This window comes from Dipodomys spectabilis, unplaced genomic scaffold, assembly GCF_019054845.1.
Source record: "Dipodomys spectabilis isolate Male_0828 unplaced genomic scaffold, ASM1905484v1 ptg000069l, whole genome shotgun sequence".
Classification (NCBI taxonomy): domain Eukaryota; kingdom Metazoa; phylum Chordata; class Mammalia; order Rodentia; family Heteromyidae; genus Dipodomys; species Dipodomys spectabilis.
In genome coordinates, this window is record NW_024870746.1 from 24,792,593 (window position 1) to 24,935,612 (window position 143,020).

Sequence of the window (143,020 nt, forward strand, 5' to 3'; positions counted from 1 at the left end):
CCAATGTCTGGCCAAGGCTGCTTTCTGCAGGTAGCATTTTCTGGTCGCATCCTTACATAGCAGACAGCAGAGAGCAAGCTCCCTGTCTCTTCTTAGAAGAGCACTAATGCCATTCAGGGGGCTTTACCCTCAGGACCATGTTACTCCCCAAAGGTACCACCACCTACTACCATAACTATGGGAGTTTAGGTTTCACCATAGGCATTTGGGATGTGCATGGAGCAGGGTGACCCAAACATGCAGTCCATAGGACCCTGCCTGCATGAAGGGAAATGCTCTAGACATTTCCATCCTATGTCTCTTCCCCTGCCCCGAATTCTGTCTACCCCTCAGTCCTGCTGACTTGCTTCCTCTGCCTCCCCTCAGCCTCCCTAACACAGCACTGGCCCCTACCAGCCTCCAGCTGGGTCCTTGTCTCCCACCCACCTCCCTGCCTGCAGTGAGCCAGCCAGGTGTCACCCAGACTGCGGTGGCGTAACATTCACCAGCATCTCTTGCCTTAGGTTAGACCCCAGGCTCTCCCTCTCCCCTCCCCCCCCATACACACATACACAGGGCTCACTGTGAGATTATGATCAGGTCTCTCTCCAGATCACCCTCTTCTCCTGCCCTTTCCCAACCCATTGCAGCCAGCGGACCCATATGCCCTTTCTGGAAGAAATAGCCATTCTTATTCCATCTCTTCCTTATCTGGGATAGGGATTGTCTCCTCCATGTGCACCTGGCTGAACCCCCTCGTCCTCCACACCTGCTGTCCCATTGGGCATCAGTGGCCTTATGGTTCTATTGCAGGTATCCTGCTTACTGGTAAGTAATGGTCCGGTGGCATCTCCAACATACTGTTTGCCTTCTTGGCTTATTGGCTGGTGCCCAGTAGATAGATAGGACCATGTTGGGGCATAGATGATTACTTCTCTCCTTATCCCGGAGCGGGGGTCCTGGAGGCAGGGCCAACATCAGCATGTGTACTAAAGATCTCTTCAAGCCGGCATTGCGTAGTCACACTGCCTGGGGAGGGAGCAGGGCGCAGCCTGGTGCAGTGTGTGGAGGCCCAGCCTGCAGGCCTGTGAGAAGTATCCTTCCCCAGTTCTCTGGCTGTTGGAGGCAGAGAGGTGGCTGCACACATCCCTGGTATAAAGGTTGAGGTCGAGTGCCCTTCTGCAACCCCGGCAGTCCCACACAGCCTGTGCTCAGGAAGCTCAGGTCTCGCGTCAATGCTCTTCTGCTGCTCTCCTGGAATTAGGAATAGTTTTCTTAAACAAGGAGTTCAACATCCCGTTTTTGCATCAGGCACTAGAAATCATTTGTTGGTCTCCACTTGAAGGCTCACTCAACAGTACACAGGACTGGGGACATGGCTCAAGTGGTAGAATAAACTGCCTAGCAAGTTGTAAGGCCCTAAGTTCAAATTCCAGTACCACCAAAACAAACATGCAAGCAAATGAGCCCCCTGCCTTCCTGCTGCCAAAATAAACCCCAGACCCAAACAAAACAAAATGGTAGCTTGAGTTACTGGGTCAAAGTGAGTTAAAGCAAATGATCTAGGCTGGGTGCTGGCAGCTCTCACCTATGATCCTTGCTACTCAGGAGGCTGAGATCTAAGGATCACAGTTAAAAAACAGCCTGGACAGGAAATCTGAGACCTTTATCTCCAATTAACCAATAGAAAACCGGAAGTATAGTTGTGGCCCTTAGTGACAGAGTGCTTTCCTTGAGAGAAAGAACTTAGAGATGGTGTCTAGGCCCTGAGTTCAAGCCCCAAGACCAATTGAGAGGGTGGGGGGGAGTATGCTGCAAACGAGCCCACCCCTCCACGTCCATACCCCATGAGGAGCAAGACTCCTTTGCAATTTCAGCCTCTGCCCTTGGCTTTGTGACATGCAGAGAAGCTATTTGACGGACTCAGAACTCTGATCCCTCTGAGGTCCTTAAAGCCATAGGTCTGATCTTTTTTTTTTTTTGCTTATGTGGTGCTGAGGAATCGAACCCAGGGCCTCAGGCATGCAAGGCAAGCGCTCTACCACTGAGCCACCTTCCCAGCCCAAGGTTTGATCTTTATCTGTGAATGAGTTTTACATTTTTAAATGGCTTAAAAAATCATAGTATTTTGTGACTTGTGAAAATAATACATAGTTTCTATTTCAGTGTTTACAAATAAAGATCAATTGGAACGTAGCCATGCTTCTTCATTTTATATTCTCTAGGACTTGTTACTTTTCTTTTCTGGCAGTACTGGGGTTTGACCTCAGGGTTTTGGCCTTAACCACCTCCTCCTCCTCCTCCTCCTCCTCCTCTGCCTCCCCCTCCCCCTCCCCCCTCCTCCTCCCCCTCCCCCTCCTCTTCCCCCTCCCCCTCCCCTCCCCCTCCCCTTCCTCCCCCTCCCCCTCCTCCTCCTCCTCCTCCTCTTCCTCTTTTTCTTCTGCTTCTTTCTAGTGGAGTCTTTGCTGTTTAGGATAACCTAAACAGCAGTCCTCATATTTATTCTTCCAGCAAAGCTGAGATGGCAGGCAGCCACCACCTTCCCCAGCTATCTTATATTGCTTGAGAGAAGGTCTTAAGAACTTTTTGCTAGGCTGGCCTGGATTGGTGATCCTCCTGATTTTCAGCCCCTTGAACAGCAGGATTATAGGCATAAGTCACCATACCTGGCTTTGTCTATGACTTCTTTTATGCCACACCAATTGTTGAGTAGTTACGGCCTAGCCCCAAAGCTGAACACACTATCTAGTCGCTTAAGGAAAATGCTTGCCAACATCTACTTTAAGCCAATGCTCTGTCTCCTGGACCTCAAACCAGAAATGAGTATGTATGGGTCACTGACACTCCAGGGTCAGGGTTCTCTTCTGCTTTAGCTCTGCATTTCTCAGCCAGAAGACATCTGTGGTTACCACACAGGGCAGGGGTAGAGGGGTGTCCATATGGGAGATGGAGGGATGCGCTAGCATCTAGGGGGTAGAGGTCAGTGTATTGCTCAGTATCCTACAGCACCTAGATCAGCCCCACCCACCTAATTCCCCAGCCCCGCAAAGCTGGGACCAAGAAAGCCTGTGCTACTCCTGTGGGGGGCCAGGTCAGACTCCAGCAGGTCTGCTGGGCTGCAGAAGGGAACTTACCTTGCCCTGGACTGAGCAGGGGTGGAGGTATAGGAGGTGACAAGAAGGCCGAGCACAAGGCCTCCTAGCCCCGTGGCTCCTACACCAACAAGGACCCTCCATTGGGAGGACAGCTGCTTTCCCTGTAGCCCACAAAGATCGGGACAGGTGTCCATCTGTTTGGCCAGGTGAACCAGGTCCTGGGGGGCGGGGCGCGCCAGGCTCAGGCGAGAAGGGGAAGAGGAAGGAGCTTGGGATTGGGGGAGCCTCAGGGAAGAGGCTGGCACGGCTCCCACCCACCTTCTGGAGAGTGCGAGGAGCAGATGCCGGGCTGTCACACGAGAGGCTGCTGGCACTTTGGGAAATTGCAGAATTGACAAAAGGACGGTTGCTTTCAGAGAACCTGAGCAGGGGCGCGGCGGGCACAGCTGGGCGGGTCTCTGGGGGTCCTCCTTTGCCTTGCAGGGCGAGGAGCTGGGGGCGGGTGTGGGAAGGAGGGCAGAGGTGATAGGGACATCAGGCCTGGGGGCTCCGAGGGTCAGGGGAGAGCCAGAGCCAGGGCCAAGGCTGCCGTAGCTCAGAAGCCCGAGAGCAGCAGGGCTGTGTGGAGGTCATCTCATCTATCTTTGCGCCTGGAGGGCCAGCCCCGGCAGATGGCATCTTGCCGGCCGAGGACCCGGGCAGAGGGGATCCCCAGCAGGAATGAGAACTCACCAGCTGTTACTTGTGAAGTCCCCCCCAGCCACCCCCCAGCTCTCTTTGGAAGCTTTGTGGACAAAGAAGCATGCATTTGAGGGTCCACAGGGGGCCCAAGCCTTCTCCTGGTGGGGGGGGGCAGTCTGGAGTGGATGAGCCCTGGTAGGCTCTCCTGGCTGCTTGCCTGACCCGCAGGAGAGACCCCAGGTTGATTAGCATTGTGTGGCTGCAGAAGCCAGGAAGGACTGACATGGCATGGAGCAGGTAAACTGGGGGCCCGCATGGAGGCAGGAGGATTGGACTCTGCACTCCTCAGAAAGTCTATTAAAAGAGTAAGAAAAGAGGATGAGAAGCCATTTCTTGTGTGGATGGTTTTAATTGCAATGTGGAGTTAATTTAGACCTGAAGCAAATGCTTTCTATTCAGGCACAGTGGTTCCTGCCTGTAAACTCCACTACACTCGGGACGTGGAGACTTGGGGAGCAAGAAGTTTGAGGTCAGCGAAGGCAAGAAGTTAGCAGAACCCCATCCTCACCAACAAAGCTGGGTGTCATGTTGCGTGCCTGAAACCCCAGCTTTGTGGAAGGCATATAGGAGGATTGTGATCTGAGGCTGACTCGGGGGAAAAAAAAAAAGCAAGACCCTCTTTGAACAATAACCTAAGCTAAAAACAGATTAGTGGTTTGCCTTAAGGGGTAATCAAGCTTGAGGACATGAGAAGGGGAGGTGGGAGAGAAACAAAGAAACAAAGACAGAGAGACAGACAGAAAGACAGAGACAGACAGAAAGGAGACAGAATAGTTTCTAATGCTGGTGAAAGATAAATCACTACATGTGGAATTTCTCTAGGCGTCTGGGACCTATCTGCCTGGTCTGGTGGTTGTGGGGTGGGGGCTAAGGCTCCCTGAGTCCTTCCTCTAGTTTATTTATTCCTGGGTAGTCCAACATGGCCCTGCCCTTGCTTGTCAGCCCTACTGCTTCCTGGCTCTTGGGGCTGGAGCAGCTGAAGTGTAGGTTGGAGCGGAGCTTGCGGCTGCCCCTGGGAACTGGCTCACAGGACCAAAGCAGTCTACCCATGTATCTGGGAAGTGGATCAGCCATCAGTAAGGCCTATGACTGGAAGGGCAGGAGGGCTGGAGGGCAAGGAGCAGCAAACAGATGCGGGGGGTCATGTCCCCCATTTGCTGGAGTGCCATCCTTCTCTCTGTCAATCCTCTCCAGGGGTCAGTCCACAGATGCACTGCCCGGGAGGACGCAGGCTTCCTCCCCATTGGCCAGCAACTTGGCTTCTTCCCCCGACTTTCCTGCCAGGTTTCCCTGGAGCCAGCTACATTGTCAGCCAAAGGTCCCCTGGGGGACAGACTTCAGATGGAGGGAAGGGGGTGTGTTTGGTTTTGTGCGAGGGAGTCTCTGAACCAGGAACCTATTTGGCTAATGAAGTCATAATTACTCCCAGGCTCACTAATAGGATGAAAGCTGGGGGTTCCGTTAAAAGCCACTGATGGACCCTAGAGAGTCACCTGACAGCTCAGAAGAGGGGCTAGAGTGCCAGACATGAAAGGGGGTGGGGAGGCAGGGGAGGGGCTGTAGGGCCTCCACTTTGAGCTCCCACCTCTAGGAGCCAAACTTTAGTACTGCCTCAGTTTATCTTAGGATGAGGAACCTGAGAATCACCATAACACCTCTTCCTGCTTCAAAGGTTCCCAAACCTAGCACCACTCACAGTGGTGCACCTTGGTGGGAGGCCAGAGGGCTGGAGAGAGTCCAGGGCACTGGAAAATCCCCCATTATTTCTATTTGGCTTTGGAGGAGTATATTTCAGCTTGTATTTTCCTCCTCAGAGGCCCTGGGCGCCCTTCTCTAGCTGTCTGCTTGGCTATTGTTGTTGTTGTTTTGTTGATCATGGAGCCTGAACTCTCTGGGCCTGGGTGCTGTTCCTCAGCTCTTCAGCTCAAGGCTAGCACTCTACTACTTGAGCCACGGCACTACTTCTGGCTTTTTCTGCTTATGTGGTGCTGAGGAATCGGACCCAGGGCCTCATGCATGCAAGGCAAGCACTCTTATCACTGAGCCACCTTCCCAGCCCTGCTTGAGCATGTTTGAAATACTTTCCCCGAGGGCTGCTGGCTGGCGTGAGGGAGGGCACGCTTGCTGCAGAGGGCGAGGCCTACAGCAGATGTAGCTTTTGATAAGAGGAATCTGTGCTGCCATGGTGTGACCAGCGCTTGCTCTACCCTGTTGTTCCAAGGTCTGGGCTGCATGTGTGTAATGGACAGGGGACATCTTGAGATGCCCATGATGACAGAGTGCCCTGTCCAGCGGGGCACGTGAAGCAGCTCTGGGAAGAAGGCTGACACCGGCGCTTGGAAGGAGGGACCTTGTGCCATATTTTTAAATCAAGTTTCTGCTGGGACTGGGCAGGAGGAGGTTGGCAGAGCTTAGCAACTCTGGCCCTCATTGTGGATGGCTACTCTCGTTCCCCGGAGACAGACAGATGACAGAGAGGAAGAAACCCCAAATTTTAGGCTTGTGGCCTGATGGGGCCCCCAAGCTTGGGAGTTAAACTCCTTAATCTCCTTGTAAAACGATCCCAGGGAGGTTTCTCCACCCAATTCCATCCAACTGTGGCCAGGAGCGCTGGTGGAAAGAATGTCAGCGGAGTCACAGACCTGTGATCAGGACAGACCCAAGCCATCTGGAGGCTGAGCTGTGTCTTGTGCTGCTGTCTGGTGGGTAGAGAGCCATGCAGTGTCCTCACGGCGAGGCTGGAGCTAGAAGGAGCAGGAGGGAGGGATGCGAAAGGCACACAATCCTTTCTGATAAATGAGTGGGTCCCTAGGCTTGATAGAAAGATAAGAGCTCTTAGGGAGGAAAATGAATAAACGGGGCTGCTAATGAACCTCCAGCTCTCCACCCTGGGCACTGGCTCCTCCAGCCACTGGATCCTGCTCTCCACTCACTCAATTTTAGGGAGAGAGGTATTACCTGGGCCATTCTCCCCACCCTGGTGGATTAACCCACCAGCCTGGCTGTAAATACAGTCATGGAGACTTATGCACAAAAGAGGTGTGGTGAGCAGCAAGGATGACTGGCACCCAAAGGCCCATCTATGAGCATGAAGGGTCTTCCCACCGTCCTGAGGAGGGCAGGCGGGGGTGTCACAAAGGTTCGGGGCCTGGGAGGCCCCGGGCTTGCCCTCGGGCATGGAAGAGACAAGGCCTTGCAGAGCCTGGGAGCTTAACCTGGAGCAGGAGGAGCAAGAAGGTGGAAGAAGCCCCAGAGAGAGGCAGTCCCTGGCCAGAGCTGTTTCCAAGAAGGGTTTGTGGGAGCTGAGTGGTGTTTTGAAGGCAGAGTACAGGCCGGGAAGAAGGTTTTAGGTCTGTAGAGGAGAAAGTGTAAGCTGAGTCACACAGTTGTTCAAGCTGGACCAAATGATGATACATATGTCGAATCTTCACTGAGTTGATCCTTACAACAGCGTAAGGAGTAGCGATAGCCATTATGATTACAGCCCCAGTTTTGAGGACACTTGGGCAGACAGAGGTCAGGGCTGCAGAACCTCAGCTCTTCCTCACTTGCAGAAGGACGAGGGCCCAGTGCTTTGCTGTCCCTGGTCACATGATGAGCTGTGTGGTACCCACTGCCTGTCCCTGAGCAGAGCGGAGGAGAAAGGGCGGATCGCTGCCAGCACATGTTGAAGGGTTGGCAGGGGCTGCTCTGGCAGGATGCCTTTGAAGTGCAGATGCCAGGGCTAATTCTTCATAGAGATGCTCATTCCTTCCCCACCTGAGGTAGTGGAAGGAGGGTGTAAGTCAGGCGGACCTGGCTGCCAGTGCTGGCTTTGGGGTTGACCTGGGGCTGGTTGTTCTGACACTTAGGGTCAGTTCCTTGCAGCACCTACAGGACACAGCTACCTCCCTCCCAGAGCAGGTTAAAGAGGACATTGCATAGTGCACAGTCACGCTGTCCGGTGCAAGGAGATATCCACGTCATTAATTCCCTTCTCCTCTTAAGGGACTCAACGTGAATGGATTGTGACCAAATGCTACCTGCTTTCCTCTCGCCTCTTTGGCCTCAGCTTTACAAGGCTGGTTCCCTGATCTGACATGGCCAAAGCCCCGCCCACAAGTGGGGCTCTGACACCCTAGTCTCAGATCTCCGCCCCAGAGTAACTCACCAACTTTGTTTGCTGGTATAAAATATCCATTTGGATATAAGACCTCCACTGTGTGAAGTAAACTCGTGGATTGAGTTGGCATGTGGGACCATGCCAGCTACGCTCCTCTGAGTGTTCCTCATTGTTAGCCTGTACCAGAATCATCAAGAAGGTTTTTGTTTTGCTGTGTTTTCTTGGCAGTACTGGGACATGAACTCAGGGCCTAATGCTTGCTAGCTAAGTGTTCTACTGCCTGAGCCACAATTCTAGCCTTTTTGGCTGTGGTGATTTCTGAGATTTTGCCTGGGCCAGCCCGGACCACGGTCTTCCTAATTACACTCTCCCCAAGGCTGGGATAATAAGCGCATGCCATAATACCCACCTTTTTCTGTTAAAGCAGGTTTCTTGAATTTTTTTGCACTGGCTGGTCTGTAACCATTTTCCTCTCATCTCAGTCTCCGGAACAGTGAAGATTGTAGATGTGAGCCACTGAGTGTGCCTGGTAAGGAAGAAAACACCCGGGTTTCTGACACTGTAGGAATTCCTGGGGCTGAGGTCCAAGAATTTGTATTTCTCTCAGTTTCCAGGCAATCCTAATACTGTTGCCTTGGGGGCCCTACTTTGACAACTGCTGCTAGAATTATTCTGCCTATCTCCACCCCCTCCTCCATTGCCCTACAATCTCCAAGCCTCCCCCTTCTATTTTACCTCCCTACTCACCGCCGTTCTCTGCACACTCTCTTTCCAGATCTGACTTGGGTCCTTCATTCCACAGTGTTTGGACTTTTCACTTTTATTATTTGTTTATTATTACTCTTTGGCAGTGCTGGGGATGGAAACCAGGGTCTTTCAAGCTAGGCCAGTGCTCTGTCACCTCTGTCACCAGCCCCAGACCTGAATTGAGCCTCTGCAGAGGCAGTTGGGATTTGGAATGCTTTGTATACAATCTTGTTTGTTTCACTGTGGGGTCAGCTTTGCCCTCTGCCTCTGGGCTGTGCTTTCCCAGTGAAGCTGAGCCATCAACCTGCCTGGGCGCCATGTGAACCCAGGGCAGTGCTCAGGTCTGTGCATCGACGTTGTCAGACTCAGCCTCTGCACCGGGATCCAGGCTAATCAGCTACAAATTCTGGGGTGGGGATGAGAAGGGGGTGGGGTTGGGGCTGGGCCGTGGGGCCGCAGCTGTGGCTCCAAATTGCTGTGAGGCCCAAAGTCTAGCCCTTGCTCCAGCAGGGACTTCCATCAAACAAATGGGCTCTGATGCATTAAGTGGGGAGGGGAAGGCTGGAAGACCACCCCCCTCCCCATCCCCTGGCCTGTCTGCACCTCATAGCATTCAGAGCAACGGGGCTGCCCTGATGGGGAGGGCTGTAATGAGTCCCCTGATTGCAGCCTTTGGGGGCAGCTGGGTAAAAGCAAGGCAGCCTTCGCTACTAATAAAGATTGCAAGATGACTTGAGCCCTCCCCACTGGGTCTGTTAATCCAGCTCCAAGCTGGAGGTTAGCATTGCTAATGGGCTGGGAGGCACTGCATTCAGAAGACAGGGATGAGGGATGACAAATATTCTGCCGGTCCCTGGTCCCTGGGGCTCTGAAGAGGGGCAGGTGCTTTGTCTGGCCTCAGTTGAATGGAGGTTGGCTTTCTTCAAACAAGACACGCTTGCTTTGTCTATTTCTGCCCGTGGACTGGATGTTCTGTTCTAAACACTGGATCCCATTCCAAAATGTCACTTGCGTGTTCAATATCCAGTTATCCCCCATCCTAAGGGGAGGATACCAAAATTTTGAGTTCACCTCGCTGCTTCTTTGAAAGAATCGTGCTCATTCATCTTCTGGCAGTTGGTCCTTCCTTTGTGCTAGATCTGGGAGCAGAGAGGAAATTCAGTGAAAGAAATAGACAATAACGATCACATACCAAATCTCAAGATACATAAAAGGTGCCCTGGATACACAGCGATGGATTCTGAGCCAGACAAATCCAGAGGCTCTGAAGGCAGAAGGATTGCTTAAGCCCAGGAGCATAAGGTCAGTTTGGGCAACACAGTGAGACCCCTCATCTTAAGAAAAAAACAAAAGAGAAGTCTAGCACAGAGGGCCTAGCCTGCCTTTCAGAAATCTGGGAAAGATGCTCTGTAAGGAGAGTGGAGTGTAGGGGCTTACAACTAGAAAGTGGCAGGAGCCTGGAATGAGGCGTTGCACGGCCTGGCTGTGAGCCCCAATGCCAGCCAGTGCTTCTCCAGAGCTATGAGATACAGAAGGTTTAGAGGACAGTGCTCCATAATTTGTGTGTTGAGCCCTTTGCCCAGGATGCTCCCACTCTGCTTGTTTGACCCTCTTAGACTGAGCGTCCTGAAGACTCAATTCTGTTCTGCTCAATGTATATAGCTAACTGACTGAGTAGGTTATATGTATGTATGTATGTATGTGTATGTATACACATACATATGCTTTTGATGGGATTGTCTAGAATTTAGGATCCATGCATGGAGTGATAAATTAAAATGACCTCCAAATAGGGAGTCCCAAAGCTCTGTCATACCAAAGCAAGGAGTTTAGTTCTGATCTTGTAGAAGCAGAGGTTTCAAGGAAGGGAATGGTATGATCAAGTTGTGTTTGAGAGGATTTAGTTTCCGGGGCAGCAGGTGATGTGAGGCAAGGTCACCAGCTATTCGGGCCACAAGGGCTAGGACTCAGGGAGGGACAGCGCCAATGACCATGTGGGTGATGCTCAGAGAGGTTGTGAACTGGAGAATGATAAGGAAAGTTCTTCTGCGTATTAAAGGAAATGAACAGAGAGTCCAGAGGTGTTGTGTGACATCTCTGATGTGTCACTCAACAATTCAGGGGGTTGGACCCGAAAAGAAAGGTCTTGTTTAATGTAGTGATACCCTGCCTCCGCTTTGGGGCCAATAATCTGTTTGGAGGGCTTGTGAGGGGAGGGCAAACACAGGGGGTGGAGAGTTATTTGCGTTTTCAAGGTGGTCCTTTGGCCCTTATTTCCCATGACTGCTTGTGAACTGTTCCGTTCTCTTTATAGTGAGGAACGGATCCCAGCCCCGCCCTCTTTCCACGCCCCCTCCCCCTGTATTCTCCAGTCTGAGGAAAGACAAGGAAGAAGGTGACAGTATCTGGGGCCCCTAAAAATTTGTCCTGCACAGGTGGATACATTTGGCCACTTTCCAGTGAGAGCAGCATGATTCTGGACCAAGGTACCAAGAAAAAAGTGGGGAGAAGCTGAGAGGAGCACTGCTCAGCCCCCCCAGGTCCCTCTGCCTCTTTGCCTTCACTACTGGGTCACTGATGGAGATATGAGCCGCCATTTTGTGTGCCGCCAGGACTGGGGCTTCAACTCAAGGCCTGGGTACTGTCACTTAAGTTTTAACACTCAAGGCTGGTGCTCTCCCACTTGAGCCATACCTTCATTTCCAGCTTCTTACTGGTCAATTGAAGAGTCTCGTGTACTTTTCTACCCTGGCTAGCTTCAAATCTTGGCCCTTAGATCTCAGCCCCTTGAGTAGCTAGGGTTACAGTGCATAGTTTCAAGTCTATGGAGCGAGGTTTTTTTTTGGGGGGGGGGTCCAGTCGAGGGGCCTGAACTCTGGGCCTGGGCGCTGTCCCTCAGCTCTTCAGCTCAAGGCTAGTGTGCTACCACTTGAGCCACAATGCCACTTCCGGCTTTTTTCTTTTTGCTTATGTGGTGTTGAGGAATCGAACCCAGGGCCTCATGCATGCAAGGCAAGCGCTTTACCACTGAGCCACCTTCCCAGCCCCGGAGAGAGGTTTTAATAGGCAGTTTTATTCATGCTTTTCAACTACATTGTCTGCCCTGTGCCAGGCACAATGCTGGGCATCCCCTAGTGTCATCACATCTAAGGACAGAGGGCATAGAAAGTTGAGGGGCTGGACGGCACCATTGCAAATGTCCGTTCTTCCAACAGCATTGTATTCATCAGCGTGCAGTGTGCACACAGTCATGTTGAACTGGCCTGTCTCCATGACTGTACACATCCCTGTACTAGTCATTCTATGTGGAAAACACAAATTGTGCCAATGAGCTTTCCAAATTAAGACCAGCTTCTAGATGGGGCTGGCAGAATTCAAACATCACATTATGCCATCGGGTGCCTATGAAAGAGGCTTTAATTCATTTCTTTCTTTTCCTCCTTCTCTTCCCCCCTCCTTTCTCTTCTATGAAACAGGTTCTCATTGCATAGCCCCGGCTGGCTTTGAACTTGCTATGTCACTCAGGCAGTCTTGAACTTGAGATCCTGCTGCTTCGGCCTCCTGTGTGCTGGGTTTACAGGCATGGTGGACTATGCCTGGCCCTCTGATCTATTTTGGCCATTAACCCTTTGATACCTTCTCCCACTGGTTAAGGAAAAGGAAGAAGTCACAAGGCCACAGAGTCCATTTTGAACAACTTTTATTATATGTTTAGTGTTCTCTATACAAAAGAAATCAGTTTTTTTTACAGTGATTCAAAAAAAATTCAGAATAATTTGGCCTTTTCATTGCTCATGCAGTCAGTTTATAAGTCCACGTATTAGATGGCCCTCCACGGCCCCAAAGTCTTCCCTGCTGAAGGTCGTGTGCAACACCCTCAGGTACGCACCTGTTGCTGACGAAGTTGGTTAATGCGAAATAATAACTTATGAAAAAAGGAAAGAATGCAACGTGAGAGGGTTAGAATGACATCTGCCATGGAGTTAAGTGTTTAAACAATGGAACAAAAGATCAGAGCAAGTTGTGTGTGTGCAGGAACAGAGACATAGGGAAGAAATTCTCCCACCCAAACTAGCACATCGGAATGGTGAGGGGGAAAATGTGGGGTGCGGAGGGGGCAGGGCAAGAGGTCCTCCAGGGTACAGCATGAGTTAAAGTGGGTCCAGGACAGAAGGTGGCCATGTCACAGGCGACTGATGCTCTGTTCAAGAGGAGGGAGAGTTGGCAAAGAGCTAGGGGGCTGGGCAGAGGGACAACACTGACTGAGGATATCACATTTGGGGACCAGAGGAAAAAAAAAAAAGAGCAGGTCAGAGTCACCTGATCTGCATCTCTTTTTTTTTTTAATTAAAGAAACAGTAGTGTGCAAAATTCCGGATATTTCACCCAGACTTTTGTGTTTATTGCTTCACTGAAGTCTTTACCTCTGCTGGACTTCAGCCCAGCAGATATCAGGGTGGTGGGTTTGGTGGGCCCACTGGGGCCTCAGCACCCTGAAATTCACTCAGAATAGACAGACATGCCCGTCATGCCTAACTTCGGAGGAATAGAGTGTGTTGAGAGTCCAGTGGGGGTCAGAGCAAGACACCATCCTGGGGGGTACAGTCTAGGTTCACAGTAAATCATCAGCTTACCATTCTAGTCCACTGGCCCCATGCTGCCTATAATAGCATGTCTGGCATAGCCACGGCCTATCACAGACAGACTGATCTAAGGGAGGGGTGGGGATGTACTACAGGAAGAAGTAGCAGAGAGGTACGGGAGGGGAACCAGCAGGACAGATCTTAAGTAACACCTGTGAGTCCTGGGAGGCAGCTGCGGTGAGAACACTGGACAAGGAGTCAGAAGGCCCTAGTTCAAGCTCCGATCCTGCCCTCACTAGCTCAGTGGTCTGAGCAAGTCCCTTGCCTCGCTGTGTTTTCATTTCCCTGCCTGTACAATGACTCATTTCAATTAGATCAGCTCTGAGATTCCTTCACTTACAGAAATCTGATTCTGACCTAAGCTAGATGCCTTCGTATCTGTTTCGCTTCCATTGTCTGCATTGTGGTAACAGCCAGTTAATACTAATGTGCTGATAAGAGCAGCATTGATTTGGCTGTGACTTGAGACACTGTTTGGTGGGACTTTTGGGCTTCCCTGGCTGGTTGTCCTGCCCAAATGCATCTCAGAAAGGCCCCTTCCAAGGAGGAACATCAAGGGCGCTTCCTGGCTTTGGGCTGTGCATTGTGGGGACAGCTATAGATCTGGTGTGGAATTATGTGGGGTGGCACCTGTCTAGGTTGAGGGAGGCAGTGCCTACTTGCTCGTCTCCTGGGGCACGGAGCCTCTTCTTGGTACGCTGTGCCCTCTGCTCTTGGGTCCTGGTATTTTTTTTTGGTTGACTTTTATTATTTTTGAATCAGGGACCTTCTGCCCACTACTCCAAAGCCATCATGAAAAGGTCATGTTCCTTTGCTTCATTAGAAACAAGTTACTCTATGGGCCCAACTGGCCAAACCTAACCACAACTCTGGGTCTGGTCTGTGTTTGGCAAAAACTGCTGGATTAAGGTCTGAATGGAGGGCCATCCTACCCCAAAAGTAGCAGAAGCAGGCTGGTATCCTTGAAGCCCGCTGACTCCCACTGAGAAATGAGCCTCTGGCTACAGCCCTGGCCCATAGAAGACCTGAGAAGCTTCACCTCAACACCAGTAAACAGATAAGGACAGATAAAAATGTGTCACGTTCATGCTTCTTCTCAAGCAGCTATTGGTGACGCCCTCAGACAGGCAGGCTCAGAATGGGGCTCCAGGAAGGGGCTGAAAGGAGCTGTTGCCTGTGTAGCTTCTGTCTCTTCCTATCATTCTCTAGGTTCTGCCCACAGCAATCTCCCAAATAGGGCCCAGCCCCAGTGGTTTTTTTCCTAGCCCCCACCACACCCCTTGGCTGCTTGTCTGACGTCGTGATCTGGTGCTGTCCCTGCTGGCAGGCAGTGCTCTGCAAGGAGGCTGTGGTCTGTTGTGCACACATGTGCATGTGGGCTCACATGTGTATTCACATGTATTCACACACGGTTTGACTCAATGAGAAGTCCTACGAACACCACAGATCTGTTTCCACTCTGTTCCTAAAGATGACTTGGTTAGGCAAAGTTGGAATGCATTTCGTCTAGGTCTCTTTGCTGATGCCTCTTGCAGGGTAAGAACAGTACTGACTGAATGACTCCCAACATATGACCATTTCCAGACCTCAGGACTTGCTAGGAATGGGTAGACCAGTTGTCTCCAACGACTACCTCCAGCCCTGCACCAGTAAAGGTAATGGATGTGGGAGCGAGCCAGTTTGGCTTTCTTTCTATCTCCCATTTGGCAAGGCAGGGAAAAACTGGTCCTGTTCCCAATTCCCCAGGCAAGGTGTCCCTGATGGAGGTTCTAGAAGCAGCTTCTGTTCCTCAGTGCCACCCAGCAAGTCTTAACCTCTCTGTCCTGACCAGAATGGACCATGTCCTACCTGGGAAGTCTCCCCCTTCCATCAGCAGCTTAAGCAATGGAGGACAAAATGCTTCCAACTCAACGGCCACTGTGATCCAAGACTCCGTTCCAGCAAGGTCAGACCCATGAGGGTAGAGGTCAAAGCTGACCTTATTCACTATGGCATTCAGGTTTCAGGCCTGGGACCAGGCTAGATGCTTGGAGAGCATTTGACGAACGAACAGGAAGATGAGGGTACAGGTAGCCACAGTGCTAATGGCCGAGCACAAAGTGGGGATGGCAGCGGAATCCATGGAATTTGTAGAGTCCCCTCAACATGACCTCCTCTGCCGCTCCCCTCCCCCCCAGCCAGACAGGCTGAAGCACCAATGGTATCGCCCACTGTCAGCATCACTGTTGGTAGGTTTGGGGGTGCTGGTGGGGCATGCTGGGCAATACTGCTTTCCAGCTGAGCTGGGGTGGACTCTGGCAGGGCTCCATGGGAGGTTGGCCTCTCCTTTTTCTGGAAGGAGCTGTCTCCTCAACCCTGCAACTCTCACACACATCAAAGCTTGATCTCTCTGGGCAGTTCCCATTTTCACTTGGGGAAAGTTGATTCTTTAGCCTTGTTCTGCTCCTGCCTGGAGGGCTGTGATTATGTGCTGTGGTGAGAGGCTGCCAGCTCCCCACAGAACCAACAGCCAGAGAGAGGGGCCAAGAACCTTCTCATACACAAGGGACGTTGGTATACAGCATGGCAGGACTTCTGGAATGAGGCACAGGACAGCGGGGGCCTCACCTCTTTTCAAGACACAAGGTCTTTCTACTCATCATTCTATGTGGCTAGGATGACGGGTCACAGTCCCTGCCTGCCTCCTGCTGTGCGTGCCATGGGTTCACTAGTATGGAATGAGGACCTGGGAAACTGACCGCTCTGCTCAGATCTGAAGGCCTTTCTAGAAAGGCCATCCTCTAATCCATTCACACTCCTTTCCCTTGGGGGGTTCATGGCCTAGGCTCTAGGGAAGTATAGCTTTAGCTGAGCAGGTGTTGGAGAAGAGTCCGCAGAGGGACCCTGAGCTTTCTTCCAACTTCTGCTGTTTACCCTGTCTCCCTTCACAATGAGAGCCACCCCTTGGGCAGCAGACTTCGGCCAAGGCCTGGGCCAGGTTCAAGCAACATTACTGGCTCAGCTTTGGGCTATGGTTTCTTACCTGCAGATAGAGAGTGTGGTTGAGCTTGACCTTCAACTGAATGATTATTAAGTGATGTAAGCACTGCTAATACATCTGCGGCTTAAAGTGTGGCAAATGATGTTTGAATAAAGTCTCTGAAGGACACAACCCTGGTCCTGTCTAGGCCTCTGGTCAGCAGCTGGAGGCTTGAATTGGGGGCTGTGCAGGTGGCGGGTGATCCACTCTTGGCAGTCAGCCTCATCTTCTGACAACTTGCCCGGAGCTGCAGGTGCAGCGTCAGTAGAGCCCAGGCTGAGGTCCCCCCTCTCCTTGCGTCACTGAGGCCGGGTACCTTTGGTTTAAAGTGGGTTAGGTGGGGGAAGGATGAAAGCAGCACCTCCGGGCTGAGAACTGCGTGTCTGCAAGTTTCTCCTTTTGGGTGACAGGAGCGCATGGAGCGTCTGCTTCTGGTCTTGTGGGGGTACTTGCACAGGCTCCCCCAATCTGGAGACAGATGTCATTGGAGGCCTCAAGGCGTGCAGGGAGGGGGTGGGGCGGGCAAGTCCAGGGACAGATCAGACTGCATAAGGCATAGGAGCACTGAGTCTTCTCGGGGGCAGGGGCATCACAGCACTTAGTACGGGTCCCCTGATGTGTATTATTCCCTAATGGAAGGACAGACAGGTCAATCTCGGGACGCGAGGTCCCCATCCACACACGTCAAACAGGATGGACAGAGGAGAGGACATCTGCTGGAGAGTGGAGGGGAGCAGTACTTTTACACTGACACACACTGCCCGAGCCTCTGCGGCCCGGGATTCTACCTCTGAGGGCTGCAGCACGGACCTCAAGCAGGGACATTGTGCCCGGATGTCCGACGTAGTGAGTGTGGTCCTCGCATCTTCTCCTTGGGTCTCGCTGATGGGAAGGAAGGAAGAGAGGCCAAACTCACTCCTGTTCTCTCCAGAGGTGGGACCAGACCCAGACTTGCTTCTGCCTGAGGCCCAGTCACGGCAGTTCCAGCGCCTGCTCCTCCATCTTCTCCTTCAGACTCCTCCAAGGCAGGGGGCAGGGTAAGAACGAGGCACAAAACCAACCAAACTAGAGCGGCAAGCAGGCCCGGCTGCCCTCTCCCTGCCAAAAAAAATACTGTCATTTTTCCAGAAAGGAGCCAAGCCCGGCTCAGTGCTGACAAGGCCAAGGCAGATGGGTTGGGAGCGCGGGGAGGAGGCATGTGGCGAGAAAGGCATCCTTCGGAAACAAGTTGGCCCAGCGGCAGCTTGAATACTACAGCTTTTCTGTATGTTCGGTTACGGATCCATCCTTTTATTGTTTCTGGCTTCTGGGGGTGGGGGAGAATCACTCTGTTCCTTCTGTTTCAGGGACTCTTCTTCAAAAGGAAAAAAAAAGTTAAATGAAGACGGTGGGTCCGGAGGGGAAGAGGCACAAAGCAAAAGTAAAAATATCGTAGCCAACAGAAGTGGGTGACGAGGCCGAAAGTGGGAAGGGTGGGGAAAGCCCAGGGTGGCTGCGGGACAGGGCCGAGAGACCAGGCTGCCTCCAGCGAGCTCAGTCCTAGCTCCAGCTCTCCCGTACTGGTGGCACCCAGGGGTGTGTGTGTGGGGAGCCATCTGGAAGGAGGTTTGTGGATGGCAGGGATGGTCACTGGTCCTAGCAGCTTCAGAGACTCTCCTATGATACCCTCGTCCCTGAAGGTGGCGGTCATCTCCCCCTTTCCCCTCCCCCGCTCGGAAAGCAGTGGCTGTGCCCTGTGGGGCTCCGTTAGGCCAGAGAGTAGATGGCGTTGACGGGCGATGTGGCCTCTGAGCTCTCGTTGCCTTCCGTTTCCTCCTTGTCCTTTTTGACAGTGTACTGGCCGATGAAGGAGCCGTCCTCGTTGAACTGCCCCTCGCCCCCTTCGCCGTAGTCCACCAGACTGTCGTCACTCTCCTGCTGCTTGATGGTGCCGTCCAGGGAGGTCTGGCTGCCCTGCAAGGGCTTGTTGTCCTCGTCGCTGCTCAGAGAGAGACAGAGAATCAGGGTCTGGAGCAGCCCAGCCCAGCCCAGCCGGGGCAGTGGCTTCTCATTAAACACATCATGCACAGCTCAGAGAGGATGGGACCTGGGGGATCACCTGTCCTCACCCTCCCTTCTGCAAAAGGGAAACGGGCCCAGAGAGAGGACACTCAATTTCCCCAAGGTGAGGTGGGGCTCTGGTGTGGGCTTGTAGCTGGGCTGGGGTTCTTTTCATGAGGCAGGGCTACTGTGTGGGATGGCAAGAGTCAGGATGGGGAGCTCCAGGCCTGTGTGTCACCACCTGTGACCTTGTGACCTGGCCACAGGTTAAATCCATCAAGGTGGACCATCCGTGACCTGTGACTCTAGGGGAAGGCGCTGATCTCCCAAAGAGCCAGGATGTAAGGGGACAGACCTCTCCCTGTCTCTACACTGCTTCTGTAGATAACGTGGTTTAGCAGATACTTGGCTTATCGGCAAATAGGTACCTAGCAAATAAAAGAAGTGGGGTGGTGGGAGGGAAGGGAGTATGGAGACGCACTGAGAAACCAACGTGGAAAGGCACTGCAGGATTCTGGCAACCCCCCACCTCCCATCTTCAGCCCCTCCTGGGCAGGGAGAATTTGGAGGCTGCTGAGTAAGGTGGCATCAGCCCTGGGGCACAGATGCCCACTCTGGATGTTCGTTGTGCTCCCCAGGACACAAAGGGCTGCTCTCTGAGCTGGCATCTGCTCAGGCAGCGTCTCTCCTCCTGGCTGGGAAGTGCTGCCCTTTAGGTTTGGTGAAGGGAACCAGGTGTTCCTGGCTGCACTTCATAGTGATATGAGCTCCTGGGCTGGAGGCAGCTGTGGGCCATTGGTGGTGGGGGGGCTGAGGTCCAGCAGGTGGGACCACAGTGGTGCCAGGTATTCTGAACAGACCCACGATGCCTTCCCCTGCTCCCAGCCTGCTGGGTGTGGGGAAACAAGTGTCTGAGTCACCACTCCAGCGTCAGACTGTCAGATGTCAGGGGAGGGCCTGGAGCAGAAGCCAGTGCTGAGCGGGCCTAGGTGGAAAGCCATCAGCCCACTCCCTCTGTGCAGCCCATTCATGCACCTCACTCTGTGCTGGGGGGGATCAGTGGCCAGCGAGATGAGGGCATCTCCAGGGCTGCACTGTGTCTGGGCACAAGTGGGGCTCTACGAACTAGGGGGCTCTCAATGCCGGCTGTCCATCTTTTCCCGGGCTCTTTCTTTCTCCCCCCGCGTGGTGCATGGATAGTGTGAGGTGACTGTGGGAATTCCCACCCCGGTGCCAGGCATCTCAGCGAAATGCAATCACCGGACAGAGATGGCCCAGCGGGGAAGCCTTTAGCGTGAGGGGGCAGGGGGACCTCAGTCTAGAAGAAACTCCATCACAGAAGCCTGAGCAAAAGGTAGCCTAGTCTAACCACCTGTCAGCCCGCTAAGAACAGGAAGTCAGACGCAGGAGAGGCAGAGCCCCTCCCCCAGGGAGAGGGCAAACAACACAGCCGGGGATGATGAGGGGAGCCTCTATTTCCTTATCATTTTGTCTTCCCCCAGTTTGGGACTCAGGTTCATTCAAATGGAGGCTCTAGAGGGATGGCTGAAGAGCCCCCAGAGTCAAAGCACATCAGTGTGTATGTGCTTGTGCATGCATGCCCATGTGCGCTGGGCTGGGCATGCTCTGTGCAGGAGTGCACGCGTGGATCGTGCTGGGCATGCTCTGTGTAGGCATGCTTGTGTGTATGTGGGAGTCAGGGGTCCTCCAGAGGAGGCATGCGGGGAGGCAGCATGTCCTAGTGCAGGGTGCCCAGCCCCAACCTCACTGCTCCGTGAGTTACACCAAGGTTTCTGGAGAGAGAAAAACCTATGGCCTTTGACACTGACCGCCAGGAATGGTTCTCAGCCCCTGGGGAAGCTGGACTCTGCTGGGGAAATGAGGACAGCCAGGAAGAAGAGGAAGGCCTCTGTGCTTGCCCTTTGACTGAGGGGATCTTGGATGGACAGCTGTGGTCCATGAGCTGCCGGACGGGCTCCTGCGTGGGCAGTGGCTCTACCACCTATTGCTCTGGTCCTGCCTTCCAGGCTGCTTACAGGCAGGACGGCAGAGGCCCAGAAGGCACAAGGAGAGGTTAGGTGAGGATGGGAGTGACCTGGGCTAAGACAGTAGCCTGGTAGAGCTGGGGGAGGAGGGCTCTGATCAGACATCTCCCCCACCCCATGTGGGCTTGAATGCACCTGCCACTCAAACAGCTTAACTCTGTTGACCCAGAATCAAAGGCTAGTAAAGATCTGGGGTTGGTGGGGTGGGATACAGACATGGAGTAGCTACCAGTCAGGCCCTGTCCTCTCCAGCAATTCCACTAACTCGCAGAGGGGTGAGCATGGGTTTTCCAGCCAGTCACTCAGAGGCGTGGGCCTCTGCCCTCCCATCTGGGAACCAGGATACCTGGTTACTGATGCTTGATCTCCTGATTCCTGAGGAAGGGGCCAAGGCTTTACGAAGACCAAGGCTTTAGGACAATACAGCTTCCCTCTGTTGTTAACCCAAGTTAAGGGCGAAGTACAGGCAGAGAAGGACTCAGGGTTTGCTCACAAAGTACAGAAGTGGAAAGACACAAACAAGAGCATTGGGGTCTGCATGTGAATGAATGAGGGCAGGTGTGTGTCGGGGCAGCCTGGCATGCTCACCACACGCAGCCTCTTTGAGCTGTCCCCTCTGCCAGGTGCTGCCACCAGACACAGAGGCCACAAGCCAGAGAGCGAGGATATGGATGCAAGGACTTCAGCCAGGGGGCTGAAGGCCTCCCCAGGGAGCTAGGGACAGCTACCGGATAGGGGAGGAAGGCGGTTACACACCTGTAGTCAAAGGACCCATCCTCTTCTTTGGGGTCTTCGGGGCCCAGGGGAACATCCTTCTTCTCTCGCACTTTGTCAGTGAGGGAAGCAAAGACAGAAGTAATGATTAAGAAGCACGGCCTGCTCTCCAGGACTCTGCTGAGTGGAGAGCCAAAAGACAGCACCCTGGGTCCATGACACCCGCTCTTTTAGGAAAGCCCCCTTCACCACATTGATTCTGTCTCCTCTTCACCCCAGGTGGTTTTGGTTTTTGTTTTTGTCGGTTGTGGGGCTTGAACTCTGGGCCTGGGCACTGTCCCTCAGCTCTTCAGCTCAAAGCTAGCATCTTACCATGTGAGCCACAATGCCACTTCCGGGCTTTTCTGCTTATGTGGTGCTAAGGAATCGAACCCAGGGCCTCAGGCATGCAAGGCACTGAGCCAGCTTCCCAGCCCACCCCAAGGGTTTTTGCATCTCACTTAATGAGTCAAATCCCCTCCACCTCTCCATGGAGCTTTCCCCAAACACCAAAGAGTTAGGATCCTGAATTCTTTGTTCCTTATTCCTTCCTTCCTCCTTCCTTCCTTCTTTCTTTCTTTCTTTCTTCCTTTTTTGGGGGTCCGGTCGTGGGGCCTGAACTCTGGGCCTGGGCGCTGTCCCTCAGCTCTTCAGCTCAAGGCTAGTGCTCTACCACTTGAGCCACAGCGCCACTTCTGGCTTTTTTCCTTTTGCTTATATGGTGCTGAGGAATCGAACCCAGGGCCTCATGCACGCAAGGCAAGCGCTCTACCACTGAGCCACCTTCCCAGCCCTATTCCTTTCTTATTCCGCTCATTATTATGATTTGTATATACTTCCTATGTCCATAATGCTAGCTCCCTCCTCAAGGGTGAAGGACTGGTGTTTCTGCACAGGTCCGTAGCAGTGGCCTGGGATGACGGACACTTCCTCCATCTGTGAGACAGCAGTGTTCTTCTGTTTAGATGCCACTTGTCAGCCTGCTCCCTCTTCCAAACACATATACACAGCCAACCAAGGCCTGTGCTGCTGACTATAGCTCTTCCCTTTGAGTAGAGCAATGCCATGCAGTTAAGTCTCCCCCAGCACCCCTAACACCTCTCATAGAGCTAAATAATCACCCCCAATTTAGGTAGATAACTGAGGTCCTGATGTAATGGGTCCCAGAGCTAATCAGCATCTGCAGGAAGATGCGATTGAGGATGAATCCAGGCTCCTGCTCACTCCTCTTTCTGATGTACCAGCCCAGGGGCTTATTCTGAAGTTGAAGGAAGAGAACTAGCTGTGATCACTATCTGTGCACTGTCTGAAGGGGCCAAGACAGGCTCAGAGTTTATCTGACACATTCCCCAGGTGTCTAGTTCTACTTGGGAAAGAGAAAAAGACTCAGTGCGTCTGCCTGAGTCTGGACATCACAGGAAGGCCAGGCCTCTCCTGTACTCTTACAGAAAACAAACCAGAGGCAACAAACACAGCAGAGAGCCATTAAGGAGCGGTAATTCCCCACCTCCCTCACATAAGCAGAGGCCTGGCTTCAGGATCCTTGGGTCTGTGGATACCTGACAGAGGAGGGAAGTAAACATCTTCTCTCTCCATTTCCTTTGTATTGTTTTAGGGGTTGGGGCGGGGAGGATCTGTTCGTACAGAGGGGGAGGAGAGAGCATCTGAGGAGTGGCAGGTGTCTGGTAAGGAGTGAGTTCATTCTATAGCCCAGCAGGACTTGTGTTCTCATTTTCGCCATCCATTACTGTGTCTCCTGACACCCTACCCCTGCATTACAGGCAGATGGCTGAAAATCAATATTTTCAGGAACAAGAAAGCCAGAGGTCCCTTACCTTGACCTTGGTTTGTCTGGCCTGGAGGATTTTTTTTTCCAGTACTGGGGATTGAACTCAGGGCCTTCTGCTTGCCAGGCAGCCACTCTAACAACTCACTTTCCCCAGATCCCTTTTCTTTTTATTTTATTGTATGATAGGAGCCCACCAACTTTTCCCTAGCTGACCCCCAGCTCACAGTCCCAAGTGCAGAGATGCTGTTGGAAATGACTCTGTGATACTACTTTAGGACCATCTAGGGCCACTTAAGAGCGCCATGGGGTCCTACCACAGCAGGCCACCCCTCAGCTCTTCCTTGCCCACCTGAGGAGCTGCTGAGCCTGGTATAGGTTTAGCCTTCATCCTGCCCAGGCTCCTCTTCTGGAACTCTCTGGACAGCCTGTGCCCCACCCTGGGAGAATGCAATTAACTCAAGCACCTGCTAGCAGCTCTAAGAGGCAGAGAGCAGCCCCAGGACCAGAGTTCCAACATGGAGAATCAAGGACAGTACCCCAGACCTGGCTGGGATGTGGGGACTCACAGGAAGGCTTGCTTCTGACCCGTTCTTCCATCTCACCTGGGTATTTGCCACCTCGGCTCCTCTTGATGAAGCAGACGATGAGTAGGATCAGCACCAGGAGGGCGATGGCACACATGAGTCCGATGAACCAGCCCTGGGTGGCAATGTCGGTGTGGTTGTTGGTGTAAGCTGGCAGGGAGGGTGGGAAGCACACCGGTGAGTGCATGGGGAGGGAGGGAGGGATGTGTGAGGGGTGCAGTTACTTCTTACCCAACTTGCTCGAGGGACATAAAGAAAACGGACAGAGCGCGGGTAAAAGGTCAGAAAAGAGGCCAAGGACAGGGGTGCAGGGTGCATGGAAGCAGAGAAGCAGCAGCAGGCGGAATCCTGGGGTGAGCATGGCATTCTTGCAAACGTGAGTGCTGGCCACAGCCTAGCGGGGCTGGCAGAGGCCAGGGAGGCCCACAGAAGCACAATTTTGGGTGAATGAGCTCAGAGAGCCAGGCTGCGACCACACTGCACAACCTGCCGTCAGAATGTCCCGCGTGGTCGCAAAGCAGCATCCTTGCCCCACAGCACGGCCCTGAAGCCAACCAGCTTTTGGCAGAGGGCCCTGGACCAGGTGAAGGTCCAGGGAACCCTGAGCCTCTGCATGTCTCCCCAGATTCCTGACAACCACCACCCAGGCCTGGGGACTCTAGATAGGCCAGTGATGGTAGGCCTCCTGCTCGGGCCAGTCACTAATAGACGATTCACACAGGGAGACGCCGCTGGTGAGCATGACAAGCCGCTTGCTTCTCCCTGCTCTATGACAATCAACTTCTCTATCCATGCAGGGACCCCTCTCCAAGACCCTTTGTGGCTTGAAGGGCATGCAGAAGGTCCAAGGGCAGGAGCCTCTGATGATTCCAAGATGGCCCATGACTGGGGTTCAGGCTTGGGAGGGCTAGGATTGATGAGAAAGTGCTTCTGAGCTCCTGGCACTCGGACTGCCCAGAGGAGCCTCACCCACAAAGCAGTGGACAAGTCCATGGACACATGGCCGGGATTTCTCCCATCTACATAGGTTTCCATGCCTGCCCCCGCACCTCATCAGACATGGTCTTCAAATCCCCCCACAGGATCAAAACACCACCTCATTTCAACCCTCCAAAGCATCTCACTGCTGTTGTAAGAAAGCTACACTTCCCGTCCAGAGCTGCCAGGCTCTTTAGCAATCTGACCCCCCCCCCCCCCCCCCCCCCCCGCCCAACTAGCCACGCTCTAACAAAGAGTCCTGGTTTGTCTTTTTCTCAGCACTCAGCACATATAACCATTTGCTGCATGACTACCAGTACTCATTTCTCCTTACACACAGTTCCGTGGCCATTCTTAATTATTTTCTCAGACATGAGTTCAGTTCTCGCCACAACGCCACAACCTCATGAGGCAGGCTTTGATTTTCAATCCTTATTTGGCAGATGAGGAAATGCTTGCTCAAGGTCACAGAGCCCAGAAGTGGTAGGGTGGGGGGTGTGACTGCAGGCCGTCTGGCTTGTCCGAGCTCCTCTGCATCCCATCTCCCTGTGCCCACAGGCAAGCTGCTGTTGGGTTTGCCCCATTCCCTGGGGCTGGGCACACAGCCGGGCAGGGTGGACCTGGAATGGTGGACACCCCACATTTGTGTGGAGGATGAGCCCTGCACTTCCTTCCCTCTGCTCAGCCCCCTCCCTCCCCCTGGCTCCAGGGGCTGCTGCTACCTAACTGCTCCCTCCCCCTTCCAAACTTTTGTGTCATCCTGGCACTCAGCTTGGTTTTTGCCGTGAGTCCCTGGCAAAAACCGTAGTCAGGCCAATCACAGTGTCACTTGGTCACTCATCATTCTGCTGGATGTCACAGCCTAGGGTCCAGCAAGCTTTCTACTCCTCCCTCACTGTCCCCCTGGGCGGCTGCCCTGCTCTGTGTGGCTTCTCCACTCCACCAATGCCTCAGAGCCCCCCAGCCCTCACCACCTCTGCAGCCACCCCGCTCTGCGCCCGGGAGGGCTCTCCTCCTCAGCATTAAGTGAGGCTCAATGCCAGCCAGACGTCTCAGCTGTCATGCCCTGCGGCGCTCCTGCGAGCTCCTTCCTCCTCCTCGCCCATGTGCCTATGGGTCCCCTGAGCCCGTTCCTCGCCTCCAGGGACAATGTTTCAGCTGCCATCGCCAGCCACCTGTCCCACCCCTACTTCTGCGCCGGACACTGTGCCCTGACTTCCAGCTGGTAACCCTATTTTTCATTTCTATGACCTGTGGGTCCAGCGCCCTGCCTCTGCCGGGGCTCCCACTCTTCCCACCCACCGGGGCTGCCATGGCCCCCTCCACAGGGCTCACATTCAGGCATGCTCTGCTCTGGACAGACCCTCAGGTCAGGCCTATCGGTACCCATGGGCACAGCGAGACCTGGTGTTACTGCTACTCTCATACAACACCTCTAGCTGCTCCAACTCATACCATCCCTGGACCCTTAAATACATATTAATACTTAAGTTCTTTTTCCTGGGTACTGGTTTCCCAGTAGTCTGGAGAACAGGTCTTTTTGAGCTCCTGTGAACTTAGCATCAAACTGGCCATGTGACGAGGAGTCAGTGACTCCTCTTAAGCGATCACTTTCATTCCAGTGGAACATGGTCAGCCTGGAACCCCATTCTAGGCCCCCTCTCCATACCAGGTGTTGGTCACACAGATCCAAGCTTGTCACCCATCATGCCTGGACACTGGATCCTTCACTTGTGAGTACAAGGTGGTGCCTATCTTTTGCACCAACACTGGTCTGCATTTCTGTAGCGATTCACTTGAGCCTCATCTTGCTGGTGCCTGCTCTAATACCCCAGCGGCTCCTCCATGATATAGCTTCACTCTTGGGAAAGAAGGTCATGACCCCAGGAAGAGTGGCCACATGGGCAATTTAAAAAGCAAATGTAGCATTCTGGTCCTGCCAGTGCCAGAGTGGAGTCCGGGTGGCCTTTCAGTTGTGACTGGAAAGGCCAAAAGCCTTCTGTGAAGTCTGGGCACAAAAGACTGTTCTGAAGCAAGTGGGACTGGATGCTGGTGGCTTATACCTGTAATCTTCGCTGAGATCTGAGGTTCCCAACTCAAAGCCAGCCAGAGCAGAAGTCTGTGAGACTCTTATCTCCAATTAACCAGAAGAAAAATCAGAACAAAACCAGAAGTAGAGCTGGAGCTGTGACTCAAGTGGTAGAGTGCTAACCTTGAACAACAGCAACAAAAAAACCCTAAGAGACAGAGATCAGGCCCTGAGTTCAAGTCCCAGTACTGGCACAAAAAAGTAGGATCTATACCCCATCCAAGGGATACAGTTTTTAACGAAATTGAAGTCAGAACGATCTTGGAGTCTGAGAGGAAGGTGCTGCAGCTGGGCTCCAGAGTAATTTTATTTCCCTGCCAGTGCCACACTCAATCGATCTGCTAATCTGGCTCTGAGGTTCCTAATGAGCCCAACAGTATCAGACTGGCAGAATTTCCATTCACCACCGTGAGCGGCTGGGGATGGATGCCAGAACATGGTCCTCTCCCCTAGCCTGGCAAGCACAGGAAAGCCTTGGTGTACAACTGTCCACACCACACACTGTGACCCCTGGGGAAATTCACCTGGCAGGTAGGCAATACCACCGACTTCTAACTGGGAGGAATCTGGCTTGACCAGAGAAGATAGGCCAGTTGTCCAATGTATTCTAGAAGTGTAAGAGGGGTGTCCTTGTTTCACATACAATGTGGCTCATCTGCTCTTAAGCACCATGTTGCTTCTCCCTCCATACCTGTCTGTCTGTCCCACAGTCCCTCCCTGCTTCCCTGAGGTCTGAGCAGCAGCCTGACTTCTGGTCAGCTGTTAGCATGCACCAGACGCTGCTTCACCCTGTCCATACATCCTATCTCAGTAGGGAGGCCCAGATGGGCCTCTAAGAGTCTAAGGTTAGGTGTTTATAGCCCTTCAGGTTTCTTTGGCTTCAAAAGCTTCAAGGAGGTTATTAGCTTCCCAATAGGATGTTCTGGTGAAGGTCAGAGAACCCGTTAGTGTTCCCCCGGGTGGTCCCTTCCATTTCCTTCCCAAACCACAGCAGCATGTGGTCAGCAGAGGAAAGTCTTGGCCTGTGGTTGCCTGGACCGCAGGTGGTAGGGGACAAGAGATGCTCACAAATTCTTGCTTTGGTGAAACACAGGGACCTGGAGTTGTGTGAACTTGACTCTAGAGTCCACCCACAGAAAATTGTGTTCCTGAAGGACCTGGACACACAGCTTCAGAAGGTGAAAATGTTTTCTCTCCCCATGTGTTTTGTACACTAATTTCCAATGAGCCTGGGAAGGACATGAACAATCTGAACTCGGGGACAGGGCCACGAGCCTGCCTGCTCTAGCTTGTCTCAACTGCTCTGAAAGCAGGACACATGGACTCTCTCCAGGCCCAGGATAGAAGAGCAACGAGTACTTAGGTCACTGTTCAGGAGCACACAACAGCACTGTGAGCTTTCTCCATACTGTGACCTTGGCTCCTTGAAGATGAGGATATCTTCATGGGAGTGGTTGTGTTCTCTCTGTTTTTATTTTTTCCCACTCTGACCTACAGCCACACCCAAAAGCTGACTCTGATACGTTCCCAGCATTCTCAAAAATGGGCCTCTATCCTCAAGCTTTGCTTCTGACCTCAGAAATGCATGTACCAGTGAGAGAGAGTACGGGACCCCCCCCCAACTGGGGCAGACTCCACCCCTCTGCTCTACGGGGTCACCTAACTGTCCAGCAGCCTGGCTCCCTGTGACAGGATAGCCTAGATGCTCACTCTGATATCCTGCCTCAATTGGCTCAGTCTCTGTCAAGCGGGGTCACCCCCAAGAGCGTAGAATTGCACGGGACAGGTGACAGTGTGGGGAGGAAGACTGAGGGGGAGAGACTGGGCTAGGAGGGGAGACAGTAGCACAGATGGGCAGTGAGTCCCAAGATGCGGGGTACCAGCATCAGCCTCAGCTTTGCCTGGCCAGGCATGGGGAGGTCATGAATATTCAAATCAACATCCAGAAATTCATCTAAATCATTGTGGTTTGTTCCCTACCCTGTGTGTTTAATAACCTGCATCTGATTAGAACATCCCTAGAGGCTGGGCCTGATCCTTTTCTCTCTTAATCTCTTTCCCTCCCCTCTCCTGTAGCTCCAGGCTTTAGCATACAGGCCCCCTGACTGCCCCTCTGTCCAATTTTAAAGCTACACGCAAACCCTCAGATAAGCAAGTGCTTGGCAGTCTCTAGACTCCCAGCCACCCCTCCAGCAGAGAGAGTTCTGAACCTTGTGCCAGGTCTGAGCCCTGGTCAGCCTGTTCATCTGATGCACAGCGAAGCTTCTCCTTCTAGTCAAGGCCCTCAGAGCCAGCAATTTTTTCCCCTACTTACTTTTAGGCATGAAACACTTGAGACAAAAAATAACAACAAAGCCCTAAACAAGTTGTGTCACTTACTGGAATTCTGTCTCACAGATGAGCGAGGGTGGCAATGCAGTGACTTGTGCAGGGATCCCAGGTTTGGTTCCTGGGCAAGTTTCTGGATGGAGCTCCCGGGGATGGCCCTATCTCCTACTCTTGCAGGGAGGAAGCAAGCCCCTGAGCACGTGGGGTGGAGCGGGCTACAAGACTCGCCCCCAGATCCCCTCACTGTGATGGGGGACACATGCTCCAAGCCCCTTTGTTTCAGGCACGGTGGGGGAGCCAGCGTTCCCAGGCCTCATTATACAATCCTTTGTTCCCTTCCAATCCCAGCTCAGCCCCACAGGCTCAGGACTGCAGTTTGCTCTGGGCTGTGCATGCACTTGGGTCCCCAGCTTTCTGGGGGGCCTTAGACACACCATGCAAGGTGGGGATGGGGAGATGAAGTCCTCTTTCCAGGGAAAAGAGACAAGCAGGAAACTGGGATGAAGATGAGAGGCTCCATGCTGTCAGGGGATGGCCAGGCCGGGTCCCCTCTCACCTGTACTGGTCATAAAGGTGATGGCGGTACTGCTGATACCCTCGTTGTCCCGGGAATAAACCCGCAATGTGTAAGTCATCCCGGGATAGAGGTCTGTCAGCTGTATAGGCTGGGCCTGGGCCTTAACAGGGACAGTTTTTTTCGTATGGTTGCCTGGGGAACAGAAACCTCGGTCAGCCTACAACCAGGCACCAGGAGCTGGAGTCAGGACCTAGATTCCTGGTCACCTGCCAAAGGTAGAAAGGGTGGGGGGAGGGGACCGCGGGTCCAGTCCACCGCGCAAACCAGGCAGCCCCACCTGACCCATCATGCAGCACCCACTCTCACACCACGCCCATTTTACTGATGAAGCTGAGTTCTCTTTTTAAAGTTCTCCTCCCTTACCACTCTTTGCACTAAACCTATCATGTCCGGCTTCCCTGACCTCCAGGCCTGACAGCTGCTTCAGTTCCTTTGGGGGGTTTTCACAGGGACAGGCAGAGTGCCAGTGAGCCTCCACAGGGTTACTGGAGACAACGCAGAATCCAGCTCCTTGGCACTTACTCCTGATCTCACTAAGGTGACACATCGGAGAAGCATGTGCCTATGTGGCAGGAAGCTGAACACATCTAGACCGTGAATATGGATTCTGGATTTTCCTCGAGCCACCGAGACCTCAGTACTGGCTTTTGCCCTTTCTGGCTGGGTTATTGGCTTCATTGCTCACAGCACAGGCCTTGACCCCACGCTGCAGTCTAGGGAGTCTCCCAAGCCACCCGTGTGGGACTAGTGGCTGTGGTCTCTGTCTCTACTGATGGCTCACCCGTGAACTGGCTTGGCCTGTCCACTGCAGACCTCAGAACACACAGACTGTTGAATCAGGAGATCGATTCAGGGGTGAGGCTTGGCTTCCTTTGGGGTTACTCAGAACTCTCATCCTGGGCAGGAAATGGGCAAAGAACCCATTCCACGGGTCCTCCACAGCACTAATGGCTTCAGAAGCCCCTTCCTTCTAGACCCTGTTCCTCCCACCTAGCTGCTATCGAAACACGTATTGATTTCATTAGGCTTTAATTAAGCCTGGCTAAAAGGCCTCACTGAGCCTCGGGGAGTTCACAGGATCCCCTTAATGGCGTCTACCACTACCCGCGCCTGCCATAGCCGCCGCCACCCACGCAGCAATGCTTACTGTCGATGTACTCAACCACAAAGTCAGTTCCGGGCCCGAAATTGTGCTTCCAGGTGATGTTGGCCCATTTACTGTTGGGGAGCACCGTGACGTTCCATATGGACTGTTCGTCGGGGGCTGGTGGATGGGTTAGAAGAGGGGTTAGTGATGAGGAGGGAGGAGGCATGGGAGACACGCGCAGGTGCACATACTCACATGCACACTCACACCATCAGCTGAGAAAGGGCAGAGTCACAAATGCCTGTGCACAGGGCCTGACAGAGCTCCAAGCTGCAGCCCAGGTGGCCAGGCCAGAGTAGGCATCCAGAAACGGGCAGAGGCCTGGTATGCAAACAAGAGGTAGAAACTGTCTGTGTCCACACAGCAAGGGCTGGGAATAAGAATGGACTCTGATCCATATCGTTTGAGGCCCTAATTTGGGCTGACTTCCTTCTTACAGCCTTTGTCAGACTGAACAACACAAGGCTAGGGGCCAGGACACCAGCCTCCTTGATCAGTATCAGGATGCTAGCAGAGGGGGAGATCGGACAGGCTTCTTCCCCTTCCCCTTTGGCATTCTACAGGACGAAGAGGTTATCTTTCAAGTCAAGGAAGATGGAGGGCTTGGGATGCCATATGATGGTAGCATGCTCGCCTGGCATGTGGTTTTGATCTCCAGGAAAATCAAGCAAGAGTCATGAGATACATAAGAAAGACAGGACCAAACACGGGAAGCCCAGGGGCTTCTAGAGAATGGTGGTCGTGACACAGAACCCTGGTTTCAGGACCCCGAAGGCTGCTCTTGGTTCATGAGAATGGGGGTGACCTGGACAAGAGCCTTAGATTGCCTCAGGGCGAGTTGGGACCAAGAATCCCAAGTTCAAACAATGTAAACCCTTCCTCCATCCTCTCATGGGCTAGACTGGACCAAGAGAAGAAACCTCCTCGACACTCAGCCCTCCACCCTCAGTGGTCCCGACATCAGAAGAACCCTGTTGGTTGGCTTCTCAGCTCTACAGAGCCTGTGAGGGTGGGTTTCCCTGCAACACAGAGGACAATCATTACCCAGCTCCTATGCACTGGGAGCCACTTTATCAAAGGCACAGGGCTTTTTGAAAACAGCCTGTGTACAGGAGCATGTCACTAATCTTCAAACGTAATCACTTTTTCCAAAGTCCCAGCAGTCTGATTACCCCATTTTTTCCAGCAAAGATTTAATAGTAGAGGACTAGCATGAAGCCTTGTATTTCAAAGACTTTACAAGTGTGACTCCTGTATATTTTATTAGCATGCAAGGGGGGGCGCTGTCACCAACTCACTTGTCAAAAATAAATGAATAGAGTAAATTGGTGATGCATTTATTCATTATCTGTTTGACACATGATGGAGTCTGCAGGGCTGGGGAAGTGATAAAAGATTCCCTGATTTTCACTTCAAAGAAGTGTCTTTTCTACTACAATCCTGTCAAGTGCTGCTTGCCCCAGGTGAACAGGATGCATGTTAGGGGAGAGGCCAAGGAAGAGGTTCCATTGATGGCAGCACCGCGCCTGCCCGAGGGGGTCTCCGTTCCTCTGCCAGATGTTTCATTTCAATCACCCTGGCAGCTTTCAGCTCCTGCTCCTTGGAGGTTCAAGGCTCTTGTTAGTGGGAATGAGTTCTAATTAGCCACAATTTGGAGATCTGACTTTCGTCCCCTTTAGCTCTAGACTCTACAATAATCCAGGAGTTTGGGGTTCCAAAATAATATTGACCCCAATCTGGCTTTGTCTTTAAGGGAATAAAGGTGGAGTGTTTTTAGAAAAGGTTGAGTGGTTTGGAGGTGGGCATCAAAGGAAGGTAAGGTCAAAGAAAGGTCAAGATGATGACTACCAAAGAGCTGGAAAGTTCAACAGAAGAGGAATGAGAAGGCCTGGGAAACTATAAAACCAGGAAGGGCAGTCAAGGAGCATGTCTTGTCCTCTAACTTCAGGTATGGGAGTTGAAGACTATCCCTGACATCTAAAAAGGACATTGAGGTCAAAGAAAAAGGTTGAGCTCATTCTGAAAAGGGAAACTTGGGAAACATTTTTCTTAGGGTATAAGACAAGATAAGACAGAAAGAGCGGGTGACAGGATGGAAGGCAGCCGGGATGCTTGAGAGAATGTCTCCACTAAGATCAGGACCATGGCCAGGTCCTCTGGAGCATCTCAGACATGGTGGAAACTTGGGGTGTGAGTCATAGGAGCCAGTGCTGCCTGACAGCAAGGCTGATCTTTCCAGAAGGCAAGATTCACTCTTGGCACACTGCTGTGAACTCAAAGCACCATAAGGACTCAAAGCTCGGCTTTGGTGCAGGAAATACCCTCCCCTCCCACCCCCCACCAGAACATCAGTCATCAAATTACCGCCGGCAGCCTCTAGGAGTCTCATAAATGAATCCTCAGCAGACTTTTCCCTAAAGTTGCATGCTGCTTAAATTCTACATATTGAACCTTTGAAGCAAATCCATGCTCCCAAGCTCTAAGGAGCACCACATCAGCTGTGCATCACCTGCCTCTCCTTACAGCCCACTCAGTACCATAGAACGTACCTAAACATACTCATGGGTGCAAACTACCTGCTTTTAAGAGCTGAGAGAAGTGGGCAGGTGGGAGGCAGTGAGGCTGGGAAAGGGGAGGGACTTGCTCAGGAAGCAGAGGCAGTGAAGGGGTAAGTCTATGGGTCAGTCTATCACTGCCCAAGGAGAGTTCTGTGGAGCTTTCTACTAGCCGCTGCTTTTTGCATCTGACCTTTGCACTCAGAAAGCTTGAGAGCCTTCCCTGTGTGGTAATGCAACTTTGATACTCAGTACTAAGAAGTCTAAAGAGCAGGGCTCCCAGGCCCGGTAGCGAGATGCAGGAATGATTAGTCCTGGCATTGGATGGAACAACTCTGGCAGTACTAATTCCCGAAAGCTCTGACTTTCTAAAAGAAAAGATGCCAAGAGTTTCTTGAAAGCAAGGGGCCAAGAAAGGGGCTGGGCTTCCTGAGACACTGCTGCTTGGTGTGATGGCCACTGCCCATTTGCCAGACACTTCTCACTCCTGGGCCTCCATCCTGCAGGGCTGGGTGCGGACACAATGGAGCTAGAAGCTCTCTCAGGCCAGTTTTGGGGCATCAGATCCTTTCCTTTTCCTCCCTGGTGGACCCAGCCCTGAGTTGACTGCTCAACGTATGATTGTGGCAGCCTTGCCATCTGGACCCCGGGAGTTCCTATCCAGGGAGTTTGACCTGTTGAGTACAGGGATCTGAGTCAGGCTGAGGGAAACTGAGGCAGGATGTGAGAGGATGTGAGGGGTCGGGGCTCTGGGCCTTTAGTCTATGGGCCAAGAGTCCAGTCAAGTGTGAGTCTGGCTAGGAAAGGGCAGGGAGGGGCTGGGGACCACCATCCCAGCGCCTGCTCCCAGCTGGAGGAGCCTGGGGGCTGGACTCTTGATACAGTTGGGGAGGTGGGTGAGGAGGGGCGGCGCGCAGTACCGGATTCCTGAATCTTAGTTCCCGTGGTAGTGGTGGGAGGGCTCTCCGTGGTGGTGGTGGTGGTGGCTGCAGTGGCTGTAGTTGTGGCCACGGTGGTGGTGGTGGTGGTGGTGGTGGGTGCCACAGTTGGGATGATGGGGACCGTTGTTGCTTCACTGGTGGCAGCAAGGGCAGTAGCGTCAGTGCTGCCCAGAATGCCCGTGGCACCCACGGTGGTTGGGGGTAACGTGGGAGGCGCTGAGAGGGAAATGTAAAGTAGCCGAGTCTGGTTGGTTTGGGGGCACCCGGTCTGTACACGTGGCCCCCCCCAGCAGGCAGCCCGGTGCACGGCAGGCAGCCCAATGAAGAGATGGAGCCCAGAAATCAGAAGCTTCCCCAAGCATCATGGCCTGGCCCAGATGGATCACAGCCAATGAACACACAGCCATGGGGGCAGGAAGAGAATGAAGCCCAGGGCGCGTTTCATTTTCTTCTCATGGTCTGTGTGGCTTGAAGCCCCCGGCATGCACCCAGGCAAGGATGAGCATGAGGAGAGAGGGGGACGCACACCAAATCACCCAGACCCCAGCGCCAGCACGGGGCTCAGGGGAATGCCACCTAGACAGGCCTAAAGAGCACCAGCTGGGTCCAGCTTTGGAACCCTGGTCTCAAGAGGTGGGCAGGCATCTGGGCCCTGTCCAGCAGTGGCACAGAGTGGCCTGTCCACATCTTCACTCCTAAATCAAGTTTTGTCATACCTGCTGTAGTTCAGACACCCAGACCAACCACAGGGAGAGAGCAGCCTCCACTCTGAGCTATCTTGTAAGCCCCCAGTCTTCTGCTGGCCTTTCCTGTCCACTACGTGCAGCCTCCCAGCTTCCTTTCCTTATGTTTCCTTTCTGTCTGCCTCTCTTCTTCTCTCCCTTCTTTGCCACATGTGGTGACTCTCCCTGCAATTACTACTATCCACACTTCCTTTTTCTTTTCCTTCCTTCCTTGCTTGTTCTTGGGGTTCAGACCTCCTCCCAAGTCCTTCTTGTCACATTAGAATCTGGGAAAGGGCAACACCATCTCTCTAGCCACAGGAGAGACATGAACTCCAGCTGCAGGTGTGCTCCATGCTGGGTGTCCTTTCTGCATAAATCCTCCTCTGGGCCACAGCATGGCTCAGACCCGGGCTGCCTCTCATACCCCACACCTCCCACTCTTTGACATCAGCCAGCCCTGGAACCTAGTCTAGATGTGTGACAACCTTTTCACAGCTCTCCTCCTATGAAAAAGGAGGGTGTGAGGAACACTAACAAAGGGCCACTCTGTCCTTCATCTACACATCAGTATTGATGAAAGCCGAGCAGGAGACTATAAGCATGACAGCTCAAATCAGAGAGAGGCAAAGTTGCCTCTCCTCTTTGTGCTCTGTCTCCTGTGATCTGATCATGACTAGATTCCTAGTGTTATGCCAGTGGTGCACAGGTAGAGACCCTAGACACAAGCAGGTTACTAACTCCCTTCCCCTCAGATCTCCAGAGGTTCCCCAGCCCCTGTCATCCCTACAGACAGCTGGGGAGAACTATTCTCAAGGGGAGAATCAACGATCCTAAGTCTAAGCCTATTCAATCAGAGCCTGGCTAACACAAGCCCTTTTATCCCCTGGGTCTTCAGTATTATGAAGCCCCCATAGAGAAGGAAGAAATATTTCTGGGGTCCCTGCAGCATCTGTACTTTCTAAGATCAGAGGTGTAACCGAGCAGCTGACAATGCCTCTTGCAGCTCAGAGATTCTCAGGCAAGTTCAAAACCACTAACGCTGTATTTCCCAGACCACCTCCACCCACCCTGGTCAGTTCTCAGACATGAGGAAGGTATGGGAAGAGGGGGCACAGTCTCCCCTTCTCATTCCTTACGCAGGGCCGTATTCAGCTCAGCTCAAGGTGGTCTCGGGCCTGGAGTGTCAGCTCAGCTGCACATACAGCAGGAAAGACGAGCCTGTTCGTCCCACCAAGGCAAACCACACAAACAGAAAAGCCAGAGACCCTCCATGCCACGGTCGTCCCAGCCCTGGTTCCCTGGTGGCCATGGCTATGTCCACACAGGGCTCCCTGCTGGTCGGTGTGGCTGGAAGGGACCTGGAGAGGCTATTTTGTCCATCTGGCTGGCCAGCTCCCACTTAGTACCTCATGAGTACTGAGCACATGCTAACACATTCTGGAGACAAAAGCTCACAAGGCCTCTTTTCCTGGACTATGTAAACGGCACCGTCAGAAGCACCCTCTTGTAACTCAATTTGTCCCCCGTGTAGAATTCAGGGACTTTGGCTTCTCTTCCTTCACATACTTTAGTTACTGATTCTCCAGGCCCCCAAATCCAAGCCGGTCACCCTCGAACCCACACAGACTCTCACGGGGCCCTTCCTTATAGAAGAAGACACAGGTCCACACCACATACTTCCTCAGGGCCAGCATGCTTCCTGAACAATCTATCAAGTATCCTAGGGACAGAGAGACTGAGCAAGTGAGAGCAGGTTCCTCACTGTGCACAACTGCTCAGAGATATGAGTGGGAAATGACTTTGGGGGTGCTCACCCCCTCTGAAGGCAGCGACTCTCTCTGGGGCTGGGAACCTGGCTGCTTTCCCTCCTGCTCCGTGGCAGGGTGTGAGAGGACGCAGGGAGGGAGAGAAGGCAGAAGCTGCCATCCTAGTGGCTTCCTCTGCTCACCATCAGATTTCTACCTCCGCCAGCCGAGGTCACCGCTGGCAAATCAAGCACCTGCTGTCCCGCTCATAATCTGTGCCTGTGGTCCCTGGGCTAGGCAGGGCTACCTCAGAGAGGGCAGTGGCAGGGAGGAAGGGCTGGAGGGGAGGCATGGTAGCCAGGAGGCGAGCTGCCAGAGGCGGGACAGGTGTAGGAGGAGATAAGCTCTCCATGGAGAAATCCACCGTGGCCTGGTCAAGGGAGAACCAGTCATCCTTCCTGGGCTGAGCTGGGGAGAGGGCAGAGGGCAGGAAGCCCCACAGGGGGCTGACTTAATAGCAGAGGCAAGCATGCGCCAGGCAGACTTGTTCCCGGGCTGCTTTTTGTTTCTAGCCACAGCAGGACAATGAGCTTGAAAACAGTCCTGGTCAGTGCTTAGGGGAAACCACCACCAGGCAACCAAGAGCGGGGAGCAGGGGGGTCTAGAAAATTCAAAGGTCTCTCCCCCCCCAAAAAAAAACAAAACAGAGGCAGAACCAACTCCATGGGCCAAGGGTTTTTCTACTAGTTTGGGGAAGATGACATGTCTCATTTACTTTCTGTCCCCCAAATCTGCCACGGAGCTGAGCCCGTATCAGAAACCCAGCAAACATTTGCAGATCTGAGCTACATCGAAGATGAGGAGAGCAGTTTCCAGACATTCCAAGGTGTAATGTTTGGTCAAAAGCGCCCACATGGCGTGCGAACCACCATGGCCAAGCCACAGATTGTCGGGCAGATGGGCAGCGATCCTGACAGACTGTGGATACAGTCTTCAGGGGAGGAGAGAGATGGGAGGAGATGGGTTGTGGGGAAAGGCGCCCAGGTTTGGGAGGATGAGAAGGGAGAGAGGTGGGCTGGGTGCCCGGCCCACGTCAGAAATGTAGAACCTGAGCGTCCCAGCTTTGGCACCCACTGCCCGTGCAGAAGGTACTTATGAATGCAATGGGGAGGCTGATATTATTGGCATATCTCATTTACAAAAAAAAGTGCAACCTGCCCCTTGCCACCGAGTCACGTGGAAGCCAGAACCTGGGAGGCATGCTTGATGGATGGGCAGAGCCCCGAGTTCCTTGCACATACCACGAGAGGTTGGATCTTGCTAAATGGAAGTAGGACGTGGGGTGTCTGGAATGACATTTCTCATTCCCTTTGTGACTGCCACTCACAAGAGGGCAGCATAGATGGGCACAGATGCCCACTCCACAAGGCAGCCTCCCTACCGCTGGACCCACCTGTCTTGGGGCCCAGGGTGCCAGGATGGGGGAGGGGACAATGAACTTGACCAATGAGCTTTGCCCTGACTCTTCTCGGGCTGGCCCCGCCTCTCTCCCTTTAGGCTGCCTGCTGTCTTGGTTGCAAAAAGAGACTCATCTATAAACTTGAACCAACCCAGGAAGTGTGGCAAGGATTGCTCTCTCCCTGGTACCCAGACCTAAGACCATCTCTGTGTCTCACATCCTAGCAGAGGGGGCTTCAGACCTAGGGGGAGGTGCTGGCCTGGCTGGCCGCGTGAGTGACCATGGGGCAGACGGCTGGGGGAGGGAAGCACCCACAGAGGCGGCTGGCAAAACACAGGCGGATTGAAGGAAGCAGGGTGTATGCAACAGAAATAGAATCAACCCAGAAAGGGGGTGGGGAGATAAAGGAGCGGAGGTGGGAGGAAACCAAATCGGGCAAGGTGGTATCCTACTTCCAAAGCCAAGCCTCCGTCTCTGCCTGGCTCTCGGTTCTCTCCGCTCCCTGGAGCTTCCTAGCAGGGTCCCTGGGGAGCCCTTGTCTACAGGCCTTGTGCCCCTGCAGGGCCTCATCCACAGCTCCCAGCTGGGGCAACTTAGAGAGAAGAGATCCTGGTGGCACCCCTGCCTAGAGTCCCTAACTCAGGGACAGGGCCTGTGTGGCGAAAAGCCCTTGGATGGCCCTCAAACCCATGGCATGCAGACTTAAGGACTATGTCACAGCTGCCTGCCCAGCTGCTGGCTTCTGCCACAGCGCTACCTCCAGGCCTCAAGAGTGGAGGGCGTTCTCAACACTAATGACTCCGAGCAGCTCGTTCTTGGAGGAGTGAGGGGACCATCATCCCATGGTGCGCACTGAGACTCCAGGTCCTGGAGCCCCCGGCCCTACTCAAGGACTCACTCGCTCATTTATTCTCATTGACTAGAGCCCGTGGTCGCTGGCGGACTCGGTGCCAAGCCCCCATGCAGCATGCAGGGCCGGCATGCACAGCATGCTCACCCTTTCAAGGGATGGTGGCCTGACCAGGTGCCAGGAGCCAGCTGTCCCGGCTTCGGCATGCCTTCCAGGGCCATCTCTGTGCCCAGACAAGGGAATTAATCACTCAGCATCAAAGAAAATGGCAATTCCAAGGAAGGGCTGGGAGCCTACGTGTAGCATCCTTTCTAAGCCATCCTCCTTTTCAGTGGGGGCAATCCTTAAATGAAAGGGGGAGGACATGCTTGCCCCTCTCGGGTCTATGCGCCATGCACACCTTCCTTGAAAGTCTGGCTTTCCCATCATTGAAAGGGTGAGTTGAAGCATGCATTTGGCCTGAGCCTTTTCCTCCTGCTCCACCCAGGCTGGGCTGGGCGGCACCTGCTTAGCCCCATGCTATGCCCATTACCTCTGCTGCTGGTACAGTACCTGCGGTTGGAGTAGCTTCAGACGCAGCACCCAAGATGGCCAGAGAGAGAGAGAGAGAGAGAGAGAGGGAGGGGAGAGGATGAGACAGGGAAGAGAAAACAGAGCACAGGTGAAACCACAGGACAGGCAGGTGGAGGAAGTTGGGCTCACCTTGACTGTGTGGCTAAGCTCTGGCTGCCACCCTGAGCAGGTCAACTGGTATTCAGGGGTCACAGTCAGCCCCCCTCTGCCCAGAATTAGACAGGGTCCTACCTCCCACATGGGGTTTGGAGACCTGTGAACACACTCTCCTAATCCTATTCAAGCTTCCTCACCTAGGAGGTGGCAGTAAGGGCAATTTTTCCAGGATACTAGGTCCCTGGCACTTTTTTCAAGGGTATGTTCTGCTCTGGCTGCATTGTGTGACCCTCTAAGATGCAGGAAATTGAGGGTGGAAGGTGTGGGCGGGGCAGGAGAACACCTAGCCTGGTCAAAAGGATAGTGCCGGTGTCTTCATTGGAAAAACGCTAGTGTTGAGGAAGATAAGAAGGCATCTGTGGTGTGTGTGTGTGTGTGTGTGTGTTCAGTGGTCTCCCCCGCGCCCCCCCCCCCCCCAATCTACAGCTTGCAAATAGCAAACTCTGAAACCCTGAAGCCCCTGGTTTCTGCTGCTCCCATCTTCCCTACTTGTACTTTATGAAATGAAGACCCCAAGTGCACACTGAGAACCCTGGGGTGCAGATCCATGAATTTCCCACAAACTCCAAAGTTAAGAAGAAAAAGTCTCTGTTCTCTTGTGCCCTGGGGCTGCAGAAGTCTCCGAGCAGTTGTCACTGGAGCTGGATAATGGGGCTTTGTCTGGCGTCTGGGTTGGGTGGGGAAGAGGCATCCTGTATTTCTATCTCCACACAGAGCTATTGAGACAGGGCTCGGCCTCTGGTAACAGGCTCCAGCAGTCACTTACCTAAAGTCCCCCAGCGTTAATAAACTTTCTGAGTGCCCAGGGGTTGGAATAGGACACCAGGAATGGGAGCTTGTTGTGTGGCTCACTTCTCACAAGAGCTGAGGGACACAGGCAGAATGGCCAGCCCTCTGCTTTTGCCTAGACCCTCGTGGGTCTGCCTAGGGGCTGAGCAGAAAGAAATGCAGGAGTGCCGAAGAAGCTGCACAGGGAACCTGGGCTGGGGTCACAGTGGCAGCAGCCCCAGAGGGAGGAATGTTGCCCCTCTGGCTAGAGAGGTGCTCAGGAGCTCTGCTTGGGAGGCCCATCCAGGAGCCCCATCCAGGTTAGGGCCAGGCTATGGGAACTTTGCCTTCTGGAGAAAGTGTTCGACATGATAGCTTGGCGTCACCCTTCTGTGATGTCACATTGAAGGAGTCCCTTCCTCTGCCTGGCCTTCATTCCCTTCGTCCATGCTAAGCATACAACCACATATTCTGGTGGTTGTCTCTAGATCACATGAACTTCCTACTACTTTTGTAACCCTTGTTCCTGGCAATCTCTGTCTCAACACACTGAGGACTCCAGAAATGGCTGTGGCATAGATCACTATACATTTAGAGTGGCAGGAGGGTCCATGTCTTTTCACAGGCATCTGTCAACATTGAGGTTTTCTTCAGACTTGCATTCCTAGGACGAAATCCCCCAGCCAGCACGTGCCGGCGAGCCTGAAGTGCCCTCTAGTGGAGACCTGAGGCAGGTGCAGCTCTGGTGGGGGACATGCCAGGTCCCTTGAGGTTGGCTTGGCAAAGGGCTGATGACAAGTTTCCCCTTTTCTCCACAGCCTGAAAACACCCAAGTCAGGCTGCAAGGAGGAACCACATTCTCTGCTCTACTCTTGATCTGGGCAATCAGACCCTTGCCCCTCAGAAGACAAGAGTCCTCTTGTGCTCTCCCAGTTAATAGTCCTGCCTCCTTCACTAGCAAACAGTTTCTTTGGAGCTCATTAGCACATTTATTTCCAACTCATGCTTTCTTCCTTATTTCTCTACTGGAAGAAAAGATGGTTGGTGTTACGTTGCTGAGCAAATTAAGGTCTGACTGTATCTCAGGACATCTGGCTTTTCCAGCAGCCATTTGTCTCTTACCAGGGACTTGAGGCCCAGCCCTCGGTATGTGTCTCTAGGTATCTGAACTGGGTGGGGTCTTTCGCCCCACTGTCACGGACCTACCTTCATTCGGAGGTGCTGGAGACTCCTCTGTGACGGCTTCCCCAGAGCCCACCTGCGTCCTGGCGCTGAGGGTAAAGCGGTAGCGGGACACAGGGTCTGCCCTCTGCATCGAGAACTTGGTCTGATTGGGAGAAAAGTTCTCCACCATCTGCTTTCCCACTTTGGTTCCGTTAACTGCAGGGAGAAAGGCAGTGAGTGGGAGTTTTGGAGTCCTGTGATGGATTACAAGGCTGGCAGCTGGAAGGACCCCTCTCTCCCGATCTCTGGAAAGGAAACCAGTGGCCCCTGGCTGGTGCTGTCCAAGGGATGGGTCAAAGGCAGAACACTGGGCAAAAACCCCTTCCTGCTCTTGGATTATATCCCTAGGTCAGTTCTTTACCCCACCCAGTATCTCTAGCTTACTGCATATAGCTGATTCTGATAGATTTAGTTTAAGATTCCTGAACACTTCAGCAGGGATGATGCTCTTGAGTTCTTCTCTAATGATAACTGCCTTCTTTGTGAGATACTGGTCCAGAGCCTTTCCAGAAGAGTGTATGTGCTAGTGACATCATTAACAAGATCTGGAGCCCTGAGTTTCCCAATGAGGTACAGCATGGCCCACACTGGAAGGCTTAAAGATTTTCAAGTGTAATGGCTCCAGCCCCTGAGTGGTGATGCTCTCTGGATACATGCCCCTGATCTGAGTCACTCCACATTTCTCGGCTGCTCCAGGCACGGCCATTTTATATCAAACGTCACCTTCTTAAGGTGTCTGTGGATGCCTGAGAATGCATTGTCTGCTCCTCAGATGGAAATGCCATTGGATGAGGACATCCATGCTGGAGTTACGACATCCCCTAGAGTCATTAAACCAGAATTCTCTTTTGTCCCAGCTGTCACCCAAGACGGGGCTCTATAGGGAGCGCAGCGATTTTCCTCGCCTGCCTTCTGTCACCCTCTGAGAGACCTTTTTTGGCCTCTCCATTCTTCCACAAAGCCCTCTGCACCCTCAGACTTTCTCTCAATTCCTTAGAGGGTGAGGAACGTCTTTTCTGCCTTGGGCTATTTGGATATTGGAAGCATTCATTGGCCATACAAAAATTATTCATACAGGCAGCTGGGGCTCAGGCAGCTGATGAAAACATGAGTCTGTCTTGTCACGACCAAATGACTTCTCCATTTTATAAGCCCGGGGGACCAGACGTTCCCAACCCTCACAGGAAAAGTGGGGACCATCAGAATGGGATCTGATTCCCCTCTCCCCCCACCAGATTACTCAGTGAGTGTGAAGGCAGGACGTACAGGCCACGTATTTGAGGATGTAGCCTGTCAGGATCCCATTGGGGTGCTCCGGGTGGTCCCACTCCAGGTTGATTGTCTCCAGGTTGGGCTGCCGGACTCGGAAACGCCTGGGGGCACTGGGTACTTGGGGAAGGAGGAGAGAGCAGGGGAGGAGGGAGGCAGGGAGGATGAGGAGGACACAAGAAACAATGCACAAGCATGAAGACATTGGTCTTGGGCAACACCCATGCCAGACAGCTGCTCAACCAGAAACATGAGGGCAGTGGGCACAGCTCAAACTCTACCCTGTACTTGGCACACGTTAGGACTACAATCCTGCAGATAACCCTGCAAACCAGGCAGAGCCATTTCCAGAGCCAGTCCTGGGAAGAGAACCAATCATGAGTTGGTTATAGCCCAATTCCCAGATAAGGTCTTGCCACTGGGTCCCGGAACAGGCCCAGGCTTCTGAGCCAAGGACACTTTCAGGGGTGAAAGTCAAGGAAAACCAGCTAAGGGGAAACAAAGATGGGCATAAAGAAAACATAAGAGGGTGACACTTTGCAGAAAGAAATGTACTCTTTACCTGACTTAAGTTTAACTGTAGCCCCCCTGCACATCACCTTTATAATACCATGTTTTCAATTAAAACATTGAGGGAAGAAAGAAAGAGAAAATAAGAGAAAAACAAAGGAGAGGAGAATGGGGAAATAGGAGTTAAGGAGGAAGGAAGAGAAACAGAAGGCAAGGCCAATGTGAAGTGGATAAAAGGAGGCCTGGAGAACATGGAGCAGGTTCTTCACGGATGTGTGGCGTCAGCATGGAGAAGGCCACGGCGTGCAGGAGGGAGCGGGGGCACCTGCACCCCTCTGCAGACGCCACGTGCACAGGGTGCCCCTTCACCAGTGCGTCCTGAGGCTGCGGAGAGGCGGATGAAGGCCATGGGCCAACAAGTCTTCCAGGCAGCTCGATTCATAGGCTGCCCTTGGTCTCTCATACAAACCGCCCATCTGGGCAGGTTGCCTTGGCGATGGCTGCTCGGTGCGACGGTGGCGCTGTTCGGCCTGCAGGCTGTCTGCAGAAGTCTGTCAACTTCTTTTTTGTTGTTGTTGGTTGTGGGGCTTGAACTCTGGGCCTGGGCGCTGTCCCTCAGCTCTTCAGCTCAAGGCAAGCGTTCTACCACTTGAGCCATAGCGCCACTGCTTTTCTGGTGGTTTACTGGAGATAAGCATCTCATAGACTTTCCTGCCCGGGGTTGGCTTTGAATGGCGATCCTCAGATCTCAGCCTCCTGAATAGCTAGGATTACAGGTGTGAGCCACCGGTGCCTGGCTCTTGCGTCAACATCTTGAGGCCATGCAGATGTCACCTTGCGCCATCCATGCTGAGCATCGCTGGAGCCACTCCGGGCCTTCCAGTGCATTGCTACCCTCATCCTGTCCACCCCAAAGAGCTGCAGGTCAGACCTACCTCCTTCCGGAGTGGTGAACTCCTTGGTTTCGCTGCGAGGCCCATCACCTCTCCCATTGACCACAACCATCTCCAGCTTGTAGTTACTATAGGGGAAGAGGCGGGACACCACACCTCGGTTGCGGTCACTGGAGAAGCTGGCTTGCTGTCTCTTCTGAGATACCCACAGGTTCTTCAGCAAGCTGCTCTCTCTCCAGTAGTAGGCCTTCGGGACAGAGGCAGGCAGGTGAGTGCGGGACGGCAGGCAGGGTTAGTGGTTAGTGGTGGAAGTAGTAATGGGTCTTCCTTTGCTTGCAGGCTCTAAGTCTCAGTGAGCTCTCAGTCCCACCTGGGGCTGGAGAAGCAGGGAAGCAACCCTTCCATCCAAGAGCCACTAGTGCATAGGAATTTACGTGGAGCAAGGAGCTGGCTGTTGTTTCACTGGCTTTCTGAGCCACGTCTCCTCTTTGGAAATGGGTGATTGGCCACATTTCCATCTGAGCTGGCACACCGTGAGACTGAGGTCCAAGCTGGGGAACAGGCCTCGGGGAGTCTGTGCCAGATCCCCAAATAGGAGCCAGGGGTTCCTGCAGGGAGAGCTGTGCTCTGTGCTCCGAGACCATATCACCTTGAGCTGGATTAGTATGGTTTAATGGAGGTGGGCAGGTGTTGACAAGCAGCAGGTTACAAGTCTCAATGTGAGAAAGGGTCGATCGAATTCTTTGAAGTCAATTGGTTTCTTTTCATATTGCTGGAGACTTGTAGAGATGAGCAGGCACATGGGGAAGGCTGTCCAGGTCAGTGGGGTGGGGGCAGAGCTGCGTGGAGGCAGGGCTGGGGTGGAACAGGAGGGCCATGGAGTGTAGCCATGTCACAGGGTGCAGCGAGGGTTGGATTAGTGGTGGGTAAGAAGCTCAAGGTCAGCCCATGGCAGCAGTGCCACCAGGCTGTCCATAGGAAAAGAGTCCAGGCTTAAGGGGCGCTTTTAGCCAGAAAAATCTCCAGGTGTGTAGACTAAGGGCACAAGTGAACAGCCGGGGAGGAGCCCATGGGAGGAGTGTGCTCGGCACCTCTCTCTTCCCTACTTGCCAACAAGAGGCTGACCCTGCTCTCTGTCCCCATCTGTCCATCAGCCAAATCTATTTGTTAATTGAGACAGGGGCTTATTCTATAGCCCAGGCTGGCTTCAAAATCACTATGTAGTCCATACTGGCCTTAAACTCAATATCCTCCTGCCTCAGCCTCTGTTGGGAGGGCTGGATTATAGGTATGGACCGCTAGGCGACTTTATGAGCCAACTCTTGGTGCCCTCTGAGGTCACAGAAGCAGCGGGAACCTCCCGTTACAGCTGCTCTCACCTCCCAGCTGACATTGTAATGGGGCTGACTTGAGGGAAAGTCTTATGAACTCAAGGCTTTCTCTCCCTTCTCCATCTCTACCCAGCCTCTGAGGACAGATGCCTGGGCAGAAACTGCTCCTATCAGATACTACTAGGAGAAGCCCAGGCCCTGGCAATCTGCGTGCTGAGGAGTTGGCTGTGATGACAGGGAGGGTGCTTGCACTCATTTGGTGGCTTGGCTTGGTAGTGTGGCTCTCTAAAACCAGGCAGGGAGGGGGGGGGGGCGGTGTCCAAGAGCCACTTGGGAAACAGGCATAGTACCTTAACACCGCACAGGAAGATCCATGGATGTCCACCCTCACACGTAGGACACACACATGTGCGTGTGAGATCAACTCAACCCACCGCACAGGCTGAGCCCTTCTACACATCTGCAAGGCTCATCTGGGCTGGGGATGTGCTCTTGCAGGACCACATTGAGGACAGGAGCCTAGGACCTAGTGATGTCATGGCTGCCTCCGCACCTTACAGACAGGCTTGTGGTAAACACACCCCTACAGCATGGCCAGCCGTGTAAATGTACAGAAATACAATCATGCGCCTGCATAACACCTGGCGTGATAAGAAACAGCATTACTGGTTCATGTGCTCACTATGCTGTCCTCACTGTCATTATGTTGTACTTTTTAGACACTGTACAATGCCATGGTGTTCTGCTCAACGGCCTCACACAACCTGTGCTTTCTGCTTCTCTTGTTTTTCTTTTTTTCCTTCTTTTGATGATGCTGGACTTCAACTCAGGGCCTTGCCTTCCACTTGAGCCAGGACTCCCGCCCCTGGCCAGCTGTTAGACCATAATCCTACTTCTGCCTCTCAAGTAGCTGGGATTAGAGGTGTGTGCCACCATACCCAGCCCCTTCCACATCTCTTGATTACACACAAGGAGGCCATGCCAAGTGATTCTGTGTACTAAGTCTGTGTGAGGACGCTATGATGTTCAAACAATGGTAAAATTGCCTGGCGACTCATTTCTTAGGCCACACACCCCTGGTTAAAGGAGCTATGGCTGTATATACACATACATATTTGGGGTGTGTTTTTGAACAGTTCATCTTAGATATCATCTTGAATCAACTTTGGATCCAACGAATGTTCCTATGACCCCTTCCAAGCCCCCTATGCTGGCATCCGCTGCCCCTGGGCCCCGGTTAGCAAGCTGGGTAGTTAGGGGTGGGAGGTGGCTTCCTCACTCGGTACTCTCTGAGTTGGCCCTGGACCGTGTCGGAGTAGACCCGGTTCCACTGAAGGCTGATGGCTGTGCTGTTCATGACTCGGATTTTAACTTCGGTGGGCGCAGCCCTGGGATCTGTAATATGTTGGGACAGAGAGCAGGTTATACAGGCAAGGCTGGCCCTTACACTTGAAGGTCCCCTCTGACTTGTCCTCTGCCAGCCTGTACGCTCCCTCCATGGACACCAGGTACCCAAGGAGGGCAGGGACTGTGTCTCCTCTACAAAACCATCCTTGGAGGAGTAGGGGACGAGAAGATGGCAGTTCAGGTGAGAGGGGCTCTGCCTGCACATCTAGGGAGCTCATCTGCTCTCATCTCTACCTCCCTGTGGCCCGCAAGCCTGTTCTGTCTGCCAAGTATCCTTGTTCTCAAGCCTTCAGTGGTTGGTGCCAATGGGGAACACCAACATGAGCACCCAGGGAGGGGCAAGGAAGGGTGCTAACTTCATCTGCTGGGCTACAGGCTGATGGCATTCACTCTTGTGCCCAAGGCCAAGGCCCCGAGGCAGGTCCGCAAAGCGCTCAGCTGTGCCCTGCACCTCAAGGCTCAGAGAGGCCCCATGGTGTTGCTAGCCCTTGAGGAGGGTCATGTACCTTGCTGTCTGTCCTCTAACACAGTCTGCACATTATAGGCAGTTCCTTTTGAATGCACATGCTTTCTGCCAGTGGGAAGCACTGCCCACAGATGGGAAATGCCTAACTTCATCTAGAAAGGGAGTCCCTGTGCTCCCTGGGAAGGAAAGGGCAACCCCGCCCTCTGGATGACCCTTGTCCTCTCCTTACATTTCTACTGTGCTGCAGAAGCCAAGCTGCCCATTCCCGCCAATACAGCAGAGCACAGGTAACCAGATATAGTAGGAATTGTGGGTGGGGTCCAGGACGTCACAGCCAGAGGCTCTGTCCTGACCTTCCCCCATCTGGCGAGGTCCCACTCACAACCACCTCTAGGGCCCAATGCTCACTTCTTCCCAACTCATTGTTAAGGGACCACAGCCTTGTTTTGCATCCAACACCTCCCCCAAGCCTACTCCTCCTCAAGGCTTTCTGTCCTCCCTCCCTTCTGCTCACCCCATCCACTCACCATCCGGTCTTGGATTAACACAGACACAAAAGGGCACCTGGGGGGTGGGGAGGACCTCCACTGATCCTCTGTGTTGCTCAAGAGCCTGTGGGGCTGATGTGCTGGGCCGCCAGGCACACACTTCTGCAGCTATGTTGGAAATCTTGACTTGCCCAGTGCCAGCCTCCAAAGAACTTTTCTTTCTATGCTCAAGGAGGTGGAAAGCAGTCCTGGGAGTGCTGGCCTGGCCTGGAACATTCTGGTCTGGTGCCTCAATCACCTCTTTCCTTGCCTGCGGAGGAAGCCTAGCCTGGGCCTCGCTTCTTGGACCATCTGACTATCGATCTTTGGCATGGTGGTCCTGAAGTCTTTCTTGGTGCTGGTATGGTTTGGCATGAAAGCAATCTGATGGGGTTCCAGAGACCTGGGCTTTGTTTCAAGCTTTACATTTGCTGTTACACAATCCTGCAAGACCTGTCTCTATAGGGCCTTGGTTTTTGCATCTGTGAAGTGGGTATACTGAGCCAAGTGGTGACGTGTGTTGCTCCTAACTGGTTCAGGTGATAGCATTTCCAGGTGTGCTACCAAGTGCGGTGTGCTCTAGTTCACTCTACAAGGTAGCTGGCCTTCCTAGGAGCCAGTGGCAGCCCCCCCCCCCCCCCGGCCCAATCCCACCACCAAGTTTCTGGCCTGTGACAGTAGTCTGGTGGTGAAAGTGCTGCTGGGGAGGGGAGAGTGGACAGGTACTCACAATCTTCTCCCGAGTACCCGATGACAGTGTCAGGCTCCGGGCCCTTCCCAAAGTCGTTTTCCGCCTGGACCCGGATCTCATAGGGCACGTAGACAGGTGTCTGTCCCACCACGTAGCGGGAGCCCCACACAGTGACATTGTTCCATGTGTCTCGAGTCTCCCTCCGCCGCCACTTGACGATGTAGCGTAGGTTGGGGCCAAAGGCGGAGGTGGCATTCATGGGCTGGGTAGGCAGAGACACACAGACAGGCAGACAGGCAGGGTGGAGAGGGTATAGATGAGGCGCCACCATAGCCCACCCTGTGCCAACCACCCTGCCTGGGTTTCCTAATACTGGCCTTGCAGCTAGGAAGAGTCCATCCCCTCCATCATGTATCCAAGAGCCCTGAGTCTGGGCAACTCTGCAGTATGTGGATTTCCCGACAGAAGCTTAACCTGAGACGCAGTCACCTGACTCTGAGAGCCAGTACATGTATCTCAGTGCTCAGGAAATGGCAGGCGACTGTCAACAGAGCCCTTTGCTAGAGGAGCATGGGGGAAACAAGACAGGCAATTCTGTCTTCTCCAGAGTCCAAAAGGGCTGGGGGTTAGGTCTAACCACAGCTTGCCTCCTACTGATGAACTCAAGCTTTCGGAACTGACTTCCATTTCCCCAAATCTTGTCCTTTCCAACAGATCAGAGCTCTAGGTGGCATGTGTCTCTTTATTCTCTAAGGACCTGGTCAGGAATCGGGTACCTGGAACCTGCAGGGCAGAGTGGCTGCGCTCAGCCCAGAGCTGTGGCTCTGTTTGGCAGGCTACTGGAGACCATTGTTGGAGCAATAGGGATAACCACACGGTGCAAATCACCGTGTCCTCTGCATTCATTCTTTATGGTGGCAGCTCAGAAATGCTGGGTTCAGTAACCATTTCTGCATGCCTTAGACTTAGAAGGAGTTGGGGACCACATATGCCAATTGGGATTAGGAAAATATGGCCAGTGAACCAATCCTGACCTGGGAGGAGCTTAGTATAATCTTTAACTAAAGGAAGGGCCTCCGTTGAACACACCCCAGATGCTCCTGGGATGAGTTTCCCAGCACGCACCAAAGCTTGTGCTAGTGTTCCATCCAGATCATTCCTGGAGTTTAACCGGAGTCACTTCTTCAAAGGAAGTCCTTTTTATTTTGTCAGCATTCTTTCTGATTTTGCTAAGCTGGGGTCACTATTTTTTCCTGTCTCCGCTCTGAAACCCTGCTCCTAGACACTTTGCCTGATTGATTCAAGGATGTTCAACACACAGATGACCTTCATTCTAAGAAAAATGACCAAAATCAGCTTGATGGTCAGAAGCACACAGTGCAGGGGAAGAGAGAGAGAGAGGCTCCCTGGTGCCCGCTGCCAGGCGAGCAGGCCCATTAATGGCTGACTCCTACCGTCCACGTGATCTCCATGTTGTTCTTTCTGGTCCCTTCTCCCTTCACATCACCAGGATTGGACTCAGGGGCTGGAATCCAAACACACACAAAGCTCAAGTCCAGGACCTGGTAAGCAACCCTTCCTCCACCTAATTGGGCCCTTCTATGCTCTGGCTTTTCTCAGCTTCGGTATATACCAGAATCTCCTGTGTGCGTGATATGCCTCTCTAATGAAAAGAAAATCCCCCCAATGCAGAGCTAATTTCTTTTAAATTTTAATTCCTTGCCAGACAGCATTTATCACAAGGCCTTCCACACTATAGGTGGCCAATAAGCCAATCAAGGCAGATTTTCTCCTTCAGGGATCATCCACTAAATATGTTTCATACCATTAGGGTTTATCTCTGGCATTTAAGGTTTTGGGGGAGTATTTCCATCCTCTATGAGCTGGTATAATTATTTAAATACTACCCAAGTAAGTTAAGAAAAGGAATCTGAAATAATATCAGATTATATAATTCTGCTGTACATCTTAACCATAGCTCTCCCCCTTTAAAGAGGTAACTAAGCAACCATTAATAATAATAATGAAGTTAATGTTGGGCACTAGTGTCTCACACCTATAATCCTAGTTACTCAGGAGGCTGAGATCTGAGGATCGTGGTTCAAAGCCATCCTGGGCAGGAAAGTCCATGAGACTCTGATCTCCAATTAACCACCAGAAAATCAGAATGGAGCCGTGCCTCAAAGTGGTAGAGCAAAAAGAGCTTGGGAACAGCACCCAGGCCCTGAGTTCAAGCACCACACCTGACAGTATCTGCTGTGTGCTTACAACCTACCAGCTGTCATGCAAGCACCTGACAGAGGCCTCCTAACATCCCTGAGATACAGGTGTTGTTGTTATTTCACAGATGAGGAAACCGAGCTTTGGAGAAGTGAGCTAACTGTTTGTGAGCTCATTGGGTGAGCTCATTTGAACTCGGGCTCCGGGTTCCAGGCTTTTTTAGGGGAGCTCAAGGACTCACGTGCTCCACTGGTGCGGTAGCGCTCAGATGGGAGGCTGGGGTGACTGCTCCCCACCTCGTTGACAGCAATGACCCGGAACTGATAGTTGACGTATGGGGATAGCTGGAGGACGGCTGAGTTGACACTGCCTGGGAACTTGGAGTGGTCATGCCAGACACCCGGCTGGAACTGGTCCTCTTCAAACTGGACGATGTAGTCTGCAAGGGCAAGGGCAGAGCTGAACCTGGGATAGCAACCTTCTTGGCTTCTGTTCATCCTTCCATTCTCCCTGGGGAGAGTGGCACGCGGAACACTCTTCCCAGCACACAGAAGGGAGCCAAGGCCTCTGTGCACACATCAAGTAGGGCCGACGGGGAGCAGATGCCAGGAAAGGCCCTGGATCCCACACCATCACCAGCCGTGTTGTCTGGCTTTGACGCCCAGGGCCGTGAGCTGACCTGTGATGGGGCTGTTGTTATCATCCCCTGGGATCCAGGTCAGCCTCACACTCCTCTCAGCCAAGTCGGTGAGCTCCAGGTCCCGGGGTCGGTCTGGCCGTCCTGGCAACAGAGGGAGAAGGCGCCACACAGGACTTGTGAGTTAGAGACAGTCTCTCCTTGTGGTGGCCACAGCCCCAGGCAGGTCTCCATGACCAGGAGAGACCAATCCCAGGCTAGCACAGATCCTCCCGCTGCCAAGGCCAAGAAAGAACAAAGAAGAGACCCCAAATTCTGTCCCACGCCTAAGAATATCAAAGAATGTGGAGCCAGGAAATAAAGAGGATTGCATTGGACATGCAGAAAACCGGACCCCACCCATCCTGTTTCTGCAGGACGCACATCTGGAAAAGGCTGTTTTTTTCTACAAGACCATCACTCACATTGAGACAAGCTGATGGTGTGTAGGACTTTATCTCACTGCCTCATGCCACTTATTCTCTGCTGTGTCCGGAACTCAGAGGGGACAAGAGCCCAGGAGGGGAGTGCAGTGTTGAGGAGGACACTTGGGTCAGGAAAATGGGGTGGACACAAAGAATCCCAGGCCAGGGAGGTGAAGGACACTTAGTATATGAGTTTCAGAGATGGCTGAGGGGCCGGCAGGCCTCCACTCAGGAGTGAGGGCAGCATCCTGATCAGATCGGGGGCTCTGATCTCCCTGAGGTTATTTTCCTAAGTGCCATCCTGGCCTGGGGAGAGAGCTATCAGCCACCTACTAGTGTTGGGAGCGGGGGTGGGACAACATTTTGTTCCCATCTTGGCTCCCTGAACCAGCTATTTCCATATCTTGGCTGGTTACTGGAAGGGCTTAGAGTCTGAGTCATGACAGCCTTCATTTGCACACACACGCACATGCACGCAGATTGTAATGGATATCCAGTAGCAGATACAGGCATTTTGCGAAGTGGTGGGCCTGCAGATGGTCTGAGGGGAGCAGGCTTTTGTGACACTTTTGAGGCTGAGGTGGGGGAGAGCAGGACACCCTAAGGGAAGGTGAATGTGGTAGAGGTAAGAGAAGGGTGAAACTTGGAAGCCAAAGACTTCTAGGTTTAGCTTGCGGGAACAGCCCAGAGCAGGACTGTGGTACCGCTCAGAGGACAAGTGGATGAGGGCACCGAGGGGTCACGTGTGGCGGGGCATATGGGGGACTGCCAGGAGCCCGCAGAATGCAGGTCTTTCCTAAAGCATCTGCCTCTGTGAGAGTCCAACCCCGAGTGCCCAGAGAGGGTACTGACCAGGGCCCCTTATTAGTAGGAATTACCTTTGGGCAGAGCAGCCAGACGGTTAGTTGGAGTGGCCTGATCAGCTGCAAAGGTAAGACGGGTTATCCAGGTTAGCAGGTTAGAGGTGTTAAAGGTCTTCTGGAAGCATGGGAATCGGTGGCTGGAGTGCTCCAGGCATGGCTGCACCCTCCCTTCTAGGCCAGCCTCCCACCCTCCCAGAGGCCATCTGTGATCCCTCCACAGCCGTGGGCGGAGCCTATTTCCCTCCTCCAATCCCAGTAAAACTAAAGTGTCTGTGTCTATCACAACTAGCAAGTGTACCCTCGGGGGCAAAAATATGCCAACACTTATGCAGAGGACAGGGGTGATGTGGGACAGCAAGGGGTCTGCTTTCTGGAGGGAGAGACACCTTTCCCTCAGATCTGGATGGCTTAGCATTTACTGCCCAGCCTGGACAGAGGACAAGAAGGGACACCACCACCTTGCTCCTGTACAGAACACCGAAATGCTATCCAAACCAGGCACAGCATGGAAAGGTAAGCACAAATACAAACCAGGGGCCCAGCTTTACGGCTAGGTTGTTTTAGTTGACAGTGATATGGAGTTGGCTAGAAGGGAGGTCAAGAGGGCCAAGCCCAGAAGCCCCCCCTCCCCCTCCACTTTCTCCCTTCCCTTTCAGTTCAGCTGGGATTTGGTGGGGGAATCAGTGGTCCCCAGTTAGGAAACTGTAACCCCAAACTGTCCTTGTTCCAAGAGTGGCAGCTCCTAACCCTGAGATCTAGAGGTGAGAGACCCCTGCAACTGTAAGTACTGACTGCTAGCATCGCCCTAGGAACTACCCAGGGCCCATGACCGCTCTGACTGCTAGGGAGTGGGGACAAGCAGGGTGCTGGTGCCAGTCCGGGTGAAGGCAGTTACCTAGCACAGTCAGGTGGGCCTTGGCCAGGTCTTGGTCTAGCTCAGTGCTAGCAACACATGTGTAACTTCCCTGGTCCCGCTCTGCCACGCCAAAGATGGTCAGGGAGTCATCTTCCTTCTTCATCCTGCAAGGCAGAGCATGGGTTGCCAGGAGGGCAGGGTGGGGCACTGCTTTCTCCCCTTGGTGGGTAGATGGGAAGGCAGAGAGAAGCAGTAGGGTCAGGCTGCAGGGTCTACAGGATGGGGAAGCCATGCAGATAAGGGGTAAGGCCTCTCCATGGTTACCAGGAGCACTTGCTGAACCTAATTGGGAGGAAGGCCAAGTGAGCAGAGCTCAAGTGGCACTCAAACTTTACCCCGTACCCATCCCTTGGACTTTCTGGTGCTGTGCATTTCTCCCAATTTAGGGCACTGTTAAGACTCCTGACGAGTATTGTCCTCTTTCCTACGTTGCCCTGTCTATCCTTAGCCCACCCGTGTCTCTTCCTGTGCCCTGGCGAGATCAGCTCCTGGGATTCTCTGAACTGTCTCCCCCAGAGGGAGAAGACGTCCTACAGCAGTCCAGGACTGTAAAGCTGTCAGCACTAATGAGGGTGCAGCCGGCAGAAAGCCAGGAAACATCACAGGAAATGGCTAGCACCACCCCAGCACCACCTGTACTCTAGACAGTAGATGAGGGAGGCTGGGGTCAGCAGTTCTCAACTCTGGCTGCACATTAGGAAACCCAGGGGACTCGCAAACACCAGCAGCACCTGAGTCCTATCCCTACCCCAGTGACCTCAGAACTGGGGGGGATAGAGGCACTGGAGAGGGGGGGCCTCGAGTGAAAGCATCCAGGAGCATCGAGGGTGGGGAACCAGTAGGCTCTGCAGTGGGTGTGGTGGCTAGGCAACCCCGCCCTCTACTGGAGAACAGAAGCATTACCAGCAAGGTTGCAGGGATGGTGGCCTGGGAGGCAGTAGAAGAAGAAGGTAAAGAGCAGGGAGGGACAAAAGAAAAGCGAGAAGGAGTGGGAAAGAGGGAAAAGGGGGAGAGAAAAGAGGTGAAGAATAGAGCAGCCAGGAGAAGAAGAGGGTGGAGATGTAGCCTCTGGGAACAGGGAGTTGTTAAGGCCATCGCTCCTCCTCAGTAGCTCTTGTGGTTAACATGCAGGGCACTAAGCACAAGAGTAAACACCCTTCAAACCAGCACCTGGAGTATGAAGAGAGAACAGAGACCTGTTTCCAATATAGAGAGGCTCATCGTCCTTCAGCCAGGAGACTGTGAGCTTCAGGGAGGGGTCATGTTTCACCCGGCATTCCAGCTGCACCGTGGTCCCCCTTTTGGCAACCTGGTCCTCAGGCATCCGGAAGATCCTCGTGGGGTCTGTGGAAAGTACAGAAGAGCTCATCATTTGTTCTCTGCCCACCATCCTCTCATGGCAACACAGTGTGACATTCCCGAGGCCTTGGGCCAGCCAAGAAGCAGCAGACATAGAATGCAGGTGTAAGAATAGAGGGATGATCCCGTGGGTAAATTACTCGCCTCCTTCAAACTCTCTCCTTATTGCTTGGGAGTACACAGTGTGGCTCTGACTTGGTGTTGGGGAGCTGGGTGGACAGCAGGTTTCCTTCCTTACACTCTTTGGACCAGGCTGGTTAAGAAGCTGCCTTGGTGTTCCCTGGCCTGGTTCAACTGGTAGCCCCAGGGGGATATGCATCCAACATCAGGTGTGTGTGTGTGGGGGGCATGGATGGGGCATGGGTCCTCTTGACTGAGATAATTGTGAGCATGGCTCCCTTACCTTTGACCTCCAGGCGGACCTGGTTTTCAGCTTTGCCCAGGATGTTGGTGGCGACACAGGTATAGATGCCCTGGTCCTCTTTGCGGATCATCTTAATTTCCAGACTGCCATTCTCATAGACGTGGTAGTTGCCACCATCCAGGTTGCTTCCTTGCCCATTCTTAAACCTCACAACAGAGCAGCAGAACACAGCAGACTGAGAAAGGACCACCCAAAGGAGAGGGCAGTAACCCACCAAGATGAGACACACACTGGGGGAGAAGAGCACTGGAAGGAGCCCCAGGCTAGGCCTCCCACCACTAGGGGGCCCTAAAAGCTCTCAGACCTTCTCCAAGTCTGGATTTTCTCATTTGTAAAATAAAAGGGTTCCATCAAAAGATCAGACTGGAAACGTTACACCAATGTGTTGCTAGATGACTCTTACGGACCACGTAGGAACCAGAAGCTGAGACAGATGACCCCTGATGACGGGGACCTGGTCTCCTGGGACTTACCATCGGAGTGTGGGGATGGGGGATCCGAAGAATGGGCAGTCCAGACGAGTCCGGTTATAAAGAATCACCCTAATGAGCTGGTTCCGGGGTGACAGCATCCGAGGTGGCACATCTGAAATTCCCAGAGACCTGACTTCAGGTGTGGAGTCCGATTCTTCCCTCTTTTCCTGACAGCTGCTTTCCAAGCACTGGATACCTCCCATGCACCTGCCTTCCTTCTAGAAGACTTTTATGGATTAGGTGCCTACCATGTACCTCCTTCTGCAAGGCTTTCCCTCAAACGATTCAACAAGTTCTGAGGCTGCCCTTCCAGCTCATAGGCATCTGGTAGCCCACACCTTCTCCCTTGTACTCAGAACTATCTCCTGTCCAAGACCCAAGGAACACCTGCAGAGTCAAGCTGGACATACTCAAGAGAGGATATCTGCCCCCCTCCCCTCAGGGGAGGAGGGACTGAGACTTAGAAGTCTCTTCTGGAGTTAACTCTGCTCCTCTGGCTCTATGCAGCTCTAGATCTCCACCCTTCCCACAAACCTTCAGTCTCTACATTCCATTTCCCTCTCCTGCCACTCTTACCCTGCCTGGTGTAGCTGAATGCCAGAAGAGAAAGAATACACCCCAGGGAGGCTTGCCGTGGATGAGCAGAGGGGACATGGTGGTGAGGGTGCACTCACCCAGCACACTGACGAAGGCGTTGGCCAGCAGGTAGCCATGCTCATTGGAGGTGTTGCACTGGTACACGGCCCTGCTGCTGATCTGCGTATCCCGGAAGATGATGGTGTCGCCGGCCACCTCGCGGTTTGGGTTGGGTGGTGCCGCTATGTATAAGAAAGAAGGAGATGCTCCTCATGAGAACTGGGCAGAGTGATGGGTGCTGGCTGGACTCTGAAATATGCCCTGGGTGCTGGGTGAGGACCAGAGGCCTGGCTTCTGGACCCAGCAGTTCTGAGTCACGTAACCTTGGTCTTCCTGGGGGAAGTCTGAGTCCCTGCTCAACCCAAATAACAAGTGGGCAGCTGAGCTTGAGGATACCAGCTCTGGAAACAAGAATCTAACCCCACTTGTTTCCTGAGCTACATAGGACAGAATAACCTCCCTCTCATGGAGGTTTGGTGAAGGTAACCTGAGTCTTTGTCCATGTGACTGGCAGAAGGACCTGCAGTACTGACTGTTATCAGCATCATTACAGACATGACCCTGAGCGTGCCTTGAGAAGGATAATGCAACACACCATGGCCAGAGCAGAGCCTTCTCCACACATGCAGCATTCACCCCGCAAGCCAATGCCAGCTGCCGCCTCGTTCTGCTCCCCAAATCCCCAGGTATCGCCTCACACAGAGAGGTCATTTCCACTCACAGCTCTCCAGAACTGCTGGATTTGGGGTACAGAGAGCAGAGGGTGGGGTGTATCTGGGGAGTCTTGGTTCCGTCCTCACATCCGTTGGCCACCCAGGGCAAATCAGTTATCTTTCTGGACCTGACTTCTTTCATCTGTAACATCACTCCCACCTCTCCACACTTGGAGGGACAATACGAGAATGATAACGAGCTATAAAATAGAGAAATTGTTTTTTTTTCTCTCGAAGCATAAAGAATGCCCACTTTCCTCATCTTCACCCACTGGGGATTTCTGGGCTAAAGCATACATTGTGACTGGCAGAGAAGTCATGAGCTCAGTCAGGATCCTCAGGCCTCCAAGAAGAGTGGGTGAAGGGGAAAGCAGGAGTCTGGCCCTGAGGGCACCAGACCACTGACCATGAGTCAGAGCCCAGACCTGGGCAGTCAGCAGCAGGTAAATGAAAACGCAGTCAGAATCCTTATCATGCCCACTCAGCAAAAATGCACAGAGGAAGGCAGTGCCCGCAACTTGAACACCTCCTTGCTGGAAAGGTTTCAAAAGTCAACTTTCCTGCCAGTTGCTTCCTCTTGATGCTCCCTGGAGATGGTAAAAGGTGACCTTCCTAGGGCCAGAGCTTTGCTGCCAGCCCCAGGCTGCATCTAGAACAGGGCTAGAAGCGCCATTGGCCCCCAGAATCTAGAAGAACAGACAATGGCAGTGGGCAGACTGGGTCCACCTCTCTGGCATGGCATAGTAGTAAGAGTCACTGTATAACCAGAGGCTCCGTACTGGCAGATACTGGCAGATACTGGCAGGTGCAGGCGGCTGCTGTCTCGGCAACTTTAGCTTCCCTGCTTCATAGAAACCAAGGTGTGGGGGGAAGTATTTCGAACAATACTACCCATTGGAGCTTGTGTCCTCTCCTGCTGTGTTTGAGATGGAAGAGCTGACAAGGTACAGTGTCCAATACAGTTCCCGACCCACAATGAACATCTAAGAAGGTGCATGTGTACCTTCCCCCCGCCATCGGTCTTCTCATCCCTCTACTTGCTTCTATAAGATGCTGTCTTGAAGCTGTTTTTGGACTTCTCCATCACCATTTCCCCCTCATTTGGTTATTACTGTTTATATTTCCTCCAGAGAGTAACGATTGGATGCACGTGTGCACACCTGTTGGTACTGGGGTTTGAATTCAGGGCCTCATGTTCTTGCTTGGCTTTTTCGTTCAAGGCTGGTGCTGTATCATTGAGCCACACCTCCACTTGCGGTTTTTGACTGGCTAATTAGAGATAATTATCTCACAGACTTAAAAAATCTGGGCTAGCTTCCAACTGTGATCTTCATGTCTCACCTTCTGAGTAGCTAGGATTACAGGTGTGAGCCACAGGCTCTTGGCTATGGCTGGACAATCAAACAAGCAATACAACTGAACAGAATGGGATTTAAAAACTTGACCAAGTCAGGCGCTCGTGGCTCATGACTGTAATCCTAGCTACTCAGGAGGCTGAGATCTGAGGATCATGGTTCAAAGCCAGCCTGGGCAGGAAAGTCCGTGGGACTTTTTTTTTTTCTTTTGTCGGTCGTGGGGCTTGAACTCTGGGCCTGGGCACTGTCCCTCAGCTCTTCAGCTCAAGGCGAGCGCTCTACCACTTGAGCTACAGCACCACTTCTGGTTTTCTGGTGGTTTATTGGAGATAGGAGTCTCACAGTCTCTCCTACCCGGGCTGGCTTTGAGCCGCGATCCTCAGATCTCAGCCTCCTGAGTAGCTAGGATTACAGGCATGAGCCACCAGCACCCGGCTCCGTGAGACTCTTATCTCCAATAAACCACTAGAAAACCAGAAGTGGCGCTGTGGCTCAAGCGGTAGAGTGCTCGCCTTGAGCTGAAGAGCGCAGGGACAGCGCCCAGGCCCAGAGTTCAAGCTCTATGACCGACAACAAGTGGGGCTTGAACTCTGGCCTGGGTGCTGTCCCTCAGCTTTTCAGCTCAAGGCTAGTGCTCTGCCACTTGAGCCACAGCTCCACTTTCCGTTTTCTAATGGTTTACTGGAGATAAAGAATCTCACAGACTTTCTTGCCTAGGCTGGCTTTGAATGGTGATCCTCAGATCTCAGCCTCCTGAGTAGCTAGGGTTACAGGCTTGAGCCACCGGCGCCAGGTTTCAACAATAATCTTGCACATTGCCACATAACCCTGCCTTATTTGGCAATGACAATGGAAGGCCTTCTAAGCCCTAGCTGTCACTTAAGAGCCCAAACTTCAGAGAGATAGCTGTAGTGACCAGATTCTAAACTTGACTCTGTGCAGAAAGCAAAGATTTAAGAAAATCCCAAGGGAGCAGAAACACCCTGGACAAGTGACAGAAGCACAGAGCTCCAGGCCTCCTGACTTCCAGTGGTATCTTGTGCAAAGGTAAGGCAGACACCTGTCTCTGGAGATGTCTGAAGGGATGGAATGGGCTGCTGGAAGCGGTGGCTCTTTCCTGTCACATTTAATGTTTCTAGGCTTCCACAGGGGTGGGGATCTGGAGCCTCTGACAGGACAAGGGAGAGCCTGGTGGCACAGTAATTCGCTACTCACATTGCAAAGGCTCCCCATTCACCATCCACTGGACAGTGGGCTTGGGGTTCCCATTGGCTCGACACACCAGTCTCCCATCCTCTCCAGGAGCCAGGATCAAGTTCTTGGGTTCATCCAGCCAGTAGGGAGCAGCTGGAAGAAAAGGCAGCATAGGCAGGTGAGTTATATAGCGTGAGGCACCAGACAGGCTCCTGTAGGAAGGCAGGAGCCCAAGTCCCAGCCCCAGGCCTTCACCCTAGGTGAGCACCAGGGCTTATCTTCATGGTAGTGACTTGGTCCAGTGTGTATGTAGCTTACTTGGCCTTGCAGGTGCACTGACAGTGAGTTAGAGCCTACACCTGGGCAGTCAGTAGATGGTAAACAAAAATGCCGTTCCTGAAGGGTTTTTAATGTTTTTTTGTTTTGTTTTGTTTTTAAATTTTTGCCAGGGGCTTGAACTCAATGCCTGGGCATGGTCCCGAGCTTCTATTTTGCTCAAGGCTAAGATTCTACCACTTAAACCACAGTACCACTTTTTTTCCCCCAGCCATTTGTGTCATTTATTGAAGGAAAATGACTTCCTGCACAGTACCACTTTTTAAAGTAGTTTATTGAAGAGTCTCCTGGGCTTTCCTGCCTGGGCTAGACTTCAAACTGCAATCCTCAGATCTCAGCCTCCAGAGTAGCTAGGATTAAACATGTGAGCCACTGGTCCCCTGCCTGAAGGCCTTTTATTGTGCTGGTCCTGGGGTTTGATCTCAGGACCTGGGCATTGTCCCTGAGTTTTTTGCTCAAGGCTAATGTTCTATCACTTGAGCCACAGGTCCACTTCCAGCTTTTTGGTGGTTCATTGGAAATAAGGGTTTCACAATCTTTCCTGCCCAAGTTAGCTTCAAACCAAGATCTTCGCTCTCAGCCTCTTGAGTAGCATATTACAAGTGTGAGCCACTATTATCTGAAAGGCTTTTAAAACATGAGTGCTGGTGCTCACTTTAGATCTACTATGTCAGATTCCTCAGGCGATGCCTAAGTGATGGGTGCATTTGTTTATTATTGTTAATATTTTTTGCAGTGTTAGGGCTTAAACTTGTGATTTTGCAATTGCTGAACAAATACTCCACTACTTGAGCAATGCCCCCAGTCCTTTTGACATTTAGTTTAGTTTTTGGATATGTAAGATCTTATGCTAACGTTGTCAGGGCAAGCTTTGAACCGTGATCCTCTGCCATCTGCCTCCTAAGAAAATATTATCACAGGCACACACTAGCATACCTAGCTTTTCCTATATGTATGTACCAGTCTTGAGGCTTGAACTCAGAGCCCAGGTGTTGGCCCTTAGTTCTTTTGCTCCAAGCTAGTGCTCTACTACTTGAGACACAGCTCCACTTTAGCTTTTTGGTGGTTAATTGGAGATGAGAGTATCCTTGACTTCAAACCATGATCCTCAGATCTGAGCCTTCTGAGTAGCTAGAATTATAGGCAGAGACACCAGCTCTAGCTTGTTTTTGAGACAGGGTTTTATTAACTTTTTCCAGGTCTGGCCTTGAACCTTAATCCTCCTATTTCCATCTCCTGAGTAGCTTGGATTACAGGCAAATGCCACCATACTCAGCTATGGCCGGTGCTATTATAGATCATAGCATTTATGATATGTACCGACAAGTTCCATTTACTTCACTAGGCTGGTCTCTTTGGATTTCTGTTGCTGCAAGAGGAGATTATTTAAAAAAGACTAAATTTGCTCTTTTAGACACTGAACTTCAGTGGAAGCCAAGTACTTCACTGACCACCTCTTTCAAATGTTTTGACAATTGTGTGACTGTACAGATATGTGGATTTTCCCACCTATCTCAAAGATCTTGATCTCCTCTCCTTAAGATTAAGAGCCCCTTGTTTGTGCATGGTGCTGAAATCAGAGTCACAAGTTCAACCAACGGGGAGTTGAGAAAGTTCTCGTGTTCAGGCCTCAGAGCTCACTGACCCACTGAGAAGTGACTCAGGCAGCCCATCACACACGGCTGGGACCCATGAAGGCAGGTGCTCTCCTGCCTGTAACAGCTCAGGTGGGCTCTCTCTGCTCAAGGGGGGGAAGGGAAGTGAGTCAAGAAATCATTTTGGTCAAGATGATTCCCCATCCTTAGCAAGAAGCATCGTGCCATGCACACATACACAGACAGCACAGGCCAAGACAACACATCACGAACGGAAATGCGAAATGAAAGAAAGAAAAGGCTCTGGGAATGATCCGAATGGGCCACAAGAGGATACTCCCCCACTGAGGGAGCCCGGCACCTGAGAGAGTTTGTGATGGTCAAGGTGTGGCTCCTTTCCTCAACAGTCTCCCATCCCAGGGAATGACACCACCTGTGGCAGGTCACTGCTGCCCCTAACCATCAAAAATTTCCCTACTTACTGTGCTGCCCAGCCCCCCCACTCAGAGGGAAGGGGAGATCATGGCATTTAGGTGTTGAAGGTTAGCAAAATAATCATGAGAAATACACACAACGTACCCTTTACTCTCACCGAGATCGTGTGCCGGATGCTGCCCATCTTGTTGGAGGCCAGGCAGAAGTACTCCCCAGAGTCTTCCTCCGAGACATTGGTGATTCGAAGGGCCTTGTTAAAGTTCTCGAACTTGGCCTTGTCAGATGGGAGGTCCCCACCTTTCTTGTACCATGCGATGTCTGGAGTTGGGCTAGAAGAGGGACCGAACAGGAAACAGAGGACTTACCACAAGTGGTGACCTGTATCTTCTAGACCACCAAGCACTGAGTATCTGGAAATGTACATGGGCCTGAGAGGGTGCCTGGCCTCTCAGAGCCCGCTGTTCCCATTCAGAAGAGGTGCTTAGTCACAGAGCACCCGAGCGGCCAAGCTGAGATCCCATGTGACCCTCAGGTACCTACAGAGTACAGCTGCTTCTTTTTCTAGTTTCTCAAAGCAGATATGTCTGGAACAGACGAGGACAGATATGATCTGCAGAGTTCTGCTCCCTAAGGGAGGTTGTTTCCTCTTTATTCCTCTTCCTCCTCCTCCTCCTCTTCCTTCCTTCTTTCTTCTTTTTTGGCAGTAGTAGAACTGAACTCAGACCTTTCTGCTGGCTAGGCAAGTGCTCTGTCACTGGGCCAAGTCCCTAGACCTCTTTGCTTTAGTTAACTTTTTTTCAGATAAGGTCATGTTTTTACCCAGGCTGGCAGACTGCGACTTAAATTTTTTTTTTTTTGGTTATTATAAATGTAATGTGCAGAAGGGTTACAGTTACATAAGTCAGGTAAAGAGTACTCAGACTGGAATACTAACTACAGCCTCCTATGTAACTGTGGATCACAGATACGTACCAGTAATCTTGGTTTATTTGTTGAGATGGGAGGTCTTGCTAACTTTTTACCCCAGGCTGGCCTTAAACTGTGATCTTTCCAATCATCTCTGAGAAACTGGGATTATAGGCATGTACTACTGCACATTTTTTCTTCTTTTTTTCCTTTTTTTATACTACTGGCGTGCCTCCAAATGTGCAAGCGCATAGCATGGCCACACTCCCACCCCAGCCTCCTGGAGAGGCTAATGCAGGATGCAAAGTGTACGTACACGCCAGAAGCGATGCACTCCAGCAGGAGATCCATGCCGCGAAGTACCATCTGACTGCTGGATGTGCCCTGAGGATACATGAAGCTGGGCGTTCTCTCTGCAACTCCTCGGGCTGCAACGGGACAGAAAAGCTCTCGTGAGCCTCCTGCCCAGAGGGCTGGCCCACGTAGACCAAAGCTATAGGGCTAGAGAGAAAAGCCATCGGACCCTCCCAGGACCTTCCTAGCCCAGCCCACCCCCAGGGCATGGGAAGCAATGAGAGGTGTTAGGAAACTTGGGCTCCTAGGCCCCACCAGCACAAGTGTGGGACTAGCTTTGGGTTCTGAAAGGGTGTGCTAAGAGGAACCTTGATTCTCTGAGTCCAGGAACCCTCCCTTCCCTGGGATTGGGTGTAAGGGGCTAGGAAGTATGAAATCAACTCCCTGAATTGGACCCCTGTGTGTGTGGGGGGGCAGGGGCCACTCTGGTATCTTCTCCAGACACAGACTTGGAAAATGGAGAAGGCAGGTATTTGGGGGCCACAGGACAGACAAGCTGCTCTCTGGGACCCTGAAGACAAGGAGCTGGGATGAGGCCACAAAGCCCCAGATAAACAGTCACACATGTGGAGTTATTAATGGCTTAGCAAAGACATGGAGAGAATTAATGAGCAGAGATGAAAGGAAATCACTCTGGGGCCAAGACCACTCTGTCTCCTCACTAATGACTTTGGAAATGGGCGGGGGAGGAGGGTGTTAATTGCATGTGAGATGCCGGGTGAGGGGCGAGGAACGTGGCATCCAAGATGGACGATGTGATCTATAATTCAATGAGGCTGGAGCAGCCAGGGGTGGGTGAGCGGCAATCTATGAAATCCATGTCAGTTTAAAGGGCAGGTAGCTCCCAAGGTGATACTGTCAGAATGGCTGTCGCCCTGTGGGAGGGGTCATGCCAGTCTGGGTGGACCCTACCTTGCTTGAGCTTTACCTCTGTTACAGAGTTCTCTGTACAGCTCTATAGAATGGATGTGATAGATGAAAGCAAGAAATTTCTAAACTTAAGACAAAACGGATACACTCTCTCTCCCTAAATAAAAACATAAACTGAGCCTGTCTGTGGGGTTTAATGAGTCTTAGACTCAGCTGGACAAGTCAGAGGTGGAGGAAGGCAGAGCTGCCAGGAGCCCTGGGAGATGCCAGAGTGAGAACAGAAGCATTCATCCAGGTTTAATCGGTGCTGGCAGAGGACAGAGTGGTGGAGATCCAGCCCTGGGTACTGTTGCTTTCCAAGGGTGATTGCTGGGTTAGCTGGAGCCTGGCTGGACTCAGGAGGCCCCTAGCCTAGGGACACTCAGCTTTTCTCTGGCATCTCCTGGGAGTTTGCTTCTGTTTAATCTTTTTGGGGAGAGAAGAAAGACAGGCTGAAGTATTGAGGCTCCTGACACCTAGCAAGTGGACAATAAATGTTTGTGGATGGAGCAATTGAACAGGGAGAAGGAGGAGGAGGAGGAAGAGAAGGAAGAAGAGGAGAAGCACCAGGAGGAGGTGAAGGAAGAGGAGGAGCCATTTACCCCACATTTTCTCTTCTTGTAGGTGTCCTGTCTCCCCAGCACACACATGCGCTTGTGCACACACACACACAACAGTGGCAAATGAAGGGTTAATCCATTATATGGTTAATTGGTTACATCTCTACCTATAGTGCTTGCAGGAGCCAGGTCTCAGGACCTAGGCAGCAGCAGCTTCTGCAGCAGAAGCAGCAGCTTCCACCTCCCTCCCCCGGTCACCCCCTGAATGAATCACCACACAGTGAAGGCAACACAAGTTCAAGGGCACCTTGAGGACAGGAGTCTATGCAGGGCTGGAAACCCTGCTATGATGTGGAAGAGGTCCCAGTTCCGTGTCACACCTATTCCACACAGGGACAAACTCTGCAGAAGCTGATCTGTGAGCCCACAGGCGTTTAATCCACCCCACAGCACACAGTCATGACCACACATGGGGAGTGGATCGGCAGGACAAGGAGGAGGGACCCACGCAGAGCCCTGTTGTGGCACCTCGACACAAGGTAGCTGTGATAGTAGAAAGCCCACAGGCACAGCAGATTTGTGGAATGTGGAATCACAACCCAGAATCAGCTCCAGGGAGAAGAAGGTCCTGGGAAGCAAGCCAGGTTCAAAGAATAGGAAGGAAGAGCCTTCAAGGCAGGGGTGGTCACTGGGACCTCCATTAGTGGGCATTTCTTTTTTTAAGGGCCAAGCATTGTGCTAACAGGCCTGGACATTGCCAGCATATTTAACCTCATGACTTAGGGTGCTATTACCCCCATTTCTGAGGCTCTATGGAGACTGTACTCTACATCTATTCTAAATCTTCTCTCAGTGTAAACACGGAGGGTCCTCTTGTCCCCACTTCTGGTAGGCCATCTGGGGGCTATCTTTCCTGCTCAAACCAAACCCGAAGTCTCCAGGCAGAAGGGGAAGCAGGACGATGCCTCTGTCTTAATGTCGCTCTGGTGCCTGCCATGTTTCACTCCTCTCAGACTCCATCTCGTTTTGGTGACCGTGGATTAGCTTGTGACCCAAGCTGGGCAAAAATCAGGTGGGGACAAAAGAAGAGGTCTAAAGCATCTCCACAGGATTCTTAGGGACACAAGAGTCAGGGTGACACAGAGCCCCGAGGAATGGGAAGGCTGGTGCCAAAAGGAAGGGAAGAGGAAAGTGGCCAGCTGCAGTAAGTAGACTCTACATGAACATAAGAGGAATGGTCCAGCTGGTAGCTTTGAACCAAACCTTTATAGATTCAGGGCCCACCTGACTCTAGCCAAAAGACAGCCATTCCCCTCTTGTTCCCATAAACTATGGCTCAGAGCAGACTCATGAACATCTAGGGGATACCAGGACATGACACTATGTCAGTCATGTTGGCTTTAAAGGTCCAAACAGCACTGGCTCCTGATCACCTCCTGCTGGGGAAGGATCAAGAAGACTGACAAGCTGGGTTGTTTGCTTCCAACAACTGCTACGTTATCAGGATGGCAGCTCAGTGAATAGATGTATCTGAGGACCTTTGCCAACAAACAGCTTTTAAGGGTAGCTGGATCCTACTCCAGGCTGCTTTGCTGCCTTTGATTCTTGGAACTGAGAACCAGAGACTCACAGGGCTGGATTCCTGCATTCCTGCAATCCCAGAATCCCCTCCACCACTCTGGCCCTAGGAATGGCTAACCGAACAATCTAGAAGGTAGATAAACTTTTTGTCTAGTAACTTGTGTTACCTCTCACTGCCAGGAAGTTTCTTCTGTATGATGAACTCAAGCCCCTTGTGCTGTAGCTGCAGCTTTTCTTCCTTACATTTCTTTAGTCTGCTCTAACACCTCTCCCTGCAGAGTGTGTTCTTCCTGTATGTATACCAGCTTTTCTCCCCTTGGCTTCAACTTCTCTGTGTGTATCTTATTTTCAGATGAGATGAGGTATATTTTCAGAGTGGTATGGCTGTAACTTTCAGAAATAGATGGACTAGGGCTGGGGGCATGACTCAAGTGGTAGAGTCCTTGCATAGCAAGTGCTAGGCCCTGAGTTCAAATCCCAGTACCACTGAGAAGCAAAGTAATGACAAGAAACAAACTCTATAGGCAACATGAAACCCCTCTCTTTAAAGCCTTCCATTTACAGTGACACTTTAATCACTGGTATGCTACACCTTACTAGGCGCCATCTCCCCACTCCCCTCTCTAACCTTCCCAACCATCCAATAGGACTGGCAATATTCCCATTTGGCAGATGAGGAATGTAAAGTCCTGAGCTACTAAGTGACTTGTGTAGCATCAATCAGTGGTCTGTCTTGGAGTCTGTGTGATGCCACGCAACCTACCTGCTCCACATAGGACCATCGGCTCTCCTGCCTGAGCCATTCCTAAGTGGCTTCCTCTGCCACTCTGCGGGATGGAGCACCCGGGCAATGTTCAGAGGATATCAACCCACAGTAGAAATTGTCAGGGCAAAATAGTACAGGTGACCCTGATGCTATGAGAGAGAGTTGTCATCTTTCAAAGCCAGAGCGACACACTGGGCATGTGACACCAATGCCAAGCCTCTTCAGCTCCCTGTGTTCAGGGAGAATCTTCTCCTTCCCCCCTCCCCTCCCCCGCCCCTTTTTTGTCGGTCATGGGGCTTGAACTCTGGCCTGGGAGCTGTCCCTCAGCTCTTCAGCTCAAGGCAAGGGCTCTATCACTTGAGCCACAGTGCCACTTGCGGTTTTCTAGTAGTTAATTGGAAATAAGAGTCTCATGGAGTTTCCTGCCCAGGCTGGCTTTGAACTGTGATCCTCAGATCTCAGCCTCCTAAGTAGCTAGGATTACAGGTGTGAGTCACTGGTACCCAGCTCCTTCTTTGCCTTTTGCCTTTCTATTTCTTTCTAGAACATTGCCTGGCTCTCCTTTGTTCTACATTGACTCTATCTGCTCACCTGGCTTCCTTTTCTTTCTGTTTGCTTCATACCTGGTCAGCCCCATCCTGCCATGGATTGTAGACAAAGGGAGAGTCTCCAAGTGAGCCTCTTGTGAAATTCTTGTGAATCCACCATCTTGGAAGGTTTCCACAACTCTCACTCGTGTTCTGGTAATAATACCGACCGCTGGTTAAATGCTGTTTTAAGAGGCTGGATCTCTAAAGCTTATTCCATTTCCCTTCATGTTTACCTTACATAAAGCAAGGAGTGAGGGCCAAATGGTCTCTAAGGGACTTTCTGGCTTAGGTCTACTGGCTTTCAGAATCCTTCTTAGAATAGATTCCTTGGAATCCAATTTAGGAAAAGGCACATTCTACCCTGGTAGTGTTCTGGGGCTCTTGACACACTGTGATTGGCTCTGATTGGCTCTATTATCTTGAAAACAAACAGTCCTCAGATTCCAACAAAGAAAGGTCCCCTGCTTTCTCGGCAATAAATCTCTTTGGCAGAATCTCAGTGTGGTTCTCGCTGCTTGGTGCCAAGTGGGAGACTTTGTCTCTCTTCCTGGCTTTTGCTCCCTCATCCCATCCCCCACATCAATCATGGTTTATACTAGCACATCTCCATACCAGCACTTCCTATCTGTTTGAGTCCTCAATGACACCCTTGGGGACCAACAGCCTAGCCTTCCAAGGCATAACTGATGATGGGGATCAGCTGTGTCACCAGAGCCAGCAAATGTTGATTACTCTGGTTGCTCAAGGAAAACAAGGCATTCTTTGGTCACTGTGAGGGGGTAGCTCAGGTGTGAAAATGGCTGATTCTCTTATTAACAGACTGAGCGGCCCACAGTGGGATGTTAGGAGTATGTCCCACTGTAATTGTTCCATGACTTGCAAATGTGGGCTGGTGGGCAATGCATTTGCATACATTACCCCGGTGAGGCACAGCTGTGTGAAGTCAGCAGAGGCCCAACTTCATTTACACTCACCTGCAAATACCATTCCAAGGGGACTCGCGCTCCCATTTCCTTCGACCTACCAGAGAAGTAGCACTCCCAGAATCAAATTCTAGGTGACTAAGGAGCCATTTCGTCTCCACACACTTGAAGAGAGTTAACTAAACTGAAAAAGTTATCTGTGGTATTTAAATGACTATCGGGAGCCAGACTTCCCGTTTCCTCCTAACCTGCTCTCAGAAACTCTCCACCCACCCATCACCAATTCCTAAAAGCCTCTGCTGAAACCTACAGGGAGCTCTTTGGAGCCCCAGCCTGGCTCAAACCACCTGTTAAGAATTCAGCAACTAGAGCTCTGCACGTTGGCAAGATTACACTTCTGTGTGAGCCCCCTCATTCCCAGACTGGCCATCTTCCCTCCTGGCAGGCAGCATCCTGAGGAGTTGCCGTGGCAACCTGGCCTGGCTAGCTGTCAGCCCTGCCAACCCAGCAGGAGTTAATGATGCAGAATCAGTCAAGTTAGGCAGACTGGGTTAGGACAGGCAAGGTTACTCCCAAGGTTACAGCCACAACTCACCACTGTACATGTCAGGGTGGTTTCGTAAGGACGAGTCATTATAGGGGTGGTCTGCAATAAACAAAAGAGGGTGAGCAAACAGGAGGCCACAAAGAAGTCACAGAGGCATATGCAGGGAGGGAAAAACAGAAAGGCAAAGCCACACATACACACAAAAAAAGAAAACTGGGGTGAGCACCAGTGGTGTTTGCAAAGGAAGGACACAGCGCACTTAGAAAAGAATATACACCCAGTGAAGACCAAGCAACACAAAGCAGCCCCGCAAGGAACATAAAGCTTAATTCCTGCAAAAGAAGGCAATCATACTTTTTTTTTTTTTTTAAAAAAAAGGAAAGACATTAGGCTTGAACTTGGCTGGGTCCTTCTATGATTGGAACAAAGGAGGTAAGGATTAGTGTTCCCTAGAGGAAATTTCAGGACCAACTTCTCCCCAGCGTCTCCAGGTCCCCAGGGCTCATTCCATATCAGGCCAGCTGAGGAGAAAGGTTTTAGTGGATTTCTGCCTGTGTGGAAGCTAAGCTGTAGGGATGGGTGGGAAGTGAATTGGAGAAGACCGTCATCAGTAAGAGAGGCCAACAGAGGGACGTTGGCAGTGCCCAGCAGTAAGCACCCCCTATCTGAGCAGGTGGGTACAATTGTGCTCCCTGCAAGAATTCTCTGTTGAGAGGGCTCAGCTGGGGTTCCAGCTCTGGAACAGAAGGGAGAGTGTGGGACAGGAGAGCAAGATAGCAAGCTGAGGGTACCACCTTGGTCCTGGAAAGGCCTGCTAACTGTGTTGGAGACTCAGCTCTCTAGACTGTGGGGGATGGAGAGGGGGATGAGGACTCTCCTCCCAGATTAAGAGGAGGTTAAACCCTAGGGCACTTAGTCCTTCATAAAAAGACTTTTGGGAACAGGACAGGACATATACACTTGCCACTGTTCTTAAGTAGCTTTTTCCTTCTCCACTGTCCCTGTTTCTTAGAGTTTAAGTTCTGATGGTAGCCACAGGGGGTGGAGGGTGTACAGCTGACTGGAAGCCAAGCAGACAGTCCCAGGAGCCCAGGACACAGTCCAACTGCCTGGGAGCTGCCAGGTGCTGTGCCAAAATATTTGCATATTTGACGACAGATCAAATCCTGTTTCAACTAATTATAAGGATATTCGAGTTCTTTTTTGGGACTGGCATTGCATGTCCAATCTGCTCCACACCCGGCAGGAAGATGTTCATTATTCAGAGCTAGTCTTTAAGACTAGCTGGTGGTGAAGGGGGTGGTCTGGTTGAGAAGGTACTTTGGTTGAATCTAGAGTGAAAGATAATGGAATGAAGGGGTGGGATTGGAAAGGATATTCCTCACTTCTCCTAAGGGAGGACTGCAGCATGCAAGCACGGAAGGGACCAAGTCTCATGCTCCCCTGGTTCCATGCCACAGGCGAGTTTCCTTTTCTGGGGAAATGGCCCACACCTCCAATAGAGGGTTGGGAGCATGAGTGAGATTTGGGGAGGGAGGCGCCGAGTCCTCTAAGATCACCATTGAGACATCAAAAGGAAATGTGGGATGCCCTCACCTCTTCCCTGTGATGTAGCAGGAGGGACCCAATGTCTGTCACTGTGTGGGCAAAGAGGGAACAGGTGCAGCTTGGAAAGCCTGACTCCACCGGTTAGCTTTGCATTCTAGAACAGACTCCAAAATGCATTTTGATTGCCCAGTATTTTGCAATCTCCCTCTTTCTCTCCCTTTAATGCAATTAATAAAACACCAAGGTGGGGGGGATTGATTTCTCCCCAAATGGCAAACTGTGGGCAGACTTTTTTGCCTCCCCACCCTCCCCCAAACCCAGCTCTGAAGGTACAAGAGAAAGCCTGTGTCCTTTCCAGACAGGAAAGTCAAGAAAGCCCAACTGTGCTATTTTAAGCAACTGTGCCCAATTCTAGGCAGGTTCAGATGCCCAGGACTTGGTTCCAGCCAAAGTTTCCCCTGGGAGAACTCCAGGAAGCCAGTGGATTCTGTTCCAGTCACCTAGACGGTTTCTGTCATTTGGAGGAAGGAGTTTCCAGTGAAACAGAAGACCCAGTAACAAAGCAGAAACAAATATCCCTTACTTCCTCAGGTAGAGAATAGGATGTTTCTGGAAAGTTCCTCTTCTAACCCTCTAAGTGTTTAATTTTACAGAGGATGAGTCCCTAACCCCGACCCCCATTTCCTGGCTTCAGCCTGGGACAGCCAAAGGTCACTCAGCTCAAGCTCAGGAGCAGCAGGTGACCTTGCAGCATTCCCCAGGCAAGCAGCGAGGTCCAGGTGGTGACACAGAGGCTCAGCAAGGTCAGCTTGAGAGCATCATGAACAGCTCTGATCTTCCCACTGGCTCCTCCTCATGCTAGCCCTGACCTGGTTACTGAGGCCACTCTGAGATCCTGGGCAGACCACACTGTCCTGTCCAGTGCAGCCAGCTGGCAGTCAGTCACCTGAATACACTGAGAGACACTGCAGACAAACCACCGTGCTTCCCCGGGAGCCTCCAGGCGCCTGTCCTGCCCCCAGAAGGGAGAAAGGAGTGAGGAGGAAAGGAGAAAACCAAGGGGTCAGGACCCCATCCAAGCCTCTTCCCAGGGGCACGCACCCAAGATATCGCCAGCCACCTCAAGGTGGGCCATAGGCTACCAGGAAACTGGTAGAAACCTGTGGAATCTGCCTGTCCCCAGATGGCCTCCCCACAGACCTTGTCATCCCCTATACTGACAATATTCACAGCACAGCTCTGATACATTGAAGTATCTTTGGGTTGGGGGGTCTTCTATGCCAGGCATGTTATAAATCCATGGTGTAAACCAACAGAAACAATTTTCAACATCCCATGCAGGCTGAGGGCTTTCTAGCAAAAGTCCCAGGCTGGCTCATCCCTGTGTTTCTGACTAAATTTTTCTCATCCCTCACGGAGAGCCACCAACTCTGTGTGTGTGTGTGTGTGTGTGTGTGTGTGTACATGTGCGCGTCTGTGTGTGTGTGTGTCTGTGCATGTGTGTCTGTGCATGTGTGAGTTGTGGGGCTTGAACTCAGGGCCTGGGCACTGTCCTTGAGTTCTTCTGCTCAAGGCTAGCACTCTACCACTTTGAGCCACAGTGCCACTTCTAGTTTCTGGTGGTTAATTGGAGATAAGAGTCTCATGGACTTTCCTGCCCCAGCTGGCTTCAAACCATGATCCTCAGATCTCAGCCTCTTCAGTAGCTAGGATTACAGGCATGAGGGACCAGTGCCTGGCTTTGCTGACTCTTTAGCAGGTCAGGAAATGCTGATGTGCATTCGTATCAGGAAATAGAAATGAAAACAAATAAAGTGAAGCATAAACCTGCAATTTGCAAAAGAGATTCCATAGAGTTTAGCAAATATATCATTACAGAATCAAATACAATTTGCTTTGTTGTGTCCACTAACATTTTATGTCCTGGCTTTCTTCTAGAGAGAAAGAGAAGCATGTAATGACTAGAATAAAAGAAATAAGCTGAGGGTATCGGGGGACTTGATGACCTTTGAGCAAGTGGTTCTCAGACCCTGTGGTTATCTGAATGCGAGCGAGGGCTCCAGGGGCCCTCGAGGTAGGACAGGGCTGGGTCTTGCTGTGAGACTCTGATTCCCACTAAAGTCTGAGAAGCAGTGGTCTAGCACAGGACCAACACTGACTCAAGGCTTCAGCATCAAGAGATGCTGGGGAAGGTTAGCAGCAGCAGCTCAGGCACACTGAGCCAGAAGGATGGCTGTAGTGTCCAGGGCTATGTGGGCTCAGAGACTGTCTCCTGTGGCCCCCAGCCCTGGACAGGGGCTACACTTACTGGTGAGGACCTTGAGAGTGAAGGGGTTCTTCTGCTGGATGGTGTGGGTGAAGTGGAAGCGTGCATTGCAGCTGTAGTCAGTCTGCATGTCCTGTTGCATCACATTGGAGAAGTACAGGTCTCCGTTGTGGCCCTGGGAGACGCGTTTGTCCTGGGTGATAGGCTCCATGGCTGGAAGGAAAGCACAGGTGTGGATGGGGGTTAGGAGTAATGGCCACCATGAAAATCATTACCATCATTTGATGTGTGAATGCTGCAGAAGACCAGCTGGGGTCAGGAGGGTGACATCTCTTGGTTGAAGCCCCTCAAATCTGCTGTAGGGCATATTCCTACTTTACAGATGCTAACCTAGAGGCCAAGCCATGACTGGTTCATCTTTATACCCCAGCACCCAGCTTAGGTCCTGGCATACAAGGGGAAGGCTCTCAACAAGTTTCTGAATTAAATGAACTTGTCCTTGCCACCTTAAAACAACATTTAACCATCAACAATGATTAGATCCAGTTTTTATTTCTTTTCTGAACTTCCTAAGAAGAGGGCAGCTCCTGATTATAATTTGTGTAGCCATCGACAATACACGCAAGATGGCTTCAAATTTTGCGTATTAAAATAGAGAAGTGTGCTTTTTAGAATCAATGGTATCACAGGCTGCGGAATCTATTGTCAGTATCTTTCTCAGCACTGACGCCAACGCACAGCCCAGGTTTCAGGGCTGTCAGGCCCATCAGCATGCACTCAAAGCTGACCGCTCTTTTCCTATCCCATTGTTTTTAAAATCATCATGTCTTAAAGCAAAAAATGTCATCTTTCCCACAAGGAGGTGGTCAGCCCTTGGAATCATTTCTCAGAGATTTGCTCTAGGCTTACTAGGTGCCAGGCCCTGTGCTAGGTGTTGAACAGGGAGGTGAGTGAGAACACCAGTTCCTGCCCTGGAAGAGCCCCAGCCCAGCAGGTAACTGTAGGATAGTATTCAGAGTGGGGTGCTCCAGGGGGGAAGGAGATAGATGGGACTTCAGAAAGGGGCCCAGTCCATTCAGGGGCCCTGAGCTAAACCCTGACATCCTGTGCTAGGCAGAACAGAGGAGCTACAGTTTCTAAGTAGCAGAAAGAGCCTGGGCTAAAGGCGAACAGGACACAGGCCATTCAGGGGCCCAGGGGCCCAGGGAGGGAAGGTTAGAAGGGCTGGGAGGGAGAGGAACCTGACCAGGAGGACCAGGGAAAGGAGCCTGGATCTCAGTTCAAGATGAGGGATGAGCCACTGAAGGGCTTTCAGTATCTGAATGAAACAACCACACTCACAGTTTCATGAAGACAAGGGAGACTCGTCTGGGCTAGGTGTTGTAACTCAGGCACAAGCTAAAGGTGACGAGGCTGGGGAGAGGTCAGTGAGGAGGGACGGGAGGCACGGGATCCGATGGGAGCAGGCATGGACACAGCTTGGTGACAAACCAGATGAGATGGAGGAGAGGACAATCTAAACCAGGAATTCACAGGCCAACCACCAGCCTCCCCACAGATGTGAGGAGAGGAGAAAGGCTGGAGACTGCACAAAGCCTGCCTCACTGCAGACAGCTGCTTCTTCTGTGGCAGCCTGCTTTGGAAGTAGGTTGGCAGATGCAGGCATGGACAGAATGATGGATGGCAGGCAGGTAGTTAGATGGATATACAGATTGATAAATGGGAGGCACAGGGAGGGATGGAAGGAGGAGCAGAAGAAGCTGCTAGGTGGGCAGGGAGGAAGGGAAAAGGAAAGCCACAGAAAAGGAGAGAGGAAGAGGGTAAGGGAGAAGGGGGAAGGGATGGAGGGAGGGAAAGAGGGAGGGGGAGAACTTCTACTTGAAAATAAAGGCCCTATCTGCCTTTATTTTAATTGAAAATGTTCCACAAGCCTCAGATTGAGCCAGCACAATTTCTGAACGCTGCTAACTGCCACTCCTCATCAAAGGCTTCATTCCCCCTTTACCTCTGCCCTCCTTGCTGTGTAAATCTGAGCACCAGGCTGAGCAAAGATGGGGAGGGGGCTTGCCTTCCTTTCTCTTTTTAACCTTCCGTACCACAAATACTACCAAGAGCACGTGTGTGTGTGTGTGTGTGTGTGTGTGTGAGAGAGAGAGAGAGAGAGAGAGAGAGAGAGAGAGAGAGAGAGATCACTTCTAATCACTGCAGAACTGCAGAAGTACTCTGTCATTTATCTTTATAATAATGTTAGTCCTGCTTTTCCCAGAATATGAAACCGAGACCCAGGGACGTTAAGCAACTTGTTCTAGAGCACCCAGCTACAGCAGCCTCTCTGTATCTGTTCTCAGCCATGTGGCCCTTGTCTCTCACAGCTCACAGTCTTCCAGAGTGGGGAAACCATCCTTCAACCCCCTCCCCCATCCCAGACGAGGCTCCAGAACTCACAGCTGCTCATCCAGAAGATGACTGGGGACGGGAGGCCTGGCGGGGGGTTGCACTGCAGCGTCAAGGGGGCGCCTTCTTGAACCACAACGGGGTCCAGGTTTTCTTTGGGCCACAGGGGAGATTCTGAGAAGGAGACAGGGAGGTGAAGTGAGGCTGATCCTAGACAAGGGGAGCTGGAGAATGGGGGTGACAAGAGATAGGCAGGGCCATGAGTCAGGCGAGGGCTCAGCAGAGCACGGCCTTAGGATGGAGGAAGGATAGAGGCCTTTGATCAGAGCAGACGCCCACCTTCAAGGTGCCCCTCTCCTCTCCCCTCCTGATGCCCAGAGAGGCTGGTGAGGTTGTATCAGACTCTGATCTGGAAGCTTCCTTTCCAGGCAATCTTGCTGAGTGGGAGACCCATGGAGGTCACATGTAGGTCCAGGGTGGGGTCAGCCTTCCCCTCCTCCCAATGTTGGTCCCACCTGCAGCACTCACTGGACACCTGCAGGCGGATCCTGTTGGACAGGGCTGTGCCGAATTTGTTGCGGGCGAAGCACTGGTATTCCCCCTCATACTCCTCGGGCCGCCCACCGCTGCGGAAGTCAATCACCAGGGTCCCAGACCTTCTCCGCATGGACACCCGAGGGTCCTTGGCGATGTTGAAGAATCTACTGTTCCGGGTCCAGTGGAAGCTGTGGACAGCGGGGAGGGACAACAGTGACCCAGGTCTGCCAGAGACTGCCAGGGTCTGGCGCTGCTGGTATTCTTCCAGCCAAGGCTGAGAACCATGGCTCTGTATAGGCATTCAACTAGCCATGGGGGCAGGAAAGAGATTCTGTAAGAACATAATTCACAAGCCAGCAGTAATTATGATTTTGGGGGCAGAATGGGTTTGAACTCAGGGTTTTGTGCTTGCTAAAGCAAGTATACCGTACCACTGGTACACCCTATTTCTTTTTTAAAGCTTCTTCTTCTTTTTAAAAAATAGGGTCTTATACTATTTGTCCCAAACCAATCTTGGACCATACTCTTCCTACTTCTGCCTCCCACATAGCTGGAATTATAGATGCAAACCACCATACCTAAACTTGTTGGTTGAGATGGGGGTCTTACTTTTTGCCTGGACTGACCTCAAACCTGGATCCTCCTATTTTCTGCCTCCTGCACAGGCAGCATTACACACAGTGCTTGTCTGGGAGGCCTGGGCTGTCTCTGCTTCTCTTGGGAAGATGCATGTATCTGCTCTGGCCAGGCCCTTGTGGCTTGGCTACACATGTTGAGCAGGAGGAGAAGCAGAGCAGTGGTGACTGGTAATTGCTCCTGAGTCCTTTTCCCCACAGAGGAACTGGGGGAAAAGACCAAACCTCAGCAGCATGGTCCCCAGTACCTGGGCCAGAACACAGCCAGAAAGTGTCCCCTGAGACTGGACATGCCATGGAGAGATTGATCTGAGGCCTGCAGGAGGCTCCCGCTGGGCCCAGTCTGGGAGGTGAAGATGGACAACCAAGCATCTACCCCATCAGCAGCTGGGGACCAACCCTGACCTTGAGGGGTAAGAGCTGTGCATTTAAATCTGAATTCTGCTTTTTTTTTTTTTTCTGGTGTTACTGGGGTTTGAACCCTGGGCCTCATATTTGCTAGGCTGGTGTGATTCCACTGAGCCATACCTTCAGCCCTATTTTTCAGTGGTTATTGTTAGGATAGGGTCTTGCTTCCTGTCTGGACACTGGGATCACAGGCACATGACTTTCAATCAACTTCTTCCCATGGAGACAGAGTCTTGCAGACTGTTCTACCTGTGCAGTCTTTGAACTGTGATATTCCTCCTATTTTAAGCCTTCCAAGTAACGAGGATCCCAGGTGTGAGCCACTGGCACCCAGTTTCAATGGCATATTCTCAGGATCCCTTTACCCCCTACTCACCTGGGAGCCGGGTTCCCCTTTGCTTCACACTCAATCAGGATGTTATCCCGGGGGTCCACGATGTGGTCCTTCACGGACTGCTTGGTGATGGTCGGGGGCTGGGTCACTGCAGCAGGGCACATGGAGGAGGGAGGGGCAAGGTTACAACTTCAGGGACTCACCCAGGTCCTGGCTTGGGGAGCGGCTAACACCAGGCACTAGAGGAGCCACCTGGGCAAGCAGGTGTGAGCAGAACCCTATTCAAGAAGTGCGGTTTCTTAAATGGGGCTGCAGGAGGTGGGAGTCAAAGGCTGAGCCTAAGACCCCTATGAGAAACTGGAATCCAGACTGTTTCCCCCAGGCTTAGATCCCAATGCCCAGCACACCACACGGCGAACAATGCTCTTGAGAACTGAATGCAGAAACCAAAGCAGCTGTGTTTCAGAATGTAGGGCCTGGTACTTCTTGAGCCTGAGGCTCAGTAGATGGCTGAAGTGCAGAAAGAACTGAGGGAGCCCTCGATCTTGGAGAACTTCCCACAACTTCTCGTGTGCCAAGGAACCACACTGAGCTGGGGGACCTGGGTCAGCCACTGGAGGATAGGGGAGCAGCAGCATCTATAAGGCACCACAGCTTCCTTCCAGAAACCCTCTTCTGAACCCCCTCTTCTCTTTGGGCTCATAATAGGATGCCCCAGGGAAAGTGTCCCTGTCCTGTGATCAGGGATCTCACATGCTTGGCTAGAGTGAGAGCCCCAGCTGAAGCCCCAGCAGAAGACCCCACTGGGTCGTCCCCAACCTCTGGTGTCCCTCACCTGGCCCTCCTGCCTCCCTCCCGCCTCCCAGAGGCTCACAGAGGACTTACGCTCATTCTGAATGCTTGCTGTTAGTTCCAGTGGTTAGCATTGGGAAGGGGAGAAAAGAAAAAAAATTGTTATCACACACCACTGTTAGGTGTCCTTATGCCCCAGCATGCAGGGAGAGGGGGTGGGGACGTCGAGCGGGGCACTCTCCTCCCAGGTGCAGAACTCATAGGAGATCCAAGCAGGCTTGAGGAACAGACCCAGTCAGGCCTCCCTGGGAGACCAAAACCACACCATGAAGCAAGACCAGCTTTTGACCAAAGGGAGAGGCCATTAGAGGAGTCCAAAGTCCATAACTGACAAGGAGGCCCTGAAGATATTTCTTAGTATCTGAGGCCATCTGCGAAGTGGGCTCCTCAGTCCATGGTGAAAGGGGAGGTGCTAGGAAAAGTGCTGGCTCTAAGCCACTGTTGCAGGGCCAAAGCCTAAGATGTGGAGGCCTCGGCACCCAGCAAGGCCCATGGCCTCATTTCTCCCACCCTCTCCTCTTCTATACATGAAAGCATGCTCTCTCCTCAGTGGCTCCTGCTTTTCTATCCTCTGCACTGTGGCCAAGCCCACTGCTCCCAGAGCGGGTAAAGAGGCAGGGGCCACAAAGCTTCCCCAGCTAGAATACACCAGGGTTCCCACACAGATGTGCATACCTCTGTGTGTGTGTGTGTGTGTGTGTGTGTGTGTGTGTGTGTGTGTGTGTGTGTGTGTGTGTGTGTGTGTGTATGTGTTTCTGATTTCTAGATTTGAATAAGTATACAAATCACCTTAAGTCTGGCTAACAGGCAGGTTGCAATTTAGCTGGGCTGGACTGGAATCTGGATTCTGTTTCTCTTTGTGGTTGTTTTGTCCTACAGTGCTGGGGATAGGCCCCAGAAACTTGCAAATGCTAGGCAAGCACTCTGCGACTGAGCTGTTTCCTAGCCCAAAGTCTGCCTTTCTGAAAAGTTCTGGGGGAATACTGAGGAAGGCAGTCTGTTAACCACGCTTTGGATAGCAAGATTCTAGTTGATGTGTGTTTTTTGTGGGGAGGACATCTTGGTTCCAGTGTATTTGGGGAAGACAGACCGTGTGCCTCCCTAATTTCACATGCCTGTCCTTAAGCTATTAAAAAGCAACACGGCATCTTATCTTACATGAGTGGGGATGTCAGAGCCTGCACTGGTGTGGACAGCTGGCGTTTTCAGAAAGAGTGCTGCTGACAGGAGTGGAGGCTATGGCCTAGGGGCAACCCCGAGGCGTTCTGGCCTGAATAGAGTGAGACATGGAAGAGGAACACAGGGGCTCAGAGAAGGCACCCCGGAGGGGCCAGAGCTCAGCTTGGGAGGCCGAAGGACATGAGCCAGGGGAGCATGGCAGTTGAATGCCCTACTGTGCACTCCATCAGCAGGGGAAAAGTCCTACAGCGTGAGCAATGAAAAGGTTCAATGTGTGCCAGGGTGGCGCGGCCCAGGGAGCACTGAAGTGACATTTGTCCAGGGAGGGCTGGGGAGGGAGGGAGAGGGAAAGTGTAGCTTCTGAACATGTGCCCTGTGAGCACCGGCTCTGCATCTCTGCCTGAACACCATTCTCCCACCAGGGGCCCAGGAAAGGCTAGAAAGCCCATGCAGTTGGCAGAGGAGGGACCATTCTCAGGACAGGCAGGGCTGGCTTTTGAGACCACTCCTTTTGGCCACCAGTCTAGGCCTGGGTTTCTACATTTCAAGACCCGGGTGGCGTCTCCTGGATCCTCGTGTATGATGGAGGATCAACAGAGGCTCTGGCGTCCAGCAGAGGCTCAGAGGAGGCTCTGACCTCACCCCAGTTGACTGCCTGACACAGGACCTTCCTTCTTCACCCACACAGATTCTGGCCTCTCTGGTAGAGTCAAAGCTCGTTCAAGGAATCTCAGATCTAAGAGTAAAGGCAGCCCCATGGGTAAGACCCCAGGGAACTGTGCTCTGGAGCTGGAATGGAGCCCCAGTCCTCCAAGGCTTGGTCCAGGGCTCATCTTTACAAATGCTTGCACAGATGGAGAAGCGAATGGCCTCAGAGCCCTTCCCTTGACTCTCTGAGTAAGGGGTAGAAGGGAGACCTTAGAAGGTGGAGACTCACAGGGCAGCCACCACAGGATGGTTGCTGCCCCTAACCCCACGCAGCCCATCTGGCCAGGGCCTTTCTTTAGAATCTACTCGCTTAAAGAGACAATGACATTTGTAGCCACTGCTGTGCCTGTACTCCCAAGGAATTTATTACAGGAACACAATCCATCTAGAAGACAAGCTAGCATGGGGGGTATGGGAGAGACGGTGGGAATGGCCTGTCTCAAGACAAGGACGACTAAACCCCTATCCAGTGTCATACCACCTGCTCACCTTTCCTTTTATGGAACTTGCTGTCTGTCAAGTGAAGAATGAATTTCTGTCTCTGTCCTCTAAGGGGGAGAAGAGCTCTTCTGCCCTGGCCTGGCAGGGTGAGCAGGGGCCTCTCTAGGCTGTTTTTGCCCTCAGGAACTTCTTCTGGTCCCCATTCTTCCCTCAGAGGACCAGGATGGAGCCTGTGGGGGAGTGTTACTGAGGCCATCCTGCAGTGCAATTTGGATGAAAGGGGGTAGGAGTGTCTTCCCTGCTCCACAGGCCTCTCTATGGGTTTCTGGAAGGAAACACCAAGTCCCCATGGTGTGTGAGGGAGATGGGAGGGCCAAGCTGCCAAGAGACTCACTTTTGGACAAATCTCCTCTGGCTGATGAGGTGACCCTTTGCTTTTTTTCAAAGGTCGTGCTGTTCTCCTTGGGGCTGAGAGGAGGGAGGTGGCGGTGGGAGGAAGGTGCGTGTGACTTCACTGGCAGAATGTGGGAGCTGGAGGCTGGGTAGTCAATGAGGGATTGTACAGCAGCCACGGGCACTGGTCCAGGAGGTTGCTGCGTCCCATCCCCCCAGAGAAGCGGCGTCCAGCCCTTCAGGCACAGAGAATGCCCGGGACACCTGGAAGGGGAGTCTCTGACCTGAGGCCCTCAGAGACGGAGGGTGAGCACAGCTGATATGGGAACAGGCTGGGGAAGAAGCCTGGTTACCAGGGCAACTGGGTCTTCCCAGAAGGGTCAGAAGGGCCAGCCTTGCTGTTGTCTGGGAATCAGCTTCTGCAGACTCAACTTGGAGTCGCTCTGATGGCCTGAGCCCTTGGGAGGCACAGTATACTTGGGGCCTTCTGAATCTACACAGCCTGGGCTACTTGTACTGGTGTGACACAGGGACTCCCCTATCCAGCACAGAGGCATGAAGCCATGTTCCTGGCTCTGTGCGTCCCTGTTTCCTAAGCGGTCAGCTAAGGTCAAGCTCTGCTTCCCAGTTAGCCAGGGGATCACGTGTGTGGCAAGGCAGTGCGGCACTGAGCTCTGCCTGGCCCAGGACAGCTGTGACGGCAGCGTCTATTCCGACTACATCACTGTTTCGTTGCGTGACCCTGAGCAAGAACGGAGCTGAGCATCTGTGAATACAGCAGGGAAGGGAGGGTGTTCCCCAATTCCCTTCAGGATACTGGGATGGGGACACTGTGGTGGAAGGCTCTTGGCACTTGGGAGAGACCTCCTGGGCCTCCATCTCCAGTGAAATTCAGATCTCAATTCTGTTATTTATTTATATGCTGGTCCTAGGGCTTGAACTCAGGGCCTGGGTGCTCTCCCTGAGCTTTGTGCTCAAAGCTGGCATTCTACCACTTGAGCCACAGCTCCACTTCTGGATATGAGGATCTCATGGACTTTCCTGCCCAGGGTGGCTTCAAACCGTGAACCCTAGCCTTCTGAGAAGTCAGGTGTGAACCCCTAGCACCTAGCTAAGATCTCAATTCTTAATGTGAATGATGTCAATGCTAGTTCTTCCTCATTCCTTCTCTTCTATTTTTCCTTCTTTTCTTCCTTTTTTTTTTGGTAGTACTTTTTTAAACCTTTTTTTTTTTTCCAATTCAAGGCCTTCATGGTGCTTGGCTGGTCCTCTTCCACTTCAGCTATACCTCCAGGTCTTTTTAAAAAAACTTTTTGGCAATACTAGTATTTGAACTCAGTACCTTATACTTGCTGGGCAGGCACTTAGGTAACACATCCATCCCTTTGTTTTTAGGTTTTTGCCTTTTTTTTCCAGATGGATACTATGATGTTGATGGGACCTAGGCTTGGACCTAGATGGTCCGCCACGATGCCTCACAGGCAGCTGGGGTAACAGGTGCACACATCCCCAGCCTGTTGGTCGAGAGGGGAAGCTCTTAATAACTTTTTGCCTGGGCTTGCCTTGAACTCTGATCCTCCTAATTGTCCACTTTCTGAGCAGTTGGTATTGCAGGCATGAGCCCTGTATTTCTGAGTTCACTTTGCAGGAGCTCCTCCCCCACTGACCCCAGGCATCCTGGGGCAGGTGAGTGAGAAGTGGCAGAAGAGAAACAAGCCTTCATCACATTCCTGGTAACCCAATTTCCTCTGCACCCCCACCCCTCTAGGGACGTGGCCTTATCATGCTCCTTATTAGATTGTCTGCCTGGGACTGTTAATGAGAAACTCTCCTTGAGCCAGCTGCACAGACCGTCACCATGGGAACAGTTTCTCTCACAACTCCCATCTCCTCCCTCCCTGTGTACATGCGTTCACACACATTTGGGGTGGGCTACAAGGGCCTTGCCTATCTTGTTTCTGGTTCCAACATGCATTTCTGGCCTCTGTCATCCAGAGGTGCCCACTCTTCTCAGGAAGCTATTATGGTGATGTGGGGTGGAGAAGGGTCTGGCTTTGGACAGCTCCACTGAAGGGGGACCCCTTGTGCCCCTCCTCAGACATCTGTTGACCAGACAGGGCAGGTCCATGTTGGCATCACGTGAGCCACACATCTCTTGAGACAAGGGACGTGGGCAGAAGTGGAGCCCACACTATAGTGGAGACATCCCAGTAGTAATGTCAGAACTATGGAAAGGGAGCAGGTACCTACAGGCAGAACCACTGTGGCCACCAGTCATCTGATCACAGCCACAGGCTGGCGTGTAAACATACTGTTGCTCTGTTAGATCAGCATGTCAGGCTCTGGGAAATCTGGAAACAAGGAATCCATGCCTGGTTCCCAGGGTACCATTGTAAGTTGGTTTTATTTTAATATCTTATGTAGCCAGGTCTTTTTGTAAAATAATTCCACTCCCAACCCTCTCAAGGCCTTCCATCCTCCAGAGAACTCTAGCCAAGAGGACTTAGGGCTCCGTTTTGCATATATGAGGCTATCATGTGGTTTTCAGAATTCCAAACTATCACCACTGGTAACCCCTCCAGTAGCCCCAAACATCAGCGTAGCCCTGTGAGAACAGCCCTGCAATGTACAATCTCTTATTTCCAAACACAAGCCCGTGTCAGTTCTTCAGAGAGAAAAATCAGCTCTGGACCCCAGAATCCACTGCTATCCTGTCTCCAACTGGCTTAACAGGTCTTAGCTTTCCCTCACTTCTCTTCACCCCCTTCCCTCCCACTCCTCGGCCCAAAATCAGCAGGGAAAAGAGAAGAGCAGAAAGTATAACTCACGATCCATAGGAATCTCGATGGCACCACTAAGGCTGAGGAGGAAGAGGAGGAAGGCTGCATGGACCCAGGGTGGTGCCTGCTGCCTGGCCATCCTCAGCACCAGGCCCCACTCCCTGCTCCCCAGCCCTCGGGGTCTCGCTGCCTTGTGCCGCTCTAAGTGGGCCTCCCGGACAGAGCTCAGCTGTGGAAAGAAACACAGAAGCAATAAGGTCCTCTTGAACATGTGGTCTGCTTCAGTAACCCTACAGGGCCTGGATGAGCTCAAGGGTCCCCTTGGTCCTAGATTAGGGGTATCTGAGGATGGAGTTTTAAACTTCAGCACTATTGACACTTGGGACAAAGTAGTTCTTGGTGTATGTGGCAGGGGTGAGGGTGGGGGAGGGGGAGGAGAGCTGTCCTGGGCATTGTAGGATGTCTAGCAGCATCCTAGGCCTCTACCTACCAAATGCTAGTAAAGCCCATGGGTGCCATCAGTCAAAAATGTCTCTAGCCGGGCACTGGTGACTTATAATAGGTATAATCCTAGCTACTCAGAAGGCTGAGATCTGAGGAGCCCAGGCAGTAAAGTCTGTGAGACTTTTATCTCCAATTAGCCAGTAAAAGTAGCTCCAGTGGTAGAATGCCAACTTAGAGCAAAAAGTTAAGGGGCAGTGCCCAGGTCTTGAGTTTAAGCCCCAGTACTGGCACACACAAAAAAATCTCTGAACATTGTCACCTGTCTCAGGAAGGCACACCACCACCTTTTTTTTTTTTTTTAAATTTTATTTTATTTTATTTGAGGCACCTTCTGAAGGTAGAAGGAAAGGCAACTGCACAGAACAGTCCTGAGGCAAAACACCAGTCCCACTCCTAGCTTTCAGAAGATGCCACACACTGAGCTGGAAGAGCCATGGCAAGCCTACAGCCTGCTGGACCATGTGCTCTGTGTGTGTGTGTGTGTGTGGATGGGGTGGAGGTCCAGGGTAAAGATCGTGGCCATGTCTTTTGATCCCTGCTCTGTGTGTGTGTGTGTGTGTGTGTGTGTGTGTGTGTGTGTGTGTGTGTGTGTGTGTGTGTGTGTGTGTGTGTGTGTGTGTGTGTGTGTGTGTGTGTGTGTGTGTGTGTGTGGATGGGGTGGAGGTCCAGGATAAAGATCATGGCCATGTCTTTTGATCCCAGAGTGGCAGAGCAGGATGACATCAGCTGCCCTAGGGGTCATGGACATGAACTTGGCTGCCCAAAGAATTTTTAAAAATTATTTCTGAAAACACTTTGTCCTAATAAAGGTATGGTGATCCTTGGCATTGTCCTGCTACAGGCAATAGCAGTAGTGAGGCAGTGACCTCGTAGAAACAGGCTTCGGTGAGCAACAGAGTGGGTGATGTTTATGATAGTTCAACATTAAGCACAGGACTTATAAGAAAAAGGCTAAAAATGATTGTTCAAGGAAAATAGATGCTTAATGGATTCTGAGAGAGAAGAAGAAGAGAAGCCTGCAGCTGAGAGCTCACACACTGCTGTATTTCCTGGGGCTCTGAAACATACAATCTTCATAATTGGTTCAGTTTACTGTTCTGCCAAGCCAAGTCAAAGGGGAAGGCAGGCAGTGCCTTCTCCAGATTTCTTCCAGCTTTTCTGGGCTAACAGCTGTCTACCACATGGACACATAACTGGCAGCAACTTAGTCCTTTGTCACCTGTATATAGCTACCATCTCCCATCCATCTAGAAGGATAAAGCACAGGAGCAGGCTCCTGGGGACAAGGACATCCTTCTTGAGACCTGGAGTAGGAAGCAGGCCACCAATCACTGCAACAGAGATGCCTCCCTGTGCCCGGATGTAGGGCAAGTGGAAGGATACTGATTCACATCTTAGCAGTTTCTTCCCTGTCAGCAAGGCCTAATACCAGCCCCAACCTCATATATATGAGTATGTGCATAGGCACAGATGCATACCCCCCACCCCACTACGCGCGCGTGTGTAGTGTGTGTGTGTGTGTGTGTGTGTGTACTTCATTCACCTGCCCCTCTTGCTCTCTTGTTTGTTGTTTGACTCCTTGAGTTAATCATAGCACAGCACAAAAGACATAGCAGGTCTCAATAGATGATAAAAGGATATATAAATGTATGGGGGGGAAAAAAAAAGAATGGAACAAATGATTAAGTTAGTAAGAGCACGTGTTTTGTTTTTAACCAGTGCATATTCCTTTAGAAAACCACCAGGTGGAGCAAGAGGGCGCTCACTGTGAGTCTGAGCAGTGCACAGTGAAGATGAGTTTTTCTATAGGTTAATACGTATTCTTGCCAGGAAATCAACCTGCTGGAAAAGGGTTGGAATGCTTTGGCTAGAAGGCATCACAGAGATCTTTGTTTCTTTTTCCTAACCTTCTAAGACGGCTCTTACACGGTTTCTCAAGTTGCCCAGGAAGGCCTCTCTTGGTATACACATTGCCAAAGGTGAGACACAGGTCCTGTAGCCAAAAGCCTTGTGTGGGCAGAACCTGAGCTAGGGGAAGGCTCAGCAACTTCAGGAGGGACAGTGGGATAGCTCCAGCTTTGGCTCCAGACTACCAGGTTTTGCTCAGGACCCCCCAAGCAGTAGGATATCATGGGAAAGAGAAGAAGGATATTTTGTTATGAAACAAGGAAGCCAAAAGCGATTCATTAACTAGAAACACAAAGGCAAAAAAGAAAAAAAAAGCTCAATCATTGTGAATATGTTTACCTCACAATTTAACAACTCAAGAGAAAAAGGATACGATTCACGTCTAGCTGATTCAAGGTTTTTCTCCCACTTTACCCTAAAGAGGCAACTTTCCAACCAAATCTTAAGAGAATTAATTAAACATTAGTTCATTTCATAAAATACTCTTACTTTCAGATAAGCCCAGGGAGGGAAAGGGATTTGTCTAACCCTGCTGGTTAATGGCAAAAGCTAAGAAACAAACCCAGGTGTCCCGACTCCTTTTAAAGCACCCAGCAACCTCATTTTTGATATGTAGGAAAGTCCCAGAGTAAAGGTGCTAATTTCAAAGGGAGCATATAGTCTGGACATTCCTTGAAAAGTTAAAGATAAAATTGCCAGATGAGCCTTTAATTTTCTCGAAGGTATATGCCTATGAGATAAAAAGATTAAAAACAGCTACTCAGAGAAGTACCTGGGCAATCTGTTCATAGCAATATTGTTTGCAATGGCTAAGAGGTAGAAACAAACCCAAGGTCCACCCAGAGATGCATGGAGGAAAACATTGAGTGTACACATACCAGACAATATTATTCAGCCATAGAAAGCATGGGAACAAACTGGGCACTAGTAGCTCATACCTGTAATCAGGAGGCTGAGATCTTATCTCCAAAAAACTACTGAGAAAAAGCTGTAAGTGGCATTGTGGCTCAAGTTGTAGAGCATTAGCCTTAAGCAAAGGATGTTCAGGTACAGCACACAGGCCCTGAGTTCAAGCCCAAAAACAAAAAAAGGAAGGAAACACTGATATATGCTACGATGAAAAACAGGTACAGTGAAGTCCCATACTAAATGATCCACGAATAAAATTTTGTATAAGAAGTATCCAGAATGAGCAAACACATAGAACACCCAGATTAGTGGTGACCACGGGTAAAAGGGAAAGGGCCTGGGGGCTGACTTTGCTTAATGGTTTAGATTTCTTGGAGCTGAGGAAGATGTTTTGCAACTAGACAGAGGTGATTATAGTGTACATGATGAATGGACTGTCACTCAACTGTGTGCCTTTAAGAGGCTTGGTTTATGTGTTTTGTCTCCTTAAACAAAGAACGTGTCAGGTTGGTCTCTACAACATACTCATAAAATGAAGGGCCACAATGAGAAAGGTGGGTGATGGATGTGGACACAAAGGGCTGCCATCTCTACACCTGAGCACAAGGAGAGAAAAGAGAAAGAGTGGAGCCGCCTGACCAGGAACTGTTTGGCCACACTGAATCGTGAATCACACTGAATCACTGCTTCATACAGAACCCCACTGTGGAGAGGTGCATTACAGAGAGGAAAGGGAATGTTTCTTAGAATCACTCGGGCCCCATTCAAACATGCAAATTCCTAGACTCTCAAACGCTAGGAAGAGACAAAATCAGGTGAAGTGTGTGTGTGTGTGTGTGTGTGTGTGTGTGTGTGTGTGTGTGTGTGTGTGTGTGTGTGTGTGTGTGTGTGTGTGTGTGTGTGTGTACTGGGGATTGTAATGCAGGAACCACATCTCCATTCCTTTTTTGTGTTGGTTGTTTTTGAGGTAGATGTCTTGCTGTATGCCTGAACCCTCCTGGGCCTTCCTACTTGTGCTTTCCCTTTAGCTGGGATAACAGGTGCTTACCACACTGCATGGAGATGGGGTCTTGTCATTTTTTTATTCCCAGCCTGGCCTCAAACCATGATCCCTTGATCTCTGCCTCCCAAATAGTTTAGGGCCGAGCCGCTACATCCAATGGATATTTAACTTTGTACATTTTTCATTAATTTTTTTCATTTTAGTAATCAAAAACAAATGTTTTAAAATAAGTAAATCATTTACTGTTTTTTTGTGTGAGACAAGGTCTCACTATGTCACTTGGGCTGGCTTTGAACCTTAGATTCTCCTACTTCAAGTTCCCAAGAGCTGGGATTACAGGTAAGAGCCACCATGCCTGGCTAGCCTTGTAACTTTGAATACCATACCACAGGATCTCTGTTTTCTTACCCAGGGATGTCCTACACACTTAAGCAATCTGCCTGAACTTGATGCTCATGAGTCAAGTGAGAGGTTTGGTTCAAAATGGGGTGCATGTGAGATGGGGTACATGTAAATTCAGTAATGACTGACCGGCTGGACAGGACAGCTGTGAGGGTGCTGGTCGTGCAGCCAGAAGGCCAGGTTTGAAGCCACCCCTGCTTACAAGGTGGAAGGTCCTGAGCACATAGTGAACATGAGGGCAACAGCAGCACTGGAGTTAGTGCCCAGCCCTACACAAAGCACCACAGCAAGCGCTGGTGCAGGCACAGAGCAAGCTGGGTAAACACTGCTGCTGTCTGAGAGCAGGAATTCCTCTCAGAGATGGGGTACAACCCCATCACCTATGAGACATGATCAGCATCGGTGGTATGCAGTGTAAAAGCCACCCTTCACTAGCCACGCCCACTTTTCTACTTTTCCCTTGTCACGTCCAGGTTTGCATTCTTCCCCCAGATGGGAGGCCCCTGGTGTTGATTCCACAAGCTGTCCTTGGCAGATGACAAGATGTCCACAGCTCCTCTCTCAAGCTGTCATTGTTGGGAGCCCCCTGCATTCCCGCAGCCCCATTCTAGGCAGGCTGTGCTGGTGGTGGTCACAACATGTCTGAAGTGACAGGATAGAAGCCTGACAGCCCGAGACAAGACTCAGCCGGCAGCTCTGGCTCCTGGAGCTGGAAGTGGCCAAGGATTTGGGGCAGCAGTCAGCAGGCTTCCAGTGAGGGCCCTGAGTCACAGGACACAGCATTCTCTGCTCTCCTGGGGCTTATGTTTCAGAGGTAACTGGGCAACAAAAAAAAACATAAGGTGGGCCAGGTGCTGGTGGCTCATGCCTGTGATCCTAGCTACTTAAGAAGCTGAGATCTGAGGATCGAGGTTTGAATCCAGCCCAGGCAGGAAAGTCTGTGGGACTTTATCTCCAAATAACTAGCAGAAAGCCACAAATTGAGGTTTGGCTCAAAGTGGTAGAGCATTAGCCTTGAGTGACAAAGCTAAGGGACAGTGCCTGGGCCCTGAGTTCAAACCCCAATAGCAGTATGCATATGTACGTACACACACACACACACACACACACACACACACACACATGAATACAGAAGGAGGAGGAGTGAGTGAGTGAGAGTTCCGGTCATTGTAGGGGTGCAAGGAGCCCAGGAGCTTGGCATGGAATATGTTCAGTTTGAAATGCTTCAAAGCCATGAATAAAACAGTTCTGCTGCTCTCCTGGGCTGTGTGCCTGACTGAATTAATGCCTCGGAATCCACCAATAGATAGAGCTCCAAGACCACATGCCAGCAATTAAACTCTTGGAATAAACTAATCAAGTGACTAGAATAGTACTACAAGAACCAAGTAAGGAACACATTCACACATGACTGCCACAGGATATTGTGGGAGAGCAGAGATAATAAAAGCCCACAGAGCCAAAGCAAAACTCAGCCACTCTGCTGCAAACGTGCCACAAGGTTTATTACAACTCCTTGGAATCAATCTGTCCAGGAGTCAGAAAGAGGGGCAGAAGTGGAAGGAGCCAGGAATATCCCAGAATATTCACACAGTAAATGGGGTTATAGGCATGCGCCCACCAGACCAGTCTCCATTCTATTTACTTATGTTCTTGAAGAACAGAAAGAGAGCCCTGGTGACCTGCAGCACTGTGTTCCCATGCCAGCCCCCAGGCTCATGCAAGTTCCTATCTGGCTCTCCCAAAGCTGGAACCCCACTGTCTTCCTTCTCTGTCATGGTCTTCAGCGAACCACTGCCTCCCCCCACCCCTTTGTAAGCAGTAAGGAGCTTCCCCCTGGGATTAGCTATTCTCATGCCCATCTCCCATATCAGACTCCTTTTCAGTGTGCATCTGTGTGGGGGTCCCCCTTCTTCCATGAGAAAGCACAATGAACACCCTTGGTAGCAGGAACAGGGATCTTATCAGGTATTTCCTGTTACTAGGAGATATTTGGCCCTTTAAGAGATCTAATTCTCAGATGATATGACATCTAATCGATCTGAGTTTGAAGATTTGGGGGGAAGCAGTACTGGGTTTGAACTTGGGCCTTGGGATTGCTAGACAAGTGTTCTACCTCTTGAGCCATGCCACAGTACATGTGACACAGTAACATGTGGCATGGGTAATGCTAGGAGGGAGGAGAGTACTTGGATCTTTACAGGCAGAGCTTGCCTCAACTCAGATGTGCCCATCTATTTTCCAGAATCTGTTTCCTCTTGCCTCTCAAGCTTTCAATCTGATGTCAATCAAGGCCACCATTGAGGCTACACCACAGGAGACTTTCTGAATCTTGGCGTTCAGATGCCCAGCAACATTGGCATCACCTCTATCCCGGCCTCCCGTGTCTCATCCTGAAGCTCTGTCTCAGCTGTTTTGGGTTATGAAACCCACCACCAGCAAAATGGCCAGCCTGGGTCCACCTGAGGCCCTGTCCTCTGCTTTCCCTCAGTCCTGTGAGCCTCACTTCACCTCCCTTCCTCCTCTCTCATTCCAAGGGAAAACCAAAATAACAGCCAGCCACCGGAGTATGCACCGCTCCTTTCAGCTCACTGACACTAGAGTGTCCCTAAAACCTCAAAATGCCACCTACTCCTCTCTGTACACCTCCTTCACAATAACAATAAAAAATAAAAATAAAAAAGTGACACCTACTGAGGACCACCTGCCTGTCCCAGAGAGACAGAATACCAAGCAAGGAGGAGAAAGGCAGAGGGATCTTAGGAAGACACAAGATTAGTGGGAGGAGCTCCTGGCTTCTGTCCTAAAAGAGCACCTGCTGCCGCATAGCCCTTCACCCAAGTCTTAGCATCTTCCCAGCAAGACAGTCTCCCCCATACTCTCGCACCTCCTGTCTCAAAGGGGCAGTGACTGCATCACACAGAGACTAGGGACATTTGGTGGAGAGAAAAGCACTCACCCACCTGCTTCTAGAACTGTCCTACAGCTGGCAGGGCTGAGCGACAGCTTCCTCACTTGTGTAGTGGGACCACCCCTCATCTTCTAGGATTATCACAAAGCCAAGCAAACCTAGTCTGTGGGACTGATTCTTCTCCTCCTCCCCATTTCAGGGTCGGACGGGGGTGGTTTCCATCGGCTTGCTGGCTGTCTCCCTTTGTCAGGGGAGACCAGGGAGGAGTGAGGGGCTGGGTTTCTCCACTTCAGGTACTTGGTGGGTACAGCCTCCTCTCCCTGCCATGGCTGAGGTCACAGAGGTCATGGGATGAGGAAATGCTATCAGAAGGTCCTGACTCCCTTGTGGGGAGGTGCTGAGAGGTGCTGGATTGAGGATTAGCAATGTGGCTGAAAAGCAGCCTAATGCCCAGAATGAATCTCTAGTTTGAAACCTGAGCTACTTGGCTCTTTAATAAGTTGGGAAAGCGGGAAGGCCAGGGAACGGGGAATGGAAGGAAGACACCCTTCACTCCAGGTGACAGCCACAAAGATTTGGGGACATCGAGTATTCATACTACACACCTGCTACATGTGGACACAAAGTACCCCACAGGGCACCTTGGGACTCCGGCAGGACTAGAGCCGCTGCTGCATCCGCCACAACACAGCTCTCCTGGGGTGTGAAGGCCTGTGTCTGCCTGCCTGGCTTAACTGGCTGGGTTAACCCCTGATGCTCAGACACAGACCTCTCTCTCCTCCATGTGGGTCTCCACAGATCTTTTAAGCACTGCGAATCTTCACCTTGGTTTCTGTGCTTTTCCCCATGACATCACTGGGACAGACAGCCTCCTACCTAAATCCTTTTCCATGCAAGCCTCTCTGACTCAAGGCCAACAGGACCCTGCCATGTCCCAGCCTGGCATTTCAAGGAAGCCAACGCATGTAGGCAGCCTCAGCCCTCAGCCTGGCCTTGCCACATCACTGCTGCCCATCTCCAGCAGTCAGTGGATGACGGAAAGGGCATCTCTGATGGTATAACCTACCACCCAGCTGTGCAGATGTTCTGGGCCATGTACATCCTCTTCACTGCTACCCACCCTCCGGGGGCAGGAAACATGCATGGGATAGAGACTCAGATGTAGTCAGCACACCCTCCTCAGCAGCAGCCCCAATGTGCTAACTGGGGTGTGTGTAAACTAGACTTGATGGGCTGGCTCAACTAAGGCTTATGATCACCTATGACATATCCTTCATGCCTGCCAGTGACTAGCTAGACTCTCTGTTTTTTTAATTGTGAAAATACCCTACAGAGGGGTTACAATGACATGGGCAAGATAATGAGTACATTTCTTATCAAGCATTGTTGCCTCCTCCTTTGTTTCCCCTTCCTATCCCTTCCCATTTCTGCCCCCCCCCCCCCCAGCTAGACTCTTGATTGGTCACCTCCCATATAAACATGAGTAGGAAAAACAAGTTGTAGAGGAAGCAGAAGTTAACAGAGAGACTGATATCCAGAAGAAGCCTGAGAGGAGAGATGAAGAAAAGGCCCCTCTGAGAGGAATTATGCAGACCAGGAGGGAGAAGGCCCCAGATCTCCAGCACTTCCTGTCTCCTCTCTCAGGAAGGAGCTTTCACAAAACTTACACTCCCCTTTCTCCACTGCTGGAGAGATCCCTAGCCCCCACACTGGGGGAGAAGGCATCAAAGTTCAGGGTGCCACACATGGCAGCAGCTGTCTCCCAGCATTCTGTCATAGGGAGGAAGGCTGAGGGGGGACGGCAAGAATAATCTTGTGTGATAGGTCTATAAGGGTGGGCTCAAGAGTTGGAAAAGGTACAAAGGAGGGACCAAACTGGAGGCCAGAAAGGAGCTCTCGGAATGTGTATTAAAAGACAGAGGGCTCCTCAGAAAGTTAAGCACACATGAACTGCTCATCCATCAGATGAACAGATAAGTAAATTTGGATCTCTCCACACAATGGAATATTATTCAGCCAGAAGGAGGAACAAAGGCCAGAGACATGGACGAACCTTGGAAATATCTTGCTAGGCAAAAGAAGCCAGACACAAAATACCATAAACTTGCATGATTCCGTTTCTCTGACATGCCCTCAGTGGGCAAATCCACAGACATACAGTAGATCAGCAGTTCACAGGTCTAGTGAGGACACCAAAGGGCTGCCAATGGTATGGGTTTTGTAAGGATTTAAGGACCGGTAGTGGAAATGTCCTACAATTCTCAGTGATGATGGTTGCCCAATTCTGGGCACTAAATCCACTATATACCATGTGCTAAAATTCATTGAGAGGTAAACTTTACATAGATAAATTGAAAAAAAAACTGGTATTATGACACATTAAAACTGTTGTTTAAAAATATTCATTAAAAAACCATTACATATGGTTTGGAAAGCCTTGTTAGAAAAAAATTTGTAGGGCTTCATAAAAGAAAATGAATGCTTATATTTACAAATAAAGGTTCAAATCAAAGGAATTAAATCAAGCATTTACTAACAGGACCAAACCAATGATTATTTGCAAGATTCAAGAAAATTATAAAATGGCAAATAAGAGTTTGAGGAATCATTAAGTTTTGAGATTTGTAACTTTATTTTATTTTATTATTATTATTTTTTTTTTTGCCAGTCCTGGGGCTTGAACTCAGGGCTTGGGCATTGTCCCTGAGCTTCTTTTGCTCAAGGCTAGCACTCTTGAGTCACAGTGATACTTCTAGCTTTTTCTGTTTATGTGGTACTGAGGAATTGAACCCAGGATTTCATGCATGCTAGGCAAGCACTCTACCACTAAGCCACAGTCCCAGCCCAAGATTTGTTAACTCTAATACATTGATATTGGTTAGTTTAAAAGTAAAGAATAAGGCTGGGTGCTGAAGGCTCACGCCTGTAATCCTATTACTCAGGAGACTGAGATCTGAGGATCACAGTTCAAAGCCAGCCTGGGCAAGGAAAGTCGTTGAGACTCTTATCTCCAATTAACCACCAGAAAACCAGAAGTGGTATTGTGGCTCAAGTGGTAGAGCACTAGCCTTGAGCTGAAGAGCTGAGGGACAGTGCCAAGGCCCAGAGTTAAAGCCCCAGGACCAACAAAAAAAGAAAAAAAAAGAAAAGAATAAAAGACTTAGGGTTTAGTTCTTGTGTCATGACATGTCATTAATAATCTAGTTGCTATCTCATTGTAAGTTATAAAATACAGAAGGAAATTGGCTCTAGAATAGCCAACCCTTCTCTCTGTGTCTCTGTGTCTTTGTCTGTCTGTCTGTCTCTCTCTCTCTCTCTCTCTCTGTGTCTGTCTCCCTGTCTCACTATCTCTGTCTCTCTCTCTCTTCCATGGGTGGCAGCCTGTCCAGCCACCCATGTCCAGCATTGTGAGTCCCCAAGTGTCAATTTGGAGTCCTTACTATGGTCCACCTGAGGACGTATCCATCTAGATACTTCTGCACAGGATATCCCTCAGCGTAAGCTATTCATTCCTCCCCTATTAGGGGGATTCCAAGCCTGGTTTGGACATATCGCATTCTGAAACTACAGGCTGACAATGGTGGAGAAGAAAAAGAAGTGAGACTGTAGGAGAACGTGGAGTAGGAGAAAGAGGTGACCTCAGGCCTGAAATCTCATTATGAGACTAATGAGGCAAGGGATGCTGTCCCCTTTGTTCCAGCCCCTCAGTAAGAATGTGTCAGGGGTGAAGGGTGGTACAGGTCAGGATTTCCTAAGTCCTGGTGGACTATGAGCCACCTGGGACACCATTCGGATCAGGGGAACCACACCAGACGTGATCTCTGAACTCAGAGATTCAGTTATATGTAATGACATGTAATTCCCCTAGCACATGAAGGGTGAGTATGGCCACAGACCCATCCAGCCATGTGTTTACTGTCACAGCTATAGTTTTTTGGTCTTTAAGAATGTAAAAAATAGACTTCTTCATGGCAACGCTGCTGTGGTAGTTGTTCAATGGATTCATGGGTTCATATAGCCCATGGCCAGGCACACACATACCTGGCATTCAAAATCTACTGGGCCTTTCTCCCGTAACTACAACTGGTGAACTACTCTGCTGCATGACTTTGGGTAAAGCAGGGTTTCCAAAGGTCTCTAAAGCAGACAACACCTGTGCAGGTAGCCAAGCAGTGGCCTCATGCCAAGAAACTGTTTATCTTAGAGCCAATATAAGGTTATCTACCTAAGCACTGTACTTTGGCCAGAGAGAAAGAGGGGTACCTGCAGGATCCCAGAGCAGGCGTAGCACCTCTGGGCTCCCTCTCTCCTGCTCCACACACTCCTCCAGAGCCCTCCATCCCCTCATCTCGCTGGGTTAGTTATGAAGTGTCTATAGCTGCTAGCTGCTGCCAGTCCAAGGAACACAGAACCCCTGTGCATTTTTAAAATTCCTGTCGGCCATAACAAGTGGGGAAAGGAGGGAGGCAGCAGGAGGGGATGGCATCTGTCCCTCCTTCCCTCTCCCATCTCCCTCTGTAAATGCCTTCTTCATTTACATGCCATACAGACAGCAGTCAGCATCCAACTGTTGTCAGGCAGGCCGGCTGCTTCTATAGGCTGCAGGAGGCACTAAAAGGGAGTGGGGAGAGTGCTGGGGAGGAAACAGACAGGGTGGGCTTTTTGCTGAGTTTTAACATGTACCATTTGTCTAGAAGTCGGGTCGCCAAGTACTGGTGGCTGGGTGTCTAGACATGGGCACCATGGTATACACAGAGGTTGGGCTTCATGTCCTTAAGGGCTTTGCTTTGCCATATTTGGTCCTCTGATTAGAAACATGAACTCAGGGTGACATACTGTGTTAAGCCTAACAGCCCAGCCTCCACTCCCACCCTCCTCAAGGGAATGGGTCGGCAGAAAGGGCAGAGAAAGCATCCCTTCATCAGGAGGAGCTGGACATTGGGAGCTCCTGAGGGGACCAGCTTTCTCCACTGCTAACACATCCCTGTGCCTGCCCTGCTGATCCCACAGGACAAGATGGCTAAAGGTAGGTGCTGCCTCTGTGAGAGAAAATCAATTTGAGGGCAGAGAAATAGGGAAGCCAGAGACAGTCCATAATGAGTGCCACAGCCCAGCTGCCATGGACATGCAGCAGTCTGTCCTAAGCCTGCACTGTGTATCTGCTGTGGCCTGTGGTGCTGCTTCTGGAGAGAAGAGGCCCAGCTTCTCACTGACAGGCAGAGGTGCTTAAGGAGTATGAGTGCAATTAACCAAATGGACCCATTTGGGAAATTGAAGGTTTCCTGTCCGTGCTTCAGAGGACAGGTGTCTGCTCCCAGCGACCTGAGCTGACAAAGAGCTGAGGCCCTGGGGGGTGGGGGCGGGGCTGGGGGTGGAGTCCAAGTGCAGAAAGGTGCCCCATCCTGGGTGGGAGGGACAGGGAGGGGTGGTGAGGCTCGGGAGCAGATGCCTGGGGCAACTCCAGATGGCCAGGGCCAGGAACAAAGGCAGAAATGGAGAAATGGTGGCTCCCTCCATCCCAGGCTTCCCAGATGGAGCGGCATCCCCAGCTGGACCTAACAAGGCAAATTCATACCTGGAACCCGGTGGAGATGGGCTCAGAAACTTTATGTAATGTTCGGATAAAACTTGGAAAAAAACATCCTAAAAACACACTGCAGCTCCCAATCCAAAGGGTCAACGCTGTAGTGCTGGGATTCGAATGCAGGCCCCGTCACTTTCTAAGATGGGAGTTTGGGGCAAGGGCTCAGCCTCTGTGGGCTTCTGTTCTCAGTGAAATGGGGGTGATATGGGGCCCTACATAGGGTTGCTGTGAAAAGGGTCACACAGTGGTTACAAATCAGTGCCTGGTGCCTGGGTAACACTGAGATGATGAGTGTCCCCACTAAGGACTAGATTAGTTTTTTCTGGGAACTCCCTCAATAGCTAAGCATATGCCCCTGCTTACACTCTCCTTTTCTAGGTTTCTCTGGGGCTGACAGTCTCCGCTAGAGGATCCACCTTCACAGTGTCCAGATACCTCAGTCTGGAGGGGGCAGTGTGACGTCACAGCAGGAGAGACTGCCTTCCATTCAGACTTTGGCTTTCTTGTTGGGATTCTTCCACTAATTAGTTAACTGTAAACTGTAGGTTGGCAGCTTCAGCTTACAAATAAGAATGCCTGTGCCAGCCCTGCCTTATCAAGGAACTGTAGGGAGAGTCAGTCAAGCACAATGAACCTACAGGGCACACGAGGAGAGTCTGGCTAACACTCAGGACTGCTGGCTAGACCAACTGTGGATGGGACTCCTCTGTGGGCTGGAGGGCTGGCTGAACAACCCAGCACATGTGTGCCCCAGAGGTCATGAGGGGACTTTCAGGGACAGAAATAGAGAGAAGGTACATGAACAATGACCAGAGAGGGGCCTAGGTGACACAACGCTGGACTAACAGCTTCCTGATTCCGTCACATACCTGGAATCTAGACCCCACAGTTTTGTGTGCTGATTTAAATCTACCTGTGAACCGCTTCTGTGACTGGAGTCTTCCATGGACAGTAAAGCAAACAGCATGCCATCCCCCCTCATGGTCAGGTAGTAAGCTCAGGTACAAAAGTTTTAGTTTGAGAAGGCTTGCAGTCTATCAAATGTTCCCTAAAACCTGTGTGACAAGCCATAGCCCTTTCAAGGTCCACACAGAGACTACTTGGTACAAGTATATCTGTGCTGCTACTGCTATGAAAAATGATAACCTTGATTTACCTACTATATGCCAGGCACCAGGCAAGGCTTTTCAGACATCTACTCTCCATTTTGATCTCTACAATAAGATGTTGACTCCTGTCTAAACCAGGAAACCAAGATCCAGTGTGGCTCCTCAGGACTGTCCAGATTTCCAAACCACATCATCAGCCCACTCTGCCTTCTCTGTCCACCTCCTCCCTCCTCAGCTTCATTACCAACTCTTTCTGGAGAGGAAGCTGCAGCAAGACACACTGCCAGGGAGCAAAGAAGTCCATCCATAGAACACCACACCTTTCTCTGCCCAGACATTCAGGTTGGACTGAGCAGCCCAGCAGCCTGCCTGGGACCAGCCTGTGTGGTCCATAGCCAGTGGCTATGGGAGAATGGCAGCTCTTGCCATTTCGGGTGCCACCCCTCCACCCTGCCTGCACGCAGCAGGAGCTGCAAGGCAATGGAAATAATAACCCACATGGAACAATGCAGACTTGCACACAGGGTGTGGCTGCGGTTCTGCGGGCCTCACTGCTCACTGCATTCATCTGTCAGGGCCCAGGACCCACTGAGAGGAGGGGCTTGTGGACTGCCCCCCATATGCCAGGGTTGTCACTCAGGAGGATCCCAGGCTATGCAGGTCCAGGCTGTGGGACACTAACAAAGCTGTTTCTCAGCTCTTCAATTAAGGTGGACAGTGGGGACAATGGCGTCACTAATGCTGACTGATTGAACCTGCTGGGGAAGAAGGAGTCACTAGCCTCCTGGCAGGGTGGGCTTGGGATATGGCTCTGCAGCAGAACCAAGGCTATCTGGGAAGAAGGAAGGAGGAAAACAACCCTGGAAGACTTTGGAGGCAAAGAGAGACAAAAAGCCATCTCAAATCAAACAGAAAGGTCAGGGGACACCAAGGTCCACCCTGCCCCCAACCTTCATCTCATGCCCGAGCTCTACTCACCCCCTCTGCCTCATTCAGCCTTCTCCTCGAGACACCAATGGAGGCTGCACTCCAGTCTGCACAGGGAAGGACAACTCCAGTGTCCCAAACTGCACATAAGTCAATCAACCTGTCAAAAAGCAAGCACAAAGGAGAACCCCAGGGTTACTCTAGGAAAAGGCGGGGGAGAAGGCTGTGTGGTTTGCAGCTGGTTTGCTCACCAGGGAAATTCCATTTTCGTTCACATCTTATTTGTAGATGTCGCTTTGCATAGCAAAACAGCATCTTTGTCTAAAGCTCAGAGCATCTGCAAGCCGCTTCAATGTGTTGATCTTTGGGGCGGGGTCTGTGATGTTTCATTTATCCTTAAACCATTTCTTAGTGCCCTGAAGCTCCAGTCTAATTTCCCCTGAAGGAGTTAAGCTGAATCTCAAAGAATCTCTCCTCTACCCATGGGAGAATTTACCCATAATTATCTCATTAATTTCATAACTTCCTTAGGAGATCAGCAAACCAAGTTTGCCATAAAATAAATCCATAACACACTGAAGGGAGACTTAACTTTATTTTAAGTTTGAGCTTGTTTTGTCATTGGGAGTGGGTCACTTGCTTATGTGTGTCTCAGCTTCTGTATCTGTAGAACGGCAGAATGGGCCAGTTAGACTAATGGAGGTGGGCTAGCATCTGAAATGTTCAAGCTCCATTGCCAGTTATTTGGAGCAATCAATCTTTCTCAGTACAGATAGTAGATCTTACTTAATTATAAGCTTTACATTACAGGGTTTCTGCCGGAAACAGTAATATTCACCTTAGTGAGGGGAGTATGTCTATATTTATCAAAATAAGTGTAAATACACTTTTTTCTTTCACTCTTTTTTTTTTGGCGGGGGGGGGGGGCTAGTTTTGGAGCTTGAACATAGGCCCTTATGCTTGCTAAGCTTGTCCCCAGATCTGGAAGCTTGGATTTTACTTTGTTTTTCAGATAGGGTTTTTTGCCTAGGCCAGCCTTGGACAGAAATCCTCCTATCTCTGCCTCACAATTAGCTGGGTACACAGGCTTATGCCACCATTACTAACTTGTTCTTGAGACAGGATCTTACCTTTTTTCCCTGCTGGCCTCAAACCACAATCCTATCTCTATCCTATCTATCTGTGCTGTGATCTCCAGGCTTACTAAATTAAAACAAAGTGATAGAGCCAGGTGCCAAACACCTATAATCCTAGATACTCTGTAAAGCCGAGATCTGAAGATCACAGTTTGAAGCCAACCTAGGTAGGCAAGGCTGGGAAACTCTTATCTCCAATTAATCACAAAAAGCTAAAGGTAGAGCTGTAGCTCAAAGTGGTAAAGCACCAGCCTTGAGAAAAAAAAAAAAAATCTCATGGACAGTGCCTAGGCTCTGAGTTCAGGGCCTGAGTTCAAGCTCCAGCTCTAGCAACAACCAACAACAACAAAAAAAAAGATAGGAAAAAGTATAGTTTGATTTTGAAGGGTACTAGTCCCCTCCAAGAAATGCTGAACTGTTCCCAATAATATATTATTGAGGGCACTATTGCATTATATCATTATTAACCTAGGACTTTTATATGTTCATTGTGAGATGAATGAATCATAATGTTGCTGAGATTTTCTTTTCTTTTTTTTGGGGGGGGGGTCTGGTCATGGGGCCTGAACTCTGGGCCTGGGCGCTGTCCCTCAGCTCTTCAGCTCAAGGCTAGCGCTCTACCACTTGAGCCACAGCGTCACTTCTGGCTTTTTTCTTTTTGCTTATGTGGTGCTGGGGAATCGAACCCAGGGCCTCAGGCATGCAAGGCAAGCGCTCTACCACTGAGCCACCTTCCCAGCCCCGTTGCTGAGATTTTCTGATTGAGACACAGAGACAGGATTGATGAACTAGGTAAAGATTCTGAAGTCTTGATACGAACTGGATGCATCTGTGTGAACTTCACATTTAAACTACACACGTTTATGTGCACACACCCATCTCCTAACTGCTTTCCAGATTAGACACAACGACCACCACAGCACATCTGGACACATCCCAGCACATTTGGACAAGTGGCTGATTCCAAATTTGAAGCAGCACTTGATCCTATACAACATGAGCCTAGTACATCTCAAACCAAAACAGCAAAGACATGCCAGGAGGACTCAGAAGCCAAGCTGAAACAGTTCCTGGTCAAGGCAAATAACAGTTAAGTATAATAACTGTGACAGACTGAACTAGAACGAAGCCCTCTAAATCTATGAACCCCCATTAGTCTTCTTTGAAGGATGTTAGGTAGCTACCTCACTAGTTTGAAAGCTGCTTAGTAAGGGAAAGGCGTACAGCTGGCCTTCACTGGATAGTTGATGGGTACACTACCCTCATTACATTATCTTCTCTTTTGTGAAACATTTCCAAAACAAATTTTGTTTTTTTAAAAAAATGACAGAACGGGTCACAGAATAGGAAATCATTACACTGTGAATTCATAAAGTTACTCTGAACCATAGTCATTTAATATTGTTATTATCCTAACAGCTGTATAGATGATATGGATGCTATCATTCCCATTTTACAGCTGAGGAGTTAGGTATAAAGAATCCACTAAGACAGGATTCAACCATATATGACCTTTCCCCAAGGCCACTACTTCTCAGCTGGCTCTTCAATACCCTTGTTAGTATATGTAAGTCAATGAACCTTCTGGCTTATATAAGGATGTCAGAGACTGCAATTAAATAATGTCTAAGAAAGTACTTGGAGGGGTGGGGGGTGGAGGGTGTAGCTGAGGAGGTGGGAGGAAAGGGATGGTAGGGGAAAACAATGCTGGATAAGAAATGAACTCATTACCTTGCTCATGTAACTGTAACCCCTTTGTACAGTATTTTCACAATAAAAAACTTAGTTAAAAAAAAAAAGAAAGTACTTGGAAAATGGATTTTTTCCCTTCCTGGCATTCCAGGGGTTTGAACTCAGAGCCTTATGTTTGCAGAAACTCCTCTGCTGAGCTATACCTCTGGCTCTTTTTGCACTGGTTATTATCATTAATTTTTTTGGTGGCACCAGGACCATGTGCTTAGTAGGCAGGCAGGCGCTCTACAATCTGCACAAGGCCCTCAATCCTGAAGTGGTTAGAGAAAGGCTTTTGCTTCCTGGCCAGGTATATGCCTAGATTGAGTTCTTTTTTTTTTCTTTTTTCTTTTGCTTCTTGTGGCTGGGATCACAGGGGTACACCACTACCCCAACTGCTGCTGAGACAGAGTCTTGCAAGCTCTTCTGCCTAGGGCTGGCCATGATACTCTCAATCTCAACCTCCCACAAAGCTAGGCTGAGAGGCACAGAATAGATTGAGGAGTCTTCCACACTTTTCTGCCTGGGCTTGCCCTCCAACCACAATCTTCCTGTTCTCAGCCCCACTAAGTAATTAGGATTAGAGGCATGAGCCACCGGCGAAAAGCTTGGAAAAACAATCTTTGTACAAATATTTTACTTACTTGAAAGCTGGAGATCAGATCTGCCCTGCAGGTCTACTGTGAGGATTAAATGACAGTTGTGATTTGAAGATAGATGGACAGAGACTCCTCAAAGGTAAGCAAGATTACAGTCACCACCAATGCTATTATCACCATTCACAGGACTTGAGGGTTAAATGAGAAGCGAGACTTAGAATCTAGGAAATAGGCCATCCATCTGACTCAGGGACAGGAGGGCTCCAGGAAGGACATCTGACACTCACTCAAGGAGGAGCAGGGACCAAGGAAACACCTGATAGCCTTCAGGTTGCAAGAAGAGCAGCTCTGGGTCAGACAGGTGGAGACAATGGCTGGTTTGCTGGGTGCCTCAGGGGATTGCACCCAGATTCTAGGAGGCAGATGAGGTATCTGAGCAGCAGATGCCAGAGGGGTCCTCTGCTTAAGGACTGGGCTGGGGGAGGGCACGGTAAGGGTGCAAGAATCTCCCAGAAGCAAGAAGAAGACGGGGCATGTCAGATGGTCACAGAAAAGGAGGTGTGGGGTTGTTGTCCAGCTCTAGAGCAGCTCTCTCCCTGTCTCCATATTTCCATGTCTGCCAGGGATTGTTTACACATCTTCCTCAGCAAATGTCTACTTGCTGAATGGCCATACCTCTACCACAGAAAGAAAGTAGGCCTTGGGGAAACGCTAGCATTTTTTTTATGATGGAAGACCAGGATTCCATAAGCACATATGTCTCAGGAACCAGATCAAGATTCTCCAGGCTCCAGGCTCATACACATCCTTCACCTTGGTATTTAGTCTATGCTCAGGGAACAAAGAGCACCCTCCTCTGTGTCTAGCTTCAGAATTCTTTTTTCTTTTTCTTTTTGCCAGTCCTAGGGCTTGAACTCAGGGCCTGGGCTATGTCTCTAAGCTTCTTTTGCTCATGGCTCTACCACTTGGGCCATGGAGCTACTTCCAGCTTTTTCTGAGTAGAAGATAAGAGTCTCACAAACTTTTCTGCCCAGGCTGGCTTTGAACCATGATCCTCAGATCTCAGATCCTGAGTAGCTAGGACTGCAGGTGCAAGCTACCAGCACCCAGCTTCAAAATTCTTAAGTATATAAAATATTTTATATTACTTATTTTTAAAAAATGCCTTATCCTTTCTCATGAAAGATATGAAAATACAGTAAAAATTAGTGTATTTACTTGTTCCTCTCAACCCTGCCCTCCTTCTTCCCAAGTCCACCCGGCCTCTATCCAACCATTGTTACTAATTTATTACACGTTCAAGAGATAGTCTAGCACACACAGATTTTAAAAAAACCAAACAAACACCCATACAGCTGGGTGTGATGGTATACACTTGTAATTTCAGCACCTGGAAGAAATGGCAGGAGAATTGACTGCCAGGCCAGCCTGAGCTACATGATAAGTTCAATGCCAACCTAGGCTAAAAAGTGAGATCCTGCCTCAAAAAAGCAGTAGATAGTAGGCTACACATATTTCCCCTTATCTTATTTTCAGTAAAAGAGTATCTTAAATATCTTTCTATATTACTTTATATGAAACTACCTCAGCATAGTGCAGTGGCTCATGTCTATAATCCCTGCTACTCAGGAAGCAGAGATCCAGCAGATTGCTGTTAGAAGTCAGTCACAAGTTAAAAAGTTGGTGTATTTCTCATCTCAATAAAACTGTGAGTTATGGCATGCACACATCACTCCAACTTTGCAGGAAGTGTAAGCGGAAGACAGTGGTTCAGACTAGTTGTGGCAAAAACAAACAAGAACAACAACAAAAACCCCCACAAGAGATCCTGCCTGAAAAATAACAAGAAAAAAGGGCCAGGGGCATGGTCCAATTGGTAGAGCATCTGTCTAGCAATCTTGAGGGTGAATTCAAAAGGTAGTACTGCCAAAACCCCACAAAATTACTTTCTACTTTGTGTGTGTGTGTGTGTGTGTGTGTGTGTGTGTGTGTGTGTGTGTGTGTGTGTGTGTGTGTGTGTATGCGTGCGCGCACGTGTGCTGGTCCTGGGGCTTGAACTCAGGACATGGGCACTGTCTCTGAGCTTCTTTTGCTCAAGGCTACTGCCTCACCACTTGAACCAGAGCTCCACTTCCACCTTTTTGGAAGTTCATTTGAGATAAAGAGTCACAGCTTTTCCTGCTGGCGCTGGTATAGATCCTCAGATCTCAGCCTCCTGAACAGCTAAGATTACAGGCATGAGCTGTCAATGCCCAACTTCCTTATAACTTTCAATAGCTCTGCAGTATTATTATTCCAATACGTGAACACACCATAATTTATTTAGTTAACATTAGGTTGCTTGTAATAATTTGATAGGGAGTATTTATCTTTGGGTAAATGTGACTGCTTTTATTTGTAAGACTGTTTTTAGGATAAAGTCTTGGATGTAAACTTTTGGATCCAAAAGAATGTGATCAATTATTCTGCATGTGTACTGTGATCATTTATGCTACACAGTGATAACAAGAGCTCATGTTTCTTCTTTTGGGGTTAGCTTGTGTGTTTCTTATCATCAGACAGAATTTGATGTCCCTCTTGTAGATCTCTCACTCTGAATGAGGTTACACATTTTCATTTTCTTTGCATCATACCTATCCTTGCTCCATTTCTCTACTGAATTGTTGGCTTGTTTTTAACAATTTTACTTGTTATAAAAAGTACCTCTCTGTAAAAGGAGCAATAAATCACCCACATCATTATTACCTGAGCTTACTTTATGGTGTCATTGTTGTACAAAAGATGCTATTCTCCTCCTACTCTTCCTCCTCCTCCTCCTTCTTCTTTCTCTCTCTCTGGAACATGGTGGGCTGGTTGCTGGGCTCTTCCTAAGTACCTAGCCCCCTGTCCTTTTTACTTTAGTTATTTGGGGGATAGGATGTCATATTTTTGCTCAGGCTATCCTAGGATCCTCCTTTTTATGCTACCTGAAAAGCTGGGGCTGACAAACTTTTTCTCTAGGCTGGCCCTCATTTTCATTCTTGTTTATAATATCATTCTACTGTCCTATAAGATGTTATCATTAGGAGAAAGTGTACATGTTATTGCCACAAGTGCATGTGAAACAACAGTTGTCTCAAAAAATGTTGAATTAGGGCCTGGGAAGGTGGCTCAGTGGTAGAGTGCTTGCCTTGCATGCAGGACGCCCTGGGTTCGATTCCTCAGCACCACATAAGCAAAAAGAAAAAAGTAGGAAGTGGTGCTGTGGCTCAAGTGGTAGAGCGCTAGCCTTGAGCTGAAGAGCTGAGGGATAGCGCCCAGGCCCAGAGTTCAGGCCCCATGACTGGACCCAAAGAAAAAAAATGTTGAATTATCATTAGTATGCATTTGATATCTTTTGTTTTCCATGTAATTATATCATCTGTAAACAATAACATCATCTTTCCAATTTTTGAATCTAATTTCTTTCTTTTGATTGAACCAATTTAATGTTATTAAGTACAAAAACAAATTAGGAAAAAATCTGCCACTACATAATGACCTGCAAACTCTATAGAAATATTTTTACAATTATATTCTCATTATGGACTAGTATAGATTATAGACTGTAAAAACTAAAAACCCCAGGTGCATTTAAAAGCAATTTTCTTTAGAATAAATGGTCCAATGAGAACAGTTTGTTTTTTTTTGTTGTTTGTTTTTTGGGTCCACTTGAGCCACAGCACCACTTCTGGCTCTTTTTTCCTTTTGCTTATGTGGTGCTGAGGAACTGAACCCAGGGCCTCATGCATGCAAGGCAAGCGTTCTACCACTGAGCCACCTTCCCAGCCCCGAGAGCAGCGTTTTAAATGCTCAGTAGTGACGTTTCCAAGAAAGGAGATGTACTAACCTTCCCGGTAACTTCGTGAAAATCAAAACAAACAGCTATAATATAACAGGTCACTGGTAGTTCAGCACAGGTGTCCTGCCATTAATAAGCTGAGAAAGGGTCTCTAATATGCAAGCAAGATGGAAGATTTTTCTCTGGAAAGTTCAAGACAGAGGTGAGCACCCTCCTCCACAGTCTGAACAAATCAGTCCAGGCCCAACAGGACAGTAAACACCAGGGAGAATTGTTATTTTCACAAAAGATACAGAATGACTGTGGGAGCCCAGCATCAAGTGTGCAACAACAACTAGGCCTGCTACAAGGGTTCAAGGAGAGGAATGACTGCTCAGGATGGTAGAGCCCAGGACAACTAGTCCAATGACATGGCTAAGACAATGAAAAGACAGGCTGCAGATTAGGGGTAAATATTTGAAAAACACAAAGGGCTGCTCTGGGACTATAAAGAATTCTCAACTAAATGACAGGAAAACAAATAATCCAAAAACCTAAAAACTAACCCAAGCAAACAAAAGATCTAAACGGACACTTCATTAAAGAATATGTCAAATAAGTACACAAGAAAGATGCTCAGGGCTGGGGATGTGGCTTAATGGTAGATTGCTTGCCTAGCATGCATGAAGCCCTGGGTTTGATTCCTCAGTACCACATAAGTAGAAAAGGCTGGAAGTGGTGCTGTGGCTCAAGTGGTAGAGCTAGCCTTGAGCACAGAGAAGCTCAGGGACAGAACTCAGGCCCTGAGTTCACACCCCAGGACCAGCAACAAAAGAAAGATGCTCAATGTTATCTGTGATGAGAGAAATGATGCCTAAGATCACACCAGGATTTAATCATCCAACTATTAAAATAGTTTAAGCCACCAACAAACAAAACCACATAATACCTAGTTCTACATAATACCTAGTGTAGATGTGAAGCAGTAGGAATTTTCGTACATTGCTAGTGGGAACAGACAACGGTAATCCACTTTGGAGAACACCTTGGCAGTTTCTTAGATAGCTAAACATAGAGTTACCAAATGACTTAGGATATATCTAAGTATTTACCCAAGACAAATGAAAATGTATGTCCACACACAATCCTGCATAGAAGTGTTGGTATCAGGCTTATTCACAGTCACCAAAAACTGTACACAATGTTTATTGAAGGTGAGCAGACAAACAAAACATGGTACATAATACAATGGAATATAATTCAGTATAATGTCTGATGACAGCTGCAGCAAGTTAGAGGCATCTCAAATGCATTATGTTCAGGGAAAGAATCAGTTTCAAAAGGCTATTTTATTTTTTTCTTTTTCTTTTTAAAATCTTTTTTCCAATTTTTTTAATGTGATTAAGTGGTTACATAATTTCCCAAATTTCACAGTATTGTGGGATAGTGATGCTTAGTTAAAGTCACAAACACATTAACTTTCATGGAGCAAATTGTCTATCATGGTCTATAACATTTATGAATTCTATGAGCTCTGCAATACAGTTATTTTCTTCCACATTGGGTGACATGTACATTTCTTTTGTTTTGCATAACATCAACTGTTCCCTCTTGTTCCTTCTTTCCCTATTTTCAATTCTTAGGTAACTCTAGGAAGTGGAACTATGTCTCAAGCACTAGCCTTGAGCAGAAAATGCTCAGGGACAGCACCCAGGCCCTGAGTTCAAGCCTTTGGACCAGCACAACAACAACAATAAAAAGAAATTGGCAACTCCAGAAACAGAGCAGCAATAAGTGGTTTCTGGAAGCTGATACTGGGGGAGAGGAGTAACCATGAGAATTTCTTGCCATGATGAAAATGTTCTATATCTTGATTACAGTGGTGGTGCCAAAACTGTGTGTATGTGGCAAAAGTCAGGACTGTACACCTAACAAAAAGGTGGCTCAGTGGTAGAGCGTTTGCCTTGCATGCCTGAGGCCCTGGGTTTGATCCCTCAGCACCACATAAGAAAAAAGAAAAAAGCCGAAAGTGGTGCTGCGGCTCAAGTGGTAGAGCGCTAGCCTTGAGCTGAAGAGCTGAAGGACAGCGCCCAGGCCCAGAGTTTAGGCCCCATGACCGGACCAAAAAAAAAAAAAAGTGAATCTCATTCTGTACAAATTATAACTCCAGGGGGCTGGGAAAGTGGCTTGGTGGTAGAGTGCTTGCCTCGGATGCATAAGGTCCTGGGTTCGATTCCTCAGCATCACATAAACAGAAAAAGTCGGAAGTGGTGTTGTGGCTCAAGTGGTAGAGTGCTAGCCTTGAGCTGAAGAGCTGAGGGGACAGCTCTCAGGCCCAGAGTTCAGACCCCATGAAAACACACACACACACACACACACACACACACACACAGAAGCAGCAGCTTAGGGACAAGCATTCAGGACCAGAGTTCAAGCCCCTGGACCAACCAAAAAAAAAAAAAAAAACTCAAACCTGACCTGGAAAAACCCTTAATTAAGGTACATGAAAAGACAACCCTGGGAGAAAAGACTGGGTATTTACATACCTGATAATGGATTACTATCAAGAAATGTACAATTCAGTTAATATTACCTTAATGAACTAATTATAAGCAATCTAATAATACTATAGGCAGGAAATAAACAGGAATATACATATGGCAACAAACACTGGTGACCTGAAAGCTGCTAATCAAGACCACAGTGAGGTACCACTGTGTATTTGTTCAACTAGCAACATTACTAAATTTGATCAAACAAAGTGCTGAAAGAAGATAAAGAATCACAGGATTTCTTACATATTTCCAAGCATGAAATGATCTAGAAAAAAAGTTTTACTTCACCTGTCACAAACTAGGATTCAGCAATGAGGACAGAAACAATGGGGAATGAAGAGACATCCACTCCATAACCACCATCCCTCTTAATCCTTCCAGACTTCCACGACAGACACATTATTATCCAGATTTTACACATGAGAAAGCATAGGGAGGTGGCAGAGCCCAAACTCAAACCCAGATGGGGTCCCCCAGGCCCATTCTCTTTACGTCATGCTTAAATCTAGTTTTATGACAATATGGCAAAATTCCAACTACTGCTTTGTGAAAGGCCCCTTGGAAGATATGAATATTAGCGGAATACACAGGGATTTCTTGAAAAAGTCCCTTTTCTGATTATTTTGGAAACAGTTATTATTCCAATGTAAAAACCATACTGACTGCCTTACTTATCCATCTTCAGCATGCCTTTGCTTCAAAATATACCATGAGGAAGTGGCTTTGTGGCTCAAGTGGTAGAGTACTCGCCTTGAACTGAAGAGCTGGACAGCGCCCAGAGTTCAAGCCCCGTGACTGACAAAAATAAAATAAAATAAAAATATACCATGAATCAGAGGTAAAATTGTACTGTACTGGTAAATATTACCAGGCCAGAGAAATGTTTTATTTGCCCTTTGTCCCCATTTTCTTTCTGCTTCAACCTTTATGATATTAGTAGAAAAGTGAAATAAATTTCTATGTGCATATCAGCCAACTTAAGCAATTACTTACGCAAGACCAAATCATACATCATCTACCACCCCTTGGCCCCACTCCTTCATTGGACTATTTGGACTCAAATCCCTGTCATTGTCTAATCTTGTGTGTTAGTCGCACCATACCAAGATCTTATTTCCCTTGTTAGGGTCAGAATTCTCAGAGCCTAGGCTTTGGTTTTCCATTTATCTTTGATTTCCCTTCACCTAAGCACAATACTGCCCATGAATTAGCTGTTCCTATTGCTTGGGTTCAATCAGGATATTTATTTTGGCCCACATGAGTCTCCTATTCTAATAAATGTGTTATTTTTATATCTGAACCCATTTTCTATACTGTCAATACCTCACCATTTGAGGAGGGAAGGAGCCAGTTACCATCTCCTTCTTCTTCAACTGATAACACTGGTTATTAGATGCTTTAAAAATTTTCAAAGCGGGGCTGGGAAGGTGGCTCAGTGGTAGAGTGCTTGCCTTGCAATGCATGAGGCCCTGGGTTCGATTCCTCAGCACCACATAAGCAAAAAAAAAGCCGGAAGTGGCGCTGTGACTCAAGTGGTAGAGCGCTAGCCTTGAGCTGAAGAGCTGAGGGACAGCGCCCAGGCCCAGAGTTCAGGCCCCACAACCAGACCCAAAAAAAAAAAAAAATTTTCAAAGCATGTCAACATAGACACTAAACTTGATCATCATTAAGTACCTAGTGTAGAAAGTCCCATAATTCCTACTTTACAGACAAGAAAACCTAATCTCAAATTATTTTTTAAATTCCAATCTCTGAAGAAAAATAGAATTGCCTCATCCAGGATCATGCAGGGAGGAGTGGATCCAGGAGCAGAATCTGAGGCTCACATGACTTTCTTCTCTGATGTCATTCTTAGTTCAATAGTGACGGGAAAATGGAGGACTTGCTCCAGGTGGCATGTGAATCATTTGTGGGACAAAAACACAATCCCCCTAATTAAACTAGTGTTCCCTTTGGTGGCCCTCAGGTCCTCTTCTTTTTTGTCTTGACATCCCAACATAGGTGCCTGGAGGAGAAAGGACAGGGAGACAAAAAGATGCCATTTTTACAAAGGCCAAATGTACCCCATGTGAGACAGTGCTCTGGAAGGCACAGCTGTTCTCCTGAGGCAAGAACACTGGTGTGTCACTTACTGGTGCCACCAGCCTTGGCTGTGAACAGGGAAGAGAGGATTAGAGATGCCAGAGTGCTGCCAGCTACCTGAGCTCAACCTCAGGAGCTTCTTGGCTCTGGCCAAGGGGCTCTGAGTGGTGCCTAAAATAAATCCTGGGCAGAGAAATGCAACTTCATTAGGAATAGCATAACCTGGGATATCAATGGTTTCTAATTTTGCAGATACAATGAACATTTTACTGCTTTTGGAGCTTGCCAAGAAAAAGCAAGAGCACACAGTCACGTTTCAAAGTCCCCTGCTGGAAGTGTAAAGCTAGGAGTGCTGTGGTTCTGTTTTCAAAATACTTTGGTGACTTTGATACTTATGCTCTTATTTATCTTATTATCTGTGCTTGTGTATCTCTCATCAGCCTATGAGCTTCCTAGGGCCAGTCTATTTCTCCCCTTCCATCTGGAATTCATGAAAACAGGAATTGTGCCTCCACCATCACACCAGGACTATCTGAAGGGAAGAGCTGTGCCTCTGCCATTAAATCAGAAGTACCCAAGGTCCAATTCCATGCCCTCCAACAGCTTTAGAATCCCTTGATCCCATTTCCTCATTTAGGACCCCTCCCACACTGAGGACAGGGAAGTGCTTTTGTTCGTCCCCCACAGTTGGTCAATTTGACTTTGTAAAGATCAGTGAATCATAAGTGAGTCTTCTGGGGCATGACCTATCACAGGCACCTCCGTCCCTATGTCTGAACAGGTGCCAGTGTCCAATTCTCATGCATCTATGCTGAGATTCAGAGACATAAGGCTGTACTGGGCTTCTGCTCCTTCTCTGCCTTCCCACCTATAGGTACTGCCACCTACATATGAAGACAGAAAGAAGACCACTAGGGCTCATGGAGCCCAGCAGCCTAGCAAACGAAGACAGTACTGGATTCCTGGCAGAGTGCCTTGCCCTTACAATGAATCATTCCATGCTGCTTTTTACAGTGCAATGACAGAAAAAACAACAAGACTCTTCCTTTGAAAAACAGTTTTAAAAGATAAAACAGCTATTTTTAGAACTCTATATCTGTATCTCCTTCTATACTACAAATAGAATTTTTATCTCCTCTCAGTTCATAGGTTTTATTATTTTATTCCAAATTGCAGTATCTTGTTTTATGTAAGCCAGGTTATTATATGGTTCTTCAAATCCTAAGTGATAGAGACACATTAAAAATTATAGTGTTGGTATACTTTGTCTTCTTAATGGCCTTAATGCAGTGATTCAGAATAGGCTGGAACTACAGACCTGGGGATAAATTCCAGCTTATATTCATTTATTGGTGAGTTACTATCTGTGTGACTTTGAGCAAACTGTTCAACCTATTTGGAGTTTTTGTTTCCTTTCTAATTCTCTCCCATGTATTCTTCACATCTTGGATATAAATCCTTTATTTTCATTTACAAAGCTTTCCCCAGTAGCCCTACCTCTGCTCAGCTACCGTCCTGGACTTTGCAGCCCTGGCCTGCCCACAGAGGACTCCAGTTCCCTGGGATTCACCATCTTTCCAGCTATCTGTCGCCATCTTTCCAGCTACTCCCTACTTAGTCATCATATCTCAGCTTAGAAGTCACTTCCTTGGATAGGCCTCTTTGATTTCCTGGCATAGACCCGGCTACCTCCCGGTCAACTATCCATCACCTCCAGACTCCAGTATACACACTGATGAATCAGCACCTGTGTGGCCTTGCTAAAAAGCAGAAGATTGAGAGAAGACATTGCCTGAAGTGTTTCTAACAAGCTCCAAGTGATCAGACCCTTCAGGGTGGAGTATCTTGGAGAAGTGATAGGCCCTTTGGATACTCATAGTTCCTCTGTTAATGTCATCTGTCTTTCCTGGTGGACTCTACCCCTGGCAGCCCTTTGCCAAATTCGGCCCCTAGCACAATGTCTGGATGAGAACTCAGGAATGGTTCCATGTGTAGCTGATCGATATCTATAATGTCCATGGCCTAATTTCTGGTCAGAGAAAAATGGAGTCTGTAAGTGAGATCAGTGACTATAAATAATAATAATGTTATGTTTGTTGTATTTGCCATTAAACCAGAAGTATCCATGGTCAAGTGTCATGCCCTCCAATAGCTTTAGTATTTCATCCTTTAGGCCCCGCCTACACGAGGACAAGGGTGTGTTTCATTCTTCCCCCACAGTTGGTCAATTTGAAAAGATCAGTGAATCATGGGGGACTTGGTAAGTCTCCTGGGACATGACCCATTACAGGTACATAAATAATAATACAGAAAAATGGAGGAAATGAGTACAGCTTCTTAAAGTAAGAACCATGCCTTCTACTTCATCTACCCAAATTGTTCCTAGGATGGTCCTGGACACAGAACCAAGGCCTGACAGGTTTTCTGGGTGCATGAGTAACAGAACAAACAGACAAGAGACCCTGGCCCATGACTATTTCTGAATATACAACATACATGGAATGGTATAAGAAACATGTCACCATCTTTGCTATAATCCAACCTCTCCCTTCTACAAATTCCCACTTGGGGTAGTATAAAGGCCAATGACAGAGACCAAAGAGTTACTGGGAAGTTACTGAGTAGTACTTGGAACAAACAAACAAGTGACAGCCCAGGAAGGAGAGGTATTCTCTTAAAAAATTATTTCCTTAGTCCTCAAAGAACTGGAACAAAGCAGGATTGTGCTGGCTGCCTCCTCTGTAAGAATTCACATTCTAGACTCATCTAAATGCCAGTCTAAATGCTGCTCAGAACACAATGACTAAATCCAACCAGCAGCAGCCACAGGCGGGGGCTTAGTTCTCTGAGTTCAGCGTTTCTGTTTGCCCCAGCTCCCTTTCCTCCTCCTTATCATTCCCTTTGGCCTACTCCATGCTGTCTTTTCTGGGCCAGACAGTGGGCAGAGCTGTATGCACTTTGGAAACTTCTAGACAAAATCATCTCAAGGAAACCAGTAGATTGAGCTTGTTTTATGACACCTGTTCCATCTGCAGAACCCATTCCTTTCTCAGTCTTCCACCAACTGGGGAAGAAAGCAGACACATGGAGATGGAGCCCAAGTCTGCAGTTCCTGCTTATTTAACACAATGATTATGGCTTTAGGAGAGTCACGCACAAGAAGGGGATTGGAATGTCTGTGCTCAAATGAAACTGTGGGGTTGTAAGTACTAAAAAAATGAGAAATAACAATGACATATTGAAGTGATATCTTAAAGATCACAGTATCAAGGATATTACCAGGAGGTAATCATCTAATAGTCAGATGCATTGTTCAAGTGTCTCAGTAGCACATTTCTAGAGACAGTATCTTAAAGGGCATCTTTGGAAATTGAAATTCTGACTGCCCACTGTCATGGTCACTCCAGCTTATGTTAAGTTTCATCCACAAAAGTCAAGGCGAATGAATAAAGCAGTGAGCATGAAAGCATTTCCTCCACTAGGCAGCTCACAAAAAGCAGGAGTGAATAACACAAGGACAGCTGTAGCCAGAGCTGGAGCCCTGATGGCCAGCAGCAAAAGGGCAGTGGTTGAGAGAATGGAGGGACTGGGAGAGGCTTCCAGGCAATGGGGCCATGGGGTGCAGTGCTGGGCAGTCTAAAACTGGAAGGCTTGAGGAAGGAGCAGAAATCAGGTCAGGAGGGACAGGCACAGATCATTTGATGCTGGGCTATGGTTTGAGAATTTAAGACTGGTTTGAACATCAAATTGGAAATAGATGAAAATTCATGTGGAAGAGTAATGGGAAATGTGGAAAATATGTGGGAAGCTTTGAATGCCAGGCTAGAGTTTTCTCTTTTAATATGTAAATACCACAGATCATATACTTGCAGTAAAAGTCCTGAGTAATAGATATGAAGAGAACGCAACTTTCAACATTCTCTCAACATTCTGGTACTCAAGTCCATTCTTACCACCTTTCTGGCAGGCTGGAAAGCTCAGGCAACAGGCCCCAGGGACGACTGTAACTTCCTAATACAGGAACTGTGTCCAAATGGGGAACAGTTGATTGAATAAGCTAGTGATTCTTGAGAACACAGTAAAACAAGGCAAGAGATGGAAGAGAACAAATGGAGTAGGGAGATAGAAAAGAAGCCTGGCAATGACATTGAGACTGGCCAATGAGAACCCAGACTTGATTAAAGGCAGAAAGGAGAGAAGAAGATAACCAGTTTTAAAGCACTGGGGAGACCTGACATACAGAGGTGAGGAACAGTCTCCATCACAAATAGAACAGAGAGGATGGGATAGAAGGCTTGCTGTGCCAAGTAAGATGACAAGGGAGAGTTAACTATCACATCAGGTTAAAATTGGGCAGAGCCTAAAGGGTTGTGCTTCGTATGCCAAGTAAGAAAGAACTCTGAGGAAGAACAGAGGCCAAGAAGAGGTGATATTCAGTATTTTTAAATCTGAAAGCTTGTTATGGTAGTAGGTACCTGTCATCCAAGTTACTTGGGAGGCTGAGCCTAAAGAATTGATTGAGCTCAGTGTTAGCATGCCCTCCATCTCAGGTCCTCAGTCACTCCCTCAAAACCAGTTGATCTGGCCAGGCCTAACTGGCCTTCAGCCCCGGCCGTTCCTCCCACTTTACTTCCAGGAGCTGTGCTTTACCCCTAGCCCCAGGTACATCAGAAAATGCTACCTAACTGTAACTGTTACTGTAAGAAAATCCAGCCCCAGCTATGTGTCATCTTTAGCATTCAGCTGTGCATGCATGCAGAGGACTTCCCTTATTTCCCACTTCTAGCCCCTGACTATATATTTCACCCTGAACAAAGGATGGGTGCCATTTTTCCCTCTCCTGAGGGGAGGGTGGCTTTGTCAGCCTCAGCTGACTGCTTTTCCTGTATGTGACTGTGTCTGTGTGGTCTTTCTGGGATGAGTGCTTTCACTCAGGAGTTCAGGACCAGCCGGGGCACCATAGCAAGGCCCTATGTCAATAAAACAACAAAAACAAAATTCTGAGCCGTTACCTGCCTTAGTATTGAAATACCTTTTCTTGTTATATAGTGAATACTAAAATTTAAAAAATTCAAATGTAAATTACAAGGACCAAAAAACAAAACACACTAAAAATTGGGAATGAAAGACACTATTAGTTTCCTACTTAAATGGAAATTCCTTCTTCTTCCCTAGTGTACAGAGCTCCAGTTGTTTTGTATTGTGTTGTGTATGGTGTGTGTGTATGTGTGTGTGTGTGTGTGTGTGTGTGTGTGTGTGTGTGTGTGTGTGTGTTTCTAGTATCACCATTCTCAGAGAAGGAGGATTCTTTCCCACCACCAGCTCCAAGGAATGAGTTATGGTTTTTCTAGGCCAAGCCCAGGCACACTATTTCCCTTTGGGAGTTGTTGGGTAAGGCTCGATGTCCATGTGGCTAAGTTGGTGAAGAATGAAGCCTGATAAAGACAACTAGGAACACTTCTGACACCTGTTTTTATCTGTAAAAGATACAGCAGGCAGGTCTCACATTTTATTATCACCAGGAACTTGACTAATTTAGGACATGATGCTTGGAATATGACAGCTGTTCTGTAACTTTAACAAGGTGAAAACTTGGGGACTAAGAGTTGACAGGCTAAAGTTACCAAAGTGGAAAAGCAAAAATAGATAACTGGGTACAGTAGCAGACTTAATGCTTGTTAAAGAGTCCAGGAAAGGCCAGGCACTGGTGGCTCACACATGTAATGCTTAGCTACTCTGAAGGTTGAGATCCAAGGATCATGGTTCAAGGCCAGACTGGGCAGGAAAATCTGTGAGACACTGTCTCCAATTAACCACCAAAAAGCCAGAAGTGGAGCTGTGGCTCAAGTAGTAGAATGCTAACCTTGAGCAAAAAAGCTCAGGGCAGCACTTAGGCCCTGAGTTCAAACTCCAGGACTGGCATCCAAAAAAAAAAAAAAAAGAATCTAGGAAAGGAAGGAGTTAACTTCAAAGGAAGGAAAAAGGAGGGCAGCTAGCCTTGCAAACTCACAGGAATCTTCCAATATGTAGCTGATACCAAGTGGATTCAGTTTATTGAATATGTTTCTACTTTGCCAACCCTGAGCCCTTCTCCTGTTTATATAGTTCATTTGGGAGATCATTAATTTACTAAAAGACAAGAGGAGGAAGGAGGAGGCAGAGGAGGAATATCTCATCCTGCACTGCCTAAACTTAGACTTATTTGCTGAACTTCTTTCTTCCAACCTTGGAGCTTCATCCTGACATTGATGGTGAGACATGGCTGGACCCATTCAGGACCAAGAACTGCAGGGGAGCTGAAGCCCAGCGGGATGGGCCCTGCTCTCCTGGACTTGCTTGAGGAACAGCATTTTTAGAGTCCTGAAAGTCACAGCTACTGGTAGAAATTGATACCAAGAGGTAGCTAAGTCAACAGTACTTCCTCACCTTCCCTCCTGGCTTCTCTTGCCTTTCCCTCCTTCTGTTCTCTAAGCCTCATTTCCTAAGAAAGGTATAGCACCTAAGTCTGTGCCTTGGTCTCTGCTGTCAAGGTACTCCAGATCAATAGCTAAGTAACTTAGGACCCAGAAGAGATCATTAATTCTTCCCTTGTTAGGATTTCAGTTACCTCAAGTACCTTAGGTCCAGCTGCTTCTATGAAGACCCAAATTCCTGGTTCTTCAGTGAAGTAATACCTTCTTTGCACATCCCACTATCCTAGCCCCAGAAGGCCTGGTCCATCACCAGGGCATGAGAGGGCAAATGCCACCATCACATCCTTTAAGACAGTTCTCCTTGCTTTCCTATAGGACACAGACATCATGTCTCCTCTTGCTACTTGAACTGCTCTCGCTCTCCACCTTCCCTAGTATGTCTTTTTTCCCCTCTCCTGGTATTCAGGAGCAAGAGCTTCAGGTTCATGGCTCATTTTATTGACGTACGAAATGAGAGCACTGGGTGCCCAAAGGCTTGTTGTGTGTTTGTATGGTCAGCAATCTAGCCACTTCATGCACACTGGGGTCCTGGGAATAGCACACAGTAGGTTTACAGCTCTGAAACCCAGACCATTCCAGCACCGGCAGGAACAGAGGCCAGCAACACACCTGAATGAATGGACGGCAGAGGGGTGGATGTTACCAGGTAGGCATCCTATAGACTCCATCCTAGGGGACTTAAAGAACAGTGAATAATTCTTCCTCTCCCTAAGCACAGTGGGCCCCCCACAAAGTCCTCTCTGGCTCATCTGGTGGCTCTGTTACAGCCTTCAGAAAATACACATCCTCTGCTTTTTATACACAGAGCAACAGCAAAGAGAAATCAGCTGCCAGGGGGCGGAGAACTCCCCTTTGAAGCAGTAGCAGGATGCTGAGATAAGGTGGGGTCTAGTTACAATTAGCAGCACACATTGATGCTAATGGATTCGACACATTTGTACTCTGAAGACCTGATGACAGCTCCCAGCCGTCAGATAAATATCACCAATTACCACTGGGTACATTTGCCTTTCCTGATTGTTCCTGGGATCTGAGAACTGTTGGGAGCCTCTAGTCTAACCCCAGGAAAGGAAACAGGGATGATGCTCACTGGGACAGATACCTGCCTGCCATTGCCGAGGAAAATGGCCTGGAGGAAGAGAAGTGGTAAGTCCTAGATGTGAACCTATATTACTCCCCACTTACTTTGGGAGACAATGGGGCTAAAAGCAAATTGTAAACCATAGAACTATCTAGAAAGGCAGTCCATCTGCTGACACAAAATAAAATGGCAGAATACTATTCTGAGTCAGCAGAGGTTCTGTGGATTAAACTATGTCAGCTTCACTGGTTCTGTTAGCCTGGATAATGGAGCACTAGAAGAGTCATGTCTGATGATGCCAACACTGGGTATCAGGCTGCCTCAAAAGCCTTCCCTTCTTCCCTTTCTCATTCTCCTTCCTCTTATTCCTTCCTTCATTCCTTCTTTCTCCTTCCCTCTCTCTCCTCCCCCTTTTATTTTCTCTCCTCTCCTCTCCTTCTCTCCCTCTCTTCTTCCTTCCTTTCCTCTCTCTCATAAAAATAACTTATCCATTTGGTTAACTGATCCTGGGAATGGTGGGAAAGCGATACAAGCTTTTTAGAGTTCTACACTTGGTTGCTATTGCTTTAAACTCCATTGACAGACTTTATAAATCCACCAGGAAGAAAAACACGGTATGGGCTTCATTTTCTTTAAGACTAAAAATATAATCATTTTGATTTTAGACTCTGCAATATGGTCCGGAGTCAGCCGAAGAGATATCTGAGTCTTTGCAGACTTGGATTGAAACTGGGAGACAGCAAATGCAGAGCCTGGTACTCCTTCATCTTCACCTTCACCTTCATCTTCGGGGCTCCATCACTCTACTGACTCTTGGAGTCACCTCCCTCTGTTAGTCCCACAGGACCCCAACCAGAGCAGAGTAATCCAAGGAGGGTACTCACTCTCACCTCCAAACTGGTTCCCCAATGACTCCTCTAATTCTAGCGCAGAACATGAATTTTTAGAAGTGATGAAGCTCCATAGAGTCATCTTAATAAAGATCACTTATCTAATTGCTGCTTTTTGCAAAATACTCTGCCCCTAGAACCTTGCCTCTCAGTATTCTTGCCTTGTAGTCTGTTAGTCCAGTGAGCTCCCTTCCCATAGCTTAGCATATTCCTTTCCTAGGCCCATTCAGCAAAAGCAGTAAATCATCAGCCTCCAATCCCCCTCTACCTTGAGATGGCACTCCTCTAGGGCAGCCAACACCATATAAGGCAGCAAGATCCCCTTAGAGTGACCTTCAGGTCTGGGCATCTGCAAGGCCCTTTATCTACTTAGGCAGTAGCCATATATCCTAGTCCGTCATGATGAAGCCTTTGGCCCTCACCATCCCTATCAAGGTCTCCACCTCCTAGCCCCTTCTAGCCCCTCCTAGACCCAGTAGGTTATATAGTCACCTCAGACGGTAGCCGACACTTCTTGCCACTTCTCTCCTATGGGAAGGGGTCTTTCTGGTCCCTTTACTGACAATAAACCTTTCTTTGTTCTTTGTCCTGGATGTCTATGTGGTTTTCTGGCAAAGTCTAATAAACTCTTACATGGTCATTCATTAATTCCACAAACAGTGTAAGATTCAGTGCTTAATTTCTACTACCTATGAGGATCTCCCACCCTCCCCCCTCTTCTTACACACACACACACACACTCAACCTAGCATACTGCCTCCCCAGTATACACCCTTATTCGATCTAGAGAATTTGGGTTAATGTGTTAAGCAAAGTTCATGGAGGATACTGCTAAGATCAGGCAGTTTACACTTGGCCCAACAAGACCATACTGAACCAAAATGATGTTACCAGTGCTAAGTGCCACATAATCAAATGCAGTTTGAAAAGGGGCAATTTTTTTTTTAAAAAACCTGGAGATTCCAATCAGTATGAGGCTGGTACTAAGGAAATCCCTACAAAGACAGTAATTTTGAAGCAACTAATGGACTTTTTCCCAGTTTAGGCTCTCTTTGATCTGTTCCTGCCTATAAAGGCAAGTTCGATTCAGATCACTGCTGTATTAAAAATACAAGAAAAACGGGCTGGGAAGGTGGCTCAGTGGTAGAGCGCTTGCCTTGCAATCATGAGGCCCTGGGTTCGATTCCTCAACACCACATAAGCAGAAAAAAAAATCCTCAAGTGGCGCTGTGGCTCAAGTGGTAGGGCGTTAGCCTTGAGGTGAAGAGCTGAGGGACAGCGCCCAGGCCCAGAGTTCAGGTCCACGACCAGACCCCCCCAAAAAATAAAAAAATAAAAAAAAAGATAAAAATGCAAGAAAGTGTTGTCCAATTCTAAAATCATAAGCAAAAGCCAATTAGTCATTTAAACTAAATTCCTTGTTAATTTGGTTTTTGATGGGTACACTGAGGGTGAACTCATTGGCTCTGGACTGCATTTCACTTTGCAATGAGGTGAGTTTGGAGCCTGGTTATAGTTGGTGGACAGGAGTATGAACAGGTAATACCTGAAGACAAAAAGATTTGAACATATATGGAGACTGATGATAATGATGATGATGATGATGATGATGTGTGTGTGTGTGTGTGTGTGTATGTATGTATGTGTGTGTGTGAGAGGGGGTGGGGATGAGTCAAGGAGCAGGAGAGAGAACCTAAAAGAGAGCAGCTGCAGCCCTGGTAGTGAACTGCGCGTAACAGGGCTACTGTATTGCAGGGCTGGGGCAGCTGAGTGCCTTCCAGCATAGCACCAGATGGGGAGGAGGACTTGCAGGTGTTTACCCACTCATTTGTTAAAAGCAGATCCGTATTTCCAGCATCAATCACAAATCAGGTTCCTCAAGAAATGAAGCACATTATTACCATATGATCTAGCACTACTACTTCTGTATATATACACAAAAGAATTGAAAGCAGGGTCTTGAAGAGATATTAGCACATCTATGTTCACTCATAGCAGTATTTTTCCACAAGAGCCAGAAAGTGGGAATAACCTAAATGTCCACAGACCATCGAATAGACAAACAAAATGTAGCACATCCATACGAGGGCATGTTATCTGGCAATAGAAGGAAATTAAGCACTGACACATACTGTAACAGGAATGAACCTTGAAGACATTATGCTAAGCGAGATAAAGCAATCACAGATAGACTAATACTGTATGATTCTACTTGAGGAAGTACCTAGAGTGGTCATGTTCAGAGAGAGAAAACAGAATGGCAGTTCCAATTGCAAGGAGAGTTACTGTTTAATGGGTAGAACTTCAATTTGGGAAAATGAGAAAGCTTTGGAGAGGATGCTAGGGTGTGAATATGGAGAGTTTAAGGCCAGCCTGGGCTGGTGAAAGTCCTGAGAAGGGGAAGGGGAAGGGGAAGAGGAAATGGAAAGGGAAAGGATACTTTTAGGAGAGAAAGATGTACATTTGAATACACCACACATATGGTAAAAAAAAAAAAAAAAAAAAAAGACAGAATCATCGAAAACTAAAAACTAAAAAAAAAAGGGGAAAAAAGAAGTTTGTTGTTTCCATGTCTCAGTTTGCTTCAGTATGCATATTATTTTATATAAATATGAAGAGGCACTTAGGCATTGTGCCTTTATGTTTCTCTCCTAAAAGTATCTTCTTTTGGTTTCACTGTGTGTGAGTGTCTAGAATCCTGTATAATTTGTCATATCCGCGTATATTTTACATTTAATTTCTGCATATCAGAGCAAACATGCACCATTTGTCTCCCTGAACTTGGCTTACCTCACTTAACATTATTTATTCTAGTTCCATCCATTTCCCTGCAAATAACATTATTGTTATTTCTAAAGGCTATGTAAAATTCCATTGTGTATAGGTACCACATTTATTTTTGATCCATTCATCTACTGTGAGGCATTTGGGCTGTTTCCATGTCTTGCCTACTGTGAATAGTGCGGCAATGAACATGAATGTGCAAGTGTCTTTATTACATCCTGGCTCACAATGTTCAGGGAAAATGCCCAGGAATGGTATGACTGGGTCATATGGAAGGTCTTAGTTGTGTTTGTGTATGTGTGATGTTTTTTTGGTCAGTTGTAGGGCTTGAACTCAGGGCCTAAGCACTGTCCTTGAGCTCTTTTGCTCAAGGCTAGTGTGCTAGCACTTTAAGCCCCAGCAGCACTTCCAGTTTTTGAATGGTTAATTGGAGGTAAGAGTTTCGAAAGGATTTTTCTGCCCATGCTGGCTTTGAACCATTATCCTCATAGCTCAGCTTCTTGAGTAGCTAGGATTACGGCGTGAAACCCCAGTGGCTAGCTTATGATTAGTTTTTTGAGGAACCTCCAGAGTGGTTGTACTAGTTTACATTCACACCAACAGTGCAGTAGGGTTCCTTTTAACCCTACACCCCTGCCAACATTTTTTTTTAATTTTTATTTATTTTTTATTGTGAAAATACTGTACAGAGGGGTTACAATTAAATGGGCAAGATAATGAGTACATTTCTTATCAAGCATTGCAGCCTCCTCCTTTGTTTCCCCTTCCCATCCCTTCCCATCCTCCCCGCCGCCCCCCCCCCCCCCCACCGCCAAGATTTGTTGTTGTTTAAATTCACAATGTTGGCCAATCTAACTAGTTTGAGATGGAATCTCAGAGTTGTTTTGATTTGCATTTCCTTTATGGCCAAAGATGAAGAGCATTTCCTCATGTGTTTCTTTGCCATTGTTACCTCTTCTTCTGAGAAGTCTCTCCTTAGATCCCTTGCCCATTTAGTGACTGGTTTATTAGGTTTGGGAAGGGTTAGTTTCTTGAGCTCTTTGTCTATGTTGGATATTAGGCCTTTATCTGATATATAGCTGGTAAAGATCTTTTCCCAGTTTGTTGGCTATCTTTCTAGTTTAGTAACTATGTCCTTAGCTGCGCAGAAACTTTTTATTTTGATGTAGTCCCACTTGTCAAGTCTCTCTCTTATCTGTTGTGCCCCTGGGACTCTTTTCAAGAAGTTTCTACCTAGACCTATAAGTTCTAATGTTTCTCCTTCTTTCTTGTAGTATTTTCAACATTTCAGGTCTGGTGTTGAGGTCTTCGATCCACTTTGAATTGCTATTAGTGCATGGTGACAAGCAGGGATCCACTTATAGTTTTTTGCATATGGATGCCCCGTTTTCCCAACACAAATTATTTAAGAGGCTATTTTTTTATTGTATGTCTTTGGTTTTGAAATTTTATCACTATTGACAGTATGGCCATTTTCACAATATTGATTCTATCTACCCATGAACATGGAAGGTCTTTCCATTTCCTGGTGTCCTTTTTTATTTCTTTTTAAAGATTTTATTGTTTTGGCTATAAATATCTTTTATGTCAATTCCTAGATACCTTTTTTTTTTGAAGCTATTACAAATGGTGTTGTTTCCATGATTTCCCTTTCTACATTGTTGGCATACAGAAAGGCTACTGATTTTTTGTGGGTTTATTTGTATCCTGCTACTTTGCCAAAATGGTTGGTCAGCTCTGGGAGCTTGAAGATGGAGTCTTTTGAGTTCTTTAATCATAAGATCATCTCACCTGCAAATAGGTATAACTTAATATCTTCTTTCCCTATGTAACCCTTTTAAATCCTTTTCTTGACTTATTGCTCTGGCTAGGAATTCCAGAACTATATTGAAGAGGTATGGAGAGAGTGGACATCCTTGCCTTGCTCTTGATTTTAGGGTAAATGGTTTTAGTTTTTCCTCATTCAGTATGAGGTTAGTTGTTGGTCTATCATATATAGCCTTTATTATTTTAAGGAATATGCCTTCTATTCCTAGCTTCTCCAAAGTGTTTAACATGAATGGATGTTGTATGTTGTCAAAGGCTTTTTTGCATCCATTGAGATGATCATGTGGTTCTTGTCTTTGGCTCTGAATTATATTTATTGATTTGCAGAGTTAAACCAGCCTTGCATCTGTGGGATGAAGCCTGTTTGGTCATAATGTATGGGCTGTTTTTGTTGTTGTTGTTGGTTCTAGATTCTGTTGGCTAGTATTTTATTGAATAGCTTTGCATCTGTGTTCAACAGAAAAATTGGCATCTACTGAAATTTTTAAAAAGGCAAATCACTGGAGGTCTTTCTCAAGTGATAGAGTGCCTGCCTAGCAAGCTTGAGGTCCTGAGTTCAAACTCTAGTACCACTAAAATAAATAAGCACATGGAAAGCATGAGAATATGCCAGAATATGGTAAATCAAGAAGGTTCCACAAAAATCTTTAAAATGTATTGTCATGCTAATTAGAACTAAGAATTATTCATTTTTAAGCACTTAAAGTAAGTATTTAGATGCCTGGGTATTTGGAATTCAGGTTCTCATCCAAGCTTTGTCACTAATTATATAATTTCAGGCAACGAGTCACTTCAGTGAAACAAGCCCAATAAACTGGGCCTCAGTTTACTGCTCTCTACAATAGGTTGGATTAGATAAGCAAAGCCCCTTACAGCTAGGCCAAGAGTCCTCAAACTTTAGTCCTGGATTGGCACTTGGGAACATATTAAAAACATACACCATTGAGCCTCACTCCACACTTGGAGTAGGTTTCAACAAGTTAAAATCTGAGAACCACGAGATAAGACATTTTATGTTTGTATAACAAATGATGACATAGGTAAGGCACACTTTAAAGAAAACAGAGTACAAATACCTGTAAAGCACATGAACTCACAAATGAATAGGAATAAAGAGGATAATTACTTAAAAAAATCAGGTGTAAATATAAAATAGCAAGCCAATTTTTAAAAAATGGTAAAATATCCAAATTAATGGTCTTTCAGAGTTATAAGTCTGCCACCTGTTGATATAACAATGCAATTATTGCTCAATTTCAAAACGTTTTTGAAATTTTATCTGTAACCTACTTCTGAGTCAGTTTCAAAGCTGAACAAAATCAGCTTCATTTGTTTGGAACTGAAAGTCTCTTTGCTCAGCTAGATCCTAGACTGGCCCGGAGAGGATCTTCTAGAAAAAAAAAATTCTCTCTAAAATGAAGAAGATTGCTCAGCTCTGAAGATAGCCAAAAGAATGTGCTTCAGGCTCAAAGGCAATTTCCAGAGCATCTTTTGAACATGTTTTGGATAATGTGGCATCATCACAGAGGCCTTTCTGGGAAGAGGTGACAGACATTCCCCTCATAGGGCTCAAACCTGGGCAGGAAGTACAACAGGTCATCTTAGGGAACAGCCCTGTCCCTTCACCACACAATCACCCTCATTTTAGACATGAAGCCACTAAGGTCAAAAGGGCTTGAAGACTTCATCTGGTTCACATGTGGAACTAGCTTTCCTGCAGAATCCTGTCTAAACCCAGGGAGTAACCCCACCCAGCAGGTTGTGATGTCAAATCTGAAGACTCCCAGCCCAGCTTCTTTCTTCATAACACAAAAGACTTTTGAATTTACTGAATATTTTGGCACCAGCCCTGGTCAATTCTTTCTCCTTGGGTGGGCTGAAAAATATTTCTAACATCCTACGTAGTCGAACGAAAGCAAAGAGGACAGAAGATTCCTGCTCCAGCAAGCCACACAGACTTTTGGTCTTTGGGAAGGAGCCCAGGGGACTGTCCTCTCTCCCGGGTGAGGTGGAGGTGGGGAAAGAAACTTTTATTCCCAGAGCTCCTGGCTACTTGAAATATCTGCCTGTCCCTGGGTTGAGGACTTCCTGCTTGCTACACATGGCAGAACTCTAAAGTGCTCATTTCATAACAGACCAAGTTATTTTTCTAATCCCACACCCATGCCACAAAGGCTTCCATGGCCCTCATGGTCACTCCATGACCCTTTCCCCTGCACCCTCATAGGCTCTATCTCCATACACATCTCCTCTCTCCTGGGTAATTCTCTCTAGGGCCAGCCTGGAGTATGAAATCCTCTTTATTTTCCACATCAACTAGCATGGTGGGCACAGAGTAGGCACTGGGCTTCCCTGTTGTTGATGAGCACAAAGAACATATCACACACATACCTACTGTGTGCTGGGCACTCAGAAAAGTGCTCTACTCATGTGTACTATCTCCACTGACCTCAGAAAAACACTGAGTGTGATTATCTGCATTTCTTAAACCGAGGTACCAAAAGATCAAATAAATAAGCCTATTCAAGGTCCAGGTGTGAATCTGGATTCTTGGTGTCCAAAAGCAGAGTTCTTAATGCTTAGTACTACCCCTCACAAAGTTAACGAGCTACCTCCAGCTTGAAATGTTTTCTTCAAGAACCCAGCCTCACTCTCGCTTTCCTTTCTAACATCTGGACAGGGAGGGCAAAAGGACTCCAAAACTCATGGGGTGGCTGGGCATAGTAGCCCATGTTTATAATCCCAGCATTAGGAGGAGATGGAGAGGAAGCTGGCAGGTGAGGAGCTAGCGTCCTGAGGGGTACAGAGCTTCATTCCCACAGCCTGGCTACTCCACACATAGATATTTCCCTCTAACCTCAAGTTCCCATGGAGCATAGTACTGCCAGGTGTGGTTAAACACAACTGTAATCCCAGCTACTCAGGAAGCAGAGGCAGGAGGGAGGCTAGCCCAGGGAAAAAGTTAGATGGACTTGTACTCCCAACTATATTAGAGAATGGAGGTCTGAGGCTGGCCTGGGTTAAAAAAGTGAGAACCTATCTGAAAAACATAAAAGCCTAAGGACTTGGGGCGGGGTAGGGAGGGGCATAGCTCCAATGCTGTTTGCCTAGCAAGTACCAGGCCCTGACTTCAATCTCTTGCTCAAAACAACAACAACAACAACAAAGAGCATCCTGCTGCCTAAAGCCCAGTGCCTTCTATCACTCCTGGAAGCACAGTGAAGGAAGCCCATCACCGCTGCTGCCAGGGCAGCACAACTCTCCCTGCAGCAGAGGGTAGACTGCATTTACTTCAACATCCCAAACCAGAGCGTTAATGCTTACGTGTGGTGTGCAGAGAAGGACACTGAGGCACTGAGGCATGGCTGCCATATTTATCTGCCATCTGGACCCCCTGTCCTGGCCAGGGGATGGAGAAAGAACACAGGTGCCAGGAAGCCCAGTCTCTGGTCCCAGCTCTTGTGGCAATGAGGTGCCTAGGGCACCTGGTTCCTACAAGGTCACTGCGTGGATGATAAAAGGCCTCCCTGCTGCTCAGGTCTGAGCTTGTGCCCAGGCTGTGCTGCTGGCCCCAGCCAGACTGCAGACAGTGGTGAGCTGATGCCAGGCTGGAGATAGGACCTTATCCTGGCTGGCTCCTGGTTGGGAATCTGACCCTGCTCCCCTTCAGCCCAGGCAACCTCCAACAGTCTTCCAAGGAAAATGCTGATCTCTGACCTGGTAAGTTCTCAGCAAAACAAAGGGCTGCAAGCTGCTGAGCTGAGGACCACCTTCCCTAGGGCTGGGTCATCTTCCACCTGCCAGCTGACTCCCGTGCACACACATGCTCCACACCCCAGCTGTACGGGCCATGGGGGGGGGGGAGTCGGTACTCCCCAGAGGGACCAGCATGCCAACATGACTTCAAAGAGATGTAAGTGATGGGGAAGGGGCCACAAAGCAGCATTCATGGGTCACTGCACACGGCTGCCCCAGTCCCGTGCAGTTGTCACTCAAATTCAGGCTGCTTCAGCTTGTTCTATACTAACTCCCACTCCATCTCGGCCAGGCAGACAAGCTCCCTGGTGGCTCAAAGGGCTTGCTCCCCATGGCTTCGCAGTCTTTGCACAAACTAGGCCCTTACCTAATGTCCAGACCCTTTCTTTCTTAAAAAAAAAATGTTTAATTTGTTGTTATAAAGGTGATGTGCAGAGGGGCTACAGTTGCATGAGTCAGGTAAAAAGTACATTTCTTTTTGGATGATGTCACTCCTTCCCTCGCCCTCTCCCAATTTTGACCCCTTCCTTCTCACTACTGTTTAAAATCTACTTTCCAGAAAGTCCTCTGCAGACTACCTTCAGAGACTACTATCTCAGTCTCTCACGTGTATGATTTCTTAAGAGCTCTACACCAGTTTCCTAAACATAACCAGTACACACAACTAGACACCTTCCAAAGAAACAAATCTCTTCTAGCATACCTAAGAACCCCTAGTGCCAAATGGCATACCCCACTGTAAGAGGTGCTGTCTTAAATCAAAACCAGCTCTTACTTTTAAGGGGAAAAAAAGCCTTTCAACTACACGTTGGAATTGCAAATGCATTTTTATAATGGGGAAATAACAGAAAGACAGACTGCCAACATTCTCCCAGAATTCAGTGAGATGTACTGAGCTACAACTTTGTCACTCTCTTATTATTTATTGAGTGCCTCTCATGTACCAGGCAGTGATCTTGGCAATGGAATTCAGAGTAAGCAAGGCCTGATGTGAGGGCTTAGTAGCTTACTATTCTGTGGTGGAGACAGCAATAAAACAGTAAATTTGCTGGATGTTGGTGCCTCATACCCGTAATCCTATCTACTAAGGAGGCTGAGATCTGAGGATCATGGTTCAAAGTAAGCTTGGAAAGGAAAGTCCATGAGACTCTTACCTCCAATTAACCACTAGAAAAATGGAGGTGGAGCTGTGGCTCAAAGTGAGAGGGTACTAGCCTTGAGCAGAAAAGCCCAGGCCCTGAATTCAAGCCCCAGGACAAAAATAAAATCAAAAAGAAACACAACACTAAAGTAAATAAGTTCAGGCAGGAAGGGCAGGTAACTATGAGCAAAGAAAAGAGAAGTAGGTGGTTGGGACAGAAGGAAGGAAGGTTGGGGGACTACATGGAGTGTTTAGGAATGTTATGAAAGTAAAAATCTGAAAAAAAATTAAGTGGGGGTGAGCTGGAGGTGATCATGTGAAACACCTCCCAGCAGAGACAGGCCCCAAGTCAGGGAAAGCCCAAAGGCCAGTGAGGGGAGGGGAAGGGAGTGGGGAGACAACCCGGGGAGGGCAGATGTGGATAAGGGCCGGAGTCGCTAGTACTTTGTATGTTATAGGAATGAGTCTGACTTTATGGGAAATATGAAAAGATGCCACTGGAACATTTCTCTGTTCAGGGAAAAAAAGCATTCACTGATACCTGTTCAAGTGTGGTAAGGTAGACTGTTCAGGACCACTGAGGTAGGTGTAGGGACCCCTGCCATGGTATTTTACAATGGGGGAGAGACTGGGCTCCATTCTTAATGCATATTGTGTTTATATCCAAACAGCAAGTAAGGTCAGTGGATGGGAATGGCTAGTGGGGGTTCTGTTTTAAACCTACCTTGTAGGATTACTGCCCAAGATGACCAAGGACAGTCAGGCACCTCTTGGGGAGTGGTAAAGATCAGATCTGGAGGGTGAGGGCTCCTTGCTAACTGACTCATCAGGAAAAAAATTTAATTTTGCAAGGAAGTGCAGACAAGCCCAGCAGAAGGTCCAAGAGTGTTTTGTCAGGCAAAGAATTTTTGTGAATAGGAGAAAGGGTTAAGACAGGGTCCAGTTATGTTGTCTGAGCTATGTAACTTCCAGTCTTAGCCTTTTGAGTGCAGGGATTAGAAGTGTGAGCCACCACACAAAGAATTTCTGTCAGAGGCAAGGAACTGGCAGGCTTTTCTTTTTGCCTGCTCTCCTGTGTCTTCTGGTACCCTGACTGTCCCATTGGACTGGGAACTGTCTGTGGGCAGGGGCTGTGTCCCCTATTACTATTATTATTATTGTTGTTGGCTGAGGGGCTTGAACTCCCTGAGTTCTTTAGTTCAAGACTAGTGCTCTATGACTTTGAGCCACAGCTCCACTTCCAGTTTTTGAGTGGTTAACTGGAGATAAAAGTCTCATGGAGACTTTCCTGCCCCAGGCTGGCTTTGAACATGATCCTCAGATCTCAGCCTCCTGAGTAGCCAGGATTACAGGCATGAGCCACTGGTGCCTGGCCTGTGTCCCCATTGCACAGGAGTTCCCTGATGACATGAACTATGCCTCCCTGGATACTTCCCATCAGCCTCCAGGGCAGGCTCCCACTCACAGAAAGCTGACTGTGTGGTATATCCAATCCAATGACAGCTCCAGGGGGGAAAGTACTTGCTTTAGCTCTGGTTGCTCTAAAATGACACTGATCAAGATGCATTGTATTCATAAACAGCTTTGTTAAATGGTAACTCTTTTGTAAAAATACCTAAAGATTAAAAAAATAAAAACAAATAAAATGAGAAGGGTTCATGGGCTACCACTGAAGGCCTCTCTAACCAGAACTGCATCCTCCCTGCCATTTTCTCACCCACCTACATGTACTGGCCTAGCTGACCTCAGGGACACACCCCTAGATGGGCTTGGCAGAGGTATGGCTGATCACCATAGAGTCCCCTGGTTGAGATGGCTGAGGTGGTGCACAAAGCTGGCTGGTCTTGCCCCCTGTGGAGGCACCATCTTGGGGAAGCACCAACACCAGGCTCCACATCTCACTGCCATAAACAGCCATGCTGCCACAGCCCCAGGGGAGCCTCAGTTGCCTGTATCCATAGCAACCAGCATTTATGCACTGCAATCCCAGAAGGAAGGGCGGAAGGACTGCTGCTCTGTGTCAATCGGCTTATTCTAAGAGGAAATACCGTATCTCTGGGCTGGGAAGCCTGCAATTTCTGAAAGGGAAGACTTTATCCATATTCCACGGTCCCCCCAGTCCCCCCTCCCCCGCCTCCACCCAGTCAGCAAGGGGCAAAAGGATTCAAACACTGGACCTTCTCTTGGGTTTCCTTTGAAGCAGATCCTGCACAAAAATCTTGCTATTACAATACCTGGGAACAGCTTAGGAAACAACAGAAACCAAATCACACAGCTGGCAGGAGCTAGAGGGGTTCCAGTACCCTGCTTCTGAGCCAGATAAAACTGCACCCCATCTCACAGTGGGATCTCAAGCTAAAAACAAAACAACAACAACAAAACCCTTAACAATTAAAACACGGGGTTGGAAGTGTGGCTCAGGTGTGCTAGCCAATGAGCAAACACATCAGGTACCAAATTTGAGTCCCAAGTCCTGATCTTGGGCCAAAAAAAAAAAACTATATTAAAATTCCAATTTAAAAACCACTCTCTTTTTCCTCCTATTCCTTAGAGAGCCCTTCCATTCCGGGGACTCTCACTGCCATGGTCCACATTCCCTCCAACGCAGGGAGTGCCCTTTCAGGCTAACCCTGTGGGCTACATTCATAGGTTACAGCTTCAACATGGGCAGGGAGGAAAGGCTAACTGAAGGGAGTGGAAAGAGATTTAAAGTAAATCATTTATTCCCCCTGCTACTGAGAGACTAGCTGTCTGTGTTCTGTCTCTTGGAAATATGTTCACACTCCCCAAGTAGGCAGGAAGTAGGCCCGCCTCACTGGCACCCCCTATGTTCTCATTCCCAGGTACCCACCCTAAACTAGCTGATCACTGGGCAAGGTTAAACCAGACCAGAAACTGCCCTGCCTATAGCTGACACTACCTCTCTTCCCACTGCTCCTTTCCTCTTGAGCAAAAGCTCTGTCTTCTTTTAAATAAGCCAGAACAAGCAAGTGAACCCAAATGGATTCTCTTCTCTCCATCCTTTTCTGCATTCTCAGGAAAGAACTCTTTGTCAGGTTCTAGTCATCATTCCTTCTCTCTTCCAACAGAACTGTCCTGGTTTTGAAATAAAAATAAACCCTCCAGTCTTCTATAATGTCAGGAGAAAAATGTGCCATTTGGCTGTTCTCAAATGCTATGAGAAAACACATCTGGAGAAGTCTTACAAAACCACACCCCAGAAACGTCCAGAGATGGCCCCTGTCACCTCTGTGCACTACCTTTTGGTCTCCTCCCTATACCCCTCATTCTGAAACACGGGCCATGGAAAACACAAACCCATGGCGCTACCCACTAGCTTTTCAGGTACCCAGTGATCTCATCTGTAAAATGGGGATCCCAGTTGGCAATCCTAGCTACTTAGGAAGCTGAGATTGGCAGGATCAAGGTTGCAGGCTAGTCTGGTAGGGGGGAAAAAACATGAGATCCCTCCCCCAATAAAAATCGGAGCCCCATGGTGCATGCCTATCATCTCAGTTATGGCTATGGTTCAGGCCTGCCTGGGTGTGAAAAATAATGAAAGAAAAAAGGGCTTGGGAGTGGCTTAAGTGGTGCAGCACAAAGCTCTGAGATCAAACCCCACACACATATGTATGCACACACATGTCTGTGTACATGTACACACACGTACACACACACACACACACACACACACACACACACACACACACACACCACGGACTCCCAATAACTTCCAGGCTGTTCTGCAGAGATAACAGACACAAGCACATGAAGTACTCTGGCACACAACAAACATTAGTCTATTACTTATGTGGATCACACGCTTCTTGAGCAGATACCGCTTGTATTCTTGGCACTTTGTACTGGCACACTGCAGATAGCTTTAATTTTTCATTTAGAAAATACAATTAAAAGTGTTTATTAAGTCAGGTAAAAGTGGTTCACAGCTGTAATCCTAGCTACTCAGGAAGCTAAGACCTGAGGATGCTTTAAAGCCAACCTAGACAGCAAAGTCCAGGAGATTCAATCTCTAATTAAGCACCAAAAAACCTGAATGTAGAGGTATGGCCCAGCCTTGAGCAAAAAAAAAATCTCAGGAATAGCTCCTAGGCTCTGAGTTCAAGCCCTAGGACTGGAACCCATGACCCCCCACCCCATCCCAAAAATATTTGTTAGATTTAGTTGAAGAGACCACAGGCTCTTCTATTGCTTTGTCCCAGCTTCTGCCCTAAGACCAGTTTGGCTCAGCTACATTCCCCTAAGGAGAAGATTATCCTCACATGACCTTCTCTCCTACTACTCGGAGGAATCTCCAGTAGAAGAAAACTACAGTAGAAAATGCTTCAGAATAGTGAAGTCTCTCACCATACCAGGCCTGGCCAGGTCTATCAGGAGGCCTATCTCCATCCCCTGCCTCCTGGACGGTGCTCAGTAACCAGACGAACAATGAACTGACAGAGACTCCAACCCTTGGCAATTAACACGCCTCCAGCTGGAAAGGATTTAGCTCCAGGAAGCCCAGATCTGCCCATTTCCCTTCCCTCTTCCAGAAAACACCAACTGCTGCCACATGACTGGGGACCCCCAGATCAAAGAGAAGAAGCTCAGAGATGAAAGGAGTTGGACAAGCAGAGATGGCAACTGAAGCTAGGTGGTGGGATGTGGGGATTCATTAAAACGTTCTCCCCAGTGGTGTTTTTTGAAAAACAAAACCAAACTTTAATTATAATTCTATATCTTGCCAGAACTAGGGCAAGGAAACCCACAGGGTTTTTCTTTTCAAATCATAGAGGAAAATTCAGTCTGGAATTCCATTGTAAAAGAAAAGGCCCAAGAAATCTCCCTGGCTCATTGGCCTTTGAAGTTCCATGGAATAGAAAAAGAATGTTGGTCTGCATGAGCTTGGGCAATAGTTTAACTCTCTGATATTCTCTCCAGTTCCTCTTCCCTGAAAACTGGTTCTGGCTGGACATGGTGGCACTACCCTTTAATGCCATCTACTCTAGAGGTAGAGCAGGAGGACTGAGAGTTCCAACCCCAGGCCAAGTTAGTAAGACCCTATGTCAAAAACAAAACAATAGGGTGGTCCCAGACCACTAGCAAGCAGGAGGCTTTGGGTTCTGTTCCCAGTATTGTAGATAGAGCAAACATACGAAACACAACTTCTGAAGTCCCTTATAGATCTGTCATATAAAAAAATGGGTGATGCTGGACACCAATGGCTCACACATATAATTCTGGCTATGCAGGAGACAAAAATAAGAAGAACTGTGGTTTGAGGCCATCCTGGGCAAAGAAGTTCATGCAATCCCATCTCAATAGGAAAGTCTGGGTATGGTATCATGTACCTATGATCCCAGCTGTGGCCAAAAGCATAAAAGAGGAGGATAAAACTCCACGGTGATCTATGGAAAAAGTGAAATCCTATCTCAAAGATAACCAGAGCAAACATATCTGGAGACATGGCTCAAGTGGTAAAGTACCTGCCTAGAAAGTATGAGGCTTAGCTGGGCGCCAGTGGCTCACGCCTGGAATCCTAGCTACTCAAGAGGATGAGATCTGAGGATCACGGTTCAAAGACAGCCTGGGCAAGAAAGTCCATGAGACTCTTATCTCCAATAAGGCACAAGAAAACCACAACCGACAAAAAAAAAAAAAAAAAAGAAAGTATGATGCTTATTCAAAAAAGGAGGGGGGTACTTGTGTCACTGTGATAATGCCTCCAATTGCATACAGTAGATGCCTGATGGAATTTAATTTCATTCCTTTCCTTAACGAAACAAAGTTGATCTGTTATATTGTTGTATTTAGAGACTTCCTGGAATCAAACTCCATCTGGTACCCAAGAGTAACTAAGACATATTGAAAGAACACTTTGGAGAAAAGAACTCAAAATTCCATTACCTGGGAAACCAATACCCATCAAAGACTGAAGCACTAGGAATGTATAATTTGTCATAGACAAATTACAGAGGATACAGGACAGCAGGCCAGGGACAGGGGTAGGGACAAGAAGGCCTAGCACTGGGGTCCTTAGGTGTCAGCAAGTTATAGGAGGAGGAATTTCTACAAGACTGTGGAGCATTTGAACATCACCATGACATGAAAGATGGCCATGAGAGAATTATTTTCACAGCCAGAAGGTAGAAGCAGTAGAAGCAACTCAAATGTCCATGCTCCAATATATGGATCAACAAAACATACAATGTTATAGCTTCCCCCTAGGTATAAAATTTCCCCTACAAGCCAGGTGCCAGTGGCTCACATCTGTAATACTAGCTACTCGGGAAGATGAGATCTGAGGATAGTGGTTTAAAGCCAGCCTGGACAGGAAAGTTTTTAAGACTCCTATGTCCAAATAATCACAGAAAAAGCTGGAAGTGACGCTGTGACTAAAGTGGTAGAGTGCTAGCCTTGAGCAAAGGAGCTCAAGGATAGTGCCCCGGCCCAGAGTTCAAGCCCTAGGATCATCCTCCCCCTGCCCCCCCCAAATCCCCCACATATTTATGGGCTGCATTCTTACTCCCCAGCTGGTGTCACTCCTTAGGGAGGTGGTGGAAACTTTAGGAGCTGAGACTAGCTCAAGAAAGGAGGCCACTAGGGGTGTAACTTTGAGGTTTGTAGCATCACTCTGCTTTCTGGCTGCCGTCATGTAAGCTCCTCTACTCTCTCTCCGCTTCCCCCATGATGGATTGAAACCACCATCTAAAATAAATCCTTCCTCCTCTAAGTTGTTCTTCTCAGGTATTTTGTCACACAAGGAAAACTATCATGCACATATAAACAATAGGATGTTATTCAGCCTTAAAAAGGAAGGAAATTCCAAGGGGCAGATAGCTCAGCTACAGACTGGGAGCAGTCATTCCTGCCAATCACACATCTTCAGCCCTCTGGAGAAGGTTTCCTCACAGTCTGTTTTTAAGGAAAAGAAACACTTCAACTTTCTCATACTGTAACAGCTACCTCCAGATTTCCCACGCTGTTCTTTCCCTTTCTTTGAGCAAACTATAGACTCTTCTCAGGACTTGCCTGTGGTGTCTGAGGAGCTGAGAGCCATCTCCTCCAGATCTAACCTGGAGGATGACAGAAACCTCAAGCTACAGCCTCCCCTCTCCCCTATGGGATGGAGTTAGGAAGCAGGAGCTGGAGCAGGAAACACGGGTTTGCTCATATCAAAATTCCAGCTCCAGGGTAATGTAATGGAAATCCCTGTGTTGACATCCACATCTCCTAAAGGCAGAGAGAGTAGCATAGACTCCCTGTCCCCCAGGCACCCAACTTGCTACCCACTCACTGGGTAACCTTGGGCAAGACACAGCTCTGCATCTAATTGGGGATGTAGTCTCTGACTCATCCAGCGAGGACATTATCCAAAGGAGTGGAGCAGGGACTGTAGGAAGCAGAAAACCTTCCGGCCCCTCTTGCTCTCCACTGCTTCATCTGACGCTACTGCAACACAGCAGAGGTTATTTAAGAAGAGCTTGTAGACACGGCACTGGTTCTACTGGATAGAATACACTGTCCACACTAGAAACCTACCGGGGAGTAGGCAGTGTTCATACTGAAATGCAAATGTGGATCTTTACATATTTCTAAATGTCAAGAGCAGTTCACTTAAGTCAGGCAGGGTATGCTTGAATCCCTGAGAAGTATAAAGTAGGATAAGGTTTAGACCAGGCAGGAGGCAGGAGTGGGAAGAGTTCTGCTGGCAGAGAAAGGGAAGGGTGAAGGGCAGCTACAATCATGATGAGTTGGTAGGTGACAAGGGAGGCTCATCCACACAGGGGGCTGGAAGCACAGGAACTGGGACGAGGCCAGGAGAGCCTGTCACTGCTCGGAGAGGGGACAGAATACACCAGGCTCCCAAGCAGCTGTGAGGAAGACTCTGGGAGTCAGAAACCTGACATCAACCCTTAGAGCATTCACCTTCAGAGACCCAAAATGGTGCCAAAGGTGGCTCAGGGAGAAGAGCTGGCAGTAGGCATGTGGCTGAGCCCTGGCTTCTACAAATGAAGCGGGGGACACAGGGAGGAGGCCAATCTGAGGGGCAGGTGACAGAGCTGATACACAGGGAAAGCATGTGGGTCTGGACCCTAGCATGAGAAAGTTTGGGTTTAGAAGAAGGGCTTGCTTTCCTTCCTCCTTCTTTTCCCAAGCTAATGGATTAATTGATTTATCTTCCCAAAACCTAAGAGCCAGGTGTTATTAATATCACAGCTGGCAGATGAAGAAACTGGGTGGTCAGTCAGCTGGGAGCTTGCATGGGAAGCCAGGCAGCCTGGCTCTACCAACCACCTGTCTGACTTCCTCCACGACGTCCCCACACATCACTGCAGGTCCTCAAGAGAAGAGAGCACACATTTCCCAGGACCGCTGCACTGTCATGGTAAAGATCAGGGGGCAGAGGGGGCAAAAGCTGCTGCTCAAAAGCCCAGCTGTCAAAGAGCTCCCCTGGGCCCACACAGATGGCTCAAGGATCCTGACCCTGCTGAGGGCCCTGGGTTCTGCTGGGAAAGCCCCCAATAGCTGCCTGAGTACACAGCAACTGGAACCACCCAAGAAGCTGAGTGCTTCTTCTGGGTGAATGGGCATATCTAATTTGAGGGCTGGGGTGAAATGCCCACAAAGCTACAGACTGCACCCCAGATTCCAGGGTTTATTTCTTTCTCTGGGACTTCTCTGAACCTGGGGAATTCTCCAGCCTCCTGGGCCTTTTCCCAGGACCCCCAATCCTAGCCAGGCTCTCCATGGACCTGGATGCTGCTGGCTAGTCATGCCTCAGGCCTATGAATCACAAATGGCCCAACATCTTCCATGGGTAGGCGGCACTGGTCTAGCTGCCACTATCCCAAGAAAGAAAAGCCTTTCAGTGGTTGTCAATCCAAAGATGTGCCGGTGGAAGAGTGCTCTCCTGCAGGACCCTCTCAAAGACCTCTAAGAGAACATGCCTATGCCACAGGCCTCTGACCTGAGTCCTTCTTGCGGTCACCAAAATGATACTCCATCACCTTCTCCTGGGAGGCAGCACAGCCTACGGGCTCCAAGAGAGCCAGTCACCGGCAGCATCACACTGTTCACTTCTCTCTTCTCTGGGTCTCCATCTCCTTAGTTATAAAATGAAAATGGGGCGTTGTTGGGAGATCTCGATGAGGGGACAGATGCGTCATGCTTGGAGCAGGGCCTGGCACCAAGTAAGCCCTCAGTGAATGGTGGTCATTGTTGCTAAGGCTACTGTTGATGGTGCTGCCATTATGGACAAGGCCAACCCACCAGTTCCTCCTGGTGCACCATGAGCACCAGCCTCAGATAACGGACTGTCCAACAACTTGGCCTGCCTCTGCCTCTCCTGGGAATGCCTTGTCTGGGTTCCCAAACCTTTCCGGAAGCAGCCACAGCATCAAGAAAGCATCTGACATACTAATTTGTGCTACTAATTTGCACACTACTAATTAATGGGTGCCCCAAAGGCTTGGGGGGGGGAAGCCCCTGGTCACTCCTCCAGATCATAGGCCCCTTCAGGTTGTCTGGGATTGGGTTTCACCACATACAAGTTGCCCTTCCCCCAATGCCTTCATTCTCTTCTAGGCCAAAATGCATAAGGGCTTGGCACATAAATCACAGGGAGGGGGTGGGAAGAGAGTGCCTGTAGCATCAGCAGGAGCAAGAGCCCAGGAAGGCTGCAGTTAAATGCAGAGCCTCCTCCTCATCGCCACTGCATAGAACCCTGGTGCATTGTGCTGGGGGAACCTCTGCTTTTATATCACTCACAGAGTGGAGGGAGCTCCCTACCACATTTCCAGACTCAGACACTGCCCCGGGGAAGGGTTGGCCTGCCTTTGGGGAGTTTGAGGAAAAGACGCAGCACTTCTCAAATAAATAGAGTCATCCTGGCCTAACGCAGTTAAACAAGGACTTTGAGTTGTCAACCCAAAGAAAGTATCTCTGCCTCAGAGAGCCTTGCACCTGTGAGGGTAGAACAGCCCACTCTCCACCAGCCTCCTGTTCCCCACTTCCCTCTCACAACCAAACCAGCACACTTCATAGCACAGCTGTCCTGGGATGAACGGCTTCCTAATTCAGAGTAGCTCCAGGCCAGAGCTACTCCTGACAAGCACAAAGTGAGAGGCCTCAGAAGCTGACAGAGCCAGGTGAGCCAGGCGAGCTAGGCCTGGGTGGGCTGTGGCCTTACCCTGTTCTAATTCAGAATCATGTAAGAGAAACTAACATTCCTCGAGACAAGAAACCCATTCTCCTTTCCAGAAGCCATTGATAAAATGGGAGTATGTTCCTCTTCTGCCAACTAGCAACCTCACATCCCTGGCAATGCCAAGATCCAGCCAGCCTGGCTGAGCTGGAGGGAGAGGGTGGTGAGAGATGGGGGAGCCCAGAGCAAAGGGCTGAAGGACAGAGACAGAGGAGACCTGCCCACGAGGGGATAGGCCACAGAGCCAATGCAGCCTTCAGGATGAGATGTATAACCTGAATCCTCCCACTGCCAGCATGTTCTCCAGCTTTCCCATCTCCCTTATTTCTCAGACCAAGGTTCCTTTGCCTGCCCATACTAAGACTCAGACCTTGCCCTGTTCCTCCTAAGATTCCAGCTCACATAGGAAATGAAACTCTCATCACTGCTCTCCGCCTTCTAGCTTGCCTGCTTCATACCCCAGATCCTGGGCTCAGAACAAACACCCAACATGGCAGGGCCAGACAGGAGGAAGAGGGGACAGGAGAGAGCTTACCATCCTACCTCTCTCCTGGCTCAGTCAGTGTCTCTCTTCAGGCGCCCTCCCTGGGCACAGGCAGGGATGGAAAGCTGGCCTTTCCCAGGTCCCAGGCCATCCCAGTAGGAAGTCTTAAGCTAGAGCAGAACCTTAACTAGACCTCTCCCATGGGCGCTGGCCTCAGAGCAAATGCAGCAGCCGGGCCCCAGGCGGAATCAAAATTATTTCTGGTGTTCCTGCTCCTTGCCAGCTCCCACTTGCCACCTCCCCAGCCCTCTGTGGCATACACAGGGCTTTATTATCCCAAGCCCACCACGTCCTCTGAGTGCCATGAATGGAACGCCACACAATACATTTGTTTATTAATAACCACCCGCCCTTTCCCCTGCCCGGCTCGCTTGCTCCCTCGCTCACTCACCGCTGGGTCCCCCTCCTGCATAATGGAGGAGTTGTGTGACCCATGACACAAGCCAGACTGTGCTCTTCAGGCTCCGAGGGATAGACAGGGAGAAGTACCAGGCTGAGCCAGGCTCCCCAAGGCAGGGGAAGGTGGGGAACAGACCCCCCAGTAATGATTCAGAGATGTAAGTTTGGTAAGGGGACATAGTGTGTGTGTGTGTCTGTGTGTGTGTGTGTGTGTATATGTGTGTGTGTGTGTGTGTGTGTGTGCGCTCGCGGCAGGGGGGAGAGGGGTGCTGGCTCTCCCCTGTATGCATGTCCTACATGAACCCAAGTCTGAGGTGGTATAACATTTATTTGACACTCACCCTGTCCTGTCTTGTCCTGTGTACCGGCTCTGTACAAGACAACAGCTCTTCTTGGTTTCAGCCCTGGTTTGCTGCGGTTTGAGGGCCTGGGGACAAACCTCTCTCCCTCCACTCCATGGCCCTCATCACAGTCCCAAGTGTGGCTGTTTCTCCAACCCCACACATCTGCTGGCTGCAGTGAATCCCCACTCACAAAGTGATTTTCACACGCTACATCATCTGCTCCCCTCCCATAGGTGAACTGCACTAGAGCAGGGTTTCCCCTACCCCGCCCCCAGCTCTCCTGCCCTCCCTCAGAACATCCCTCAGAACCCATGAGGCTTGGGCTCCAGAATCCCCCGAGGCCCCTGGCATCCATGGGTGCTCAGATCTACAGAAAGTGGTGCTGTACCAGAAAACCGGAAGTGGTGCTGCAGCTCAAGTGGTAGAATACGAGCCTTGAGCTGAAGAGCACAGGAACAGTGCCCAAGCCCAGAGTTCACGCCCCATGACTGACCAAAAAAAAAAGAAAAAGAAAAGAGAGAGAGAGAGAGAGAGAGAGAGAGAGAGAGAATGGTGCTGTATGTGCAGGCACAATCCTCTTTATAAGATCTCATACAAAGCCAATGCTATGTAAATATAAAGGACTAACTGTATCTTTTATAATGATTTAAAAAGATGCAAACAAGCCAGGCACAAGTGGCTCTCTCCTGTAACCCCAGTCACTCAGGAGGCTGAAATTTGAGGATCACAGTTCAAAGCCATCCTGGGCAGGAAAAATCTATGAGACTCTCATCTCCAATAAACTACTGAAAAAGCCAGAAGTGGAGCTGTGGCTCGAGTGATGGAATGCTAGCTGTGAATACAGCATCCAGCCCTGAGATCCAGAACCAGGACTGGCACGCACGTGTGTACACAGAGGGAGGGGGGAGGGAGAGAAATGATGATAGATCAATAGTTTGACAGCAACAGAATGTAGAAATTGGAGTTCTAGAGCCAGACAACATGGGTTCAAAATTGGCTCTGGCTTTTTTTTTTTTTTTGACTGTGCTACCTTGGGCAAGGTACTTAGCCTCTCTATGCCTTCTCTTTCTTTTTTGTATAACTGGAATAATCACAGTTCATCTCAAATGACAAGGATTCAATAAATGACAGGGTACATTCAGTAAATGGTAAAAGAAAAAAAAAGAAAAAATAGCTAAAACTCCTATTATAAGCAATGAAATACAGTTATTAAAGTGATGAAATAATGGAGAGTATTTTAATAAAATGGAAGATTAAATGAAAAAACTAGATTACAAAAATAGAATGAGTATCATTCAGCAGTGAAAATGTGGGCAATTTGCATATTTTTCCTGGATAATTTGCTGAAAAGAATACAAACCAGTTTTGTTAAGAAGAAAAAGTATGCACAGGGGTATATGGTGGCCAGAGTATCACAGAGTTGAGTCAGATAGCCCTCCAGGTCAGACACGTCTATGTGACCTCTACCCATCACAGCCATTGCTGGCTTATGCTGTTTGCAGTTCTTTACAGGGCTGTGGTGTGCAGTTCTTCTTGCCTCCCATGAACATGGCTGGTGACATTTGAGTGGTAGAAAGGATAGTAAAGAAGGGCATACCAGTTGGGGGAGATAGCAGCCCTAAGATTCAGAACCAAGGAGACATTCCAATGAGGGAGAAGGCCTGCCCGGGAAGGTACAGCCTCTCTTTCAGATGAGCTGGGTAGAGGAGTTAGTTAATAGAGAACCCAGACTTGGCCCACATTAAAGAGGAACAGAAGAGGTGATTCTGAGAAAGCCAGGTGGCCTCCTGCTGGGTGACCCAGAGGCCAGCTGCTCCTCACTCCTTTCTGCAGAGTGAGGGAAGCGGTTCCTTAGCTTTCTTCTTGAGGCAGCCCATCTCTCAGAGCTGCCTGTAGATAGGGTCCTTTTCTCATCCTGGGGAAGCCTGGCTCCACAGTAGGGGACAGCAGTGGGGAAGGGAGCGTGCAGTGGGAGAGCTGCAGTGGCCCGAATATGGGTCACAGAATATGGCTGGAATGGCAGCTGGCCTGCCTGGGGGAGCGCTTACACACTCTAGCTGGGCACAAGTCATGCTCCCCTTTGCTCCCTGCCCCTCCCCTCCCCTCGAGGCCACAGCCCTCTCCTACCAGATCTGGTGTACCAAGTCCAACCTGCCAGCTCTTCCATACCAGAACAGACATCTTGCTTGGGGGACAGTTGACCTTTATGGCTAAAGGCTGGTGGCAAAAAGGGGACAGGGTGGGCTGAGTCATCAGGAAGCTCTCTAGTCAATCATCTATTAGCTGACAGTGCTGGGACTAGGGCCCCACGTTGTCCCTGAGAGTGTGCTCCTGTCCAGCATGAAGAGAGATGCTATTGCAACAGGAACTTTCTTTCCAAATGGATTCTGTCCCAAGTATTTAACCCCACACTGAGGTGTGTGGGGCCTACAACCACCCCT

General features: G+C 49.5%; 1 protein-coding gene across 1 annotated transcript; it reads right to left on the minus strand.

Moving 5' to 3' along the window:
- Positions 1–17,372: 17,372 nt before the first annotated feature.
- Positions 17,373–99,387, minus strand: Nfasc (neurofascin). Its single transcript, XM_042681680.1, has 26 exons — positions 99,286–99,387; positions 84,026–84,206; positions 77,667–77,772; positions 76,239–76,435; positions 75,762–75,884; positions 73,359–73,529; positions 63,589–63,700; positions 62,511–62,695; positions 60,022–60,153; positions 56,777–56,920; positions 56,103–56,214; positions 55,609–55,775; positions 55,043–55,190; positions 53,826–53,950; positions 52,946–52,990; positions 51,646–51,747; positions 51,208–51,405; positions 50,201–50,271; positions 48,786–49,008; positions 46,935–47,050; positions 44,367–44,571; positions 42,919–43,041; positions 41,635–41,808; positions 23,556–23,687; positions 21,168–21,237; positions 17,373–18,304 (listed from the first exon to the last, which is right to left on the minus strand). The coding sequence occupies exons 2-26, from the start codon at positions 84,114–84,116 to the stop codon at positions 18,073–18,075; spliced, it is 3,504 nt and encodes a 1,167-aa protein (XP_042537614.1). The 5' UTR covers positions 84,117–84,206; positions 99,286–99,387; the 3' UTR covers positions 17,373–18,072.
- Positions 99,388–143,020: the final 43,633 nt, after the last annotated feature.

Excerpts from the sequence above, each read along its gene's own strand:
- Nfasc (XM_042681680.1), bottom strand. The coding sequence starts at position 84,116 with ATGGCCAGGCAGCAGGCACCACCCTGGGTCCATGCAGCCTTCCTCCTC. Across the intron at positions 62,696-63,588 it reads GAGTGCATCGCTTCTGGCGT|CCCAACTCCAGACATCGCAT; the intron begins GTACGTACACTT and ends TCCCTCTTCTAG. Across the intron at positions 60,154-62,510 it reads GATCTCGGTGAGAGTAAAGG|CTGCTCCCTACTGGCTGGAT; the intron begins GTACGTTGTGTG and ends CTTTTCTTCCAG.